General features: G+C 40.9%; 1 protein-coding gene across 3 annotated transcripts; it reads left to right on the top strand.

Moving 5' to 3' along the window:
• The first annotated feature begins 57,441 nt into the window (after positions 1-57,441).
• On the top strand, positions 57,442-119,647 carry PTCHD1 (patched domain containing 1). Of its 3 annotated transcripts, XM_065538500.2 has the most exons (5): positions 57,442-57,928; positions 58,138-58,213; positions 58,630-58,981; positions 104,731-105,391; positions 117,925-119,647. In XM_065538500.2, exons 3-5 carry the CDS (start codon positions 58,631-58,633, stop codon positions 119,577-119,579), a joined length of 2,667 nt encoding a protein of 888 aa, XP_065394572.1. In that variant the 5' UTR covers positions 57,442-57,928; positions 58,138-58,213; position 58,630; the 3' UTR covers positions 119,580-119,647. The 3 variants fall into 3 exon arrangements, with proteins under 3 accessions (XP_065394572.1, XP_045239526.1, XP_065394571.1); XM_045383591.3 differs by having other exon boundaries at positions 57,442-58,213; XM_065538499.2 differs by lacking the exons at positions 57,442-57,928; positions 58,138-58,213 and having other exon boundaries at positions 58,540-58,981.
• The last annotated feature ends 24,532 nt before the right edge of the window (positions 119,648-144,179 follow it).

Here is a 144,179-nt window from a genome sequence, read left to right on the forward strand (position 1 = left end):
ATGCTCAAATGTTTTTCATTTTAATCATCTAATTTATCTATTTTTTCCTCTGGTGTCCTATGTTCTTAGTGTCATACTTAAGAAATCATTGCCTCAAAACGATAAATATAGAATATTACCCAGCAATTCTATTCCTAGGTATATACCCCCAAAGAATTGAAAACAGGGACTGAAAGAGGTACTTGTACACAAATACGCACAGCAGCATTATTTAAGATAACCAAAAGGAGAAAACACCCACAAGTCTATCAACAGATGAATGGATAAACAAAATGTGTTATATCCATATAATAGAATATTATTCAGCCATAAAAAGGAATCAAGTTGTAATTAATGCTACAATATAAATGAACCCTGAAAAGATTATGCTAAATGAAATAAGCCAGACGCAAAAGAACAAATGTTGTATGATTCTACTTGTATGAAATATCTAGAATAGGCAAATTTATAGAACCAGAAAGTAGATTAAAGTTTAACAGGAGGGAGGGGGAATGAGGAATGGGGAGTTAATGCTTATGGACACAAAGTTTCTGTTTGGGGTAATGAAAATATTTTGGAAATAAGGGTGATGGTTGCATAACATTGTGAATGTTACAAATGTCACAGAATTATATGCTTAAAAGTGGTTAAAATGACAAATTTATGTTGTATATATATTTTATCACAATAAAAATCTCAACAGTTAAATAATGCAATTATGAAAAGGACAAAGGACACAGACATTTCACTCAAAAGGATGGCAAATAAGCACACATGCTCTACTTCATTAGCCGTTAGAAAAATGCAAATTTTAACCACAATGAGATATCACTACATCTATATCAGAATGATGAAAATAAAAAAGAGTGGAAGACCAAATTCTGGCAGGGAGGTAGAACAACTAGATGTCTAGTATATTATGGGTAGTCATATAAAATGGTATGGTCACTCTGGAAAACAGTTTGACAGCTTCTCTTAAAATTAGACATGTGATTAACATGACCACACAATCATACTCTTAGGCCTTTATCCCAGGGAAATGAAAACTTATGCTTACATAAAATCCTGCACATGAATTTTCATAGCCGCTGTGTTCATAGTACCAAAAACTGGAAACAGCCCAAAAGTCCTTCATTGGGCTAATGGTTAAATAAAGTCTGGTCCATCCATACAACGGAATATTACTCAGCAGCAAAAAGATATAAACTATCAACTCAGGCAATGCCATAGATGAATCTAAAGAGAATTATGCTTAACAAAAAGTCACTCTCAAAAGGTTACATATCATATGATTTTATTTACATAATATCCTTTTTTAGAGGGGGCATGAGGTCTTGCTATGTTGCCCAGGCTGGTCTTGAATTCCTAGGCTCAACTGATCCTCCCACCTTGACTTCCCAAAAGACATGGAAAGCACATTTGTAGTTGCCATGGTATGCAAAGATAAAGTGGTAGCATGAGGTAGTTACTTTGTGGTGATGGAGCTGTTCTATATCTTGGTTGTCATGGTGGTTACATGAATCTACATGTGGAATAAAATTGCATAAAAATACAAATACACACACAAATTAATACATGTCGAAATGTTGAAAACCAAACAAGATCTATAATCTAGTTAATGGTGTTGTGCCAATGTCGATTTCTTAGTGTGATATTATACTACAGCTGTATAAAATATCACCATTGGGAGAAACTGGAGGAAGAATACACAAGACTTTGCATACTATTTTTGTAACTTTCTGTGAGTCTATAATTATTTCAAGATAACTTTTTTAAAAACACATCTAAATTGGTACATGAATACCACGGACACATTTTATTTTGCTTCTTTAGCAAACGGGAAATTTCTCATTAAAAAATGTAATGTTAAACTAACACAGTATAAGGGTGACCAAAATACTAAATTTGGTATTATAGCATAAGAAAGGCTCCTTTAAAAATTGGTATATGAGAATGAAAATGAAAATACAGAAACCTGATACAAAATGCATCCACTGTAGAAATGGCCAAACACAAATGAAACTAAATAAACCATATTTTTAAAATGTATATAGTGCACCAGTTCTTCCCATTTCCCAAACTGTCCATGCACAAAATCCTTATTTATACTTGTGGTTTTCTTTCTGTGTACAGAAGCAAAGTATGTATGTCACTCTTCCTAGAAGAGGGTGGGTAGTGATGAATATACATTTTTTAAAGAAGAGGAAACTTGAAATTGTAAAGCAAACAAGGAATTAACGTAGGTGGCAGAGCAAGAGTGAAGGGCTTTGCAGTGAAGCTGGGGAGAGATAAGGAAAGCTGAAGGAAGAGAGACCTGCGGTTCAAATCAACTTTTGTGATGGGAAAAATAAAATAATGAAGAGTACTCTGACAGGAAAAGGAAAAGCTTATCACCTTCTGAGGTCTGACCACAACCTCCCCATAAAGGGGTAAAGTGCAGGCTATGCTGGCAAATGTCAGAATGAGGGTCTCTGCAGCTGAAGAGGATGCATCTTCCAGACAGAAAAACTAAGGAAGTGTGGACTATGTCCCTGGGGGCACTGGGGTGAAAACCAGGCAAACAGCTCTGTCATCTCATCTAAGGGATAAATGTGGAGGCAAAAGAGAAGACAAAGCCAAGAGATTCAGTAGCTTAAAAGTAAAGGGAGTAAAAAGCAAAGGCAGGAGTTCTGGTTTTGAAATACCATTTTATTCGTGGTAAGTTGAGGTCACTTTTGGCACTCTGAAAATGATCACCAATTGTTATAGCAAAGATAAAAACCAACAAAACAACAAATACAGCAGTTAGAAAGCTAGAGATCATTTCGTTTGGGTTCCTCCCAGTGTTTTATAACTTGGTTATGTAAGTTGTAGGAATCAGTGCAGGGGTTAGGGTCTGCAGGTTTCATCTTGAAACACTGAACAATTGAAAGATTTTTTTGCATCATCTAATATAAATCCTGGAGAAATATGCTTGACAAATTGCATACGACAAAAAAAAAAAAAAAAAAATTCAAGTTCCATAGTGGAAGCAGTCCCCTACCCTGACTCTACACACAGTCTGCATGTGGTTCTGACCTTGGCCCCTCTGCCATGCTCTGGGAAGGGGAAGAGAGTTGGATGTGGACTGTGGTAGAAAGGAACAAAAAGATTGCTAGGCTCCTCTGTGGAAGCTCTAGGGTAGGGCTCTGAAATCTGCCTTTTAAAGAAGAGCCTCAGGGGAACTGACACAGCTGGTCTTTGTTTTTTTTTTTTTTTTTTTGGTTTGTTTTTATGATACTTTAAGTTCTAGGGTACATGTGCACAACGTGCAGGTTTGTTACATATGTACACATGGTCTTTGATTCACCCTTTCAGAAGCACAGTTCCACACTGCCATTGGCTGACAACAAGTTCTGTTCCTAAACTTTAATCCCCAGTTTCCAAACATTATGTTTATAAGAAGTATTGGTAGTAACCACGAGGCTAGTCTAATTTTCTTTTAATCCTTTATGAGGCCCCAGTTCTTTTTAAATCAACCTTGGCAGAACTCATTGGTCTTCAGCTTCAACATAATTCAGAAAGGAAACAAGAGGTGCACAAGGAGGAATGAGATGCTTAAAAATGTAATTAAAAAACAGCAGGAACATTTACTTAGTACATACTAGATGTCAGATTCTAAGTGCTTTCATGTGTGAACTTAATCATTGTAACAACCCTGGGAGTATATACTGTTATTACCACTGTCCCCATGATACAGATGAGAAGACAAGCACAGAAAGGTTAAGTAACTTCCCTGAAGTTACGCAGTAGCAAGTGGAAAGCTCGTCTCAAAATAATGAAAATGGAAAAGGAACAAATGAAATGGGAAATGGGAACTCTCCCCCAAAGGTATGCTGTCTTCAGTCAATGTCATGTTGTCTCTGTTTTGGTGCTGGTATTTCTTATTTAATCCACATTTCAGATTCATGAGAGCACTTTTTCATAAAATGTTTTCTGCTCAGAAACAACTTCAAAGAAAATGAGTGCCATAAAACAAAGACATAGGTCAGGGGCAAGGTACCCAACATGAAAAGAAATATAAAATTGCATCTTCCCACTTGAAGTAATTTAGCTTCAAATAAGCCAAAGTCTCTTGAAATCAGATATCGTGTAGCAGATTCCATTCCACCTTCCAGGAAAAAACCATAGCAGTTTAACTGCCACACATCAGATTACATCCAATGCAACGGTGTGGTGTTGGTCCACAGCAGTTGTTCCCAAAATGAGGAGTGAGGCAGAGTCAGGATTGCCTGGAGAGCTGATGGACAGAGAGGTCTAGTTTGGGTAAAGTGGAGCAGGGCCTGGGCCTCAGTATCTTACAAGTTCCTCTTTAGTGATTCATATGCTCACCAAAGTGAGAACCACTGGTCTAGAGTGTTCTGGGTCCATGTTCCTCCATTTCTTGAGGAATCCTGAAGACAGGAAACTGGTAACTGATAGGGAAGACTCCAGGACAGCTGGAACACTGTTAGCAGACACAAGCTTCAGGTACCAGAGCTACCTCCCACCTCTTCGGTGTGTCTGTCCACAGCTCTCGATAGCCCCACATAGGTGCAATTTACTTGTCTGCATCCCAAATGTAAGCTCTGTCTTGCCCAGTACTGTGTCTCCAGAATGGAACTCAATGTCTACACATAATAATTATAAAACAAATATTTGTTGGATAAATGAATTGATGGAAATCTACCAGCATTAAAATTATACAATGGGAGTGTTGAGAGTAGTATTGAATTGCCCACAAATCTAACTCCAAAGAGTCTATAGTTCAAGTATTGAAATGGTTTTGTAATACATGCAGCTAGAGATTACTTATTTTTCTTACCAAGGAACTGGCGGGATGACTAGTTAGTGATCCTGAATTCTAAGCCTGCATCCTCTCTTTCAGTGAAGAACTTGGATACATATTTACCCCCTAGGGTCTCCTGAACTTTTCCCTAAAACACAGATTATTCTATTACTCACCTACCACATAAGGAGTATTTGAACTAAGCAATTAATGACCTGGGCACCTTAAAATATGCCAAGTGCTTTTCGAACATCTATTATATGGTCCTGGGCCTAATAATGCTGCCACAGAATTTCTTTCATTGAATTACACGCTCTTTAAATGTAAAAGAATGACCTTTTAATCATAAAACAAATGACTTGCTATCAATTGACCAAGAGTAGTATTTTCACAACTTGAAATAATCTGGTCTAAATCACCAAATACAAAGAATGTATACGAAAATGCTACCACATTCCCTCTGAACATGGTTTCTACTAAACAACAGCACAGTTCCCGGCTTGAGTGCCATATCGGCATTGTTGTCCACCAATGGTGAGGCTGCATAGGGGGTGATTACAGGTGAGAGCTTAAAAACAACAAGATCTAAGCTTACTTCCAGCTTTGGTTTCTTCAACTCTAACATGGGGAAAATAATCATCTTTTTTAATGGGTTATCAGAAAAAAATCACACATAAGAAGTATTGAGCTCAATTCCTTAACAAAATAAGTGCTCAATAAATTTCACACTACTGTTACCATCATCTTTGTCATGTCAGTTGGCATCTAAGGGTTAGATAGAATAACCAGTCTGTCCCTCTGCTTGTTAGCCATTTCCCATCATATCACAATCCCAGCTAAGTCAGTTCCATCCTAATGGCTTAAACAGTTAGGGAAAGCATTCTGGAAATAATAACACTTAAACTAGATCTTAGAAGATGAGCAAAGAGCCCCAGCTTTCACAGTCATTCACCATCCAGTTAGCTGTGGCCAAGGAGGACTGGAATTACCCGGAGCAGAACACGGATACCTAAGTGAGTTTCCTTTGAGTGGGGACAGTATCCTTCAAGGGAAACTCTTAATTTTAACACTCACATATCTAGAAGGCCCTGCTGAGCTACTCTGACATTCTTACCAGTCATCAAGAATAGTTAACTTTCCATACGCTCTTGGTATATATGTGTGCCTGTGTGTGCAAGTGTGTGCAGCAAACTAATAGAAAATTCTGGTAGCCCATCCCTTTATATTTTACATAGACTCAAAGACCTTCTTTGGATCTGTAGCAGCAGGAAACATTTCCATTTTCAATATGGGCCTGCCATCTGTCGGAAGGCTAGCTTCTAGAGCACCACGTTTTCTCCACTGCTATTTTCTACCACATGGTTATATTCTCAGTTTTGCTCACAGCACCACATGCAATAATAATTGCTATTTATTGGGTGCCTATCATGAGCCAGGCACTTTAAATGCAGTCCCTTGAGGTACATAAGATTATCCCATTTTATAGATGAAGAACTCAAAGGCTCTGAGAGGTTAGGTAACTTGCCCAAGTTCATACAGCTGGGAAAGCTGACCTGGAGTTTGAACTGCAATACGGTTGATACTATATAACGAGGTCCTTTTCTCTCCCCAGTGCTTGTGGTAGTATCATTAAAGGACATACTGCTTTGAGGTATGTTTAATGCATTTTTTCAGTCCAGCATGTTGTGTTCACATCACTTCATTTCACCATAGCCATATAAGCAGAAATTGCTCAGGAACCTGCTGTCCCTGGGCTGGGCTTACATCCAGCTCCACGCTGTACTGGGGGGAGCAGTGCTTCTATTAAATTAATGTGCTCCAACACGAGTGCATCATTCCAGTCACCTGAGAATAGGAAAAGCCTTATCAAGAACTTGCTATTCATTTTAAGCTGCTTTAATCCCCTCTGGTTTGATGCAAATTCATTTCATTAATAATTAACAGTGCTTGGCAATGCTTTCCCTCAGTCCCAGTTCTTGGTTGGCATTCCACTTTGCTGAACCTGAGAGAGATCAGGGTCGAACCAAGGGAGAAAAGAAAATGAGAGAGCCAGGATCTGGCATTAACCCACCCACCTCGACCCCTATGGAGAAGGCAAGCTAACTATTGAAGCAACAGATATTGGCATTATCTGTGAGTTAGTGTGGATGATCCTTGTAGTTCATCTTCTTAAATATTACATCTTTAATGAGCTCATCCAAGCTTTGATAGTGTGGCTTTAAACCTTGCTTTTGGGTAGATATTATAGATCAGTGGTTCTCAGCTTTGGCTAGGAATCAGAATCACCTCTAAGACTTAAAAAAATACACATAAAATCTACTAAAAGCTGAACACTTACATACCTTATGACCCAGCAATTCCACTCTTAGGCTTATGCCCAACAGAAATACACACATATGTGCACCAAATGATACGTCAGAATGTTCAAAGAAGCACACAGTAGCCCCAAACTGGAAGCCACCCAAATGCCCATCAACAATAGAATGGAAAATACATTTTCACACCATGGAATGACATATAGCATATGATTGAATAGCATAAAACTACACACAACAATATAGAATACTCTCACATACATTGTACTGAGAATAAAAGCCATACACAAAGGAGTATATGCTATATGATTCTATCTAAATAAAGAATACAGATATGCAAAACTAATCTACAGGGTTAGATGTCAGGATACTAATTAGTGTTAGGGGGATTGGTGATTGGAAGGGGCTTCTGGGCTGTTGGTTATGTTCTGTTTTTCTTGATCTGGGCATTAGTTCTGTGGGTGTGTTCACGTATAAAGATTTAATCTGTACACTTATCATACATATACACCTTTCTACATAGTTGTTATCCTCTAATTAAAAGCTTAAAATATGTACACATAAACCTATTGCCTCCAGTCCAGTAGCCTCTGCACTGTCCCCTCAATACACATGTATATACACACCCACTCACTTCTCCTGGGGAGCCCAATTCAGCAGTCTTGAGGCCCCTACACCCTCTTTTATTTCATGCCGTCAGTGTCATCTCAGTATCCCTAGTTTTCCCTAGCCTTCCAGCATTTGCAATAAACTTCGGTGGTAAAACAATCTAATTCCATTACCATCTGCATGATACTAAAATGTGGGAACTGAAAAAAAATCAAATTAGTGTATTGAACAAAAACATAAACAGAATAATATAAACTGCTCATTTTCAACTTATAAAAAAGAAGCTGGCCGGGCGCGGTGGCTCAAGCCTGTAATCCCAGCACTTTGGGAGGCCGAGACGGGCGGATCACGAGGTCAGGAGATCGAGACCATCCTGGCTAATATGGTGAAACCCCGTCTCTACTAAAAATACAAAAAACTAGCCGGGCGAGGTGGTGGGCGCCTGTAGTCCCAGCTACTCGGGAGGCTGAGGCAGGAGAATGGCGTAAACCCGGGAGGCGGAGCTTGCAGTGAGCTGAGATCTGGCCGCTGCACTCCAGCCTGGGCGACAAAGCGAGACTCCGTCTCAAAAAAAAAAAAAAAAAAAAAAGAAGCTGAGGAAGAACTTGAACATTTTTGCTACACAGGCTTAATGAGTATGACATCACCTGTCCTTTTTAATAATAATAACTACAAAGTAATAATAGCTAACACATATGCAAGGCACTGCTGTAAGTGATTTACATAAATTAACTCATTTAATCCTCATAACAGTTACTTGAAATAGGTATTATCATTATCCCCATTTGGCAAATGAGGAAACTGAGGTACAGAGCAGAGCTAGAAAACCATGATTTGAATTCTAACAGTGTGGCTTCAGAGTTCGTGCTCTTACCACTTCACTATATTCCTGTGTATTTTATGTTGCTTAACATACTTTTCCATTTTAAATCGACTACATTTAATATATTTAAAGTGGTAAGCTAAGTCCACTTGAATATTGGCATCTCAGCTGAAAATTACATGTGAGATGACTGAAATCAATAATACCAGTTTTATGTCAGTTCTTCAAGTGTTGGAAGAAATAGGTCAAACATTAAAAAAAAAAAAAAAAAAAAAGCCATGACCTAAAGGACATTTCTGTAAGTGTCATCCATTCATTGGCAAAACACTGAGTGAGCAGGTGCTATGCTTGTGCAGTGGGCCCAATAGTGACCTCAGTCAAGGGCAAGGTTCAGGCCCCCAAAGACCTCCTCATTCAGCAGGCAGACACTGGTCAAACAGCAGAACAGTAAGTGGAAGTTACACATGTGATCACAGGTCATGAAAGCGTATAAGAAAGGGAAGCTTCCTACTCAAAAAGGTCAGGAAAGGTCTCCCTGCAGAAATGGTGATGGTGTGAAATATGAAGAATGAGTAGGAGGTAAAGGCAAAGGTGAGTGGGGATGTAGAAAGAGCTGCATATGCAAATAACTGTAATGTAAGTCAGAATGAATAAGTACTATAATAAACATACATACAAAAAAGCACAATGGAACTTCAGGATCTTTTTTCCTTTTTCGTTATTCAAATCACCTGAAATTGTTATCCTTTCAGCATGAACCCAGAAACTCTTATATTAGATTCATAGTTGGTCTCACAAGCCTGGAACACAATAAGACAAAAACCTTGTAGAAGAGGAATTTGAAACAGTACTTTTAAGTCAGCATATATTGAAGGATTCAAGACATCAAAGTGAAAAAAGGAAATAATAGTGTTTACCTTTTCTGGAAAAAAACAAGCAACAAAGAGGAAAAAAGGAAAAACCCTAAGACGGTGAAATCACCAGTCACAGAAGATATTCTTACATCACTATATAGGACAGAACTTCTCCACTCCCCATCACCTACCTCTGCTGAGGTTAGGTCTACTAGAAAAATAAGAGCACCCTAATAGACCAAAAGACATCATGCAATAGATGAGGAATGTGGTTAAGCACAACTTCTAAGGCTGCCTGATAGGCTCAAATTAAATCCAGGTGCAAAGAATGAATGGTCTTTGTGAATCTGAGCCAGCTCCTCACCACCTCCTGGTATAACTACGATCCAAACTGTTCTCCACTCTCCAAGATAAACCAATGTGACCTTTTGAAAATGTCCATCTTTCATGGGCTACACCCTCCACCCCCACCCAATAACCCTTCAGTGGAACCCATTGCTTGTAAGGTAAAAATACAGCTCCTTAAAGTAGCCTGAGGGTGTTGCCTGGTCTGCTTTCCGCCAACCTCTCCAATGCTGTCTTGCACCTTGCTCACTTTCCTCCATATGTTTCCCAAAAAACAGCCTTCTGGCCAGGCGCAGTGACTCACGCCTGTAATCCCAGCACTTTGGGAGACCAAGGCAGGCGGATCACCTAAGGTCAGGAGTTTGAGACCAGCCTGGCCAACATGGCGAAACCCCGTCTCTACTAAAAATACAACAATTAGCCGGGTGTGGTGGCAGGCACCTGTAATCCCAGCTACTTGGGAGGCTGAGGCACGAGAATCACTTGAACCCGGGAGGCAGAGGTTGCAGTGAGCCGAGATTGTGCCACTGCACTCCAGCCTGGGTGACAGAGTGAACTCCATCTCAAAAACAAACAAACAAACAAAAACAGCATTCTTTCAGTCCCTCGTGTTCACCGTGCTCCATGTTACCTCAGGGTTTTGCACATGCTGCTGCTTCTTCCTACAACTCTCTGCTCAACCTGCCCTCCACCTAGTTGATTCCTACTCAGCCTTTAGCTCTTGGCCCCAATTTCAGACAAGCTATCCCTGGTTTCCCTGACTATGTTAACTCTCCCTATTACAAGCTCAGGTACCTTCCCGCCATGACACCTGCTATAGGTGAAATTTTACATATATTGTCCTGATTATTTGATCAATGTCTGTCAGCTTCTCAAATGCGAGAGTTGGAATTTTATCTGGTTTTGCTGACTTTGTATCCACAGTCCCAGGCACACTTGTTGACTCATAGTAGGGGCTTCATAAATATCCATTGTACAAATAAAATCATTTCATAGAGCTCCTCGATTCCTATGAATGTTTGGTTAGCATATTAACATATGCTTCCTGGTCACTCTCATAAGCACCATGTATAAAGAAGCATTTTTTTAAAAAGTACATGTATTATATCCCTGAAAGAGGCATGAAAGAGGGCAAACAAAAGTTGAGGATGATTTGCTACTCTAAACAAGTAGCACATTTCTAATTATCTTGGTTACCTAGAAGTAAAGTATAGTCTCAAGTCTCATAGTAGAAATGAGAAGGAAATAAGTATTTAGCTGTTTAAACCTAATGTTAACCAAACCATATTCTATCTATAACTAGATGCGGTAGGTTTTTCATTTATTCCCAACGTGTTTGATGAATGGTTCACACTGACAGGAGAAAACACTAAGTTCCTACTACAAAGGACAATGAAAGGCAAAGAAGGTAACACTGGGATTCCAGAAGGCCCTTTACTGCGAATAATTTACATTTTTAGACTACTGTTTGTTTTTCTCTTTTATAAAATTAAACATAATTATCTGTACTCCATACCTGTCCCATCGGGAGTTTGGAGGAATTAATGAGATGATGTTTGTGCAGTGCTCAGGGCCCCTGGAAACACTATTATTAGAACAGTTAAGTAAAATGTTGCTTACGGTAACCTATGGGGTGACTTCCAGACAAGCAAGGCTGACATCAGAATAAAAAACAGCAAAGTGAAACATGAAGGACAAAATTACTAACTGGTGATTTTACAGTAATGAAAATCATCCACTTTCTGAATTTCTAACTGCACTCTCCAATCCAGTAGCCACTAGCCCCATATGGCTATTTAACTTAAACTGATGAACTAAATTTTAAATTAAATTAAAAATTCTTTTTTCCCCCACAGTCTTTGCATTCTATTTTGTATTCTCTTGTACACAGTAAGGGAAAACCTCTCCATATTGATTACAGTTTACTCCAGTTTGAGCTCTCATGTGTACATCAAACGTGAGTGCTTCCTGAATATTTTTCCAATATAATCATGACAGCTACAGGATTTTTCCCCAGTGTGAATTCTCATGAACACAATGGGAGTGGCACTTACACTGAAAACTTTTCTGTATCAATCACATTTATAGAGGTTCTCCTCAGTATTCTCTTCTCTTCTCTAAGGACAGATCTAATGCTAAAGACTTGAAAATGCTACTTACAGTCATTGTGTTTTATTCTAATGTGAATTATAATATGTATCCAAAGGGATGAGTGATAACTGAAGGCCTTCTGCAGTCCTTACATTCATAAGGTTTCTCTCCGTTTTGTATTCACATGTACCTCAGAAATTAAGAGTTACTACTGAAACATTTTTCATATTAGTTACATGCAGAGCAGAAAATTCACCAGTTTGAATTTTCTTGTGTTGAATAACGTTAGATCTTGCACTGATGATATTCATTGAGTGTTTCTCTAAGATGACTTATTTCCATTTTTTTTTATACTTTAAGTTCTAGGGTACACGTGCACAATGTGCAGGTTTGTTACATATGTATACATATGCCATGTTGGTGTGCTGCACCCATTAACTCGTCATTTACATTAGGTATATCTCCTAATGCTATCCCTCCCCCCTCCCCCCACCCCACAATAGGCCCTGGTGTGTGATGTTTCCCTTCCTGTGTCCAAGTGATCTCATTGTTCAATTCCCACTTATGAGTGAGAACATGCGGTATTTGGTTTTCTGTTCTTGTGATAGTTTGCTGAGAATGATGGTTTCCAGCTACATCCATGTCCCTACAAAGGACACAAACTCATCCTTTTTTATAGCTGCATAGTATTCCATGGTGTATATGCGCCACATTTTCTTAATCCAGTCTGTCACTGATGGACATTTGGGTTGGTTCCAAGTCTTTGCTATTGTGAACAGTGCCGCAATAAACATTCGTGTGCATGTGTCTTTATAGCAGCATGATGTATAATCCTTTGGGTATATATCCAGTAATGGGATGGCTGGGTCAAATGGTATTTCTACTTTTAGATCCTTGAGGAATTGCCACACTGTCTTCCACAATGGTTGAACTAGTTTACAGTCCCACCAACAGTGTAAAAGTGTTCCTACTTCTCCACATCCTCTCCAGCACCTGTTGTTTCCTGACTTTTGAATGATCGCCATTCTAACTGGTGTGAGATGGTATCTCATTGTGGTTTTGATTTGCATTTCTCTGATGGCTAGTGATGATGAGCATTTTCTCATGTGTCTGTTGGCTGCATAAATGTCTTTTGAGAACTGTCTGTTCATATCCTTTGCCCACTTTTTGATGGGATTGTTTGTTTTTTTCTTGTAAATTTGTTTGGGTTCTTTGTAGGTTCTGGATATTAGCCCTTTGTCAGATGAGTAGACTGCAAACATTTTCTCCCATTCTGTAGGCTGCCTGTTCACTCTGATGGTAGTTTCTTTTGCTGTGCAGAAGCGCTTTAGTTTAATTAGATCCCATTTGTCAATTTTGGCTTTTGTTGCCATTGCTTTTTTTGGTTCCATATGAACTTTAAAGTAGTTTTTTCCAATTCTGTGAAGAAAGTCATTGGTAGTTTGATGGGGATGGCATTGAATCTATAAATTACCTTGGGCAGTATGGCCATTTTCATGATATTGATTCTTCCTATCCATGAGCATGGAGTTCTTCCATTTGTTTGTGTCATCTTTTGTTTCATTGAGCAGTGGTTTGTAGTTCTCCTTGAAGAGGTCCTTTACATCCCTTGTAAGTTGGATTCCTAGGTATTTTATTCTGTTTGAAGCTATTGTGAATGGGAGTTCATTCATGATTTGGCTGTTTGTCTGTTACTGGTGTATAAGAATGCTTGTGATTTTTGCACATTGATTTTGTATCCTGAGACTTTGCTGAAGTTGCTTTTCAGCTTAAGGAGATTTTGGGCTGAGACGATGGGGTTTTCTAAATATACAATCATGTCATCTGCAAACAGGGACAATTTGACTTCTTCTTTTCCTAATTGAATACCCTTCATTTCTTTCTCCTGCCTGATTGCCCTGGCCAGAACTTCCAACACTATGTTGAATAGGAGTGGTGAGAGAGGGCATCCCTGTCTTGTGCCAGTTTTTAAGGGGAATGCTTCCAGTTTTTGCCCATTCAATATGATATTGGCTGTGGGTTTGTCATAAATAGTTCTTATTATTTTGAGATACGTTCCATCAATACCGAATTTATTGAGAGTTTTTACCATGAAGGGCTGTTGAATTTTGTCAAAGACCTTTTCTGCATCTATTGAGATAATCATGTGGTTTTTGTCTGTGGTTGTGTTTATATGATGGATTACGTTTATTGATTTGTCTATGTTGAACCAGTCTTGCATCCCGGGGATGAAGCCCACTTGATCATGGTGGATAAGCTTTTTGATGTGCTGCTGGATTCGGTTTGCCAGTATTTTATTGAGGATTTTTGCATCGGTGTTCATCAGGGATATTGGTCTAAAATTCTCTTTTTTTGTTGTATCTCTGCCAGGCTTTGGTATCAGGATGATGTTGGTCTCATAAAATGAGTTAGGGAGGATTCCCTCTTTTTCTGTTGATTGGAATAGTTTCAGAAGGAATGGTACCAGCTCCTCCTTGTACCTCTGGTAGAATTCAGCTGTGAATCCGTCTGGTCCTGCACTTTTTTTGGTTGGTAGGCTATTAATTATTGCCTCAATTTCAGAGCCTGCTATTGGTCTATTCAGGGATTCAACTTCTTCCTGGTTTAGTCTTGGGAGGGTGTATGTGTCCAGGAATTTATCCATTTCTTCTAGGTTTTCTAGTTTATTTGCATAGAGGTGTTTATAGTATTCTCTGATGGTAGTTTGTATTTCTGTGGGGTCAGTGGTGATATCCCCTTTATCATTTTTTATTGCGTCTATTTGATTCTTCTCTCTTTTCTTCTTTATTAGTCTTGCTAAAGGTCTATCAATTTTATTGATCTTTTCAAAAAATCAGCTCCTGGATTCATTGATTTTTTGGAGGGTTTTTTGTGTCTCTATCTCCTTCAGTTCTGCTCTGATCTTAGTTATTTCTTGCCTTCTGCTAGCTTTCGAATGTGTTTGCTCTTGCTTCTCTGGTTCTTTTAATTGTGATGTTAGGGTGTCAATTTTAGATCTTTCCTGCTTTCTCTTGTGGGCATTTAGTGCTATACATTTCCCTCTACACACTGCTTCAAATGTGTCCCAGAGATTCTGGTATGTTGTATCTTTGTTCTCATTGGTTTCAAAGAACATCTTTATTTCTGCCTTCATTTTGTTATGTACCCAGTAGTCATTCAGGAGCAGGTTGTTCAGTTTCCCATGTAGTTGAGCGGTTTTGATTGAGTTTCTCAGTCTTGAGTTCTAGTTTGATTGCACTGTGGTCTGAGAGACAGTTTGTTATAATTTCTGTTCTTTTGCATTTGCTGAGGAGTGCTTTACTTCCAATTATGTGAATTAAATTTCCTAAAATTAAAATGTAAATAGCCTCATGTGGCCAGTGGTTTCTACATTGGATAGTTCAGATATAGACTATTTCCATCATCACAGAAAATTCTACTGGACGGCACTATGAATCTGAGAGGGTCTTTTACTTTTGACTCTTTGTATGTGAATCCCGTTATTTGATACTTTCAAAGTCTCACCCAGAGAAGGGATTTGGAACTTTATCAGCTAGAAGAGAGATTACTCATCGAGCTGAAGAGAAATTATTCTTCAAAGACAAATGGTTTCCTTTCAAACTCATTTTGCCTTTTCTATGCTGCCTCCGCCTGGTTAGCACTAAGAATATGTGCAGTGTGGAATGGGTTAAATGTTTCTCTTTTTTCCCTATCTCATATTCTCAGTGCCCCATCTATATATAAGTGCTGAAGTCTGGGCAGAGAGAGTAAACCATCTGAGTGACCATGAAAACAGATTCATAACTAAAAACCTGCTATATCTGGTTGTCCACAAAATAAGAGATGGGTCATTGGTACATTCTCATTGGGAACAAATCCCCTGTTGTATGAAGTGCTGCTGCATCTCATTTTTCTCTTTATACTATTTTAATCTTGTTGGATTAGGGGGTGGGGTGGGGAACAGAAATGAGCCCAGTGCATTCTAACTTTGTGTGGGTGTCTCCCTGGCTTGGTTACCAAAGAAACCATTATGTTCCATACTCTTCAAATAATGGCTCTACTAGCACTCTACATACTTGCGTCTTTTCTAACCTGACTGTAATGCAGATTTACAGCCACCATCTGTTGGCCAGCAAAAGAGAAGGGTTTCTGGAAATGTCATGGCCCTTCCCACACTGTTTGAAGCCTCAGTCTCAAGACTCCAACTGAAGAAGTCTGCTTCTGAGGCCAGTGTTTCCTTACCAGGCCCAAGACACTGTCTTCATGCACCACTGCACTGTCAAACTGCATAAGTGAAAGGTATTTGCAGACATCTTGTGAGGCTGCCAAGCCTCCTGCCATCCATGCTGTGAGGCTCTTCTCCCACTGCAGTTGTGAGGGCCTTGCTGCTTCACCCCTGAAGCATGGTGGGGGATCTGACTAGGATGAGTGATTGCCTGCCACCCTGGGCCTTGGAGGAGTCACATCACCATCCCATGGATGCCCATTGCTGATTTACAGAGTAACAAATCCAGCAGCTGGGACCACCTGTTTTCATGGCTGCCAGGATGGGTTGTGCCCTTCAGAGCCTCCCACTCCAAAGCAGAAGCCACCAGCCCAGGATGTTAATGCCCCAGGAGAGATGTGCTGGAAAAGGACCTGGCTTTCATGCTCCATTGACATTTGCTCTTCCCCACCCAATCTTTAGCTATACAGAGGTACAATGTACTTGGCAAATTCCCTATGAATTCCGGGAAGCCAGAAACTAAGGAATGAGGTCTTCTTGTAAACCTCCAAGTCTCTGCCACAAAGGATTCTGAGCTACTCTCCCAAGCAGAGTGGTCACTCTTTCTGAGGTTTTACACAGGAAGTTGAAGGGCTTCCAAATGTCTCTTGTCTGGGCATCTAAGTATAAATCTGGTGACATTTTGCAGTCTGTTCAACCACAAGAGTGTTAGTGATTACAACTTAAGAACCACGGGCTGGGCGTGGTGGCTCACACCTGTAATCCCAGCACTTTGGGAGGCCAAGGCGGGTGGATCATTTGAGGTCAGGAGTTCGAGACCAGCCTGGCCAACATGGTGAAACCCCATCTCTACTAAAAATACAAAAAAATCAGCTGGGCTTGGTGGCACGTGCCTGTAATCCCAGTTACTCGGGAGGCTGAGGCAGGAGAATCACTTGAACCCTGGAGGCGGAGGTTGCAGTGAGCCGAGATTGTGCCACTGCATTTTAGCCTGGGCTACAAAGCAAAACTCTGTCTCAAAAGAAAAAAAAAAAAAACAAGGAATTATTCTTAAGCTCAGTAGTTGCTTAAGAAGACCAGTATGCATGCCACATCTTTTCTAACACAGTACTTTAAGCCAGGAGTCTCCAAACTTTTGCGGTCAAGCATCCTATTCACATATAACACCTTTGCACATCCCCAAATACACATATCTCTATTTATAATGTGTGTGTATATATATATATTCTAATATACTACTATATTATCACGTTACAAAACATGTTCCCCAAATTGAAATCTTAAATGCATTAAAATGAAAATGCAATATTTTAAAAATTAGGTTTAATTTTGTTTCATTTATTAAAGGTAAAAAAGTCACTTTTACTCTCACTGGAAAAAGCTGACATTTTTAAGAAGAGAAATATTATGTAAATGACGAGTTGATGGGTGCTGACGGGTTGATGGTTGCAGCACACCAACATGGCACAAGTATACATATGTAACAAACCTGCATGTTATGCACATGTACCCTAGAACTCAAAGTATAATAATAATAATTAAAAAAAAGAAAAAAAAAAAAGAAGAGAAATATTATCAAACTTGCTCTTTTATTTTTTAATTTAGTTTAATTTAAAGGTATTGTGCTAAATTCGGTTTATTTTGATACTTGGTTTTTAAAGCTGCGACAGCCCCCACAAAAAGAAAGAGAGCGAGAGAGATCACAAAGATGCAGAGATCCAAATGGAATAAGTGAGGTTATTTTACAACCTCATAATACCTGTCATAAAAAACTAATATCTGTATAAGTATCTGTGATAACAACATGTGTAAAAAACATATATCTGTATGCTATATGAGATACACATAAATATAAGACATATCTGTAGCCACATATATATCTATGTTTCTATATAAGTGAATATGTCCCCATTGGGACATACACTAAAAAATCGTTTATGTAAAAATTCAAATTTAACTAGCTGTCCTATACTTTATCTGGCAACCCTAAACTCGTGAAGTTTTTTTTCTTATTTTTTAACCATAAGTAAATATAAATAGGAGTTCTAATATTTTCTTTCTGCATGCTTAGCAATGGTGATAATTTCTAAGAAGCTGCCACCAGAGTCCCGGGCCAAAGCAGTATCCTCCTCAATGAGCTAATATAGCCAAATGCTAATAAGAAACCCCTCTTCACTTAAGTTCCTTAAACCGTCCCCTCCTCAAACCCTCATTACACTGTAGTAGCATCCTGCATCAATGCTATGACTGACTGATATAGAACCTTCTTCATTTTTCTGGCCAATACATTTATTCAAAGATAGGGAAAATTACAAGTAAATCAGAAAGAGGCTTGAGCCACATGTGTAGGTACATGTGTCAACTCATCCATCTAGATTGCACCTCTGGTTTACAGAGGTGGCAGCAGGAGTACTTTACCCTTTTCACCTCTACCACTGGCACCTAAGATCTGCTCAACATTGAAAGAGATCACATGCTAGGAATACAGTGATTATGGCCTAAAGAGTTCTAGAGATGACATGGTTGGAAAACGTGTCTTTGTGCATGTACACTATAAAATTCTGAATGGTAAATTTAACATGACCAGAAAAATGATTTATCACTCACATTTTCCTGCATACTCTGGATAAGACCATCCAGCATCAACAAAACATGGTTAAAAAAAAACACAACAAACTATGTGAGAGTCATTGGAAGACAGTATTTGTGGCAGCACGATGGATGATACAGTATCATGAGTAATGAAGTAGCCAGCATTAAAGGGTTCTAGGAAACTGTAGGGCAAGAAGATCTACGTGATTTCAATACAAACAATTCCAACAACCCATAGCATTGTGAGTACTATAGCCTATTGCTACCTCTTTCTCATGAAGGGTAGGGGGCAATGTTATATTATCCAGTGCATTTAACAGTAAAAACAAAACAAAACACTAATAGATGGTACCTAGACCTGAACAAGAAGACATTATGGCTGGACATGACAAAGAATTCTCATGTGCATTGATGTGACAATAAACAAATACGTAAATACTGCATCTCTACCTATTATTCTAAATCTTCATCAATAAAATGTTATACCTCTCATTGGTCCATGAATTTTTGTGATACATTTTTAATTGAATTGCTTACATAAATAGAGGCCCCACGCGAAATATTCGCCAGGGGCCTTGCACACCATAGGGGCAACCCTAGTACTGAGCAGTGCAAAAGTTCTCCTGTGCTGCTCCAATACGCAATTTCACAATGACACCTGGTCTCAGAATATTCTCCTGGACAAGGTCATTTTCATGGTAAGGGCTAAGAATTATTGAGTGCCAGCTCTGTGTTTGGCACTATACTCAGGGCTTTATATACATTATCTTGTTTTGTACTAGTATTAAACCATGAGAAATAATAAATTGCTTTATTTTAAGCCGCTAAGTCTCAGAATAGTTTGTTAAGCAGCAATATATTATTGAAAAACAATCAGCTGAGATTTTTTTCATTGTTTGATTCATTTCCTCTAAACTACTGTGGAGCAGGCAGATCTCAGACTTTTCTATCTCCCTTTCACAACTGCAGAAATTGAGTAGCAGCAAGGAAGGGGAGGAAGATTGACAAGAGCAGGCCAATGGCTTTTCCCTGAGAAGGTGTGAAGGCTGCAGAACCACAATAAAACGCCTGTCCTCCCAGATTAGATCCAGGGCCTGACCTGCCAAGCATTTTGCTTCACTAACAACTGGGGACATTTCTGAAGTCAACGGACAGTCCAGGGATGAGTGACCCTGAAAACACAACATGCCCAGACCAGGAAAAAAAAATGCCTTCCTTTTCCTGGAAGTGGAGATATCACACCCTATCTGGGGTCATTTGCTCAAGATCTCAGCATCGCTTGCTGCCAGCTCCCTTCAGATAGAGAATGCTGGACGGAGCCTTTTCCCCTTCATCATTTGACCTCTACCAAGACAATTTAGGAAAGTCATAATTAGTGCCAGAACCAGGAAAATGGGAGCCATCTCCTGACAAGTTCACATCAGACAAAATGTTCTAGCTTGAAAAGAGACAGGGGAGTATTAGGAAATTTGTTCTCTCTCCTCCTTGTTAATTAGTCCTTGCTTTTGAATTTCAGGGAGCGGTCCAAGAGACAGGTAAAAAAGAACATACATAAAGCATATGGTATGTTAGATCGTGATAAGGAACATGGGAAAATATGAAGCAGGAAGAGGGGAAAAGGAGCACACTTTGGGTGGTGGTGGTAGCAGTGCATGTTTAAATAAGGTGATCAAAGAAGGCCTAGCACACAGCATTTACCAAACTTATCTAACCAAAGAAACTCATAGAGCATGTCACAGAAGTTAGGAAATGCTGTTTCAAAAGTAGTTTCAGCTAGGGAGGAGAGGCAGATAAATTAGCAATTGTATTAATAATGTTTGGCTACTAGTAAGAAAAATGTAAGTGGTGTACACAAGATAGAAGTTTCTTTTTCATTTGCATAAAAGAAGTGTGGACCAGGCAATCCAGGGATGCAGGACACCTCCATGTTGTCATCAGGGACTTGGGTTCGTTTTACCTTTCTGTCCACCCCGCTGAGTTCTTGGCTTCCATCCTCAAGCTTGCTGCAGCCCAAGATTTATCTTTCTCTCCAGCCATTACATGTATGTTCCAAGCAGAACTCTCCCTCTTACAGAGTCCGCTCCTAAGTCCCACCCAACATGTTTTGCCTACATCTCATTGGCCACTCTCCAGCTAGAAGGGAGGCTAGGAAGGCATTTTAGCCAGAATATGACCTGTCAGAATAAGATTAAGCTAATTAGTCTTAGTCTTGCTAAGTAATTGCTAATGGCAGTTAGCAATTTGCCTCAGGAAAGAAGGAAGGTGTGGTGGAAGGGACACCCCTGCCTACCAGAGTGCAGCTTTCTATTTTGACACAGCAGATAGTGCAGCTGTTCACACACCAGTCCTGCAGCTGCATCGTCCATGTTTCCTATGAGAGCCTGGGGTTAAAACTTTATAGAACACAGCCCCCAGCAGCAAAATCACTATACTCCCATCTTCTGGGGCAATGAACCACCCAGCTCCTGTTTTGTCCATTCACCACAGAGCAGCCAGAATGCCATTTTAAAAATGTAAAGCCAGTCATGTCACTTTCCTACTTAAAACTCTCATCACACTGAGAATGAGATCCAAATACAGTGAGATGGATGAGGTGGACGGAGTCCACCTTTGAGTGCTTCTTCACCACTCCTCCCCTTTGCTCAGGACTCCAGCCACACGGGCCTTTTTGTTACATGAACACAGCAAGGTCATTCCCACCTTAGAGCTTTTATCTGGAATGTTCTTTCCCACATGGCTGGATCCTTCTTATCATCCAGCTCTCCACTAAAATATCTCACTTCCTCAGCAAGACTTTCTTGACTTACTCCTGCTAATGAAGTCCCGCCCCTACTAGATAGCCCCTAGCACCTCATTTTATTTTCTTCATGAATTTATAACTAGTTCAATTTAACATGCTCATACATTTTTTTCCTTGTTCATTATCACCATTATTAAGTTCCATGAAGGCAGAAACACTGCTGCTTTTGTTCTCCCCATACCTACAGCCCACAGTGAATAAAACGCAGAAGACTTTCAATGCTGTGGAATGAATGATATGGTTTGAAGTGTCCTCATTCTCTTAGTCACTCCTCCCCAAACACCCTTCAGCTTGGTAGACACCATCATAAACAGACTCCAAGAAAGACTACCCAATTCCTAGAAGTGTATCATTAACAAAGAACGGTATTGTGTTCTTGGGCATTATGTAATGTCCCCTGTCCTGGCTCAGTGGCTAATTTATATGTGTTTTGCATGTGGATTCATTGATCCATTTTGAGAATTTTCAGGAATGGGAGACCTCAGGTCAGAAATCACTGCCCCATAGAATTCCATGTGATGATGTAGGACCATGAATCAAGGCCCCTACATCTCAGCAACCCTCAGTCTCCGCAAAACCAATTTGAAATGCCCAAGTATGTATTGGGGATACCTCAAAGCCAAAATGTTTACTACACAACCATTCTTCTAATTTTAATGGTGAGTTTCTGTTTCAAGAAACAATCTACAAAATTTCAGACTTTTTATTGCATATTATTCCAATTTAAGGGGGGTAATACAGACACTACTACGCATTCACAAAATACCATTTTTTTTCCTCCTGAGCATATAGCTGGATTACAGTTAGGAGTGGTTATGTCATTGAATCTGGCCAATGAAATCTGGGTGGAAGCGATCTATACCACATGATGGACAGGGACTGGATCCCTGAAGGACTGAGTGGAGTAGAATCACCCACATTCCCTATCTGAGTTAGACTCTGACATGAACAATAAATAAACTCTCATCGTATTAAGGCACTGAGATTTTTGGAATTGTTATGACACTATCCTACCTCGACTCATACAGAGGAATAAAATAAAGACCCTGTCATAATAATAATGTTAAATTTTCAAAGAAAAGACAATTCAACTTCCTGCAATCTCAGCCATTTTGGGCTGTTACAAATTATGTAGTTTTAACATCAGTGGAAGACTAGCAAAAAGCTTGCGACTTCTTAGATGACATAAACATACTGTATTTGCTTTTCAAGTGCTGGAAATGTTTCTAACTAAAACATGAAAGCAATATTTTAACAGGCTGACTTGGGGAAAATGCTCAACATGAAAAGACCAAAATGTTTTTCAAAAAGGGAAACAACTCAATATGCTCCCAAAACCCTGCCCAGGCTTTAATCAAGGGACATCCAAAGGGAAGCAAAATGGCTGGACTTAGTCTGAAAGTTATGAGAAATTTTCTGGTAAGGGTAGGATACTATTTACTTATCATTTAATTTAATATTTACTTCTAAAGGTATTTTTTAAATTAAGGAGGCTATCCAAAATCTTTATCCTGAGAAGATCCTTTTATCCTTAAAAAAAAAAAAAAAATGCCTCATTGGGATTCATAGGATCAAATGCAATCACTCTTTAACGTGGCCACACTTTACCTATTTCTTGCTAACACTGCATATTCAGCCCATTATATCTTCCTAAAGAATTGGAAGACATTTCTGTAGAACTTCAGTTTTTCTTACGTTGACTTCATTTCCATATATTTAGTAATAATAATTAATAGTCATAATAGTATCAGTGCACATCAGAATTGACAAAAAAGCTTTCATAGCCATTATCAAGAGTTCTAGTGCTTGATAATACTGTAATCCATTTACTTCTGTATTCCATGTGTGACATTTGTACATTTCTAAGTTCCCAACTTCCTAATGTTTCCTGGACTACCACAGCCCTACACACTAATCATATACAGTAATTAGTATACATTACAATGTATTTTATTCATAAAATATGGATGTATTTTCCCAGAACAAAAGTATTAATTATTGCTAACAAAAATTTAACTAGCAATATCTTTTAAGAATACATTCACCACATTTCTGCAGTTTCAAAAAATCCTTTGTTGCACTTCTCACTTTTATTTTTTTCTCTTGTCCAGCAGTATCAAGTTTCCAGGTTTCAGGTCTCTGGTTTGAAATCCACAGCCTGCAAATGTTTTAAATAAAGCAGCGCCATATGAAAAGATTAAATGGATAGAGACAAGAAAGTTACCTTTGGGCGGTGTCATAGATTTCTGATTAGTGTTCATTTGGCTTTTCCAAATTTTTTGCATTGAGTTTATAATTTGTTTCATGAGTGAAGTAAAAAAATAAATAATTAAACAGAAAGCACTTCTTTTAGTCACCTATCTTTGGGTACACAGTTATATCTTAATTCATTTGGCTTCATTTGGTTTTAGTAATCCCTTATCCTCCACTCCTGCTGAAAACAAGTGATACAGTAAACTGCCCTGTGTCAAGCAGAATTCTTCTTCCTCTTTCAAAGAAGACTGTCTAGAAATGAACATTTTTTTCGAGGCACCTGTTTCCTTTCAACGGGAATGACAGATAAAGTTTGATTGAGAGAAACGCCAATCATGTCATGAGGCAGATGGATTAACTTTCTAATGTTTCTTTCCTGACAGTAAATCGCAAGTTTTACTCCTATGCTTAGCAAAATATTTTTAGAAATATCGTTTGTTCAATAGAGATGATGCATTTTACTACTTCTTAGAGCAAACCATTGATCCCTATCACCATGGCATTAGGTAGGCCTCACAAATCATCCAGGCATCTGCCCTCAGTCTCGAATAAATCACTGACAAAGCAGTAAAGAAAAGGGAAATGCCAATCGGAACTAGGCAGTCAATAGGACAAGATTTTTCAGTGTCTCTATTTATGACATTTCCTTTCACTTAAAGACATTGGTTATTCTAATTCTTTTTTTTTTCTTTTTTGCAATTTCCTCTTGAGAACTTATCCCATAAACTATATTTTAGCACAGTACGAATTTTCCCAGCTGGCATTTTTGAGTTCTTAAAAAATCCTATAGAGATTCATACTAAATATCATCTAGAGTAAATTTTAAAATAATAGGTTATGGGTCAGGCACGGTGGCTCACGCCTGTAATCCCAGCACTTTGGGAGGCTGAAGTGGGTGGATCACAAGGTCAGCAGTTCGAGGCCAGCCTGGCCAACATGGTGAAACCCCACCTCTACTAAAAATACAAAAAATTAGCGGGGCGTGGTGGCGGGCGCCTGTAATCCCAGCTACTCAGGAGGCTGAGGCAGGAGAATTGCTTGAATCCGGGAGGTAGAGGTTGCAGTGAGCCGAGATTGCGCCATTGCACTCTAGCCTGGGTGCAGAGCAAGACTCCGTCTCAAAAGAATAATAATAAAATGATAGGTTAAGCAACTATAAAATGTATAAACTTTACATAAATGTGCAGACACACATATTGGTATTTATTGATTGAATTTTGAAGTTCCCATCTTTAAAAAGTATCAATTCTCCAACTTAAAAATTCTCTACTTTGTTTACATTCATTTTACTATCAGGGAGGCCTGGATGAAATTCTTTCTGGGATATTTCATTATCTTGTTTATATTTTATGGGTTACATATTATGTTATATTACTATATAATTTTATATATTTAACTTAATATTTAATTAATATTAATTTAATGGTAAGATAGTATTTCCTATTTTTAAATTCCAATCTCATATTTGATTCAAAGTCTTCATCCAAGCCAGGCTTATTAGTGGCACCAGAGGCCTGGAGCAGAGGTGAGACCAAAGTGAGGGGACCTTCTGTCTTCTACACTATCTTCTTTTCTTCTCAGACTCCTCTGAATTGAAGGTGGTGGAGAGGGATAAGAGAAAGAATTTTTGTTCATGTCTTCCCTCTGCTTTATTGGTTATAATTGCAATTATCTTAACAGTAGTGGCAATGGTGGTAAGGTCACCATCCCTTTTCTATTGGCGTCACTGTTGTCCTGTCTAACTCTGACTGCCCTGGGTTCCCTCTGTGAGGCAAGAATTAAAATGCTGGCTCTCTGAGGGGAAAGAGCATATTCATTCTTCAGAGGACCCCGTGGGAGGCCTCCCCTGAATAGCACCCTAGAATGGAAGATCCAGCTGAAGTTGGCCTCGTTCTTGTCCCTCCTCAGCACCCTCCCCATGGTGACTTGCTGGTGGGACTCCCTCACCAAGCTAGCACCCTCTTAGGGATATAATCAACAGAATATCATCTCTAGCCACCTTCTGTAGTAACCACTCAGGCACAGGAGACTCCCACACTCTGGCCATGCCAAAGAGTGGGAATGCTCACACATCTAGCACTCTGCCTCTCAGTTCTTAACACCTCACCCTAGATCGTCAGACAGGAGATAACCTTACTCCCTGATTTAGAGCAGAGGGGTTGCGACACTTCTCCAGCCTCAATCTTGTACAAAGGAGATAGATGAGTTCTCTTTGTCAACCGAAACTCTGACATCTTGAAACACTGAACTTGATTTCTGGCTGCCTAATCTGTGGGGTATCTCTAAGGGAATGAGAGCAATCCCTTATTAAAAACAACAACAACAACAACAACATAACTACTGTATTCTGTACAGATAATTCCTGCCATCCCATCCAGAAAAGTATTGCTGACCTTTTGGACATCAGCCCTGCAAAAAGCAGAACCCAGAGCATTTTTTGCTCACAACCTTTTATCTAAGATAAACACAGAAACAGCTATGTGTAATTCATGTAGCACATGCTTAGAAAATATCATCAAATTGAGCCAAATTATCTGCAAAATAAGAAGCTTTTAATTATTCTATATAACTTGATTATGACCCCCACTCCATAGCCCCTTGGGAAGAAACTTGCTAAAATATGTGTTAATACTTTGCTCCAGAAGTAGGTCTGGGAAACCCCAAAAGTGGTCCAAAATTTGAGATTCTTATCACAAGTGCTGTGGAAAATACCCATTTTGAAGAGTAACTTGAAGTGGGCTACGCAAATACGCCCTCCCCAACACACATATATTATCTATAGATATAGACATATACACTCTGTATATATAAATATATATATTGACAACACACACACTATATAGAGTGTGTGTGTATGTGGTATGTTTATTTACAACAGTTAATAATTTTCTGTTTATTAACAACAATTCTCTAATGGGATTCTGTGTTTTTAAATCTTTTTTTACACCATTGTATATTTTTCAAATTTCTACAATGAATATACTGATGATAAGATGAATGATGACATTGATTAAATTATTACATTTGCCAAGCACAATGATAAACTTTTATACATATAGCTAGTTTAAACCTCAAAACAGGACAATGAGATAGAAACTATGACTAACCTCATTTTATAGATGGAAAAACTACTACCTAGAGGTTCTTCATTGCACAGCGAGGAAGACAGAACAATTAACAGGTGGCAAAGCCACCGTGTAAGTTCATGTCAATCTGACTCTACATTTGTGTTCTTTCCACTATACCATGTGACATAACTGAAGTGAAAGATCCTTAGTGGGGCCACAGATCAGAAGTGGCTCAATCATAATCAGCACACCCAGGAGGTTTCTTCTCATGACATGGGATGTAAAATAGCGCTCTCCACTAGAAGTCAGAACAGGAAATAAGCAGAGGAGACGAAGATGAGGTGTCTGAAAAGTCAGCTTTGTTTCTTCTACAAAGCACATAAAGCAATGTACAGTGAAGGGAGGGGAGCAATTTGGGTATAGACTCGAGATTATACTAAAGCATGGCTGTGGAGAAAAGGTCAATTCAGGAAAGCCTCGCCAATCAGAGGTCCAATTTGCAGCTGCCTCAGTCAGCTGTAACCCAGGGAACCCCAAAATTTGTTTAAAGGACTTTCAGCAGCACATATGCCCCAAAAAGCTAGGAACTTAATCATATGAGAAATATGTAGTGACACCACTGGCCTCCTCCAAATGACTATGTTTGCAGAGAACAGCAGTAGATTAGAAATAGCAACACACTGACAACCAACGAAAGTCCACCGGGGCAAAGGAACATGAGATCAACAGAACAGGTGGAAGAATTGTTCAAGCAGAGCAGTTGGGCCGGGGTTAGCCATTCAGTGAAAGGACCACCTGAGTTCTCCATATTTTGGCAGCCCCTGAAGACATCACTGCAAGGCAGCACAATAGAGAAACAACATTAGAACAAGAAAGAATAGAAGTCACTGGAGGTATCCTAGATCCCACCTTGTTTTACAGCTAAATTGATGAAAGGAAAAAACTCTTGCCACTCATAATCACAACCCTGAGTCATTAAGAAGCAGTGATTTTGTCAAAATATTGTGTTTAAAATTGTTACAAAAAAAGTAAAAATAAGCCTAATGGCATTTACACACACCAACTTCTATTTTGTGAAAAAACATTACTTTGTAGGCCGGGCGCGGTGGCTCAAGCCTGTAATCCCAGCACTTTGGGAGGCCGAGACGGGCGGATCACGAGGTCAGGAGTTCGAGACCATCCTGACTAACACGGTGAAACCCCGTCTCTACTAAAAAATACAAAAAACTAGCCGGGCGAGGTGGCAGGCGCCTGTAGTCCCGGCTACTTGGGAGGCTGAGGCAGGAGAATGGCGTAAAAACCCGGGAGGCAGAGCTTGCAGTGAGCTGAGATCCGGCCACTGCACTCCAGCCTGGGCGACACAGCGAGACTCCGTCTCAAAAAAAAAAAAAAAAAAATTACTTTGTAAAATATCTTGTGCTCTGATGAGGTCAAACATATGAGTCTTTACGGTGAAACCTGGTAATAATATTAGTAGAGGACATTTAACTTTTTCAAAGAAAATCTCTTTTCATCGTCACACTTTTCATATGAGATTGCCAGGGCACGGATTTGATATAATTATCTTGACTTTATAGATTTGTCTCAGTGAAGCCACTTAAGATTGGCAGAGCCACTGTTAAAACCCGGGTCTCCTAATGCACAACTCTGGGCATTTTCTTCTGCGTTTCACTGCCCAATAACTTCTTTGAGTGGGTACAGGGGAATGCTAGGAAATTAAATGAGTATATAAGGACAGCTGGATATGCAATACTATGTATGCATTCATTCATTCAACAAGTATTCATTAAGCATCTAAATCAGTTAGCTATTGCCACAAAAATACCACTCTGCCAAAAAAACACCCCCAAACTATGTAGCTTTAAACAAGTCATTATACTCTCACAGATTTGAGTGTTTGATGAGAGTTAACTAATTTAGGATGGACTCAGCTGAGTAACTCTGCTGATCTCAGCTGGGAGTGAGCTGATCTGGCCTGGCTTGGCTGTGGTGGTTCAGCTCTGTTCCACATGTCTCTCCTTCTCCTCCTGGGACTAGAAGGTGAGCCCAGTCCTGCACCTCTTATGGCAACAGCAGAGGCACAAGAAGAAAAGCATCATTTTCAGGTGCTTTCTAAACTTTTGTTCTGCCTTTTAAGCCTCTGGCCTGCTAACATTCCATTGGCCACAGCGAGTCACATAGCCAAAGTCAAAACCAACAGGCAAGAACACAGCATCTGTCTCTTTAATGGGACAAACTGCAGAGTCAGATAACATAGGATGTGGATAGGCGGGAGTGAAGAATTGAGACTATTAATGCTGCCAACATCTACCATAGTCCAGGCACTGTGCAAAGCCCTGAGGAAGCCCCAACCATAACAGAAGCTGGCCTCCTGACGCTTACAGTCAAAAACAATGATTAAACATCCATGCATATGAATTCCACTGCAGCCTGCTACAACTGTAACAACATTTAATAATGAAAGTAAATCTGCTACCCCCATTATATTTTGCATTTCTGGAAGAAATATGTGCTTTGAAGGGTTATCCATTATTTTGAACTCTCTTCGCACTGCTTCCTTTCTATTGTCATATATTATCAGGATGATCTCATATGATGTATTTGTTCAAGTGAATAATGGTATTTATTTAGAGAACCAATGACGTAGCACGTCTCCGCTGTTTTGGCTACACGTTAGTGTGAGATTCAGCAGGTAGGATGGAAAAATTCTCACCTTAAGAAGCTAAAGATCCACATTCCAGGGCTCCACCCCATATAAGCATCCTGACAATAATCTTGTTTGCATCACAGGAGTTGTTACTTAATTCAAAAACATTTACTGAGAGCCATCTATGTCCCAGGCTCAGAGATCAGGGTTTTTCCATCTAATGACTCATCTAATACTCGGGATAACCTTGAAAAACTAGTACAAGATTTATCCCATATTCAACAAATGGTTATTAAAGCACAATTATATGCCAGCCACTGGGTCTGCCAGATGAGAAATACATATTTCTGGCCCTCCAGAAGTACACATCCCATTAAAAGACAGACCTGTAAACAATACAATTAAAATATAATGAGGTAAGTGCCTTTATAGGCGATAATGTACTTTAAAACATTATGCAAATATAAGGCATTATAATTAAGCATAGCTGTAGGTCTCAAAGACCTCATCCTGTTTTCAGAAGTGCGTCATTTATCTACAAGGAAGTCTGTGGTACTGAGACAATTTGAAGTGGATGGAAGAATACCCTGATTCCAAAACCATATGCCATCACCGTTTCCACTTTCTGAGAAAACACGACTAAAAGGAAAAATAAAAGCATGATGCTTGCCAGCCAAGCAGATAAATGACAATCTTGAGGATTCAAGTGGAGACTCAAGAAACGTATGTGCCCAGGACAGGGAATAAGAAAAGAGCAGTGAAAATTTCAAAAAGCTCAGAGATTGAGAGAACCCAGGTCATAAACCTAAAAAGAAAAAGAAAGTGGAACATGGGGTGACCTTTTCTGGGCATCAGTTCTAACTTCCTTGATAGGAAATCAATGTCCATTCCAGACACAAGTAAGAGTTTATCACCTCCAGCACTGTACAAATAATTGTTTAAACAACTAATCAACCTATATATTTATCCCCCCTACAAATTGTTCCCTCCTCTACTTCTTTCCTTCCTTCCCCAAATATTTCCTAAAGGAAGCATGCTAATTGCTGGAAGGTACATGATAACATCAGCCACTGAATCAGCTTATCTTATCAAAAACTTTCACTGACAAATATGAAATGTTTTTAATAAAACACACACCCTCGGACATAAAAGAAGTTATTTATCATAAACTTAAAACCCCTATAAAGCCCAATCGCTGATGATTAGAAATGTTACTTAGTATATCAGTGCCACAATCTCAGTACTGCTTTCATTAAATGATTTTGCCAAAGTTATGAAACCTTCATAATCCATGAAAAATGGGTGTTTCTAACAATACCATGTATAATTAAGCATACATTGCTGTGCAGTTGGAATATTCCATTGTCACCTGCATCAGCCTCAAAGATCAATTTGCATGCATGGATCAAAGAGAATCTTACAGCTTGCTGGTTCATTTAAAAGTGAACCGGGAGGATTTTAAGACCTTATTACATCCTCAAATTAATAAAATAAGAATGTTTTTACTTGTAAACAGCTAAGTATTTCATAAGGGATTATATGGGAAATGTATTTATCTATTGCTTGAGTTTAAGTTTTCTGATAAGTGTACTTTCATTACTTATCTCTCTCAAGCCTCAATATTCTTAAATCTTCTTCAAATTAATGATATATTTTAAAGTCAAATCAAAATTACATCATTCCGGCCGGGCGCGGTGGCTCATGCCTGTAATCCCAGTACTTTGGGAGGCCAAGGCGGATGGATCACCTGAGGTCAGGAGTTCAAGACCAGCCTGGCCAACAGGATGAAACCCCCCTCTCTAGTAAAAATACAAAAATTAGCCGGACGTCATGGCAGGCACCTGTAATCCCAGCTACTTGGGAGGCTGAGGCAGGATAATAGCTTGAACCCAGAAGGCAGAAGTTGCAGTGAACCGAGATCACGCCACTGCACTCCAGCCTGGGCAACAGAAAGAGACTCTATCTCAAAACAAAAACAAATTATATTTTTCCATTCCATTTAACATACAAGGTTTCAGTGGGTCCTCCAGAAGTGCAAGACTGGAGAAAATACTGCCGACATGAAGTAGCAACTAAAGTCCTCTCATCTGCATTTTGTGCAACATCTTTCCCCTAATGGAAGCCAAGGCTTCCAATAGGCCAGACTGAATAGAACAGGCTGAATAGGCCAGGCTGAATAGGAATGGAAAGTAGAAACTAAGGCAATGGACAAAGAAAGACCCACTCCCATTGGTCACCAGGCATCACTGCGATGTTCCATTACCTATTGTCTCTCAGCTCCAAGCCCACCATCCTATACTCTCCCCTGTGATCCTAGAGCTGGGACTCTGCAAGCCATGTTTCTCTGAGTCCCTTGCTTGCTGTCTTCCTGTCTAGTTCCACCATCAGGAGATTGAATGCATGTGGAGGATCTCCCAGAGGAGTGTGGCTGGACGGGGAAAGGGACTTCCTACTTCTTTCCCAGGTTCTGTCAGCATCTCTCTAATAGCAGCCTCACTTTACACCCTCAGAGGTGCCAGCAGCAGCTGGAGGACCAGCCATCTGTGCTCCCTAACTCACTGGGCCATGCCATCTGGGCTATTGGAGCACCCACTAGATCACCCACTCGTTGGCCCACGTACCAGAGGCAGGGCACCTACTCCACAAAGGTGCAGTCACCAGCCCCAGAAGGGCCCTTCTCCAAGCTCCTGGATTCTAAAACAGCACATCTTCCCTCTTGTTCTCCTAGCCCAGGGGCATTGCTTCCTGCAATTATTATCTCTGGTTCCCTCAGCTTCCCTTTTTGCTCTGTAGCCTTCCAGTGCTGGTGTAGCCAATTCCTGTGTTAAATCCCTTCTGTTTGAATTCCCAGTGTACCTTTTTTTTTTTTTTTCCTTAACTAGATCCTGACTGATATATTCATCCAGGCAGTGATGCTCAATGAAGAAAAAGTGGATTTTTCCATTGCTGGTGAGAGATTGGGGAAAGGATGAATATGCTATTTTTAGAAGCTGTAGAGGTGATTCTGATAATGCTTCAGTTCCCTGCCATTGTTCTTTCTTATCCTTCAACTGTAACATGGTTTTCCAGTCATCTTACAAGGTCATACTGGGTACATCTAAAGGTGGCACCAGTGGAAGAAATACAGACAGTTTGACTTATGATGGTTCAACTTACGATTTTTCAACTCTATAATGGTGTGAAGGTGGTATGAATTCAACAGAATCCATAATTTGAGTACCCATATGACCATTCTGTTTTTCACTTTCAGTACATGAAATATTCAATACTTTATTACAAAATAGGCTTTGTGTTAGATGATTTTGCCCAGCTATAGGCTAATGGAAGTGCTCTGAAGACATTTAAGGTAGGCTAGGCTAAGCTATGATGTTTGGTAGGTTAGGTAAATTAAATGTATTTTCCCCTAAACGATATTTTCCACTTAGGACGGGTTTATCAGGATGTAACTTCATCGTAAGTTGAGGAGCACCTGGATATGACAGTCTACAAGGAGTCCCTTTATCCATTAACCCCCCAGGTAAATCCACCCATTGCATGTGTCAATAATGGTGATTTGAAATGATGCTAGACCAGGTACAACCATATCTCACTCACCATGCCTTTCGGAGGCTGCCCCCACCTGCCAGTTAAGGGAGGTGGCACATAAGGTACCAACCTTCGTAGGAATTAAAGGCCACCCATATAATCATGCTTATACTCTGACATGAGGACATAGTCAATACTACAAAGGGAAAAAATAAGCAGAACTTCAGGCCACAGCTTAGGAAAAGGTTCCCAGTCCTTGATCCTTAACAACCTCATCAGTAATTGCACTCCAGAAAATAGCACTACACACTTTCACCGCAGCATAGACCTTAGCCCAGAAATAAATTCAAGCTAAAAGAGTCATTTAGAAAACTGGATATTCTTTCAGGGTATTCACACAAGAATACCATAATTATTTGTTATATCTGTAGAGTATCTTTATTTCTCTAGTGTGTTCGTTGTGTTGTATTTCAATTAAATATTAACCAATGAATCTTTCAAGAAATATAAAAAGATAATTCCCTAGGTAAGTAACTTTAGTTTTTTAAAAAAGATCGCTTCTAAAAATATTAATGCAATGCATCAAAGTGAGCATTTGAAAACTAAACTCAGGCAGATGTCGACTGCAGCATTTAGCCCTCTTTCTGAGCATCACTAGGCCCCTCATGCCCAGAGCTAATATGGCCTCAAGAAAATGAAGCCAGTCTTTGGCTCAGCAATGTAGAGCTGGTAGGGGGAGTTGGGAATAAATGCTAATGGTTTGCAGTCAAACCCAAAGCAAAATACAAGCCAGCCAAAGTAAATATTTCTGTTTCTTACGCTTCCAGTTGACATTTGTACGTCAGGATAAGGCCTTACCCTGATAAATAATTTTTTGAGTTAACAGCCCTTGCTTTAGTTTACCTTTTAGTGGGGAAAAAAAACCACACATATGCATACAAAGGAAATGAAGCATAAGACAAATGTTTACAATAGTTCTATTTTATTTACCAGTTCCTTAGGCTAGTTACTGGTTCATCTTAAATTCCAGTCCTTACCACCCCACCCAGCCTCCACCGCACACAACATGCATCCTCTTCACACATCTAAAGCTTTTCACATCAGTATTTCCTCCGGTATTTACCGCTATTCATCTCAACTCTTCTGTACAATACGCCTTTCAAGTAGGGTCAGTATCATAAACCCTAATTTATAGAGCAATTTGCATTCAGTGTAACAGCTCTTCAGTTATAGCAAACTATAGCAGGCAGAAAAAATATTTTTTGACAAATTTGTCAGTTTAAGTCTGTTTTTATCTTCCCTGTCAACTGTGGGAAAGTTGTATGTAAAGTACGATTGTTTACATACAATTGATTGTATATAAACATCGATTGTCCTGTGATATCTTTGACAGATTGTTAAATCTGTCAAAGATTGTTTGTGATATCTTTGACATTTGTTGAATCTTCCCCCCAAAATCCTGCCAGTTTATCTATAGAACAAGAAAGGGGCTAGTGTTGGCTGATATAACATATCTGTTTGCATACAGGCCACATTATTTCTTAATTCGTCTACTTGTTTGTACTTGTTGAAGATAAGCATGTGTCCCGAACATTTATTACATGTTATATGTCCTGTAGATCTGCCCGAATTGTCACTGGTTGGAACTGTAAGCCTCAAAGTAACAAATTTTGTGGCCATTCCTAGCATGGTGGCAGATACACAGAGGTCCTCAGTATGGCAGATTCTGTTGGTGCCCTATCTACACCCTCCTGCTGCTCTTTGTTCTCTCAAACACTTAATGGCTTTTGAGAAAAATCTTTGTGGCTCTCTGCCTGAAGGTTCTGTCTAGCCGCAGGAACATGCTCCGTGTGCAAGTGGGGCAGGCTGAAAGGGCCAAGAATCAACATCCTTCCTCCAGCGGCTGTCAACCAGTGAAGGATGGAAGTGGATGGATACATACCTCAGCTTCCTCACCTCTTAGGTGGGACAACTCTGAAGCATGTTGTATACATCCCAGAGGTCCGCATAATAGGACTGACGGTCAGTCACCCACAAAGGTAACCCTATCGGTAATGTGCCTGTATTGGCTTCCTTCTCTTACCTATCTCACTTCCCACCTCTTTTCTCAGTGCTTCCTGGAATCACCTCCCAAGTAAAATATTTATATTCATGTTTTACCTCAAAGTCAGCTTATGAGGGACCTCATCCCACAACTACTCAACAAATGTTTTCAATGATGTGCATAGGTTTTTCTGCCCTACAAACTTAAATTTTTTTTGTTTTTGTTTTTGAGACAGGGTCTCACTCTGTCACCCAGGCTGGAGTGCAGTGGCTCCATCTCAGCTCGCTGCAACCTCTGCCTCCCAGGTTCAAGCAATTCTCCCCACCTTAGCCTCCCCAGTAGCTGGGACTACAGGGTACACCACTATGCCCGGCTAATTTTTATATTTTTTGGTAGAGACGGGGTTTCACCATGTTGGCCAGGCTTGTCTCAAACTCTTGACTGCTGATCCACCCGCCTCCGCTTCCCAAAGTGCTCAGATTACAGGCATGAGTCACCGCACCCAGCCTGCTCTATAAACTTGACATATGAAAGGTCTGATATTTGGCAATGTGGCAACAAAAAAATGACCTTGGAGCTTTATCTTCAAAACATACCACCAAATCCCTTATAGAAAGTGTAGGCAGGCACTAAAATTTACCACGTATTATTACTAATAAAAACACACTTTTGACCCACAGGCCAGTGAAGCATTTGATAATGAAAAACCTTAATTAAATTGGGACCTGAGCCAGTGGAATTTAGTCAACTGCCCCACTCCACTCCCCGCCCTCACCACATCCCACCACCCAACACAGACATTGGTAATGCGGCCTAGACAAATGGTCCCAGCTCCTCAAACCACGAATCAATTAATAGCCAGGAATTTACACAGAAGCAGAGGAGGCTCACATAAACAACGAAGATTCCAACCCTTTCTGTGTGGGCATTTTGATGTTATTGAAACCACTGCGTAGTCCTAAGGCCACATAACAGGAAAGCACAATGAGGCCATAAGGTGGCAGAGAGTGACCACTTGACTGGATTCAGCACCAAGAACCCAGCTTGGAAGGGGACAGTCACTCAGAGTCCTCTGGGAAGCTGCCATTGGAATTTGTCCCCGGCTACAGACCGCTCTTGATTGAGTCTAGTACTGAAAAAAGAAGTGTCCTCCCTTGGGCTCATTCAACAAATATTAGCAAGCCAGTTAGGCACTGAGGATTTAATGGTGAACAAAACAGACCTATCTCACCTTTGTGGAGCTTACAGCGTAGTGTGGAAGACAGATATTAAGTAACGAAATACCCACAAAACAGTAAATGCCTACAAAGATGAAGGGTGAAGGGAAATCTAAACAATATTAGGAATAAGAAGTTCTCAGTGCAAACGGAATATATAAGGGGCAGGCCAGAAGAAATAGCATGTGTGAAGGCAGGGAATGTGAGATTTTTTAAGGAACAAGAAAATTAGCTAAAAACCTTAACCAATGTGGCTAAGGTCAGGGGAGAGAGAAAAGGCAGGGGGAGGACTTAGAACATTGTCCGACACATAGCTAGTGTACAATAAATATTGGCTATTGAGGGACGCTTTAGAAAAGCCTTCCCTTCCTCAAATGAAACTCCAACTCGGGGTAAATCTTCACAACTCCACTATTATTCTAGAAATACTACTGCCTACTTGATGGTCATTAACTAAATTAAAATTGTCCACGGATTTAACAGTGGATCTCTAGCTTCTCATTAGAAATACATGGGGAGCTTTTTAAAAATACTGTTTCTTGTAAAGATGAATAGCCTCAACCATCCAGACTGAATGCAGGAGCAGATATGAGAATCCAGCTATCTTCCATTCAGCCAAACATTAAAGAAATTTGCAGAAATATGAAATGATACCACTCTTTTCACGACTTATTTTTTGTTTTGGAAAACACATTTTATAATAAATATTTATGTTAATATGTTAAAAAAATACTGCTTCTTTGACATCCCCGCTCCACCCAACCCACTAAATCAGAAACCTTAGGAGATGCGGCCTGAGTATTTAAAGTTCCCCAGCTGCTCTTACATGTGGCCAGCTTTGCGAACCAGGACAACATTTTAACATGAACTAGTTTATTAGTGAACAGCTAGCCAGCCTGTCACTAGGCCAGGCCCCAAGTGGGATACAAGAAAGGTAAATTAAAATTTAAGTCTGGGCTGGGCATGGTGGCTCACGCCTGTAATCCCAGCCAAGGTGGGAGGATCACTTGAGGTCAGGAGTTCAAGACCAGCCTGACCAACATGGTGGAACCCCATCTGTATTAAAAATACAAAAAATTAGCTGGGTGTAGTGACATACGCCTGTAATTCCAGCTACTCAGGAGGCTGAGGGAGGAGAATCACTTGAACCCGGGAGGCAGAGTTTGCAGTGGGCCGAGATTGCACCACTGCACTCCAGCCTGGGCAACAGAGCAAGACTCTGTCTCAAATAATAATAATAATAATAATAATAATAATAAATAATAATAAAATAAAAAATAAAATTTAAGTCTGGATGAGTTCACTGAGAGCCTGCTCTAGGGTAGGCACTTTTCATTCACTGTGTTATTTGGTCTCCAAAAATTCTATAACGCATTTCATCCCATTTCATAGACAATAAACAATTGCTATCCAGAGAAGCAAGTTTCCTAGATCACACAAGAAATAAATGGGGGAACCAGGATTCAAGAGCTAGTTCTTTCGCATTCCAAATCCTACCCTCTATCTGCTACCTCAAAGAGCTTTCTAAGAAAGTGGTACATGGTTGCAGCCCTTGGGAAGTAAAAAAAAAAAAAAAAAAAGGAAATTAGAGACTGAAAAAGTGGTGGGATTGAGAAGAGTCGAAGGGAGAAGTATCAGAAGACATAAGACAGACTTCACATAACCTGACATTTTCCTCACAGACACTGCTGCTAGGTATGGCAAATCTCTGGGTACCCATCCTCACCCAGAAACTTCTCTCCACGTTGCTGGGGAGTCATCCTTGATACTTTGCTTTCTTTTATGTCCCATATCTAATTCAACGGTAAGTACTCTAAAAGCCTCTAAACCATCTCCAGAATCTGGCCACTTCTCACTATATGCACAGCTACAACCCTCGTCTTACAGATTAAATGTTTGTCCCCGCCCCCAAATTCACATGCTGAAGCCCTTTCCCCCAATGTGATGGTAGTAAGAGGTGGGGCCTCTGGGCGGTGACTAGATTTTGATGAGGTTTTGAAGGCGGGAACCTCAGAATGAGATGAGTGTCCCTATAAGAAGTGGAAGAGACCTCAGAGCCCTCTCTCTCTCCATCAGGTGAGGAGTCAATGAGAAGGTGGCCATCTGCAAACCAGGAACTGAATCTGCCAGCACCTTGACCTTAGACCTCCCAGCCTCTAGAACTGTGAGAAATGAATGTCTATTGTTTAAGCCACCAAAAATATGGTATTTTGTTACAGCAGTCCAAGTTGACTAGGACACCCAGTCCAAGTCACCACAACTCCCCATTGGGATGACTGTCTTCACCTCCCTTGTACTCTTGCTCCCAGACAGTCTCTCCTCACACAGCAACAAGAGTTATCAAGGGAAAAAGAAATCAGAGCATGCCGATCAAGCAAGCTGCTTCTCTTCAAACCCTCTAACAACTTCCCATTTCAACCAGACCAAAATCCCTACTCCTCCATGGCCCTCTGAGCTCTGGGTCTGCCTATTGCTCCAGCTCCATCACCTGCCATGCTCCCTCTCACGCACACTGGCTTTCTCCCATCCCTCACTATTTGCTGCTATGTCAGGGCATTCCTACACTCCGTTCTCTCTAACCGGAGTGCTTTCTCCCAGATCTTTGCATGGCAGCCTGCTTTTCATTTTGCTCTCAACTCCAACTTCGCCTCCCCAGAGAGGTCTTGCCTGACAGTCATAGCTGAAAGAGACCCCCTTCCTCTGCTTGCTAGTCATGTGCCAGACATTCAAGAATTACTTGCTTACTGGTAGGCTTTTTTAAAAGCGTAACTAACTGCATCCATGGCCAGAAGGATTGTGATTCTTTAGTTGGAAATTCTATTCAACACACCCTGACAGGCTCTTCAGCCTTGAACTCATGGCTAGTTCTCATTTCTGTTTGCAAAATGAGAATAATGATTAACATGAGTCTTGAGGTGACCTTCTGACTGAGGGCTCGATGTGGATTAGTAATTAGACTCCCAGTGCCCTACCCAGAAAGAGGGAGAACCCAGAGCCAAATCCTTTTCTTGCACCTTTTCCTTTGCATTTGATGTTGGCTTTTCATTTAGCACATTCAGGGAGGAGGCAAATAAATATTACATTGGCTGACACTGTGTGAATGCTCATCAGATCCAGTCAGGGCAGAAAGGCTGGGAGCAAACCATTATGAGAAACCCTCATAGGCTTGGACCAGACTCTAAGTCCATTAATCTCCTGCAAGATAACCAAGTCCACTGTCAATAAAAAATTAACGACACCATTTCCTGAACTTGACACTATCTAAGAGTCCAAACAGACCCAGGAAATGGAGTGTAGCTTCTACTCCAGATCCTTCATGAAAAAAAAAAGGGATATTGCCCAGGACAAATAACAGAACTGCCTCCACAGTTAGTGTCTAGTCTTCTGCCTGCCCTCCCTAATGGCAACACTGATCTGCTGTTATATAGTCCCCTCTTTTCTCCTCTCTGTAGCCAGAAGCTCTAAACTTGTAGACCCTCATGAGGACTGTGGGTAAAATTCAGGGGTCTCTAACTTGGATGGGAAAATTTTACTTTTTTTCCCTCTAATCTCTAACTGAAATTTGGCATTTCCTTTAAATCAACATAGGTAACAAACTGCAGCACTACTAGCAGTGCCTGTGACTTTGTCGCCAATAAAATTCACTGTTATTTTCATATCACATTTCAGTCGTTGCAGATATCTCAAAATCCTGTTAATACTCACACTACTTCAAAATTACTGCAGTTATTAGACCTGTTGTTAGATCTTGTTATTTAACGTGTCAAGAAAGAAGCACCTGTATTACTGTTTCACAAACCTGTTTTTAAGATATATTTTGATAGCTGTATTTTGATATAATTGATTTCCTTTGTTATCCAGTGTATTTTATTTTATGCTTTTAAAAACATCTTCTGAGAGGGAATTCATAGGCTTCACCAGCCTTCCAAAGCTGTACATGGCACCAGAAAGATTAAGAATACCTGCCCTAGTTCCCACCTTTGGTCACACAGTAAAGTGGCCAAGTCTTCTCACTGATGTAGAAGAGAAGTTTCCATCTGAGGCAACTTGCAATACAGACAAGGTTTGTCATCTAACCTGTCCCCACGCAACGCCCCACTCTGCCCTGCCTCACTGTCCCTAGCAGTGTTTCTTGGCTTTTGTAGGCCATGCTACCCTTTACTAAACATTTATGCCCACCTTTAATGCTCTCTGAAATGTAAAATAAACACTGTGATTAAAAACCACTCGACAGAAAGAATGAATAAGACCTACTATTTGATAACACAACATGGTGACTATAGTCAATAATAACTGTACATTTTAAAATAACTTAAAGAGTGTAATTGGATTGTTTGTAACACTAAGGATAAATGCTTGAGGGGATGGATTCCCCATTCTCCATGATGTGATAATTACACATTGCATGCCTGTATCAAAACATCTCATGTATTCTGTAAATATATACACCTACCATGTACCCACAAAATTTTTAAAATAATTTTTTAAAAAACACTAAGTAGGGCAAAGTATTTCTTTACGTTAAATCCCCACATGTCAACTTCACCAGAAATTTCGATTCCCCCATCTCACTAGCAACTGTGGCGGAGTGGCTGAGAATCACTTCTGAGTGAATCACTTCTTTTTTTTTTTTTTTTTTTTTTTTAGATGGAGTTTCGTTCTTGTCGCCCAGGCTGGAGTGCAATGGTGCGATCTTGGCTCACTGCAACCTCCACCTCCTGGATTCAAGTGATACTCCTGCTTCAGCCTCCCAAGTAGCTGGGATTACAGGCATGCACCACCACGCCCGGCTCATTTTGTATCTTTAGTAGAGACGGGGTTTCTCCATGTTGGTCAGGTTGCTCTCGAACTCCCGACCTCAGGTGATCCACCCGACTTGGCCTCCCAAAGTGCTGGGATTACAGGCATGAGCCACCATGCCTGGCCTGAATGAATCACATCTTTTTTTTTTTTTTTTTTTTTTTTTGAGACGGAGTCTCGCTCTGTCGCCCAGGCTGGAGTGCAGTGGGGCGATCTCAGCTCACTGCAAGCTCCGCCTCCCGGGTTCACACCATTCTCCTGCCTCAGCCTCCTGAGTAGCTGGGACTACAGGCGCCCACCACCACACCCGGCTAATTTTTTGTATTTTCGGTAGAGACGGGGTTTCACCGTGTTAGCCAGGATGGTCTGGATCTCCTGACCTCGTGATCCACCCGCCTCGGCCTCCCAAAGTGCTGGGATTACAGGCGTGAGCCACCACGCCTGGCCTGAATGAATCACTTCTAAATGAATTCTACTGAAAGTACAGTAGAAACCACCCGTGTTCTTGGTTACCTCCTAGGTATTTACCTGAATAACTGTCCCATTCCTACCAGTATCCGAGGCTAGGATGGGTTGACTTCTATTCCTAGCCTGAGATGTAAGGATGAGGGTCTCAGTGGCATGGGGTGGGCAATTTCCCTTTCTCTTTTAGTTATGAGATAACGAGGGTGGGGTTTCTGGAAAACAAGTTTACCAAGACACTAAAGGAAAAGGCAGAAACCATGTAGAAAATGCAGAAGTCTGAAATCAAGCTTGTCTTCAGAGAACAGATTTCTTATCCCAGGGTGACTCCAGTCTGGCTTAACACTGGCCTGGCAGTCATCATTGGGCACTCAAGCCCCTGTTATTTTCTTCCTCTCTAACTGGGATGTGAGACTTGGCAACTCTAAACCCTACCCAGAGGGAGTTCATGGTTGGCACAGCTGCTAGGCCTGGCAGGAATCTCAGGCCCTTCCAATGTCAGCTTCCTGAATTCTCTCCAGGTGTGGGCAGGGTGAGAAGAAAAGAGGCCAATGGCAAAATCCAAGAAGAAACTAACATATGAAAGGTAGGGAGAGGATATGGATCCACGGAAGGGATAGAGAAAGAATGATAGTGGAGAAGAGCTACCCCAAAGAATCATGAAAAGAGCACTGTGTGGGGGCCCAGCTGAGTGGCCTTCTCTTTGGCTCCCCCTTGAGGGCATTTCCTAGTACTGCACCTAGCCCTGGACACCCAGCCTAGGCCACAAGTAACCCTGGCACTCCTACAAGACAAACATACACAAACACACATACACACACACATTCCTGCCTGGTCCTCCAAATACTCATTTCCAACCTCCTTCTCCCTTCTCTGAGAAGCTGAAAAAGCTAATCTTTTCCCAATGTCTCTTGAGTGTAGGAGTGGCCATGTGCTACAAGTATGACCATTAAGATATAAAAGGAAATTTACTAGAGTGGTTCTGGAGAAAGTATTATGTTTCCTTATTAAAGGAACAGACACAACTTTCCCCTTCCCTCATATCTTAAATACAGACCTGATGTGTCTAGAACTGTAACAGTTATATCTTGACCAGAGGCAATGACCATGGTGGGAAGGCCACAGGGATGGCAGGGATGCCAGCCCTGACATTTTTGAGCCATTGAACCAAGACCACCAGACTTTGGGCTATGCAGGAAAAAGCAATCCTTTTTTGTTAAAGCAATTCTTAGTTAGGTTTCATTACTTGCGGACAGAAGCATTCCTAACTCATACACCAGAATAGTCCTTTCATGCCAATATCTCTTCATCAGCTCAAAGTAGCCAACTACCCACTTCCCACACCCATCTTCTGTGAGATACCTCTCCATAGCAACCCCTTAACACACACACATACTGATGACTCAGGAGACACCATTTAGATAGCAATACCAGCTATCAGATTCAATGTCAAGCCCTTCTCTTCTGGCTAATTATATCTTGCTCTGACCATACTAGACCCCAAGCTTGTCTCATCACCAGAACTCCCTACAGAGAGTATCCACAATGCACAGGCACAAAGCAGCAAGGTCTGTGAAATTTCTGACATCAACTTTCACAGTTTATCTGAAGTCCAACTCCTCCATGAAGTCCCTCTTCATCACCGCAACATGAGGTGACCTCCCCATCTTTGAATGCCTCTTATGCCTGCACCCCTCTGTTAGTGCTGAACACTTATGGCACTGGTATACATTGGTCTTAGTTATCTTCCACCTCCACAAAGCCTCCATGTTCCCTCTCAGTCTGAGTTAGATACCCCTAATACCAATTCTTAGAATGCCCTGTGCTTCCCTCTAGTAAAGTCTTTACCAAACATTTGCCACCTTCTGTCAACTTCTCTACATCCTCCAGTAAACTATGACCTTCTTGAGATAAGGATGGATTATGGCTTACTTGTCACATGTATCAGTCCTTAGGTTGGGTCTGGAACATATTAGTTGCTTTAAAAATATATTTGTTAAATGAATAAAGAACATTAACTCGTCACCAAGATATCAAGCTCCTTGAGAACAGGAATCTGGACTTGTGCCTCCTTGCATCCCCCAAGTGATGCACACAGTGGGCTTATAATAAATATTTGGTCAGTGATTTGTGTAAAGAGGAAACCATGTTTTACTTCAATAGCTTTCACTCGACACCTAAGGAACATGATTTTGTTTTTATATACCATATAAAAAATCTAATCATTAAATATGTATTTATAAACATATACAACACATAATCAAGAGTGTCAAATGGAAGCTTGGCCTGACAATTTTCTCCCACCAAATGGCTCGGTGGTTTGACTTGACCCTCCAACTGGTCCTGCATCACGCTGACATAGCGTCTATTATTTTCTTATTAGATATTTGCAACAAAAATCAGCAGTAATTAAAAGGAGTCACTTCTGAAGAAGCTATTAGACGAAGGAGAGCAAGATGGGTGTGGCCGTTATCATAGGTAAGAGCAAGGTGCCTTCCAAGGATAGCTTAATACTGATACATATATCCTGTGACATTACTCACAAAAAGTCTACAGTCTACCAGGATACTGCTGGTGATTTTCTCAAGAGCGAGCGAGCCTTGCAAAGTGCAATCCATCATTTACAGCAAGGGCTGATTATTCAGACATGATGATGCTAACCTAGGTGTTTAGGATACTTAAAAGGATGACTTTGGTCTCCTTTTTTCCAGGTGGGAAACAGTAGCCAAGTGATTCTCCCAAATCCAAATCCAAATACAAAGTCACGTTAGGGTAAGCATGGGATGGAGATGGCCATAGTGCTGATGGGGCAAAAGGATGTGGCAGTTAAGCTGGGAAACTAGGGCACATGTTTTCAAATAAAGGAGAAGAGAAGATTCTGAGAGGGCATCTGTTAGGTTAAGAAAGTGAAAATTCTTGCGAGGTGGGGAAAATACCTCCTATAGGAGAGAGCAGTTTTATACAAAGTAAAAGAAAATACCTGTGGGTCTTCTGACACAAAACTTCAAATTGGACTGGAAAATATATGAACACCCAAAGTATGAATATTATCATATTATAATCTTCAAGCCTAGAAGAGACCTAAGGCACCCTCAAAAAACTGTGACAATTTTGCCAAAGTTTGAGTTTCTCTCGGACCCCAAATATTAAAGCAACTTTTAGTCCCAGTCCTCTGAAATGTGGAAGAGATGCATCAAAGGGCATTAAGTAAAAACATAGAATTTTATGTTCCTGGCATACAGTTGACAGCAGATTTATACAAAACTGGATTAGTCTTTCTACTTTGCCCTTATCTCCACCCCAAAACATCCAATCAAAAGTGACTTTTGCCAGAGATCACAGAGACTGCTGGGCCTCTGTGAAGGTGCTATTGATCTCTTACCAGATGTTACGGGTTGAATTACATTAAACACTTATATTTATAAATTTATGTCCCCCCAAAAATATGTATATTGAACTCCTTACCCCCAGTACCTCAGAATATAACCTGACTTGGAAATATGACCTTATTTGGTTCATTGCAGATGTAATTAGTTAAGATGAGGTCATACTGGAGTAGGGTGGGCCCCTAATCCAATATGACTGGTGTCCTCCAAAAAAAAAAGGGTAAATTTGGACATAGACAGGCACACAGGGAGAACCTCAAGTGAACATCAAGGCAGAGATCAGGGTAATGAATCTACAAGCCAGGGAAAGCCAAAGTTCGCCAACAAACCACAAGAAGCTAGGCAGGTAGCGTGGAACAGATTCTTTCTCTCAGTCCTCAGAAAGAACCAATCCTACCCACACCTTGATCTCGGACTTCCAGCCTCTAGTACTGTGAGATGATCAGTTTCTTTTTTTTTAAGCCACCTAGTTTTTGGTATTTTGTTACGGCAGTCCTAGGAAACTAACACAACAGATTAACAACCAAGATCTCCAATGTTTGCATTGCCATGGGCTCTCTTCCACAGATTATGTTACCACCACTGAAGAATTACCACTGCCCTGATTTCCAGAGTTATCTTAAGTTACCTTCTCATAACATCATGTTGGAAACCTCAAGTATGCATAATCAAATTTATCTTAACAAAAGCTTCTTTTTCTTATAGCCCCTTCTTATGTATGTACTTCTGTTCCATGGGTGGTAAAATCTGTGTTTACTAATTTCTAAAATGAGATTGATACGAAGCCATCTGTTAAATGGGAAATATTCCTGTATATATGAGATAGTCAACAAATATGGTTCCAATTAATGGTCTTTTAATTAGTATTTAAATATTTACTCGGATGTGCCCATATGATGTCAAAATAACTGATTTACATGTGAATATTTCATCCAAACAAATAGCTGTTTGTCTACATAACACTAAATAATGTGGCTGACTGTTGTTCTATTAAAAGACTGACTGGATTGGCCAGTGGTTTTTGGCATCATGAAGCATAGCCTAGATTCCTTTATGAACACCAGGAGACCAAGCCAGAGAAATAAAAAGGTTTTTCTTTTCTTGAAACTCCCAAGTACTATTAATAATGAAATATTACAGTGGAGGGGATGTTTCACTTAGGAAGTATCACTTAATAATATTAGTTAATAGTCCTTCCTGTGGGATTTTGTCACTACCTTATTTCATCTTTATTGTTCCATAGGGAAGTTCATTTCCGTGGCTTAGGTGATACTAGCTGCTTTATAGAGATGAAAAGTGCTCTCTCTCCGGATGAGGCAAACTAGTATGCCTACCAGACTGATAATAAATAGGGAGGCAAAGAAGTAGGGGAGGGGTCATGAACACGGTTGTTCTCATTTTCCTCTTTTTCCCACTCCCTACTTTTTCTCATCACTCACTGCCCACAGTGATGGGGACTGGATGGATAGACGTAGGGTGAAACCGAAAGAAGTAAGCTGGGAAGAGTAGCTTGAACTTGAGAAAGAGGATGACATGAATTGGACAAGTTTCCCAAGGGATCCAAACCAGACCCATGACTGTAACTCAGACATTGGCCTTCTGCCTACATCAAAGCCATAACAGTGGGCATGTTATGTCTTTGTGGTCTTTTCACAACTCTCTCTGAGTCTTCCACTTCCTTTTTGCTTCTACCTCCTTTCTTTCCCCTTCTGACTATAAGATGAGTGGTCCCTATAATCCATCTTTACCCCCTAATTAGAGATCCTATAGATGTGGGATGCCATAGCAAGATGTGGACATCGCAATCTGAAATTCAGGATCCCTAAACAAACAGCTTCTCATATCTATCTAAGTAATACATTGGTCTAATCCAATACATTTTCTAGACAATCTCACTGATTCTTATTAGGATAGTATGGGGATTTTCAAGTAACATTTTAAGATTTTTTAAAATGTTTTTTACAAGAAGGAGAATTTAAAGATATATCAAGAATGAGATTGCAAAGGTTTGTGAAACTAACATCTAGTAATAAGTAGAGAAAAATTTAGCATATATAATGGTATAAAAACAAAAACATAGCTGGTGGGAATATATGATGGTTCAGGTACTTTTGAAAACAGTTTCAAAAGTTTCTTAAGATGTTAAGCATGGAGTTATGAAATGACCCAGCAATTCCACTCCTAGGTATATATCCAAAAGAAATGTGGACTTATGTCCACATAAAATCTTATACACGAATGTTCATACCAGCACCATTTATAATAGGACTAAAAATACGTCATTAAAATGGTCTCATATTTATAGTGCCCCGACACAGGTGTCAATGAAAGAATGAGTGTCTAATACTATAAAACGTTGGTCCTGTTTTCTTCAATGTGTTTGCTGTGTAAATTAAAGCAAGCAAGTGTGTGTGTGTGTGTGTGTGTGTGTGTGTGTGTGTGTGTGTGTGTGTTTCCTAACAGAAGTATAAGCTGCCCTCAGGTAATAATAGGGGCCTTGTGTATAGAGTGCATGGTGTTTGATCACCTTCAGGGATGGATTCTAGCAGGTCATCAGAAGGAAAATCCCCAATCCCCACCTCTGCATTGTAAAGATAAAAAGACTCGAGATGAACCAAAGACAGGAGGTTTTCCAGAGACTCTCACCCACGAAAGCCAATTATTTCCTCCCCCTTCTCCTTCTCCTTCTTCCTCCAGATTTATCTCCTTTCCTTCTTCAAATGAAGTTGTCTCAGGTAAGCAACTGGCCCTAAAATCTAACTCAATTCTTTGAGAAGCAAGGACATTCATTAATCCACATGAATCTCTACACTGTGGATTTGACCTAATGAACTGTGGCCTCTACCCTGTGGACTCCTCCAGGCCACTTTCCAGGCTGCTGGTCCCTATTGTCCAGCTTTCATTCCCAAAATATTATAACCACCCCCTATTTGTCATAGTCTAGAGCTAAACATAGTCCACCTTTTTTCCTTCCTCACTCTGATAAGAAACTCTGTTCTTCAGTTGAATTTGGTAAAAATAAAAAATAAAATAATACTTCTGGGGTTGGATATGGTTTGGCATGGCTATTTGGAATGACGTCGTGTCATCAGAAATCACGATGCAGTATCTTAGCTCCATTCTTCAATCATCCAAGTCCTGCCAATTCTATCTCCCTAAAAACATATCAACTCTTCCCTTTCTCTCCATCCCACTGGCCTCTACCTTGCTTCAGGCCCTAATCCTTTCTTGTCATAGTTATGATCATGACTTCCTAATTGGTCTGTTAGCCTCTAGTCTTGTTTTCCCTTATCCACCTCCTATGTGGCCACCAGACTTGTAAAATATAAACAAACATAAACCTGACCACAAACTCTTTAAAGCCCTGAAATGGCTCCCTGTCATCTCCAGAATAAATACCCAGCTCTTTATTTGAGCTTAAAAGTTCCTTTTTAACCTAGTTCCCGTATACTTTCCCAAACTATTGCCTATCCATCCTGAGCTATTCATAGTTCTCAAAACAAGCTAAGCCCTTTATCCCATCCTTATAATTTTGAATGTTATTCCCGCTGCTTGGAATATTCTTTCTCTCCATAGATGGGTTAGCTAACTTTTACTTAACAGCTTTACTGAAATATAGTTTACATACCAGCACGTTTACTAGGCTTAACTAACTGCTAACCTTTGAGACTCCATTTGGATGTCATCTCCTGTGTTTGGTTGGGTTCTACCAAAGACAGATCCTGAAATAAATATGTGGAAGCAAGTGGTTTATCTCAGAGAAGATTCCCAGAAAGCAGAGTAAGGGAATGGAGAAGGGAGACAGAGAGAAAAGTTTATAAAGGATGTGTTAATAAGCATGAATGTGTTATTGCTGTGGGCAACAAAGGTTCCACTCCATTGGAATTCTTTGAGAGCCTGTGAGAAACACATCTCTGAGTTGTCCCATTGCAAGGCAAAGAAGCCTGGGTATTTATCCATTTTTCCTACCCCTCATTAATTTAAGGTCATTTCTAGAGGTGTTAGCTCTCTGGCATTTGCAGTGTGTCTCATGGCCAGGAAATAGCTCAGACAGAGAGAGGCAGGAAGACTTCAGTGTAAATGGAAACCACCTAGAGTGAACTTCTGGGGGTGGGGGAGGGGATAAGGATGGAGCACCAGATGGCATCTGTGCACATCTTCTTGAAAACTTTTCCAACCTCCCCGCCCAACTCACCTGGCTCTGCTTCTCAGGCTAGGTTAAAGGAACCTTCTCACTGATTGCATAGCACAACAAAGTCCTTGCCACACTACACAACTTTCTTGTTTCACTTGTTGGCCTCACTCCACTGCACTGTGGACACCTTGAAGGCAAGGTCTTTACATCTCTTCATGCTCTGCATTTAGCAAAGTGCCCTGGACCTAGAAGGCCCAATAATGTATGTGTTTGTTTCAAAGCATTCTACATTTCTCATCAACTTTTACATCTGAAACCCTGCTTAGGAGGGAGACAGCATAATCATCATCTTTATTATTCCCATTTTAAGGATAGAAATCTTAACTGAAGTGACGTAACAGAGCTAGATGAAGGACCTTATCTGTTGATGACTAGGCCAGTACCCAAACTACTTTAGTTCCTGTTGCTTAGCACACTGCAGGAGGTAATGGCATTCACCTGAGGCTAAACCTTTCAACCCATGGCAGAACAGAGTTTTCCATGTCCAGAATAATCCCCTTTACGATATTCAGAAGATGCCTGAAGGTGGAAGCAGGGCAGTCCTAGAAATGCCAAGTTCTGTGCTTTGTCTAAAAAAGGAAGCTTTGATTTTTTTTTTGTCTTCCCACACTTAGCCTCTCCTTGGAGCTGCCTCCTGATTTAACTTTTCTACAATTTTAATATTTGTGAATATGTAAATCAGATTTTACTATTAATTAATTCACTAACATAATGCCATTTATGAGAAGGAAGTGATCAGCCATGGGGAACAGAATGCTTGCAGCTCTGTCATTTTTAAAAGTCAAAGCAAGAAGTACACAATTCTAATAACAGAAGGGATGAAGTGCTTTGTTCTTAGGTTAGGCTCTGGAGTACGAGTTTTAAAAGGATTAAATATACAAACATCAAAGAAAGATTGCCCCGAAGCTAAGAGTTGTATCAGGAAGCCCCCTGCTTTCCTATGTCCCCTATGTTCAAACATAAGACAATGGATCTGGTGATTAGAATGGTCTCTGTTCACTTTACACAGTAAAGGAAGAGAATTAAAGAAGCTTTCCCTTAGCAATATCATGACTACTGGTGAACCACTAAAGCAATGGAAAAATTTTAACATGCATAAGGTCAGAGTCTATTCAGTTACTTTTTCTGCTATGTATTTTGGAACCACTTGACAGTTTTCCATTTTCACATTTTGAGGGATTTTTCTTGGTAGAATTCAGACAAGGACTGCAGAAGTTTTGCCATCTGCAAAAAGAGTGGGTTGGATTAGATTAGCAAACACTTTGGGTTCCATACAATATTTTTGTTGGTCCACAGAACTCCTCTAAAGAATACCAACATTAGAAATGAATCCAAACACTGAAACCCCAATTAATGGATAGGCCACAATATTGCCATTTTACAGTACTATTAAATGAATAGCAAATACAGAAATAACATTAAATTGTTTATAATATTCATGGCATATTATGTTTTCTGATTAGAACGTTTTTAAATCTAGTCAAGGCATTTTAGAAATGGAATCAAGTAACTTTTTGCTTAACAGCAGAATGAGTGAATGGAAAAACATGGATTTTGATATCAGATAGTCCTGCACTCTATTTATACTTCCATTATGGTGTAACCCTGCACAAGATATTTAATCTCCTTAATCCTCAATTTCCTCTCTTTAAAATGGGTTTGACAATGCTTAATAGCCCACAGAGTGATTTTGCAAATCATACAGGCTAGATATTTGAAAGTGTCTAGGGCTAATCTTGGCATACGAAATGCATAAAAATATTCTTTTCCCATTTTCTATCATTCCTGTAAAATTTCAGCACAATTACTCCTCAAATGCAAGAGATTATATTTTAGAGTCATTTCTAACATTTCTCTTCAAATGTCTCCCTCCTCATGCAAACATCACAAGGGTATAAAAGTAATGGACACACTTTGAAATATGATCATATTGGATGAGTGGCCCACTGATTTAAATTTATTTTCATCTTAATTGGCCTTGTTTAGAAAAAGATGATCAACCCCTGTATTATATTAGTTTATAAAACTTCTTTAGCTCTAAAAATTTTCTAAAACCAACTTACAAGTGATGGAAGCTGGAAAGGGTAGGGGTAGCTAGGTTGTTTCAGATCTGTCCCTGGTGCTGAAAGTGAACAATGTGCCTAAACTCTCCTCATTTAGACACAGTAGAGGGGAAACTAGTGCGATTTAATGAAAATCCTGAATCGTGCCTTGTTTGCTATGAAGAAAGTGACAATACTCAGGCATCTCCAGAATACAGTGATCATCCTCTTTGATCAAGTTAAAACTTTAAGACCACTCCAAGGGAAGAAAGAGAAAGGAGACACCAGCCCAGCCCAGTGATCAAAAGGCTGATGCATGCTGAAACACAATTACATGCTCATCCACTTGAGTTACAGATTAGTTTTTAAATGCATATGCACTTTGCTGCTTTCAATGTCCCAAGTGCCTCTAAGTGTTCCTTGTAAAACGTGTCTGAACCAGTATCCCATTCAGCCCAGTTTAGCAAAAAGATACTCATTTATAGTTAGCAACATTCCTTCGCATATTAAAATATGCACATTGGATTTAAAGGGTTTCTCTTAAATAAGCACTCCCCATCTATCTTATTTACAGCTCGAATTTCTCATGTGGACTAACAAATATTTTGAATATGTGAAATCAGAATTGTTAACTACTTTTTAAAAAATAACTGATCATTGGTTCTAACAAAATGATTTTAAAAACCATTTATCTGAATGTGGCAGCATCCTTATCTTCCTTGGGTGATTTGTGTATTTTACTCTAATAAGCCAGTAACATGCATTTACTCAAGCCTGCTCTGTGCTCAATCCTAGCACCAAAGGTCTGAAGGTGAAATCAAAAGGTAAGGTTCTTGGCCTGTAGGAAATCAAAATCTTGTTAAGAGAATAGGAAAAATATATAATATATATACATATATATGAAACATCAGACAACAAAGAAGCTCAAAACAGCAAGCAAGATGCTAACTCTAGGGTTAAAGGTATTCTAAGACCAGGGACCAGCCAGATATCATTTATGATTTCTCTGAATCCTACACACTGATGGGACAGGACTTCACTGAAATTCACCTTATACAGGTTCATATTTTAATGCTCTGTATTTTTATTCAACCATGTTAGACTACAAATCCCTTGAGAGCAGGGAATTCTTTGCTCAATTTCTCCTAGTTGCCAAGCACAGTAGGAACTTGCTCACTGAAATAATTCAAATAAAATTGCTCAGAGTTAATAGAGTTAAATTAATCAATGTTGGTTGTGGCAATCAGAGAAGGTTTATTGGATGTGTAAGCTGGGATTCTGAGAGAACCTTGAAGGAAGGGAGCATTTTGAAAGGTAGAGAGAAGGTATGGCCATGCTTTCTGTTAGGAGAAAAAAGCAAAGCAAAGGTTTAGAGCTGGCCACCTCAACTCACCAGTGGCATTGTGAGCATAGACATCCAGAGAGTGTGTGCCAAAGTGTTTTCCCCTGAATCAGAATATGAAATATCTCTCTTTTGGTCCTGAGTCCTGTGTTTATTCAGGAAGATAATTTGGAATAATTTTTTTCCTTACATCACCACAGATCATTCTTCTAAAAGACTCATGATGCTATTGAGAGCGTGCTGAGTTGGCAAAACATCCTGAAAGACCCAGACAGAACAATTAGCCCACTTTTCAGCAGGGATCATCTACACACAGCAGTGTGTCTCTTTATCTTAAGCAAACAATTAAGGTTTGCCACACATGTTTTCTCTTTTCAATTTCGAGTTTAAACTATCTTTAGAAATCTCTTTGGGTACCATTTCAAGGAGTACAGTGTTGTTGCGTGTAAAACAGCTTCTTGGTCAAAACATGGCTGAGACCCAGTAGATACTTCATGGAGACATCCCCATTCAAGGGAGCTCTGATGTTTGCCAGAGGAGCTTCCCCACTTTGAAAGGATAATTCTTGTTATACTTTTACCTTCTCTGCATGCATTTCCATTCTCCAAGAAATCTTACGTAGATCTTTTAGGATAGCAGAAACACCCACCACTTGGCAATATGTCAGAACTACTGAGATTGGGATGGTATAAAATAAGAAACACACTACACTAAGTGCCACCCTCAATTGCAGCCTCCCAAATATCCTTTGTATTATATCACCTGCCATGCATAGTGATTTCATGGGTGACATAGAACTGTTTAGATTTAAGACATATGCATGAAAATATTTTGTTGTTTCTCAGGCAGAAAATGGTGGTGTGATTAAAAGCTAACGCTTGAAACATTTGCTAGACAAGAGCAGGCCTCTTTTTGTAACCTTATCAAACCAAATAATCTTTTCTTTGGAATCCCTACTCCACATTATGATCAATCTCTCTGGCATATCTGAGCAAGACTGAGCCAAGAAACGGATTCCAAATGTAGCACAGGATAGAAATCCCTGTAAAGTAGGACTAAGTCGGTATTTCATCAAAGAATTTAATCCCTGTGAAGGAATGCCCTTGTCCCTTCCAATTTAAAAATTATTACAAAGGCATTTGTTAGGAGCTGTCTACTTAACATGTAGTGGCAGATATTTGATCCTAAGAAAATAAAGATACAGCCAGAGATTAATGTACAGGATGTTCATCTCAGTGTTATTTATAGTAGTAAAATTTCTAAAAACTAAATGACCAACAACATGGCATAAGTTAAATTATGGTTCAGCCGTATGATGGAATTCTATGCAGCCATAAAATCTTTTATAGCACTAATAATTGAAATGAGAAAATGTTCATGGGAAATATTTAATGGGAAAAAATGGTTATCAAACAGAATGTTTACTATGATCCTTAATTTTGGAAAAGAAAGTAAATAAACACTGTATATACATTGTCAGTGCCCTCTTGCCAAAGATCTGAGGACCACACCAAGTAGTGGGCCAAACTGGGTTTCCTTCTTGTTGCAGTGAGGAACACACACCATGAAGACCTAAGAGGTGTCTCAAGAAGGGGGTATTAGAAAGGACTTACAGGATTTGGGTTTGTGTTAAGTAATCTGGGAGAAGGTTGTGGGTTGTGTGTATGGGGGGCTTACACCAGATTGGGTGCCATTAGGAAGCAGGGGTAGTTTTATGTCTGAGTGTCTTAATCTTTTTTCTAAAGGGAGAAAAGACTAGAATGAGGCTAAAGCTGCAATTTTTTTTTTTTTTTTTTTTTTTTTGAGACGGAGTTTTGCTCTTGTTGCCCAGGCTGGAGTGCGGTGGCGCAGTCTCGGCTCACTGCAACCTCCGCCTTCTGGTTTCAAGCAATTCTTCTGCCTCAGCCTCGCGGGTAGCTGGGATTACAGGCACTGGCCACCACACCTGGCTAATTTTTCTATTTTTAGTAGAAACGGGGTTTCACCACGTTGGCCAGGCTGGTCTCTAGCTCCTGACCTCATGATCCACCCACCTTGGCCTCCCCAAAGTGCTGGGATTACAGGCATGAGCCACCATGCCCAGTCGTAACTGGTTTTTAAAAGACCACAGCTGTCCCCCATATTAGCCAGGATGACATACTTCATCATTTTTTGTGGTTTGGACAGGGTTCATGTTTTGTCTGTTTTCAGATATGATTATGGAGTGGTCCTAATTTTATCTTAATCCATCATAGTTACAGAATGTGCTTATCTGACATTAGTGTTTCAGGAAATGGTTTATGTTGGGTGCGAGAACACCAAACTTAGTTGTGAGTGCCAGGCTAGCTTCTGAACACCAGGGACTGATTTTCTTTTCACACTTGTGTATAGAATAGGATTATAACAAATATCATTTATTATATGTCTGTGGTATTTCAGGCACTGTTTTAAGTGCGTTACATCTTCTAATCTATTTAATCCTCACAGCAATTCTATGGGGTTAGTACTATTGTTATTCCCATTTTCCAGAAGAGAAAAATTATGCCATAAAGAAGTAAAGTTATCCATTGCATTTTAGCTAATAAATAGTGGAGCAAGGATTCAACTCAGGGGCTAGAGAACCAAAAGCCTCAACTTCTATATTATATTGCCTATGTGTACAATAAACGATCAACAAAGGTTGAAAGGTAGTGTGAGTACACTGATACAGGTGTTTTTGTTTCCTTCTTTTTCTTGTTCTTATTTTCCAAATTGTCTAAAATTAATATGTATTAATTTTAAATAAAAAAAGTAATAATTTATTAACGTACTGGTGAAAGCTCTGATCACAAAGTCATTGGCCCAAATGCAAACCCAAGTCGTTGGTGGAGGCAATGCTCCCCAGAACTTCTACAAAAAGAGAAGAAAAATTGGGGGGGTGGGAGGCAACACCCTTCCTGTACTCTTATATGTGGGCTCTCTTTCTCTTTCTCCCCTCTCTCTTCCCCCTCTCTCTCTCCTCTCTCTTCCCCCTCTCTCCTCACTCTCACTCTCTCTGCTGCTCCAATTCAATTTAAACAACACTAACGGGATTGCCTGCAGTAAAAGGTGGCCCAAGTCCACATTCAGTTGGTTCTGTCTCCAAATTGAAACATACAGGGTAGAAGCTCCTCCAAATATACATAAGGACAGTTAGGAATAGAGTTGGGAGGACTAGGAGAATGCCTTGGTCCCAAAGGAAAGGCCTTTTCTGTGTGGGGGGACAACACTCTCGCCCTGGCCAGCTGAGCAATGCAGTTTCTCCCGCTCTAAGACTCAGCCCAGGCGCCGAGGGAGGGCACTCTGTTCTTCAGCCCTTGTGAGGGCTGACATTAAAAGGCCGGAAATTCTAGGGATGAGGGCGAACCGAGGTTGGGAGGGAGCTACTGGGAGGGTCAAAGACTTCGGAATGAAAAGAGCTTGGCCAAAATGTTAAAGGCGCCCAAGCAGACGTGACGGCTGGTTTTCCTTCTCTTACTTTTATCCCTGCGCTGGCACCGGGGCACATGAAACAGCTCTGTTCATTCCCTGTGCAGCGACCGATTTTAGGCCTCCTGAGAAGTGCCCACCCACTAGCTGCCGCTGGCTCAGTCGCAAAGAGCTGGGATCGCAGTATTTCCCACCGCCACCCCGCCTCCCCGCCCTTCCATCTTTCCGTCTGCCCGGGCTGAGAGCCACGCAGGGCATCCACCCTGTCATTTAGCACCTCGGCTACGCAATGGTGGGTGGTTTCCCAAAGCGCGTGCCCTCGCAGCCACTCGCGCTCGCCTCGCCGCTTGCAGGGGCACAAGTCAATGAGGCTTTTCCCTCCGTGATCATGGTGAATCAGCAAAGCGCTGCAGAGCAGCGGCATCTCCACGAGCAGAAATTAAGATGCTGGGGGAATGGCACGAGTTGAGTGTGGCATGGGAATTTCTAGCCCCTTCCAATGTGTCCCTCACAGGGATGGCGATACTGGAGGAGGGGAGTAAGCTGGAAGCTGCTGGGGAGCCTCTGGAAACAGAGCAGTGTAGGGAATAACGAGGATGAGCACAGAAAGTGGATGAGAAATGGGTGGAAGGATCTAGGGAGCACAAGCAGAGCAGGGCAGGTGCGCCCCCGGGGTGGGCAGCGCAGCAGGTGCAGGTGTTGCTGAGGAAAGGTACGAAGAAGGGTCCGGTATGGGGGAAGGGAGGAGATAATCAAATAAGGATTTCCCAAACCGCGACTTGCTGTTTCCAACTGCAAGTTCCCAAGTTCAGTTTGAGAAGTGAAGGGCCGCTAGGGGTAGGGGAGTCTGGAATGGGAACGTTAGGGAAATGCCTCCCCGAGGCGCATTCTCCTACCCATTCTCCGCTTTCTTCCCCCACCACTCCCCTTCCTCCTCCTGTCCCTATTCCGTCTTCCTTCAGCTTTGATTAATATGCATGTCTATGCTCCGTAGTGCGGGCCACCGCCTCCCGTTCGACCCCTGGCACAGGGAGGCTGAGCTGTAGCGACCAAAGCCTTAGGATGGGGAGGCTGAGCGCTCAGAGCGCGGAGCCTGAGGACCCCTCGCCGCGCCCTGTACCCCACCCCCCTGGCTGGAGAGAGCGCTTCAGTGACCCAGACTCCGAGATCCCGCCCGGTCTGCGTTGCGGTGGACAGACCCAGGAGCTTGGAGCGCGAAATGAAACGCGCTAAATTGTACCTGTGCGTGGCCGTTCCCGCCGCCGCCGCAGGTCTATCCCGGGGCCGAAGCCGGCGCCCGCCTTCTCGGGGAATTCTCCGGAGGGGGAGTGCGAGGGAACCACGGTGACTGCCTGCTAGCTCACGGCTGGCGCGCACACGCACACGCCCAACTTTGCCAAGCCGTCGGCGCCCCCCGGGCTCCCCCGCGCCCCCTGCGGCTCAACACGCTCGGAAACCTGTATCTCTCCTGGTCTGAGATAAGGTTCCCTCCACTCTCACACCTTCGCGTGTAGGGGAGGAGAGGGCGGAGTGAGGCAGAGAAGGGGGTTAACGCTACTGACTCCCTGGCCAGCCTTTCTCAAACACTCTACGCCCGCAGGGGCGCCCGCGCCAGCCACGCCGCACCAGGTCCCCCAGACCTGCTGGTGACGACAGACCGAGGAGGAGGAGGAGAAGGCAGGGCGAAGAACCGGGAGCCCGGGAGCCCCGGAGCCCAGGCGACCGACAGTTCCATCGACTGACCGTCATTATCAGCACTTTTATTACTAAAGGACTGGGTGGGGAGGTTGGGGGAGTGTGCAACAGAGCTGGCCAGCCCCAATCCACTCTGGAACGACCCTAAATTAGAGCCAGAGAGAAAGATTCTCCACGGATACCTTTTGAGTGGACGTGCTCCAGACACACACCCGGACCCCGTGGTCCCGCCGAAGCTGCAGTGTTGGGGGTATTTTAAACGGTTCTTATTTGGGAGGAGGCGTGATTTCCACGTTCGAGCGTCTTCGCTCCCCACCCCCTCTCGGCACCAGCCAGTGCGCGCCACCACCTGAGCCTGGCGAGAGCCGGGACGCACGCAGTCTTCAGCCTGCTCCTTTCTGCCTCTGGGGAGACTCGGCTCTGAGCGGGTCCGCCCGACGCCCGCCCCCTCCTCCCTCCGGAGAACTCTTTACTTTTTGTTTGGAAAATCGGGGCCATTTCTTTATTTATCTCTGGGTCTTCCCGGAGGAGGGCAAAGAAGGGGAGAGCTAGCTCAGCGGGCCGGGCCGGGGGAGGGGAGCGCGGGGAGGGGAGGGGACTGGGTGTAGCCTGGAATTCTCCGTCCTCGTGTTCCTAGGCTGGCGCGCAGAGTCTCCTGGCTATACCGCCGTCGCCGCTCCCCGTGCCACCCCGTCGTTGGCCTTGGGGGTCGGGTGAGTGGGGTCATGACGAGCCGCGGGGGCTGCCCCGGGCCCAGCCAGCGCTGAGAGGGGACGCGGCCGAGCGGCGCGGAGCCCCCCGGGCGGGGAGGCGGCGGGGGGTGGGGAGGGCGCACGCGGTAGGGCGGAGTGGGGGCGGCGCAGAGGCCGCCAAGCTGGGGGGCTCTCCGGGAGGGCGCGGCCGCGGGCAGGAGGGCGTGTCTCCGGCCCGAGGGGACCCTCCCGAGGCGTGGCGCGGGACTCCCCGATGGTGGTGCCGCGGCTCCGGGAGAGCTCAGGGTCTCGCCTCCGCCGCCGCCGCCGTCGCCGCCGCCGCGGGCGCCACTGCCGCCGCCGCCGCCGCCGCCGCCGCCGCCCGAACCCGCGCCGAGCGTGCGCCTCGCCCTCCTCCCGCGCCCGCTCTGCTCTAGGATGCTGCGGCAGGTTCTGCACAGGGGCTTGAGGACGTGTTTCTCCCGGCTCGGCCACTTCATTGCCAGTCACCCTGTCTTCTTCGCCTCGGCGCCGGTGCTCATCTCCATCCTGCTCGGCGCCAGCTTCAGCCGCTACCAGGTCGAGGAGAGCGTGGAGCACCTGCTGGCGCCCCAACACAGCCTGGCCAAGATCGAGCGCAACCTCGTTAACAGCCTCTTCCCGGTCAACCGCTCCAAGCACCGTCTCTACTCGGACCTGCAGACCCCCGGGCGCTACGGCCGGGTCATCGTCACCTCCTTCCAGAAAGCCAACATGCTGGACCAGCATCACACCGACCTGATCTTAAAGGTGAGAGGGGGGCGGGTGCGGGTAGACTCCACCAGCGCCGCGGCCGCGGTCGGGCTGGCTCTGCGCTGGGGTCCCGGCTGAGAGCGCCACCTCTCCTAGCCCAGGCAGCTGTCGCAGGGGCTCTCCTGCACCGCGCGCCCCAGGGCGGCCGACTGGAGCCTCCCAGCCTCCTGGACAGGGAGCGTCGGGGTCCGGGTCCAGCCCTGCCCGCGTCGCCTCTGCCGCCACCCCGCAGCTGCTGCAACAGTTGGGGCGGCGGCGGCCACAGTGCTGTGGTCGGTGCGCTTGTTTTGGTCGCAGTGGGCTTGGGGGTGGGGAGGCTTTGGGGTAACTGGGCCAGGAAGGAGCAGAATGAGAGAAGACATTCTGGAAAGTCCTACTAGAGAACAAAATACTATGCTTGGAGAGGATCCCGAGATACCCCTCCCTGTCCTGTTTTGTTTCTCCCTTTTTCTGGCCCCCCGGAGTGTTTGGGGAAAGGTTGTTGGTGGGGGAGGTTGGGAAAGGACAAAAGAATGTGAGGCGGAGGGGTGAGGAAAATGCCTCCCACCCACCCAGAAAGAAATGTGGTCTCTGGCGAGAACAGGGGGCTGCCCTGCTGCTCTCTTCTCTGGAGCGAGGTAGCCATCTCTATCTTCTAGGGTATGAAATTATGTTTGTAATTCGCAGTTACTTCGTCTTTCACCGTAGCTCCTCAAGAAATGCCAAAACTTTGGGAAAAGAAGGAACCGATCAATCCACTTTTATTTGGGTGCATCTGAGCGTGGGGGTGAGGGGCAAAGCCAGAAGGGTGAGAACAGAAGCCGGGCTGTGTGGCCCCGAGAAGAGCACAGGAAACCGAGCAGCTGGTTAGAGGGTGACACTCGCAGAAACCGGTTGTGCCATCAGCTTGAGGTGGGAATTTGATGTGGAAAGTGAGGTTAATGGTGGTAACTTTCAGGAAGTTCCTAAGAAAAGCCGAGGAGTGAGGACTAGAGATGGAAAAGTGGAGACCTCAGGAGAGAAAAGTAAAAATAGGTGAGAATGTTCCATCTGAATTCCTGATGGGGATTGTGGGGCTTGTTTACTTAAGGTTCTCCTTTGGGGAGGGCAGACAAGAACCAGTCCCAGCTGGGACTCTGGTGCAGAGGGATGGAAGGTGATGGTTTTGTGTGAGTCTCTAGTCCCGATCTGGTACTACAGGCTGGTTAGATTTCTAGTCTACTTATCCCAAGGGGGAGTCTGTTGGGAAACCTGGGGAACTCTTTCCTCTTGTTTTCCTCTACAGGTAATAGTTTGTCCCTAGAGACAAGCTAATTTTCATCCATTATTTCCCTACGTCTGTTTGTTGACATGTTATCAATCAGCAATTAGTAATGAGGGGAATCTGACTAGAGGCTCGATGGAATTAGGATCTTCCCACACTGAGTAGCTCATGATATTTTTAATGGCACACAAATCACACAGTTACTCATCAGAGAACCTTAATAACATTAATCCCGAGATGTTTGTTTTTCTCATGATTAGACTTCCAGCATCAAAGTGTTTTTTTTTTTTTTTTTTTTCTCAATACTTTAGTGACTATATTTTGGGACACAGATAAATACTGCTCCAAAAGCTTTCCCAAGAAAACACGTAGTAGATTCATCATGGGCACAAGGAAACTATAATTTAACCAGTTCTGACAGTTGGAAATGCCCCATCTTTTGATTGATGATCTACTAAATGATATTTCTCTTTTTGTGTTTTTTTAAGGTGATGTTTCCATTGGCTTTTTCCCCCCCTCACAAACCATCACACCACTGTGACAGGCAGTCACCAGTTACAGTCACTCTCAAGGTTAATGAGACATCAACAAGCGCATCAGATCTCTTTTCAGCTGGATTACTTCTTCCCTATTTGATTTTGATCAGTTCAGGACAGAAAACAGTGGGATAGGAGAAGGATGAGACTGGAGAGAGGGAGGCTTGTCTTTGCCTCCATATCTAAAGGGCAACTTTAAAGGACAATGGTCAAATCAGTGGATTGTTTTAAGAAGTGGGATGGTTTTTCATCTTCTAGGTGTCTGAGTAAAGTCAAAACCAAGCCTAATAGTGGTCCGAACTTATTTCTAGCTGATGACTCTCTGGTCAAGTGAGTTCATACAGCTTATAAAAACCCAGACTTACGAAACCAAGGGAATTAATTGTCTTCAATTTTAAATTATATATTTAATTTTTTCTTTCTGCATCCAGCCCCTACTTTTGGTAGGTATGGAGCCAGGGGACAGGAAGATGGACCTTCATTAGTCATGGTAATGTAAAGTGTGGGAGTAAGCACTTATTTTTTTTAATTTTTTTCCATTTAGAGACATGATGACTTGTCCTTTACAAAAGGTGTCAGGAGTGAAAGAATCACTGTTATTGTCGTTACTAGTGTTATTCTGATACTTCGTTACCGGCATCAAGGATAGCATTGACAGTTAACACTACACAACACCGAATGGTCCCTGCTGGTTTTATGGCGTCACATTTGAAATGAAGTGAAGTGGACAGATCATAAGCAGGTCTGAGGCTTTTTCAGACTCCAGTACAAAACTGAGGAGGTGACTTGTAGGATGGTGTAGGGTGTTGCTTCAAGCATGAAGAGTAGCCCCATTCTCTCCTCTTAGTGTTTTGGGATTGTACCTGTGCAGTGAAGGAGATCCTTCTTGCGATATTGGTCCCACTATTTGCTGACAAAAAAAAAAAACAGACTGGGAGGGAGTGATGACAGAAAACGAAAAGCCAGGTTGACATTTTTAAATGTAATTGAGAGTATTACAGAAAAATATCTGTGTTTGAAAATCCAGCTGATCTGGTTTGGAGGAGCTTTCTCGAATTTGCGCAAGTGATATGATTACCATACTCTGACCACTATAGTTGACCCCGCACTTTGAGGCATGACAGTGAGGCACACTGTGAGGCATGACTCCCCCTAGCATCGGTTTCCCCTGAGGGCTACAGGGCAAAGATGCAATATTAGGCAAAAGTGGGTAGGACCTGGTGGTGCTGATAAGGGCTCATGCAGTAATTTCTGAACCTCTTTAAATAAATGCTGCTCTTCAAACGTCTTCCTTTTCCTAGAAAATTAAATTTAGCTGATTATATCTTTTAACAGAAAATCTATGATGTTCATCTCAAAGCAAATTTCAAAGTAGGGCCTCACAAGCTTTTACAGATACGTTTCTTTGCGATCACCTAAAATGAAGTGTAAGTAGGTCCCTTTGATAACTGATGCAGGCTGTTAACAAAACAATTCTTGATTTATTCCAGAATCATCTCTGTAAAGTGAAGAATCAGTACAGCCCAGTACTTATGATAATGACATCATCTTTATAGGACTTTATAGGTTATAAACATACAGTATGTTTAAATACAGCAAATTAGGAAAAATGCTATATCCCGTTTTACATATGAGAAAACTACTTCTTAGAAGTTAAGTGACTTGTCCATGGGAAAAAAAACAAGGCTAGAACCAGGACTGGACTGGACCCAGGGTTTTGGACTCCAAGCCCAGTGTTCTTTTCATTATAATTTACTTTCATATGATACACTACTTGAATGATTTAAAATATACATTTTTGTTATCCAAATGAAGTACAGTTGACCAAAGTTTTATATCCCATCCCATCCAGTTGTTCTAATAGTGGTAATTGGATCATAAGAATATTTTTCTTGACTGATTCTGTCTAGTGTCAATTAAAATCCACATACAGAAACTCCAAATACCCAAAGTAAAGCATAAGATATTTATAATTAATAATATACAAGAATAAAAAGAAGATTTTATTGGAAAAAAAATCTCTGGATGATTGAATGTAGCTGCTTCCTGATTGAGTGCTGCTCATTGGTAGGGTCCAGGTTGATTGAACTTTAGTTCCTTACGCAGTCCCTGGCACGTAGTAGCTACTCAATAAATACTTGTTGAATAGACCTCCTTAGTTTACTCAGACATTTATGTGATGAGTTAAGGAAGATTCCATAAAAACGAATTTGAAATGTATTTGCATAGTGAGATTTTTATTTTTACAACTTTACATACAGTTTCTAGGATTCTTTGTTTGCAAGATATCATTCTTCCCTCCTTGATAACCTCTGTAGTCATATCAAAGCATATTTCAGTTTGAAAATTGGGTAGGGGCATTCATTGCCTTTGTACAAAGTCCTCTTCTTCAGGGGAAGCTCAGAATGGTTTATTCCAAACCACGGGAAGGACATATCGTCACTTAGCAAACATTCTTCCATTTACTAGGAGATCTCATTTCTTTCAAATATCAAGTTTCTGTTTTATTTAAACCTTTTATGTTTAAATACATTAAATAGAATTAAGTTGCAGACAAGATTAATAAAATCTAACTTCAAGTTATTTACTTCAGACTTTCCAAGAAGGGCAGCATAACTGCTAGCTCAGGGTCACAAAGACTGGGTAGCTAGATCAAGATCATAGTTTTTCCAAATACTGTCTCCACACTTTCAATCATTATGGGAATCACCATCATTTCTTCCTCTACAATCTAAGGATCAGCAAATTTCAGCCTATTTTTGAACGTAGATTGACTTTTTACAGTTTTGAAAGATTATAAACACAACAAAACTAAAACCAAGAAGGCTATATAGCAGAGACTGTGGCTCACAAAGCCTGAGAGATTTGCTCTCTTTATGTTAAAGGTTCCTATGTTGTATTCTAAAATTTCATTACTAGAGCACTTTCAAGAAGTTAATACTGTTAACCTGTATGGCAGTAGTTCTCAACTGGGGCTGACTGTGCACACACCCAGGGGACATCTGGCAATGTCTGGAGACATTTTTGGTTGTCACAACTTGGGGAAGGGGCTTGTGCTACTGGCACCTAGTGGGTAGAGGCCAGGTTTGCAGCTAAACATCCTGGATGCACAGCATAGCCCCCACAACAAAAAATTATCCAACCCCAAATGTTAATAGTGCCAAGGTGGAGAAACTCTCTGCCTTGCATGTTTCTTTTGTTTTTTAAAGATTCTTTTTTGCTACATTGATTATATAAAATGAAAAAATGCCAAAGAAAAGTTCATAGAACTCTGGGGACAAATATTATGACCTCTGAAGTGATGCTCTCTTGGGCAGTTGAGCAGAGACCAGATTTTCCAGATTTTCCCCAAAATGCAGTTCCCTCGCTCTCTTCGATACTCTGTCCCTTCAGGTCTAAATCCCACCTGCTGTAGAAGAGCCCAAGAAACTGAATACAGTATAACTGCTTGAATGACAAAGTGGCTAAGTTGACACTGGCTTTTGAGACTTGTCAGTTACTAGAGTGCCCATTATTTGCATGCCTTAAGCATCAGTCGGTAGCAGTTGCCCACTTAGGTTGGGCTTCTTCTCACTGTGTAAGACCCCACTGTGAGCAGTGACCTGATGAGGCAGGAGGCAGTGCTTTGTTGCCTATTCCAGCCTCTGCTTTTCCAAGTATAAAATGACAATAGAAGAGCTTGCATCTAAGAAACACGGAATCAAAGAACCTTGGGTTTAGAAGGCACCTTAAAGGTCATCTCCACAAAGGCTAATGCTAGAATCTTCTCTTAGCATCTCAGGGTGCTTTGTTTGGTGACAGGTACTATGAAGCCTTGGGCAGTGCAGTCCCTTCTGGTGAGTTATCCAAGTGGCAGATACTCTTAGAAAAGATTGAGCCTGGGCCTGAAAGGGCAGCATTTGTGCATTTGCTGGGTCAATTGACTTTTACTCTTTATTTTTGTACTAGGGGAAAATTAAGGAGAGACTGAGATAGGTTTTCATTCTCCTTTCATTTCATAGGTAGTGTATCCAAATAATCTGAGCACAATCTCATCCTGGGGTTGTCTGACTTTTTTTTTTTTTTTTTGAGATGGAGTCTCTCTCTGTTGCCCAGGCTGGAGCGCAGTGGCGCAATCTCAGCTCATTGCAAGCTCCGCCTCCCGGGTTCACGCCATTCTCCTGCCTCAGCCTCCCGAGTAGCTGGGACTACAGGCACCCACCAATACGCCCGGCTAATTTTTTGTATTTTTAGTAGACACGGGGTTTCACCGTGTTAGCCAGGATGGTCTCGATCTCCTGACCTCGTGATCTGCCTGCCTCGGCCTCCCAAAGTGCTGGGATTACAGGCGTGAGCCACCGCGCTCGGCCATGTCTGACTTTTAAGTACCTTTCATTTGTGTGATTAGTATGTCAAATGCCCTCTTGTCTCATTGAGATTTGGGGAGCAATCTTTCAATTCTCCATTTAGGTACACATTTGAGACAAACTTTGGTTAAACTGAAATTTAGATATAAAGCCCCAGTGGGAGAGGAAGCCCACCTTTGTAATGACTCATGACATCTTGATAGATGCCATATTAGAGTTAGAGAAGGATGATTATATTTTAAATGGCCACAAAAACTGTGCCACTCAGGATTCACCAGACCTATAAACCTCACAGGACAGTCAAACACTGAACTCTGGTGACTCCTTGTAAATATGAGAAGGAGGAATAAGCTAACAGAAGTTATTTGTTTTCTACCTGAGTGGTTCCAGTCCCTTGGCACAAGAGACAGGGAAATGTGAGATGCTGGTGAGCTGATCAACTTTGACTTTGTGAGATGTGCCATCTGGTACCTGATTTCGGGGCTCAGTGTGAGCCCCAAGTGATACTTGAGATAGGCTTAAAGCAGACCTTTGAAGTCACCTGCTTGATAGCACATCACAGCAAGCAGGCCTGTCTGCAGCGCTGCCTGTGTCTCCGCCACATACCCGGAAGGCCACAGAACTACCAAGGAATCCTGCCAGACTGATTTAATGACCAGCAGGGGAGGTGAGTAATCTCTAACCTTTAAAAAGGAAATCAACACCAGTTGTTATTTCTTACGGGAAGCCCTGAATAATATGTTGTGCTTGCAACTTCTGAGTTCATATTTTGAACAAAAGGAGGCAGTGAGGACATAGAAAAAGCTCTTTTTATCTTCTTGCTCTCTAAGAAATCCTCTTGAGAATATTGTTTCTGCTATTTTGAAAGATCCCCATTGTTAGGTCGTCCACTTTAGGTTTAATTCATAGGCTTCAAGTACAGTTAAGATGATTTATTTAAGTGCAGTCAGGTATCTTGGGAGGTGATATCAGAAAAGGCTGATAGGGGAGTGGGGAAGTAAAACAGTGAGTAGCAGGAAGCCAATCAAGAGAGTATTATTAAGCAAGTGTCTACTGTGGGCAACTGGGGCTCAGTCTCACTAGGGAATTCTGGGAGACACTGTAGAATGTGTTGGAGAAATCTCAATTGTGGATAAAGAAGCTGAATATTTTTTCCCCAACTCCAGCCATCATCGGTTAATTCAACTGCATTTAGGAGCATTACGTTTCTGGCATTTTTTTTTTTTTTTTTTTTTTTTTTTGAGACGGAGTCTTGCTCTGTCGCCCAGGCTGGGGTGCAGTGGCCGGATCTCAGCTCACTGCAAGCTCCACCTCCCGGGTTTACGCCATTCTCCTGCCTCAGCCTCCTGAGTAGCTGGGACTACAGGCGCCCGCCACCTCGCCCGGCTAGTTTTTTGTATTTTTTAGTAGAGATGGGGTTTCACCGTGTTAGCCAGGATGGTCTCGATCTCCTGACCTCGTGATCCACCCGTCTCGGCCTCCCAAAGTGCTGGGATTACAGGCTTGAGCCACCGCGCCCGGCCTTTTCTGGCATTTTCATATCCTGTGTTTCTCTATATAATTTTTTTTTTTTTAAGAGAATTGGGTACAGAGCTACAGGTGTTTGTAGCAAGCAACCTTAGCATGGAGAAGTGAGTGTGAGCTGAGACTATATGGGTGGGACCCTGAGAGCATCTGCCCTAAGGGTCTTATATTCATCTAGAGTTATACATCTAGAGATTTAGGGCCCTGTTTCTAGGGAATGGATATTCATCCCTTTACTCAACAAGATGGCTATGACCCTGTCTCTTTAAAGCTTACAGTTAAGAATCATCCAGCATAGCTATTTAGTTATTCTCAAGTTTGACAAGTGCCAGTGGATGCTGGTAAAGATGATTCCAAACAGGGCCTAGACACCAACAGGATGTGTGGTTTTAGATGCCAAACCTCCACATTTGAGAGGCACATATTCATTCTCACCTTTATGAATACAGAAGTCTGCAGACGCCATCTTCACACATTTACTTCTGTTGTTCTCCCTAAAAGTGCCCTCCCTCTTCTCTTTAAGGACCAGTTCACATGCCTCTTACTTCATGAGGCTTTCTCAGATTCATGGCTTCTTCTCACCCTTAAATCTATTGGGCTTTCATTCTTATCCACATTCTTTAATGCGGAGCTGTAGACTCTTATGTAATTTGCTGTATTGTCATGTGATAGTTTCTCTTAAGCAAGATAACGAACTCTTCAGGGGCAGGAACAATGTCTGAAACTGCCACATCTCTCCTAGAGCCTAGCATAATGTGGAGTGTGCAGCAGGTGCTTCATAAATTGTTACTGGTTGATAGCTTATAAGATGGAAAATGTGCTCTCCCTCCCTATTGATTTATTTTGGTCAAATATAATTTTGCCTGGTAGCATGACCATGTGATTTCTTTTGCTCTATATTCATTTTTCATCCTTGACAAATCTTGGTTTCAAACTTGTCAATAAGCAATAAGCATCCATTCTGTTTCCAGATCTGCTGCCATTTATATAAGGAGAAATTCTTTGAAAACCAAATATCTGATGACCTTCTCTGGTCCAAGTACAGTTTGGGAGGGTATAAACTTGACCTCAGTCCCCATTCAGTGGTCCATTTCCATGTGGGAGGGTGGAGCCCTGTGCAGTTCCCAGTGAGCAACCTGGAAATCGGGTCCCCACACTACACATTCCCTTATTTACTTGAAGCAAAGTCTCAAAACATTGGCCACACCCATACTCAAATGTAAATAGGACACACACTTAAAAGAAATCAAGGACAAGTGGTTTTTCTGACCATAGCACCAGTGTTCAAGAGATCACCATTCTGATGTTGCTCATTCCCACTCTCCTTAAAAATTAGCCCAGAGTAACATAAAGAATTGTTCTAAAAGACAAACTCAAAGAAAATGATACTGGTACAAAATCAGCACATTTCTGTGAGTTTAATGGAAACACTAGAACTGCTAATTTTTCAGCGTGGAAGATACAGATTCCTTTACCCATTCTTCCATGAGGCTCTCCTGCTGTGACTAAAACCATGGCTTTGTCAATTCTTTCTAATTGTCTCAAGAAAAAAAATGCATCTCTGCTATAGAGCTGTCATTATAAATGCTCAAGAACATTTTGTGATATTTATACCTTAATTGTGTGAGGGTTGAGTTGTTGGATTTTGTTTTCGTTCTTGTGGTATAGGCAAGTAGTCATACTGAGTAAAGATTGTTTCATTGCTCTCAGACTTTTTAACATGCATACACATCACCTAGGCATCTTGCTAAAATACAGACTAATTCAGAGGGTCTGGGGTGGGACCTGCAAGTCTGCATTTCTAACAAGATCTGAGGTGATGTTGATGCTACAGATCAGCAGAACACACTTTGAGTAGCAAGGCTCAAATTTAACTGTTGTAAACAGAAAACTGGATTTAGAATCAGGAAAGCCAGGCTCAAGTCCCAGTTCTCCTAAGTATGTATCTTTGGGCAAGTCACCTAACCTCCCTGAGAAACAGGTTCCTTATTTGCACTGGGTGTAATAGCATCTCCATCACCCACTTAAGGTAAAGACAGAATGAGATAAAGTATGTGAAGGCACTGTGTAACCATAGCCTTCTGTAAGGTGTGTTATCATTATTACTATTTACTTTGAAAATGACTGCTATTTCCTCACATGTGCCAGCTCTTTCAAAGCCATTATTGCCTGTTGAGTAAATACACATGTAGCCACTTTTTTTTCTTTGATCCAACAGGCAATAATGGGTGCTCAATCTACATTCAATACTCATATTGCCAATTTGTTGGTCTTTAATGACTCCATCTGAGTCATTACAGACAATTGGATTCATCCTACTGCTGAGCATGCAGCTCCTCTTCCTGCAGAAAGTTCTTAGGCAGGCAGAGCTGCAGATGGGGATGGGTGCATTGCATTCCAGCACACCAACGTGGTTTCTCTGGGCTCAGAACCTCCTCTTCATGCCTGATGGGGCTTTGCACACAAAAAAAGCCTTTACTTCCTGCCCAGGGAAGTGCCTTTTGAATTAAAATTTCTGAGAGGCTGCCTGCTCTGGTTTCAGGGCTCTTCTCACCACATCTCACAGCACAGCATGCCAGAGAGGGATTCTCCAGTAATTTAGGTGAGAACGTTGATCATTCTCCTCTCTTACTGAATTTACATGACTACAGTGTTTCCCTGGGAAATCTTGTCCACATAAGTAGACCTGCAAGCACTTCACAGGGAAGAGTGTCATCAGAATTGCCAGAGATCAGGAGCGCCAGGCAAAGTGATAATTGTAAAGCCCTTTGAAACTGGAATGTTGCAAAATTTTGCTGACTGTGAATTTTGATCATTTAGTTCAGTGTGCTTCCCCACCTACCCCTTTAGAAAATTTCTTTTTATAGGATCCTAAAAGAAATTCACAATTATTCAGGCTCCACATCAAATCCACCAAAGAAGATTCCTCTGCCTATCTGGTTCTCTATCCGTAATCTCTTCAAACAAAATTAACCTCTGTGTAAGTGAGGGTTAGCAGTACTTCTCAAACTTTGTGCTTCTAAATTCCCTGGGAATTTCAGCATGCAGATTCTGATTCAGTAGGTCTGAGGCAGTAGCCCTGACATTCTGCACTTCCAGCAAGCACCCAGGGATGTTGATGCTACTGGTCTGCAGACCACACTTTGAGTAGAGCAGTGGATTAGTGGATCTAAGGAACCCTGCTGAACCTTTGTATATCCTGACTACTCAGTTCAATTTAATTGCCTCTATAAGCTAAAGTAGTGGCTCTCCAACCTGAGCAGATAGCCATTGGAGAACTTGTTCAAAACAGATTGTGGTCTCCACCCCACAGAGTTTCTGAGTCAGTAGGTCTGGGGTGGAGTCTGAGAGTTTGCATTTATAACAGGTTCACAAGGTGATGCTGTTCTTGCTGGTCCAGGGACCACACTTTCAGAACCACTGCTATAAAGTATCCTAGAAATTAGCTACCAGGACTGCTTCCAAAAATGCAGTCTCTCTCTGTGGAATCTGGCCAATAAGATACAAGCAGAATGAAAAAGTTGTTTGCTCAGCACTTAATTCTGAATGATGCTGTAATAGGTCTTCTACAAAGGGTATTACATAAATCTGAATATTTGAAGTTTGCACTGTAGGGCAAGCATGTTGAACATAGGGCCATACTCCACTGCCTGTCTCCTGGTGTTGGAGTTCAGGAGAAAGGGGCTGAGTAGAGGAAAGGACACCCTGAGATGGAGGAAGAGAGATACACCTCCCCCTCAGTACACACACACCATGGGTGTTGTTGCTACCATCTCCACATATGGGATTGCCAAAGCTTTCATTCTTCCAAAGACTTCCCATATGGGGTCATCTGCCATTTGTCTTTTCCAGAACTTTCTTTATAGCAAACCAGATGGTATAGCAGGCACAAATAGGAGCTACATGCTGCATTTCTGAGACAGGCTCCTAGTACCGTGGTTCTGTTAAAGAAAAAGTTACTCAGAACCCTTGGTAAAGAATGGTAAGGCAGAGTTTATTCAGCAGGAGCCACTGACATAGTATAGAGACTACTGCAGTGGGGTTTTGCAGTAGGGGAGAGATCCGACCCACTCTGAATATGACAAGGAAGAGTGGGAATTTATAGCCAAGGAGCAGGGTGGGATCAGTGGATAGAACATTATTAAAAGGAAACATCACGGGGAAGGGGCAGATTCTGGCTAAACCAATCTGACAGGATTCTTGCTGAAAGCTGGCCAGGATGATCAGATATCATCTGAGAGATGGTCAGAGATAAAGAATTTGGTCAGATATCTAGAATGATCAGATACAAAGGGTGGGGGATTATGGTTAAATGGATTTAGCAGAAGTCTTGCTAAAATTGTATGATGTAAAGACAGAAAAGGAAATCTGAATGCTGAGGGTTAGTTGAGAAGAAGGTTCAGAGGAGCCAGACTAGAGTTTGGTAAAGGAGAGTCGTTGTCAGTTGTCAGAGGTGAGGTGTCCACAGGGAGGGCCCTGGCAGCTAATATTCAGTGTCAATTACTATTTGATGTCAAGTGCTGTCAGAGAGAGGTGACAGTTGCAACCAAAATTCAGTGGATACCAGTTTGGGCAGAGTGGAAAAAGCGTTGCTTTAGACCCCAAAGTTTTGTGTTTGAGGTTGTGAACTATTAATGTGTCCTTGATCAAGTCACTTAACCTCTCTGGGAGGTCTCAATCTCTTCATCCATACAATGGGATCAGCAATATTATCATTGTGAAATCTACCCAGTGTTCTCCATTAACAAATGCTTACTCTCCAGGAGAATGGACTTGCCAGAGCACGATTCTGAAACTTTATCCTAGGTTCTTTCCCATTTCAGCCCCATTCAGCCTTTCTGCCTTATCTAAGAGTTGGTGGGGGGAGAGTCAACAGGGGTCAGGGATTCAAATAAATCAATTTGAAGCACTACAGCCAGGGAAGGGAATGGAAGACAGGAAAAAACTATACCACTAGAGAAATACTTGTGAAGGTCACAGGTCTACTAAACGACTGAGATTTCATTGGAAGATTATATAGCAATTTCCCCTTACCACACTTTACTACCACATCAGCAGAGCTCCAGTTTAATAATAGTGGATTACAGCTGAAAGAACAAAAAGACACAGACCCTTTCTGAGGAGAAGTATGTGGGGAAATCCAACGTCAACAAAGACAAAAACAAGGACAGTAGAGAAAATTAAAGCTTCTGGTACCAATAGCTACAACAAACATTAAATACATTCTGACCCCTAGATTAACATAAATCTTCCTTGTAAAGTCCTATTATCTTAGTTCCTATTAACTGATATAACATGTCTAGCCTTGAAGAAAAAATTACAAGGCAAGCCAAAATAAAATGCATATAGTCTGAAGAGACAAAGGAAACATCAAAACCAGACTCAGATATGGGAATTTAAATTCAATACCAGACAGAGAATTTAAAGTAACTATGATGGCCAGGCAAGGTGGCTCATGCCTATAATCCTGGCACTTTGGGAGGCCGAGGTGGAAGGATAGCTTGAGGCCAGGAGTTCATAACCAGCCTGGGCAACATAGCAAGACCCCGTCTCTACAAAAAAAAATTTAAAAATATTAACAGGGCATCGTGGTACATGCCTGTAGTCCTAGATTCTTGGGAAGCTGAGACAGGAGGGTCATTTGAGACCAGGAGTTCAAGGCTGCAGTGAGCTTTGATCACGCCACTATACTCCAGCCTGGGTAATAGAGTGAGATCCTGTCTCAAAAAAATAAAGTAACAATGATTAATATGTTAAGGGCTTTAGTGGAAAAAGTAGACAACAAGACCACATGGGTAGTGTAAGCAGAGAAATGGAAACTCTCAGGATGAATCAAAAGGAAATGCTAGAGATAAACACTGTAACAGAAATGAAGAAAGGCTTTGATGAACTCATCAGTAGCCTTAACTGCCAAGGAAAGAATCAGTGAGCTTGAATATAGGGCAATAGAAACGTCACAAACCGAAATACAAAGAGTTAAAAGAGGAAAAAAAACCCAAACGGAACATCTAAAAATTGTGAGACAGTGTTATCAAAATATATGACATACACATAATTGGAATACCAGAAGAAGAATGAAGCAGAAGACTTTTGAAGTAACAATGGCCAAACACTTTCCAAAATTAAAGACACCAAACCACAGATCCAGGTAGCTCAAAGAACACCAAGACAGATAAGTACTCATAAAACCACACTTAGGTGTATCATAATCAAACTACAGAAAACCAAAAACAAAGAGGAAATCTTGAAAGACGCCAGAGTTGGGGGAACACCTTATATAGAGAGGAACAGAAGATAAGAATTACATTAGAGTTATCAGAGAAAAAAATTGCAAGGAGAGAATGAAGATAAATAGTTAAAGGGTTAAAAGAAAAAAAAATCAACCTAAAATCCAATATCCAGCAAAATTATGCTTCAAAGTGAAGGAGATATAAAGACTTGCTCAGACAGAAACAGTGAATTCATCGCCAGCAGTCTTGTCCCACAAAAAGTGTTATAAGAAGTTGTTCAAGAAAAAGGAAAATTATATAGGTCAGAAACTCAGATCTATATAAAAAAGAGTATTAGAGAAGGAATAAATGAAGCTGAAGTAAAATATTTTTATTTTTCTTACTCTTAATTGATCTGAAACAACTTCATTTAAATCAATAATAGTAACAATATATTGGATGATTATAACATGGATAAGTGAAATGAATGGCAGCCATGTCACAAAGCATGTGAGGGAGGAATTGGGAATACCCTGTTATAACTGCACCACATATAAACCAGTATTATTTAAAGGTGAACTTAAATTAGGTATAAATGTGTATTGTAAGTGCTATGGCAACCACTAAATTTTTTTGTGAAGAAGTAAAATTGATATACTAACAGAGGAGATAAAATGCTCAATTAAAACCAGAGAAGGCAGAAAAAGAGGAGGTAAAAAAAAAACAAGAACAAATGCCAAAAAAAAAAAAAAAACACAAAACAGAGAACAGTTACCACCATGGTAGATATAATAGATACTAATTCTATCAATAATCACTTTAAGTGTGAATGGTATAAATATGCCAAGTAAAAGATGATGACTGTCAAAGTGGATAATGAAAAAAAGAGACCTAACTCTATATTGTCTATAAGAAACCCACTTTAAATATAAAGAGTCATACAGTTAAAAGTAAAGGGATGGAGAAAGATATACCATGCTAATACTGCTAACCAAGAGAAAGCTAGAGTAGCTATGTTCATTTCAGATGAAGCTAACATCAGAACAAGAACAATTATCAGGAATAAAGAGGGGTATTACCTAATTATAAAGAGATCAATCCTCCAAGAAGATACAACAATCCTAAATATGTATGTATTTAACAACAGAGCATCAAAATACATGAGGCAGGAACTGATAGAGCTGAAAGGAGAAATAGACAAATCCATTATTATAGTTGGAGACTTCAGCATTCCTCTGTCAGTAATTGATTTAAAAAAAAAACAGGCAGAAAATAAGTAAGGATATAGATGATCAAGACAGAGTAAGGGACAGCATGTCTACTACTCTGGGAAGATTCATGATCCAACTCTAATAAGGGTACCTGTTGCAGAGTGGAGGGGTTAAATTAGAGAATCAAGACACTGGAGATAGGGAGACGCCTTTTGTGCACCCAAGGAGCTGTTGTAAGTCTGCAGGCAGAAGGCTTGGAATAGAAGAGCTGTAGAAAGAGAAGAAAGGACATAGATCAGACCACCATTTCCCAAAATGTGTTCTAGGAAAGCTCCCTTTAGTGCTGTTAATAAAAAAAAAAAAAAAAATGAGCTCTGTGGCCAAATAACTTTGGCAAACAATAGATGTGGTACCCCCATATCAGATCCTCATATTGCATGCACATTATCATAGTAAAGGCTCTAAAAAGTTCCTCTGTAAAGAAACCTATTTAAGTCTGTCCAGTTTGGCATTTCTCAAATCTATTTGATATGAATATTTTTTACTTTTTTGGTGGCCCCTATCAACATCCCAAGAATCTAATGTGCTTCAGAACATACACTAAAAATACCAGCCCAAAGATTGGGAGATAGAATTAATAAGACTTGAAGATCATTGGCTCTGGGAGTCATCAAAGGGAAAAGGGTGACGTTGGCTTAGAAGTTTCCCAGCTGGGTGAGTAGAAAGAGGATGATACTGTGTTAACCATTACAGGAAACAGGTGGAAGAACAAATTTGGAGAAAAGGATTCAGCTGTTGTATATATGCCAGTTGAAATACTCCCATAGCATTTATTTGCAAATCTTCAGGAGGCAGATGGAAATTAAGATCTGGAGTTTGAAGAAAAGGTGAAGTGTTGATGTGAACTGGTGATTGGTCTGTGTAAAGGTGACAAGTCAAACCATGGAGGTGGAATTCATTGCCTGTGAAGAATATATTCTGTTATAACAAGATCAGAAGTGCCAAGGACCATCTTGAGTAACATCAAATTTACAAATAGGCAAAGGTAGAGAAGTCAGATAGAAGAATACTGAGAAAACTAGGTCGAAAGATAGCAGGAGAGGAAAGAGTTGAGTCATGTATTCGTTATGGGAGAAAGAAAGGGTTTCAGTCAAACTACAAATATTTACTGAGTACCTTTGTTTGCCGGGCATATAGTAGAGGATGCAGCAGTGAAGAAAGCATGCTCATGCCTTACCAGAGCCTACTGGATTCCCATGAAATTACGGATTCCATTTTCATGGGACTCCAGTAGGCTCTGTCTACTTTTCCTATCCTGATTCAAATGGGATGTCAGTATGACAACTCCTATGATTTGCCATGAATGGGAAACCAAGTGCCATCTTCAAAATTTCAGGTCTTAAATCTATAGGAGGAAGCCAACATCATTTTGGAGCCATGAATATTGTCCAAACTCCATCTGTTGCTCAGAATGGAATTTCGGGGGAATCATTGGACAGTATGGCTCAGCAGACTCCTGTAGGTAATGCTGCTGTATCCTCAGTTGACTCACTATGTTCACACAAAAGATGTTGGACAACTTATACAATTTTACTTCATCGTTTGCTGTCTCTCAGGCCCAGATGACACCAAGCCTATATGAAATGTTCATTCTGGAAAATGTGTTTCTGAAATGGTATGAAAACTTTCAAAGATGACTAGCACAGAACCCTCTCTTTTGGAAAATATAATTTGAATAAAATAATTTTTAATGGATTCTGAAATTTGCCATGTTTTGAAGATAACTGACTCCATTCAAAAGTATGAAGTCAAAGAATCATGAAACCTAGGTTTAAAAACTTAGTGACTGAAGCTTAATTAAAATCTTTATTAAAAATTAAAAACATTGAAAAATGAAAAAAATGCTTAACCATCTCAAGATATTTTTAAGTACTCCCTTGACTTTTTATTATTGACTTAACTGTGTGCCTCTGCTCAGAGTTTAAGGAAATGAAAATTTAAAAAGTAGCCATTGAATTTATCTTCTTAGAAGTCATTGTTGAGTTTTGGTTGAGTGCTAGGATAGAATCTAGACTGTAGTGGTTTGAGAAGTGAGTGGGAGGTGAGAAAATAAAGTTAGCAAGCACAAATCACTCTTTGAGGTATAGTTGGAGACATCAAATGTAAAGGGTTTATTAAAGAAGGGGAGGTGTGGCAGAAGGTGGAAAGGACATGGGGTTAATGAGGCCTTTTTTAAAATATGGGAGAGACATGAACATATTTTAAAGCCCATGGGAAAGAATTAGTAGAGTTTGAGGACATGGGAGAAGAAGGAATAAACTGTACTAGAAAGAAGGAAAGGAATCGTTTGTAGGGACATGGATGCAGCTGGAAACCATCATTCTCAGCAAACTATCGCAAGAACAGAAAACCAAACACCACATGTTCTCACTCATAGGTGGGAACTGAACAATGAGATCACTTGGACTCGGGAAGGGGAACATCACACACCGGGGCCTATCACGGGGAGGGGGGAGGGGGGAGGGAGGAGGGATTGCATTGGGAGTTACACCTGATGTAAATGACGAGTTGATGGGTGCTGATGAGTTGATGGGTGCAGCACACCAACATGGTACAAGTATACATATGTAACAAACCTGCACGTTATGCACATGTACCCTAGAACTTAAAGTATAATAATAATAATTTTAAAAAGTTTAAAAAAAAAAAAAGAAGGAAAGGAAAAACAAAACCCAGTGAAAGCAATTGAACTTAAAGAGAGAGACAGAGCCATGGCCTTGATTTTCACAGGAGGGCAAGAAGGGAGTAGGTTTAGGTATTTATATGGTGGCAGCAAGTTGGTAATTCCCATCTGGCTTGGGTTTGCTCTGGAAGATAAAAAACAAGGTCAGCAGCTGAAAATGAGTTTTGTTGAGTGCTAAAGAAAGAACATTCTAATATCTGTGAGCTTGGCGACCAATTGACAAGGGAATGAGAAGAGCCTAGGTCCTAATGTGGAAGCAATCTCTTACAGAATTTGAGTATGAAAGCAAAGGGACAGTCTCTCCTTCCCTTTTATCTCAAGATGAGCAAAAGTATAGAGAAGAAATTGAAGTGGAAGTATGTTGAGAGAGTTCACATAGGGTATATTTAAATTTCAGAAGAAGAATATGGATTATAAAGTAAGAAAGAATTATTAACTCCAAGAATTATTTGGCATTTGAATAGCTCATCAGAGGAGACTGGAATGACCTAGAATGGTTTAAACAGAGGTTGGGATGGTGTGGCCTCCGAGGATCACACAGCCTTTCAATTTCATCACATATCTCAGTGGTTCTCAACCCTGGCTACATATTAGAATCACCATAGTAACTCAAATATACTGTACCCAGGCCTTAAACCCATGGATTCTCATTTCATTGGTCTAAAAACAGTGGCCTACTCCAAATACAGTCCCACAGACTGGCAGCATCAGTAGCACTGTCAGTCACCTGGGACCGTGTTAGAACTGCAGACTCTCAGGCTTCACCCAGAACTACTAAATCAGAATCTGCATTTTAACAAGATCCTTAGTTGATTTGTACACATCTTAAAGTCTGAGAAGTGCTAGACTAAAGCATGGTCTGAAGTGGGGCCAAACTTTGGTACTTATTTGAAGCTCCCCTAGGAAATTCTAATGTGCAGTTAGAGTTAGGAACTGCTGCTAGATAGAAAAAGAGATCATTTTAAAACTGTATTAAGCGCATGTGATAAAATCTCATTGTATTCTATATACACACAAAAAAGAATGAATGTAAAAACTGGTCAAAACCAAATAAGGCCTGTCACATTGTACCAAAGTCAGTTATGTGGTTTTGGTAATTTACTATAGTAATGAAAGATATTAGGGGAAGCTGAGTAAGGGATACATGGGAACTCTAAACTATATTTGCAACTTCTCATGAGTCTTAAATAAAAAGTTTTTTTTTTTTTTTTAAATTTAAGCTAGGCCGGGCACAGTGGCTCATGCCTGTAATCCCAGTGCTTTGAGAGGCCGAGGCAGGCGGACCACCTGAGTTTGAGACCAGCCTGACCAACATGGAGAAACCCCGTCTCTACTAAAAAAAAAAAAAATGCAAAATTAGCCGGGCGTGGTGGTGCATGCCTGTAATCCCAGCTACTCAGGAGGCTGAGGCAGGAGAATTGTTTGAACCTGGGAGGCGGAGGTTGCCGTGAGCAGAGATCACGCCATTGCACTCCAGCCTGGGCAACAAGAGCGAAACTCTGTCTCAAAAAGAAAAAAAAAAAAAAAAGATTTAAGCTAAGAGATCCTGCCTAAGATGAAGAGCAACTGTTTTCCATCATCATCTAAGATGTACATGGGCTCCATCATTTATTCGTAGGGGAGCCATTAAAGGATTTAAAGCAGAGGAAAGACAGATTTGGATTTGTGTTTTAGAAAAACAAGTCTGGTGGCATATGAAGGGTTGATTGAAAGCAAAAAAGCTAAGTTAAAAAGCTGTTTCTGCCATCCACATAGATTATAAGGGCTAGAACCAAATCAGGAGCAATGGAAATGGAGTAGGAGAGGATGGATTTGAGAGATTTGGGAAGCAAGGTCAACAAGATTTTATGAATGATGCAGGGTTTCTCAATCTTGGCTGTGTGTTATAGTCTCCTGGGAAGCTTTTTAAAATACAGATACCTAAAACCTCGCCAAGAGATTCTGATTTAATGGTATGAGGGTGGGCCCATGTATCTGAGTTTGTAAAGTTCCTCAGGTGGTCCAAATGGTCAGGGTTTAGAGGGGCTAGATCAGAGACTCGGGCTGAGGAAGCGGGAAGTACAGCCTCATAGGTTTTTAATCAAGTATTCCAGGAACCAGCATGGATGAGGAGGAGGTAGCAAAGGTACAGCCTGGAAAAATTAGAGAGGTAGCCCTTCCTCTTCCATTTGTTTTATGTTGAGAAAAACCACAAAACTTTGAGATAACATGTGTAAAGCTATAATCCTTCCAACCTATCTATCTTCCCATGGCCTGTCTAGACAAACAGATTTAAAAAAAAAAAAAAATTCAGTTGTTTGTGCCATCTAAACATAACCTCAGCTTGTTTTACACACACAGAAACACACAACTTTCTTGTCAATCCCAAAATGTGAAGTACATATATCTATAAAGAAATCGTCCGGAAATCATCAGGAAACTGGGCTAGAATGGTTTGGGAACAAGGTGACATTCTTTTTTTTTTTTTTTTTTGAGATGGAGTCTTGCTCTGTCACCCAGGCTGGAGTGCAGTGGCACGATCTCGGCTCACTGCAACCTCCGCCTCCCAGGTTCAAGCAATTCTCCTGCCTCAGCCTCCCAAGTAGCTGGGACTACAGGCACGGGCCACCACGCCCAGCTGATTTTTGTATTTTTAGTAGAGATGGAGTTTCACCATGTTGGCCAGGATAGTCTCGATCTCTTGACCTCATGATCCGCCCGCCTCAGCCTCCCAAAGTGCTGGGGTTACAGGCATGAGCCACCGAGCCCGGCCAAAATTCTTGTTTTTGTTTTTGTTTTTTTTTAACTGCTGCTAGCCATTCTGCATATTTCGGAAAGCCCCTCCCAAGTTGTCTCCTAAAGTCCACCCAAACATTGTTCCCATCTTTCTCCAGGGAAATCTTTGATTTTGTGTAGGTTTGCTTTTATTCATGTAAGGCTTTTTTTTGGTGTGGTCGGGGGGGAGCCAGCCAATTGATGCAACAGGTATGGAGTGTGGTTGCTCCTGCTCCCTGCCCACTGGGGCAGCAGGGTAGCAGGCACAGCAAAGCTTCCTCAGGACTCACTGCTAATAGACCCCGAGCTTCCATGGAAAGTGTCCTGTGAGTATGCACCCTACCCTCAGATTCACACGTTGAAAGCAGCCAGTGGCTGACAGATTGTCTTTTACAGGGTGATCTGCCAAAGCCACCAGTCTGCCTGATAAAAACAGAGGTTTCCCTACTGAGAGTTGCTTGCCGCCTATTGGGGTCTCTCTTTATAAATTTGTGTGCAAAGCACCATGAAAATGTTTCCACCTCAAAATGGTCTGCTCTTTAGCATTTCACTTTTCCCTTTTAGGACGTTTTTGCTCCTTTTCAACTGAAAAAAGTTACAAAGCCCAGTAATAGCCATTATAATAATGCATAAGCACATCACAGATTTTAACAATTATTTTAAGTGGTTAGTGTGAGAAAACATTAAGGTGGCATTTCAGGGCTACTGCTATGTTCCAGGTTCTTCTGTTATGTTATGTCTCAGCTTCTATGAGCTATGTTATTTACAAGGTAAAAGAGTAACACCTAAGCTCATTCATTTCTTAAGTGAACCCAAACTTAGTTTGAGATCTGTAGGCTGGTTTAAATTGATTCTGGTAAAGCTACTTCAGCCTGGAAAAGGAGAAAAGAAATGATAGACTGAGAATTTTTAAATGTTTTATTCTCATTGCAATGTGCTAGCCGTTCTACAAATGCATATATTAATATCTGCCTGTGTATTCCCTTGAGAGCTGGGCTGCAAAAGCGTTGCTATACATTTTGGTTTGGTTTTGTTTTTAAACTGCCACAGTATCTTTACTTTTACAAACATAAAAGTATATATACTTATTTTAACAATCATCCTTTCCCACATGTTCTGTTTCCTCTTGTTTGCTTGCTTTTTTGTTTGCTTGTTTTGCTTTTTTTTCCCCTGAGTCTTTCAGACTTAGCTAGTACTTTTGCTTAATCACTTCTCAATATTTAACAAGGTTTCAGGACATGCAAGGGGAAGCTGTTTAATGCATGCTGGTGATGCCAAGGAGATTGTACAACAGTATGTTGGCTTGTCCAAAATGTTTCTATCTTGAGTATTGTGTGCCTACTCTCCACATGCACCGTGCTGGGAGCGGGGATGTAACAAATAACAAGATTCAGCTCCTTTCTTCAAAGAGCTGAAAGAAGATGCCATTATAATGTTTCAAGTGATAAAACAGATGTGTATACACCCTGGGGACCAGGGAGGATCTAAACTGCATTTCTAGGGCAGGCTTCCTGGAGGAGGTTATGCCTGAGCTAAGCCCATCACTTCTCACAAATCCAAACTCTTACAAGGGAGGGCAGAGGACTACAACTTGACTGCTCACTCTGCAGCCCTTTCAGAAACAGCCCCAGTTTCTTATTAGTGCCGATTTGCACCAGCTTCTTCCCCAGAATAGAGGACAGGGCTCTAAAAAGTGCCCTGTAAATCCCTTCCTGCCTCACATCAAATCAGTCACTGCAGAATATCACATCCAGTAAACGTTGCCATTGTACCTCCAGCAAAAAGAGAAGTGCTGCTTCTCAAAAAGAATACCACCCTCACATCATGAGAGAGGCAGTTGCTCTATGACAACGCCACTAGACAGCCAGGACAAATACGGGATTTCCAGGCATTAAATTAAAACCATCATGCACTTCACAAATAGCAACTTTTGGGTGAAGGTGCCAGCTACATTTTCTGATTGAGATGGGGAAATGTTTCTCAATGCACAGAAGAGTGCTGAACACCTGTGATGGGCTTTTCTGCCAGGCATTTCATCTATGTTGTCTCATTCTGGAGTCAACAAGACAATAATCCCATTTTGATGATCGGGAAGCTGATGCTCAGAAGGGTGACTTGCTCAAGGTCGTCAGGAAGTGACTAACGTAGTTTGGTATGAATACAAGTCTGTATGACTTAAGTGTCAGACTCTTTCTACCATACCAGGCTGCCGCTGGGACTCTTCTTTCTTGCAGTATTTACAGTTTAGCTCACTGGTCTTGAAGTTAGATACTCTCCCACAGAACAGTAAGGAAAAGACAAAGCAGCCTAATACCCAAGGGGCAAAAGGCTTCATTAGGTACTTTGGAAAAGAAGATAGCCACAGGGGTAATGAGCATGTGGAAAGTTGCCTAGTTTCAGTCATCATGGAAATGTGAATTAAAATCAAAATGAGATACCAGTACACACCCATCGGAGTGATAAAAATTAAAAAAGACTGACATTACCAAGTGTTGCTGAGGATATGGGGTAACTGGAACTCTCATATATTGCTGGTGAGACTGTAAAATGTTATGATTACTTTGGGAAACTTAAACTAAATATATGCCTACTCTGTGATCCCAAAATTCCAGCCCTGAGTCTATATACCCAGTGATGTGCTGGGGCTGGCTCCTACTGACTCCTGAAAGCTGACTGGGTGCATCTTTTCCTAACTCCCACCCCCTTGGTAGCTGAAAATTGGCCATGGTGGGGTATTCACAGACCAGAGCTATTATTATTATTATTATTATACTTTAAGTTCTAGGATACATGTGCACAACATGCAGGCTCATGACATAGGTATACACATGCCATGCTGGCCCGCTGCACCTATCAACCTGTCATTTACATTAGGTATTTCTCCCAAAGCTATCCTTCCCCCCGCCCCCCACCCCACAACAGGCCCCAGTGTGTGATGTTCCCACCCAGTGTCCAAGTGTTCTCGCTGTTCAGTTCCCACCTATGAGTGAGAACGTGCGGTGTTTGGTTTTCTGTCCTTGTGATAGTTTGCTCAGAATGATGGTTTCCAGCTTCATCCATGTCCCTGCAAAGGACATGAACTCATCCTTTTTTATGGCTGCATAGTATTCCATGGTGTATATGTGCCACATTTTCGTAATCCAGTCTATCATTGATGGACATTTGGGTTGGTTCCAAGTCTTTGCTTTTGTGAATAGTACCACAGTAAACATACGTGTGCATGTGTCTTTATAGTAGCATGATTTATAATCCTTTGGGTATACACCCAGTAATGGGATCACTGGGTCAAATGGTATTTCTAGCTCTAGATCCTTGAGGAATCACCACACTGTCTTCCACAATGGTCAAACAAGTTTATACTCCCACCAACAGTGTAAAAGCATCTGCATTTCTCCACATCCTCTTCAGCATCTGTTGTTTCCTGACTTTTTAATGATCGCCATTCTAACTGGTGTGAGATGGTATCTCATTGTGGTTTTGATTTGCATTTCTCTGATGACCAGTGATGATGAGCATTTTTTCATGTGTCTGTTGGCTGCATAAATGTCTTCTTTTGAGAAGTGTATGTTCGTATCCTTTGCCCACTTTTTGATGGGGTTGTTTGTTTTTTTCTTGTAAATTTAAGTTCTTTGTAGATTCTGGATATTAGCCCTTTGTCAGATGGGTAGATTGCAAAAATTTTCTCCCATTCTGTAGGTTGCCTGTTCACTCTGATGGTAGTTTCTTTTGCTGTGCAGAAGTTCTTTAGTTTAATTAGATCCTATTTGTCTATTTTGGCTTTTGTTGCCATTACTTTTGGTGTTTTAGTCATGAAGTCCTTGCCCATGCCTATGTCCTGAATGGTATTACCTAGGTTTTCTTCTAGGATATTTATGGTTTTAGGTCTAACATTTAAGTCTTTAATCCATCTTGAATAAATTTTTGTATAAGGTCCATTAATTTTTGTATAGGGATCCAGTTTCAGCTTTCTACATATGACTAGCCAGTTTTCCCAGGACCATTTATTAAATAGAGAATCCTTTCCCCATTTCTTGTTTTTGTCAGGTTTGTGAAAGATCAGATGGTTGTAGATGCATGGTGTTACTTCTGAGGCCTCTGTTCTGTTCCGTTGGTCTATATCTCTGTTTTGGTACCAGTACCATGCTGTTTTGGCTACTGTAACCTTGTACTATAGTTTGAAGTCAGGTAGCATGATGCCTCCAGCTTTGTTCTTTTTGCTTAGGATTGACTTGGCAATGTGGGCTCTTTTTTGGTTCCATATGAACTTTAAAGTAGTTTTTTCCAATTCTGTGAAAAAAGTCATTGGTAACTTGATGGGGATGGCACTGAATCTATAAATTACCTTGGGCAGTATGGCCATTTTCACAATATTGATTCTTCCTATCCATGAGCATGGTATGTTCTTCCATTTGTTTGTGTCCTCTTTTATTTCACTGAGCAGTGGTTTGTAGTTCTCCTTGAAGAGGTCCTTCACATCCCTTGTAAGTTGTATTCCTAGGTGTTTTATTCTCTTTGTAGCAGTTGTGAATGAGAGTTCATTCATGATTTGGTTCTCTGTTTGTCTGTTATTGGTGTGTAGGAATGCTTGTGATTTTTGCACATTGATTTTGTATCCTGAGACTTTGCTGAAGTTTCTTATCAGCTTAAGGAGATTTTGGGCTGAGACGATGGGATTTTCTAAATATACAATCATGTCATCTGCAAACAGGGACAATTTGACTTCCTCATTTCCCAGTTGAATACCCTTTATTTCTTTCTCTTGCCTGATTGCCCTGGCCAGAAATTCCAACACTATGTTGAATAGGAGTGGTGAGAGAAGGCATCCCTGTCTTGTGCCAGTTTTCAAAGGGAATGCTTCCAGTTTTTGCCCATTCAGTATGATATTGGCTGTGGGTTTATCATAAAAAAGCTCTTATTATTTTGAGATACTTTGCATCGATACCTAGTTTATTGAGAGTTTTTAGCATGAAGGGCTGTTGAATTTTCGTGATGACCTTTTCTGCATCTATTGAGAAAATCATGTGGTTTTTGTCAATGGTTCTGTTTATGTGATGGATTACGTTTATTGATTTGTGAATGTTGAACCAGCCTTGCATCCCAGGGATACAGCCAACTTGATTGTGGTGGATAAGCTTTTTGATGTGCTGCTGGATTCGGTTTGCTAGTATTTTATTGAGGATTTTTGCATCAATGTTCATCAGGGATATTGATCTAAAATTCTCTTTTATTGTTGTCTCTCTGCCAGGCTTTGCTATCAGGATGATGCTGGCCTCATAAAATGAGTTAGGGAGGATTCCCTCTTTTTCATTGACTGGAATAGTTTCAGAAGGAATGGTACCAGCTCCTCTTTGTACCTCTGGTAGAATTTGACTGTGAATCCATCTGGTCCTGGACTTTTTTTGGTTGGTTGGCTATTAATTATTGCCTCAATTTCAGAGCCTGTTATTGATCTATTCAGAGATTCAGTTTCTTCCTGGTTTAGTCTTGGGAGGGTGTATGTGTCCAGGAATTTATCCATTTCTTCTAGATTTTCTAGTTTGTTTGCATTCAGGTGTTTATAGTATTCTCTGATGGTAGTTTGTATTTCTGTGGGATTGGTGGTAATATCCCCTTTATCATTTTTTATTGTGTCTATTTGATTCTTCTCTCTTTTCTTCTTTATTAGTCTTGCTAGTTGTCTATTTTGTTGATGTTTTCAAAAAACCAGCTCCTGGATTCATTGATTTTTTTGAAGGGTTTTTTGTGTCTCTATCTCCTTCAGTTCTGCTCTGATCTTAGTTATTTCTTGCCTTCTGCTAGCTTTTGAATTTGTTTGCTCTTGCTTCTCTGGTTCTTTTAATTGTGATGTTAGGGTGTCGATTTTAGATCTTTCCTGTCTCTTGTGGGCATTTAGTGCTATAAATTTCCCTCTACACACTGCTTTAAATGTGTCCCAGAGATTCTGGTATGTTGTGTCTTTGTTCTCATTGGTTTCAAAGAACATCTTTATTTCTGCCTTCATTTTGTTATTTACCCAGTAGTCATTCAGGAGCAGGTTGTTCAGTTTCCAGGTAGTTGTGTGGTTTTGAGTGAGTTTCTTAATCCTGAGTTCTAATTTGATTGCACTGTGATCTGAGAGAGTTTGTTATAATGTCTGTTCTTTTACATTTGCTGAGGAGTGCTTTACTTCCAACTATGTGGTCAATATTGGAATAAGTGCGATGTGGTGCTGAGAAGAATGTATATTCTGTTGATTTGGGGTGGAGAGTTATGTAGATGTCTATTAGGTCTGCTTGGTGCAGAGCTGAGTTCAAGTCCTGGATATCCTTGTTAACCTCCTTTCTCGTTGATCTGTCTAATATTGACAGTGTGGTGTTAAAGTCTCCCATTATTATTGTGTGGGAGTCTAAGTCTCTTTGTAAGTCTCTAAGGACTTGCTTTATGAATCTGGGTGCTCCTGTATTGGGTGCATATATATTTAGGATAGTTAGCTCTTCTTGTTGAATTGATCCCTTCACCATTATGTAATGCCCTTCTTTGTCTCTTTTGATCTTTGTTGGTTTAAAGTCTGTTTTATCAGAGACTAGGTTTGCAACCCCTGCTTTTTTTGCTTTCCGTTTGCTTGGTAGTTCTTCCTCCATCCCTTTATTTTGAGCCTATGTGTGTCTCTGCATGTGAGATGGGTCTCCTGAATACAGCACACTGATGGGTCTTGACTCTTTATCCAATTTGCCAGTCTGTGTCTTTTAATGGGAGCATTTAGCCCGTTTACATTTAAGGTTAATATTGTTATGTGTGAATTTGATCCTGTCATTATGATGTTTGCTCATTATTTTGCCCATTAGTTGATGCTTTTTCTTCCTAGCATTGATGGTCTTTACAATTTGGCATGTTTTTGCAGTGGCCGGTACTGGTTGTTCCTTTCCATGTTTAGTGCTTCTTTCAGGAGCTCTTGTAAGGCAGGCCTGGTGATGACAAAATATCTCACCATTTGCTTGTCTGTAAAGGATTTTATTTCTCCTTCACTTATGAAGCTTAGTTTGACTGGATATGAAATTCTGGGTTGAAAATTCTTTTCTTTAGGAATGTTAAATATTGGCCCCCACTCTCTTCTGGCTTGTAGAGTTTCTGCTGAGAGATCTGCTGATAGTCTGATGGGCTTCCTTTTGTGGGTAACCTGACCTTTCTCTCTGACTGCCCTTAACATTTTTTCCTTCATTTCAACCTTGGAGAATCTGACAATTATGTGTCTTGGGGTTGCTCTTCTCGAGGAGTATCTTTGTAGTGTTCTCTGATTTCCTGAATTTGAATGTTGGTCTGCCCTGCTAGGTTAGGGAAGTTCTCCGGGATAATATCCTGAAGAGTGTTTTCCAACTTAGTTCCATTCTCCCCATCACTTTCAGGGACACCAATCAAACGTAGATTTGGTCTTTTCACATAGTCCCATATTTCTTGGAGGCTTTGTTCATTTCTTTTTACTGTTTTTTCTCTAAACTTCTCTTCTCGCTTTATTTCATTAATTTGATCTTCAATCACTGACACCCTTTCTTCCACTTGATCGAATTGGCTATTGGAGCTTGTACATGCGTCATGTAGTTCTCATGTCATGGTTTTCAGTTCCATGAGGTCATTTAAGGTCTTCTCTACACTGTTTATTCTAGTTAGCCATTCATCTAATCTTTTTTCACGGTTTTTAACTTCCTTGCAATGGGTTCGAATATCCTCCTTTAGCTTGGAGAAGTTTGTTATTACCAACCTTCTGAAGCCTACTTCTGTCAGCTCGTCAAAGTTGCTCTCCGTCCAGCTTTGTTCCATTGCTGGTGAGGAATTGTGATCCTTTGGAGGAGAAGAGGCATGCGGTTTTTAGAATTTTCAGCGTTTCTGCTCTGGTTTCTCCCCATCTTTGTGGTTTTATCTTCCTTTGGTCTTTGATGTTGGTGACCTACAGATGGGGTTTTGGTGTGGATATCCTTTTTGTTGATGTTGATGTTATTCCTTTCTGTTTGTTAGTTTTCCTTCTAACAGTGAGGACCCTCAGCTGCAGGTCTGTTGGAGTTTGCTGGAGGTCCACTACAGATCCTGTTTGCCAGGGTATCACCAGCGGAGGCTGCAGAACAGCAAATATTGCTGCCTGATCCTTCCTCTGGAAGCTTCATCCCAGAGGGGCACCCACCTGTATGAGGTGTCAGTCGGCCCTTAGTGGATGGTGTCTCCCAGTTAGGCTACATGGGGGTCAGGGACCCACTTGAGGAGGCAGTGTGTCTGTTCTCAGAGCCCAAACACCATGCTGGGAGAACCACTGCTCTCTTCAGAGCTGTCAGACAGGTACATTTAAGTCTGCAGAAGTTTCTGCTCCCTTTTGTTCAGCTATGCCCTGCCCCCAGAGGAATCTACAGAGGCAACAGGCCTTGCTGAGCTGCGGTGGGCTCTGCCCAGTTTCAGCTTCCTGGGCCGCTTTGTTTACCTACTGAAGCCTCAGCAATGGCAGACGCCCCTGCCCCTACCAGGCTGCTGCCTCGCAGGTCGATCTCAGACTGCTGTGCTAGCAGTAAGCAAGGCTCCATGGGCATGGAACCTGCCGAGCGAAGCGTGGGATATAATCTCCTGGTGTGCCATTTGCTAAGACCATTGGAAAAGCACTGTATGTGGGTAGGAGTGTCCCGATTTTCCAGGTACAGTCTTTCACAACTGCCCTTGGGTAGGAAAGGGAAATCCCCCAACCCCTTGCGCTTCCTGGGTGAGGCAATGCCCTGCCCTGCTTCAGCTCACCCTCCATGGGCTGCACCCACTGTCCAACTGGTCCCAGTGAGATGAACCAGGTACCTCAGTTGGAAATGCAGAAATCACCTGTCTTCTGCATCGATCATGCTGTAAGCTGCAGACCGGAGCTGTTCCTACTGGGACATCTTGGAACGGAAGTCAACCTATTTTTTTTAGAGAACTGATTTGTTCAGCATTTACCAACACACCACTATATACACCTGAGAGAAGTGAGTGCATATGTCTACCAAAGGCTATCTAAAAGAAAGTTTATAGCAGTTTTTTTTTTTTTTTTTTTTTTTTGAGACGGAGTCTCGCTCTGTCGCCCAGGCTGGAGTGCAGTGGCCGGGTCTCAGCTCACTGCAAGCTTCGCCTCCCAGGTTCACGCCATTCTCCTGCCTCAGCCTCCGGAGTAGCTGGGACTACAGGCGCCCGCCACCTCGCCCGGCTAGTTTTTTGTATTTTTAGTAGAGACGGGGTTTCACCATGTTAGCCAGGATGGTCTCGATCTCCTGACCTTGTGATCCGCCCGTCTCGGCCTCCCAAAGTGCTGGGATTACAGGCTTGAGCCACCGCGCAGTTTTATGTATTAAAGAAAAACCAAACTGGAAATAACCCAAAGGTCCACCAACAGGAGAATGGAAAAGTAAATTGTGGTCTTTTCACACAGTGGAATACTGCACAGCAAAAATAAATAAAAATAACAGAGTACTGATAAGCACAATAATGTGGATAAATCTCACAAGCCTGTTAAGTAGAAGATGTCAGACACAGAAGAGCGCATTCTACATGATTCTATTTTTAGGAAGCTGAAGAACAAGCAAGACTAACTGAAGTTGATAGAGTCAGAATATCTTTCCTCTGGGGATAGTGGCGGTATTAACTGGGAAAGGACATGAGGGGGCCCTCTGGGTACTGTAAATATGCTATGTCTTGATCTGAGCAATGTTTATGGGTATGTATATATAAAAATTCATTAAATATGCACTTAAGATTTGTACAATGTACTGTATATAAATTATACCTTAATTATGAAGAGTGTAGACACTCACACTCACACACACCAGACACCGCACATACACACACAAACACACACACACACACATATCCTATTCAGTGACCCTGTCAGTAAGGTGGAAGAGTTAGACTACCATCCCAGCAGTGTAGAACATCCAACAATGGTGAGTACCAAGAAGAAGAAAGGCAGCCTAAATCTTGGCAGAAAAATCAGCCCAGTTTTACTGACATCCAACGCACTGCCATCATGGAGACTTTCAGCACCTGTACTGGCAGCAATGCCGATGCATGGAGAATTTGTCTCCATCAGCACATATTCCCCAGGCACATCACTGCCTGGGAAGGAATCCAGTGAACACATCAGCTGTCTCTCCCACACACCTACTGCCATAACAGCAGAAATCCAGAAATGTAAAGATAGGGACTTTCATCCAACTTGGGCAATATTCCAGCATTTGCTGTCAACAGAGAACACTGAAGCCCGAGACCTTACCTGTTGAGATGATCCGGAAGGTTGCAAAGAGGCTTCTAACTATGTCTCTAAGCTTTTATTCCAAATAAAGTAAAAGCCAAACAAATGCCTGCTTCCTTTATCATCAGCAAGAAGAAAAATAAGAGATCATGCCATCTCACAGCTCTCCATTCCTGGCAGGATGCAGGTCTAAGCCCTTCTTGAAGAATTATGGTGCATTCTCATCACCAGTATACCCTAGACCCAACATGTGATTGGCTTTAAGCCTTAACGAAAAGATTGGACTGTGTCCCAAATGAGGGTGAAGTGCAGTTAATAGCATCAGGCCATCTACACTCGTGAACTTGTCTGGGCCACTTGGAGAAATATTTATTGCATACCTACTGTGTTCATCATCATAAAAATGTGCCTACCATCAAAAGACTGAGTATGAAGAGAAGCTCACAAGATCCTAGCTTTATGCCCTAAGGGTTGAGTGTTGTGTATTCAAATATGGCTGTGTGAAAATAATACAAGACTTTGGGGAGTTGGTTTTAGAATGGTTTAGTGTTTTGAGGACACTAGGAAACTCTAATTCCAGAGGCTATGAGCATTATTGGACATTGTCTTAGTTTGGGTTCCCCCAGAAGCCAATCCGGAAACAAGAAATCAAGTAAAGGCAGCTTACTCGGGAGGTATAGGGCAACCAGAAGGGAGCAGAGGGGAGAGACAGAAAGAGGAAGGAGCCTAAAAGGGCCTGTAATTAAGCAGGCCACTTCTGTGGGCAACTAGAGCACAATCACACTGGGGGAAGCTCTGGGAACCAGTTTAAAACACACCCCAAAGTGATCCCACCCATGGGGAGGGAGCTGGGTATTTATAGGCCAAGTCCCATCTGTCATTGGTTGAGGGATGCTCCTAAGGAGTGTTAATTCCCCAGCACTTCTGGCCTGCCAAGCAGATGGTGAAGTGGGCTCTGTGACAAAGAAGTGTGGGTGCTGGCATTTGAAGTCGGGCAGGTGTGCTCTCAAGAGATAAGGGCTAGAGGATATGAGCAGAGTACCAGCTGCATCTGCTGCAGAGGAACTTAAAGCAATTGGCCAGGAACTTCTGTGCTTGTATAGTCTATGACTGCACTTTAGAAGTATGCATACAGAAAAGTGAAAAGCCACACATCAGCTAAATCTACATATCTATAAATCTACAATTGATAGATGGCACATTAAGATCCAAACCTGGGAAATGCAGCCCAAATGTTTAATCAGTACCATGGAGCTGAAAGTTGTCATCCCGTTCTATTACCTGGCTTATTGCCTTGGCTAAGCTGTCCAAATCTATAAAAAAGTAAAGGCATAAACCTTCTGTCTCCTTCAAGCTAGTATGACCCCCACAGTTCAGACCTTCATTTCATCAGTGAACTAGTTGTTGCATTTGTGTCTTATTTTGTCTCCCTGGTTACACTCTTCATCCCTTCCAATCTGTCTACCACACTGCAGGCAGAGTGATCTTCCCAAGACACACTTCTGATCATTTCATCCCCTGACTAAAATCTTTGATTGACTCGCAGTTGCCCACAGGACAAAATCTGTCTTCCAAGTTCAACTAACAAGGCCTTGTGTGATTGGGACCTTGCCTGCCCCTCTGGCTTTCCTCTCCGTTTTCCGACCAGCCTGAATTACTTCCATTTCCCCTGACATCCTTTTTGTGCCTCTGAAACTTTGTCCATGCCTTAGCTTCCACCTGAAATACTCTGTCAACCAGTTCCACACCCTGAGCCAAACCTCTGCCCAGAATTAACTTTTCCTCATTCTTGGGTCCTAATTTAAAAGTCAGTTCATCCTAGAAATCATCCTTGATGTCTGCTAGGCCAGTGTGGGTGCCCTTCCCTTAATACTCTGCACTTCTTTTGTCTTAGAACTCCACAAAGGTTTTGTAATTGCCTCGTTGCTTGTCTTTATCTCCCCCAGTTTGAATTTTCTGTGAGGGCAGAACCATGTTTGTCTTGTTCACATGGCTTGAGGTAAGATTTACTAATAGTTACTAATAAACTTCAATGAATGAATGAATGAGAAGATCCTCCCTCATCTGGCCCCTGTCTCCTTTCCAGCTTTTATTCCGTTGCACACTCACCACTGCTACACACATGCTCCTGGTACACACACACACACCCCTGCATCCCCCTCACATACGCATATATCCTAGACAGCAACATACTAGACTCCCTATACCTCTTTAGCCATTCCTGTCATAGCACTGTAACACTCACTGCACTTTGTGGTTCGCTTGTGCTAACCAATTCTGAGAATCTGCCTGAAGTCCCTCCACTAAACTCTAAGTTACTTGAGGATAAAGTTATGTCTTAATGTTCTTTATCTCTCCAGGGCTTACGTAATGCCCAGTATGGTATAGACCCTTAATATATGTTGAGTAAATGCATCATTGCTATCATTGGTGATGAAGTGCAGAAGACTTTATCAGCATGACTTCTAATTCTCAACAAAGCAAAAAAGCCCTGGCCTCCCACCTGCCCAGTGTCTGAGACCCATCACAGACTTCACATCTGCGAGCCTCGCAAATTTTCATTAGCCAAATTAGCAAGCCATTGTCACCATTAAAGCAAGATAGAATCACCCAGAGTGACATCTTTGGACATGAAAGCAATCTTTGCTCCTGGCTGGGCAAATCACTTCCAGAAGCCACATGCCAGTGAGACAGCTTAGTAGAAGCTATCTGTCAATTTCAGTAGGGCTGGTGTGCTCAGGGAAGGTAGGTGAAATGTTCTGAGGGTCCTATGGATGCACTCCACCTCTAAAGTAGCAAGCAATACCAGGCTGCAGGATAACTGAATCTTGCCAATACATCAGAGTCTTCACATGGAAGGAAGTTGCAATAGTGGGAGCATAGGTGTGGTTGGAAGTGGTTACAGACAGAATTTTTTCCAAATTCTTTTCCTGGAGACCTTTATGATGACAGGATAGGGTTACATGCAATATTCTTAGGTTCCATCAGCAGCAATGGGCTGCAAACCAAAGGACTGTCACCTCAGGTCTGCTGTGAGGCATAAGCAGATGAAGTTACATCAGTGCTTGCATCGTCTGAGACATCCAAAGATAGGAAGGGTATACAACCTAGTTTGCTTGTGATAGTCCCATTTTATGCCTATTGTTCCTGTGAAATTAACACTGCCCTCTTGCACTCCCAAAAGTGTTCCAGTTTGAATGAGAAATTATATGGTCACACTACCCATCAACAGCATGAACAGGAGGACATGGCATTGGATGGAAGGTACACAGAAATTCTTACAATAGGCTCCAGACTTCTGTATTTAAAAAAAACAAAACAAAACAAAACTTTCTCTTCAAAATAAAAAGAAATACAAAAAAAAAAAAAATACACATGAAAAATTCAAACTACCCTATAATTAAGCATAGCACATAATTATTTCAGTCCCCAGTTGCCTACCTAAATTGTTTCTCTGCTCTTATTTTTTTAGATTATAGTTTAACCATATCCATTTGTCTAACGAGACCAGCCATTTGTCTGCAGCATGTAAGCAACAGGACCAAATTCAATGTCATCTGTTTATTTAAGATGTAAATGATATGCATGTAGCACAGTAGCCTTTGGGTACAAATGAAGTATCATTCAATGTCACCAGAGAAATATAAATCAGCAAGAAGGAACAAACACTGAAGGTTTCATCAGCACATCTTTGTTGGGCTCCTTTTATGTGCCAGGCACTACTCTAGGTAATTGGAATAGGATTGAGCGAAACAGACAAAATCCCTGCCCTCGTGAAGCAGGTATATTCTAGTGTTAAACTGTTTTTGGGGAGAGATGATACCCAAGTCCTATAACACCCCTAACTTCAATCTGATATTTTCAGTAAATCCACAAACTGCCAGCCCTTTATACAAGTATGTTCTGTAAAGTTTTGTTTTGTTTTTTCTTTTTCCTCGTGTGTGTCTGAGGTCAAGGGGTTGTATAAGAAACATACATGGCCGGGTACGGTGGCTCACGCCTGTAATCCCAGCACTTTGGGAGACCAAGGTGGGTGAATCATCTGATGTCAGGAGTTCGAGACCAGCCTGGCCAACATGGTGAAACCCCATCTCTACTAAAAATACAAAAAATTAGCCGGACGTGGTGGCGATCACCTGTAATTCCAGCTACTCGGAAGGCTGAGGCGGGAGAATCGCTTGAACCCAGGAGGCGGAGGTTGCAGTGAGCTGAGATCACGCCATCACACTGCAGCCTGGGCAACAAAAGGAAAAACACTCCGTCTCAAAAAAGAAAAAAAAAAAAAAAAAGAAACATACATGATGCAAAAGATGCTATTTTGACTGATGAAAGTCTTCTCTCTTCACATCTGTTTTCTTCATCTCCAGCTGTTTGCGCATGCTTGTCATTGATAATGGGCTTGTGGCTTCTCTCTGAAGTTTCTGTTGTAAATATCTGGCATTCACTGGTTTTCACTGTTTAGTACTGTTTAGAGTCTTGTTACTTTTCCTAGGCTGTTTTATCATGGTTGACCTCCGACTTTGCTACCTCATCACCATCTCATGCTGTGAGTTGACCATGTTTAAGCCTAATGCCAGAAAGCAAATGTATCAATATCCACATGTCCAAAGCACAGAGATTAGGGGATAAAGTCTTTACTTTTCCAGAAGAACTCTCCTTAGGGGACAATTTTCTGAGCCCAGGATTTAAATCTGGGCTGATCCATTACTAAATTTGTGGCCAAGGACAAGTTATTTAAGCTCCTAGAGGTTCAGCTTCCTCACCTGCAGATGGAGGTGTAATATCTACCTCCCTGATTTGCTGTCAGGCTTATATAAGATGATAGATTGTAGCATTCTTTGCACAACGTCCAACACTTAGCAAGCACTTAATACCTTTTAGTTTCCTTCTTTTACCCCCACCATCTTTTCCTGCCTAGACTGCATTCCTTTAGTTGATGTGCACAGTAATCTAACTAGAGAGCTAACCTGCAGATGATGGGACAATTTTCAAGCTTGGAGCTTATACTGGGATTAAGAGTGCCAACTTTAAACACATACTACCTAGCCGTTCTCTTCAAATATTTATACTGATCCATGCTTCTAACCCCATTTACCCCTTAGTCTTTCAGCAAAGATGTGAGCAAAAATCTGTCACCTTTACATTTCATTGAATATACTTTTCAAGAAAAATGGAGGAAGTTTCACTATTTAAAGGGAAAAAAAGTTGAATTAGACAAGACACAACAGAAAGTAGAAATGGGGTTTTCTGTTTGTTCATTTTGTCTTTGCTATCAGACATTTACTGGGTACTACGTGTGTGTCAGAGACTGTACAGAGCAATTTACATTCAATTTCTCATTTATCCTTCAACAATCCTAATGAGATGGGTACTATTATTGTCCCCATTTTACAGATGAATAAGCTGAGGCAAGGGATAGCTATTACATAACAGCTTAGTGTCCAGGATCACGCATCTCCTTAGTGCCAAAGCTGGGATTTGAGCCTAGGCAGTCTTGACTCCATCATGCCAAACCACACCACCAACATCAGCACCTCCCAGAAGGGTCAAGGTCTTAGCAAACTGAATCACAGAAACTATCATAGTTTGACCTTTTGCCCTGTGAGACCTCTTTTCAGATCAGAAAAGGGAGGGCAGTGGCTGAAATGCTCCTGTGATTTTTAAGGGCAGTAGCTTTGTATGAGAACCTTGAGAACAGAGAAAAATTATTATCAGGAAAAAATGCACTGTACTGTAATACATTCTTTTATGAATTACATCGAGTACTCATCCTTGGTAAGGCCTATGGTCCATCATTCAGGAGAGCTGTTACCATATCATTAGGTGGAACTTTCTTATTTTTTCTTTCATCAGCCATAATTTCCATTGTTCTCAAGTTCAGTGCCCATTAGAAACATAGCAAATCCTTTCAAGGAAAAAAAATTGCCAAAGAGCTCATCCGATGAAGACATTTATATATTTTTTGATTTACCAGTATTATTAATTATTCAGTTTCAATATCTTGGGGATGTAGGTTATATGGCATTTTGATTTTTTTCATAAGTTGAAACTACTAAAATTGTGAATTCCAGTCGCATGTGGGGACTCATGCTACCAATGTGTGCAGCCCTGTTTTTGCTTGTGGAAAAGGGAATGAGAAGATTTGTGAGATCCTTCCTAGCCCAAAACTGTTGTCTTTTTTCTAAAATCCTGCCCTGATACCACCAAACTGTCTCTTGGCAACAAAACAAAATTGTCTGATAGCCCCTCAGAAAGCTCAGGTTCTGACAGGACTCTTGGGGAGAAGGAGAGGCAGGAGGGGAAAGAACAAACACTGACGAAAGGTCAGTTAAGTGACTCACATAAAATTGCCACGATTCAACTACTTTTTAACCTATAGAAATGGCAATTTCACACGGTTTAACCTAATACTAAATGCCAGGCCAGACACCTTTTATAGGTTATCATAATGACTTTATGAGGTAAGGATTATTCCCATAATTCAGATAACAAAAGTGAATTAAATACCTAAAGTCATTGTCTTAGTTTGAGCTCCCCCAGAAGCTAACCTGGAGTCAAGCACTTCATGAGAGTAGAATATTTGGAAGACAATCCCAGGAAGCATTGAGAAGAGAACAGCATCATGAGGCAGGGAAGAAAAGCCGTTGGCTATGGAGGCATTGTCAAGTCAGCTACTGTGTGGGCAACTGGAGCTTAATCCTGCTGGGGAACTCTGGGAAACAGTGAGGAACACATGTTGCAGGGTTATCCCATTTAGGAGGACATGTGAGTTGGGCTGTTCATACACTAACTGTCTTTAGTCATAGGTCCAGGCTGCTTGGAATTGAGATAGTATGTTAGTATTTCCACATCAGGCTGGAAATAGGTATGATGTGCACTGAAGTGGTAAGGATGAGGGGATATGTGCAGGGCCCAGCTGTGTTATGAACAGAGGCAGGATTTGAACTTGTGGCATTCTAACCTCATAACCCATGTCCCTCCCACAAAAGCATAAGATATTGTCAAGTCGGGAAGGATTAGGGGCTCCAGGACTCAATTGTAGATTACATTTGGACAGCTGTAAGACCACTCACCAGAGGAGCTACCATCCATGCTTCCTGCTGTATAATAATACAATTTTATTTGTGTAGCTCTCAAGAGTTTACAGAATGCATGCACATTCATCATCTCATTTGGCTTTCGTCATGCCCATGATGAGACAAACTAAAGTCCCTTTACTTATGAGATTATTATATTCATGTGTTTACTTCACAATTGTTATGTGTTCCAGGCACTGTTCTAGTTAATGGAGATGAAGAGGTGGACCAAACAGAAACACATTCCGGCATGACAGAATTCATATTCTAATGGGGGCAGCAGAATAAAAACAGAGATGATGATAATGTCCTGTCGTGATTGGTGCCATGAAAAAATTAAAACAAGAAAAGATGATGGTGATGGGCAAAGATGCTAGTTTTGTTTTTTTTTAAATTGGGGGTGGGTTCCGGAAAGATGATTGCATTTAAGCAGGGAAGTAAAGGAAGTGAGAACACAAGTTTTGTAAGTGTCTGGAGGAAGAACGTCCCAGGCAGAATCAAGAGCAAGACGAGCACTGCAATGTGAGAATAGTGAAATAGTAGTCCAGAGAGGTCAGCAAAGACAATGTTTCGTGTCAGGGGCCACAGTCAGTGCTCTGAGCATGATGAAGAACTCTTGGGGGATTTAAAGCAGGAAAGTGATGTGTTTTCATGGGTTCATTTTTTTGTTTATCTCTAAGTCATGTGGTCAGCAAGACCCAGAACCAGGACTAAAATTGAAGCCTTCTGACTCCTGATACAGTGCTCCTCCCATTCAGGTCCGTGGTTGGTCATTCTCTAGACCTGAATGTCCTTGGCATCCTGTTTTTCCTGTTCCTTGCATGGTTATTTGTGGTCTGCTAATCAAATCTTATAACAGCTGTTGCCTGTTCCCAAGCCCAAGCATTTGGCTCCTTGGGACTTCCCTTTGCCATTTGCCCAGCCAATCAGCTTTAACATTCTCCCGTTTCTGTGAGCATCGGGTCCTCTTAGAGCTATCCAACAAAACTCTTCACCCACAAACTAGCTCAACTACAGTTTAAGCTTGATCATGAAAATCAAGTGAGGATTTAGGGAATTTAAAAATAGCCACTCTATCAGCCACTCTAAACACTCTAATCAGAAAGTTCAACTTTACAGATTGCCAAGTATCTTCATAATATGAAGGATTTTTTTCAAAAATCAAGACCAAGTGAAATTTTCTCCCAGACTATGGGAATAAAGAGATTGTTGAACCGGTGGTTCACTGTACTGACTGTCTTATCCATACCAATGTGGAATCAGGCAGGAGTTGCAATGAGATACTGCAATTGCATTTTCCTTCACCATCACTATTTTTTGTTTCTAAAATCTCAGATTTCTCTGCTTCAAATCCAAAGCTGCCTTGTTTTTTCAGCCAAGCCTGCAAAGACAAACTCAGCTTGTTTGGAGAATTACAATAGGGGCTGTCTTGGCTGCTTTTCAGTGTCAACACCTGCAATAAGAGTGTTTACCACCCTGTAGAGTAAGGAGCAAAACAGAAGTATTCCGCTCTCCCAGACCTGCACTGGCATTGCATTACTGACGGAGGTAACCATTTGTCTTTTGTCACTGGAGCAGGTGAGCATGGCACCAGGCACACATGTGCAGAGGAAGTGTGTGGATAGATAGTCACTTGTTTGGCTATATCCACAGCTTAAATTTGGTGTCCTCTGGAAATGTAATATTTCAAAGGCAGGATGATATTTCTGTTCACTTATTAAGGGATGACTAACTTGCTTTTGGCTGCACTACAAATGAATCACGGTAACAATCCCTAACTTGCGACTTCTGGTGTTCTGATGTAATGCATTTCTATTAAAAGAAGAGGAAAGAGAGTGGGTGAGAGTGAGATCATGCAAAGACAGAACATAACACCAAGGGAGCTAGCGTAATTTATGAACTGCAGCAGACAGATCCATCCACTTCAAGGTGTTTTTTTGCGTCCTGAGTGAGGATACCTTGCCAGTTAGCACCTACCCATTTACAGTTGCAGAATATAGACCCAGATCAAGACATGTAGTTTGGAGGGATTCGGTGAAGGGAACATTTCATTTAGGGGTGAAAAACAGATATTCCTTGAAAGCATTTTTAAGCACTTTTGATTTAGTGTCACTTGGAAGGTAATATTTGGGGACGGATGATGTATGTTAAGAAGTCAAATCATAATCTTCCTTTTTACATTTTTTAATGTATGCAGCTTATTTGGGAGTAGAAGAAGTGGGAAGGGGGTGGAAACGTGAGACAAGGAAGGGAAGGCAGCCTATAAAGGGGGCATCATCAGGCTAACTCCCACTGGAGGTAACTGGAGCTCCATCCTGCTGGGACATGGGGAACCCATACGAAGTCCGAGTCTTCCCTCACAGATGAGATTGCTTGGAGACTGCTTGAGGCTGCTCCCAGAGCGTGTTAATTGCCCTGCATGGGCAGAGTGGCCTTCCTGCCTTCCCTCTTCCCTTTTCAACAAGAAACAAATACAAAAAAAAAAAACCCTGCAAGGTATTGTATAAGATCCTCTAAACCCACCGGTATTTTTCCTGTGTTAATCACCACTCAGGAGCAGATACATCCTTCCTCCCTTCTGTACTGTCCTCTACAAAGTGTCCCTGCTGTCTTCTGAGGAAGATCTGAGTGTGCCAAGGAGAGGGAGAGGAAATTAGACTGGCCTGTCGTGACCAAGCAGCCCACACTGGCTTTGTCCCAGGATCTGGCAGAAGGGGATTATAAGAGCCAGCACCTCCCCAGAATGAGAAATCACTCAGAGAGGGAAATATTTTTTTTTTTTTCTCCCAGTAAACCTATTTTCTTTACCCTGTTTTCCTTCTGGGTTTCATCTATTAGATCTGATTGCCTTAAAAAGAACTTCTGTGTGTCAGAAAAGCATACTTCAAGTAGCTGTAATAATGTTTAAATTGATATTTATTAAGTTAACTTTCTCTCACCTAGTGTCTGATTATGTCGTTTGTGGATATCACTCATCTTAGAATTATGTAGTGTTAAAACTGGAAGGGTCTGTCCTTAAATATTAGCTAGAGCAACACCCTTTTTTACTGATAAATATGAGACCTGAAGTTTCAGACTTAAAGAAGCAGAGTGGCATACCTGAGGTTTCTGACACTCTTAAGGTAGGTAACAGAAGCCACACTGGAAGCCAAAACTTCTTATTACTGGATTCCACTGTGCCCCAGGACCGCTTTTCTTAGGAAGCCTGTCTTTGAAAAGTTTTTTGTAAAATTTTTTATTATACTTTAAGTTCTAGGGTACATGTGCCCAACGTGCAGGTTTGTTACATATGTATACATGTGCCATGTTGGTGTGCTGCACCCATTAACTCGTCATTTACATTAGGTATATCTCCTAATGCTATCCCTCCCCCTACCCCCACCCCATGACAGGCCTTGGTGTGTGATGTTCCCCTTCCTGTGTCCAAGTGTTCTCATATTGCGGCGCTATTCACAATAGCAAAGACTTGGAACCGACCCACATGTCCATCAATGACTGACTAGATTAAGAAAATGTGGCACTTATACACCATGGAATACTATGCAGCCATTAAAAAGGATGAGTTCATGTCCTTTGTAGGGACATGGATGCAGCTAGAAACCATCTTTCTCAGCAAACTATCGCAAGGACAAAAAACCAAACACTGCATGTTCTGACTCATAGGTGGGAATTGAACAATGAAAAGTTTTATTTAGCAACATCAGAGGCTGGATGGAGATTAAGAAAAATTGTTAAACTCTAAACCCATCCCCTTTATTACCTGTTAATACTGCCATGTAACGTTGCTGCTGTCTGAACATGAGTTTCGCTGTTTGGATTATTTCTGATCTCTCTTATTGGACCCCAGATCTCCAACTGTGGCCATCCCATAGCTCAGTCATATCCACTGCCAGTTATTTGAAGCAGGTGGGCTGACATTTCTTTATCCACCGCCAGGTTGTCTTCATGCTCACTGCTGAATTTGTTGGTCTATGCTAAGTGTCCTGCTGTGAAGTGAGACTTGAGAATCAGGTCTGTCCTTATTTACTGGCTCATCTTAGGTAAGCTATTCAAAGTCACTAGGCCTTAGTTGCACCAGCTATAAAATGAGGATTATAGTGTCACCATTGCCATAGAGTTGGTTTTAAATACATTTTTTAACTGTATAGAAAGCACTTAGAAAACTAATTACTATTATCATTATCATTCTTAACCTGAAGGATGATGAGAGCAAAGAAGCTAATAATTTACATGATGCATTCAGAGCTTCAGATTAAAACTAATCTCAATTTAACATTCAGTTTTGGCCTCTTTGGCAGCAAATACAATTAATAATCAAAAATATTGTGATTGAAATTGACACTGGATCGGGCTTTACTAGTACAAAGCACTTGGCGTTGTTTACTGTTAGGATTTTCCCTTTGTTTTGGACATTGTATCTCATGTGATTTTTTTCCATCTGCGAGTGCAAGCACGCTAAATTCAGGGAAATTATGCTATTATTGACAACATAGTAGATTTGATAAGTACTTGTTGAATGTGTGTTGAATGAATAATCTAGAATCTATACATAGTTATGGAAACATGGATTATATGTTATTTCACATGACAGATTTAGACCACATTAAGGGTCAGGATGATTAGTTTGTGTCATTTTTCCCTTCTTTTTATTTTCTGAGAAGAGTGTCTCTTACCTAGTTCAATAACAAGCTTATGTGGATTGCAGTTGTTCATTTTGTGGTTTATCTGAAGCATAGCTTCAAACCCTAGCTTCCTTTTCCTCCTGTGAATATATCTGGTACTACAGTTTAGAACATCCACTAATGTTTCTACTGCCTTGAGTGGGGTTCTTTTAGGAAAGTAAATCAGGACACGCTAAAACTCGGTATAAGCAGATGTTCAGGTAGCATGTGCAGTATATCTGCCCATGGCTATGTGGATTTCCAAGAGTGGATTGTGTCTGTATTTCATGTGTATTCATAAGCACCAAAGATCAGAACTGAGCCACTGCAGAAGTCATGGAAGGGAGTCTCAACTCCTTGTTATAACCCTTATTATCCCACAGTAGAATCCTACGGATTCCCCCTGCTGGGTGGGTGGCGTCAGCCAACACCCTCTCTCTGGCTGCTTTGTCACTCTGCAGAACTCTGCCACTCAGAAGCAAGAGTGACATGTTCTACCCACCACTCTATCGGAACGTCAAGGCAGTTTCATCTTACAGCAGCTCTGGAACTGAGTTAAGAAACCTTCCCTCTCAAACTTCATTAAGATTCTCATTTTCCAAGACTCCCTCCTATGGTCTTGTAGCACGTGGGTTAACATGGTATCTGTTTTCTTCTATGTATGGTCCTAGGGGTCATAGCAGTAGATCTGCAGAGTTGGAAGATCACTAAATAGTTTACAACTCCCCACCCAGCAGGGCATAGTCGTCATAGAGAATGGATGGAAAATATCCCCTTGCTATAATTGGGTTCAGCCCTGTGGCTTAACACCATCTTATTTGGCAATCTTTTTCTCTTGACATATTTAGTAATCACTTTAAGGGAGATTTATTACACTGCCCATGGGAACAAACAATGCACTAAATATTATACTTAGGCATGCTTTCAATACCACTCCTTTTCTAGCCTATTCTGAATCTTTTCCCAAAGTCTTTCTTCAACGCTTATCAAAACTCTCTCTTGTCTTTAAATTCCTCTAAGTTCTTCTTTCTTCCAAAATAACCTTTTTATAATTTGAAATATTTTGTAACTAGGAGTTCTTTTAATCAAAATTCACTGGGCCATGCTTCGAGAAGAATTGATAAAAACGCGCTTTCACAGCTTAAAATCATTGAAGACATTTTTCTCACAATTAATCCCAAAGCATCAAAACAAACATTTAGCATATGATTAGGCTGTGAAAGTAGCCTCCTAGGTGTGTGTGTGTGTGTGTGTGTGTGTGTTTACATATTTATGTAAAGGAATTCAAATTATTTCAGCCAAACATAATTCAATGAAATGTTTTCTGATCCTGTGGGTTGGTACCCATGAAGAGATGTGGGGCAAGGAGCCACTGAGAATTAGGATTCTCAACTCATGCTCTGTGCTAATGAAAGGACTTTGACAGCTGGTGCCCCTCAGACATTTTTTTAAAAGCATAATATCCCACTCATCCAAGCACATGCACAGCAAAGTGTCTTAACAGATAATCTATTTAGAACAGATTTGAGAGAAAATATATCAGGATCATGGAGAAGGTAGTGAGTTGTAGTGGCACAGCTACAGTATAACAACTGTGTGAATGTTAAATTCTAGCTTCTTTACAGATGACATGTCCTTCATTCATCAGATATGTCATAATGGCTATCTATACTCTTGAGAGAGTCCACTCAGTGCTAAGCACAGTCGTAGATGTACTAGTTTACTTAACACTCGACTACATATTTGTCACTGGCCTCAATTTGCACATGGGCCACATTTTATACAGAGAAAGCAAAGCCACCATGAGGATAAGCTGCTGGTGAGTCAAAACTAAGGACCTGTGTAGCTACCACTGAAACAGTACCATGATGCCATTTTTAAAAAGACAGTCATGAGCCCCGCCCTTCCTCCTACCTACATGGTCTCCCTGAGCCCCAGTTTTCTTATCTGTAAAGTGACTTGTTGAGAGAATTTAAGGCGTGAAGCCCTGACACGTGGTAATAGCTCATTTAAGTCCCTTAGTACAACCACACCCTCGACTGCCTTGTTTTCTTATCTTACTAGATTACACATACTTGTACATATCTGAAATTGAGCATTGGTGACTTTTAGGGGTGGGGCAGTAAAAGCACAAATTCAGAAATTAGTTGCTAACAAGAACCTTAGTCATTCAGATGCCTAGAGGTGTATGGTGAGGGGCCAAGAGCACAGGTTCTGGAGCCAGACTGCCTGGTGTAGCCCAGCTCTGCCTATTACTATGTGTGTGACACTGGGCAAGTGACTTGACTTCTCTGTATTTCCTCATCTGTAAAATGAAGCTAGTACTTATGCCTACTTTGTAATTTGCTGCAAGGATTAAATAAGTTTATCTGTATAAAGAGCCTAGAATTGTGCCTGGCATGTAGTAGGGGCAGTTAAATTAGTGCTTGTATTCTCATGCGTATTTTGATGACAAGCATTCAGCACCTGGGCACAGCAAATTCAATATGGAGCAAGGTGTGTAGAATAAATCCCATTGTTCTGCTTTAGCATGATTCCCATATATCCAAGCCAGGCTCTTACAGTTATAGCTCCCTTCCCATACATGTAGGCGAGGAAAGCCAGAGAAAACAAGGACCCTCAAGGTAAACCTCTTGTCTTTTATGGTAGAGAGTGATTTAATTGGATAAAGAGATCACTTAGCTGCCCTGCAAATCAGCATCAGAGGAGGAGTCAGCAGAGGATATCTGCATTTGGAATTGCACCTTAGTTCACTTTTTATGTTACATTTTCAAGAAGGAAACTGAACAGGGGACCTATATAAGATTTCCCAAAAGTATAGACCAATTGGGTCACAAATAAAGAACACGTGGAAAGAACACTGGTGCTTTAATGCAGCATTTCTCAAACGTCAGCTGCATCAGAATTCTTAAGAGGGCTTGTGAAAACCCAAATTCCTGGGCTCCACCCCAGAAATTCTGATTTACCAGGTCCGTGTGGGGCTAAGAATTTTCATTTCTGACAAGCTCCCAGGTCGTGCTGCTGCTGTTGTTCTAGGGGCCACATTGTGAGAACCACTGGTCAAATGTGTGTTTCACATTCCTACTACCTATTTCTGATCTAGGTTTATAACATTTAATTTGAACTGTTTAGCTTACAGATGGAATGTCTACCCTCTCCAAAAAACAAAAATAGAAATATTTGATTAATAAATACTGTCATTTTTTTCCCCACAGTTGCATGCTGCTGTCACCAAGATCCAGGTTCCAAGGCCTGGTTTTAATTACACGTTTGCCCATATATGTATCCTGAATAATGATAAGACTTGCATCGTGGATGACATAGTGCACGTCCTGGAAGAGCTAAAGAACGCTCGGGCCACCAATCGGACCAATTTTGCTATCACATACCCAATCACTCACTTAAAGGACGGGAGGGCTGTGTACAATGGGCACCAGCTTGGGGGCGTCACTGTGCACAGCAAAGACCGGGTGAAATCTGCAGAGGCCATCCAGCTCACCTACTACCTGCAGTCAATCAACAGTCTAAATGACATGGTGGCCGAGAGGTGGGAGTCCAGCTTCTGCGACACTGTCAGACTGTTTCAGAAATCCAACAGCAAAGTCAAAATGTACCCTTACACGTCCTCCTCACTGAGGGAAGATTTCCAGAAGACCAGCCGCGTATCAGAACGTTACCTGGTCACCAGCCTGATCCTGGTGGTTACCATGGCCATCCTTTGCTGCTCTATGCAGGACTGCGTCCGCAGCAAACCCTGGCTAGGCCTGCTCGGATTGGTGACCATAAGCCTGGCCACTCTCACTGCAGCTGGGATCATCAATCTTACTGGTGGGAAATATAATTCCACCTTCCTGGGAGTCCCTTTCGTCATGCTAGGTAATTACTACCCTTCATTTTTCTGTTTCCTCCTGCTGGTGGTGTTGACTGGGTTCCTAAAAGGCCAGGAATAGCCATCTAACAACTTTGTTTCATTTATAGTATCTTCATTTTGCCCAAAAGTCCTGGGACCAACTCTATAAAGTGCTGGTAATCAGCCAAAAACAACCTAATCTGGTAAATGTGCCAGAAGTTCAAAGTCCTGGGTTCTAGCACTGACTCTCCATTGAGCAGCCATGTGGTGTTTAGCAGGTATTAATCTTCTCTGTGTCCCAGTGGCTTAGGTTGGGCTTCCCCATAAGCAGGGCCCTGAGACAAAGATTTGGATACAAGTAGTGTATTGGAAGGTGAGCCCAGGAAGCACCAATATGGGCGTGAGGAAGTGAGACAGGAAGGCAGGCAGTTGAAGGTATGTTAATGAGCCCAAGGTATATTACATTCTGCCCATTGCTGTGGGCACCTGTGGTTCAGCCCCACTGGGGACCTTTGGGAGACCTTGTAAAACACACTTCAGAGAGGTCCTCCCCCGGTGTGAGGAATTTGGGCTATTTTCCCACAGACGGCTTGTGATTAATTGAGGGCTGCTCCCCAGGCCAGTTAACTCCCAGCACTTCCCAGGGAAGACCGGGCACACTCCTGCAGCCAGAGAAATCCTTCAGGTGACTTTGTAGTCAAGCCTTCAGCAAGCTCAAGAATGGGGAATGGGAGGGCATGCTGAGAGTGTCTGCTACTCTCAGTTTCCCCACCTTATAAATAGAGTGGATGTGAGCATCACACAAAAGGACATGATAAATGTATAAGAACTTTGAGAGTGACATGTGAGAAACCATTAGGAAGTAACTTTTTTTCCTATTCTTACTATGAACTCAGGAGAATATTTTAAAGCGATGCTGATGGTGACAGCGTGCTTCCAGTGTGTTCACTCATAGGGGCTGCAGGAACTCCCTGATAGAGATTAATGGTCAAAACAAAGCCATAGTGGCCATAACATCGGTTGCCCTGTCCATCTGTTATCAAAAATGGCATGCCCAGCAAGCCTGATGGCAGGGTTCTTGCGGGCCAAGGATTCAAGAGGTTCACTTTCCCCCTTTTCTATAGCAGCTTCTTATCAATTCCTTTAACAAAATTAAAATGTCATTTGGAATCATTTTTAACATGACAAATGAAGTGGCACTTTTTTGTTAACTAAGAAATAACCACCGTTGAGTTCATTAGTGTGCCTTATGCCCTGTTTTAGAGTAGTAGAAAAGAATTTCCTCAGGAAATCTCAGCTGTGTTATGGGCACATGATAAGCAGGGCTGGTGGGGCTGCAAAGCCACAGAATTACATTCGGCCCTCGATTCTCCGTGGCCTGAGGAATTGAAACCTAGTCAATAAACATATACTGGTAGCTTTTGTGAAAAGCTGGGCACCGTAAGGAGACTGAGCAGCCTGATGATTTGATAATGTACTTGTCACTGCTGAAAACAACAGAGAAGAAGGCTGCTGTACCTCCTCCTGAATTCAGTCTATTAAGAAAGCAGCATAACTTGCCTCTTTACAATAACCCCAAGACCATGTGGGTTGACTGTGGAATACAGGGTGGTTCCTTGAAGAGTGAGTAGGACTGAGTATTAGTAGCTTCCACAGAGGCCTGTATCAAGGTTGAAATTAAGATGTTTTGCTCACGATTAGTCACAATCTTGAATGTTTTGGGGGTTACGGGAAGGGTTTTCATTTCATTTGTTTTTTAGCTTTTCATTTTCTTGCTGCTTTTGTGGGAGGAAGAGAAATAGGAGTAAGAAAAGAGTGGAGAACTGAAGGGAGATCGTGAGGTTCTTAAGGTGAGGCAAAAGGACGCTGGAGCTAGAAAAAGGACAATCAGTGCTGATTTTATGACATTCCAGGTTGTTACCAGTGAGCTCAAAGCATGTTAGAATATTTAAAACTTCTGAAAAATTAATTTACTAAGTAAAATAAAATTATAATATTTAAAGTTTCTTAAAATTAATTTTAAGTAAAGTAAAATAGCAGTATTCAAAACTTAATTTTATTAAAAATGAAATTGTAATATTCAAAACTTCTTAAGATTAGTTTTATAAAGTAAATTGAAATATTTAAAATTTCTTAAAACTTACTTTTTTGTACTTTTTTAAAGAGGTTTTAAATATTGTAAGGGAAAGTCAACACAAAACAGACTATGGCAGATAGTATTGGTGCAAGGATGAAAGAGATGGTAGGATGGAAAGATGCTGTTAGCAGGGAAGTGTCTTTAAAAAACAAATCCAGAAATAGTAATGCCACAGATCCGCAGACTGAGTATCACTGAACTTTACATCAGAGTTCAATTCAGAAAAAATCTGGCATTTGCAGTGAAAGAGACCATGCACCACAGGTGCCCAATAAGCCCTTGTTTGCAATTTGTGAGGAATGTTATGTGCATTGATTTGATGGCAGTTTTCCCTGCTGACAATCAGTGTGCAACCTTTCTGTACATTCTCAGCCCAAAGCGTTCTCAAATTACTTAGTCATAACATGAAAGGAAGCTACATGTTTTAGTAGCTAAGGCCCATTTGCAATAAATACTTTGCACGATGTAATGGGTGCTTAATATGCTCATAAAGCTAACAGTGCCTGGATTTAGGATGGTCGCCCTCCTGTATTTCTCAGATAAACTCTTCATTTTTAAGAGTTTATAAAATGAAATATAAGCAAGAGCCGCTTCATAAATGTTGCATTCAAGGCCATCGCTTAATTCTGGGTTTTTTTGATGACCATTCCTAAAATACCAGTAAATATTTCAAATGACTAAGAAGAAATTCAGTGCTAAGGGTTTTGGCACTACAAAAAACTGTCCGGTATTTAAATTTTCCTGTCTATAGCTTAAAATGGCTATGCTTAACCTAAGTAGATTTAAGCAAAACTTGATTTAGTATGTTATATAAATACAATATCAAATCAAAAAGCCTCATTTAAAAGGTAAAGTATCTTAGAAAAAGTCTCAAACAGACATTTCCTTGGCTGTCAGTAGGTCTACAATGTGATAAACATTATAGATTTAAAATTCAACAAACTGAACATTGTCAGTGTGATTCTGGTCACATAGGCCAAATCCAGCCAAATGCCAAAATGACACTAGATTTAGAATGGAAAAATTTAAGATCACGTGTGAAGCAGTATTAACCTGACAAAATTCCAGAAGAGGAAAGAATTTGGATAAACTCTTAAGAGTTCACCATAATGGGATGTGACTGTGTGTTTCTAGCCAAGATGATATGTGACAGTTCTGGCAATAAGAATATATCCTACACAGATGAATCATTTTGGCAATGATGTAAGCATAGATACATCATGATTTAGAATGTTTTTAATCAGTGTTGTGCATACTAGACAATCCCACTTCTGCCAAAACCTCTGTCCAGATGAGTCATATCAGTTTATTTAGAGCTGAAATCCTAAAAGGTCTACAGTATTATAAATGTTCATCGACATTTTTTAGTTACTCTAATTTGGAGAAGAGTTTATTTGGTCTGTACCCTTATCGTGCATAAAATAATATCCCTTCTTTCCAAATATATTGATAACAAGTAGTGAGTTACTTGAATTGCTATTTGTGAATATATGATGCTAATTATTTTAATCTGTTATAGAATTTCCTTTAAAGGATGAAGATTTACACCATTATTCTCCAGTTGGGTATGATTTTTAAAATTGGCATAGGTTTTCTATGTGCAAGCTCTCCTTACAGACTTAATGTTTCCACAGCTTTGCTGATCAGATACAAATCAGGAAAGGGATAGAATGTTAGAGGATATAGAAGGGAACCAAAGGAAAGTTTTCTCCCTTCTGCATCTGGAAGATTTGTTGCTTCATGTACATCCTGTACAACTAAAAAGGAGAATTGAAGTCATAGTGAAAGAGTTTGGATATTAGTTTCTACATGTAATCTAGTTTATAAAGGTTGCTTTGCATTTATCAAGATACAAGAGCCCCAGAGATTTATGAGATGAAAAATACTCTTTAAGCCCTTTTTCAGATGTTTGGGATTTGAGGTCAGCGGTTAGATCCAGGGTATCCTCTTCCTTTTGAATTATCCAACCAGGCCACTCAGATTCAAGGATGTGAAAGGAAGAAAGAATTAGTGGATTATTTCTAATTTGCGGATTGGTGCTAGGAAAAGAATAATAGCAGGGAAGTTTCGCTTCTTTCAGCTGTGTATTTTAAGATTATTCATATGTAGCAGAAACCAGAAGATTGGGTTCCATTCTTCAAAAATTTGTTCTCATATGATGCCACTTGAAATGTAATGCAGTACATGGAGCTCATAAAAAGGGAAGGGTAAAAATACTCATGCAAAAAATTTAGTTCCAACTGAAAACTTGTAATTATTATTTTTGCTCTAAACTTAAGCAAACCTGAAAGGTTTTGCTTTCCTGATGAGTATTCTGATATATTTCTAAAGTCACGAGAAAATGGGGGAAAAATCAGTCAGATAATAATAAAATTTAAGCCATATGAAATTGCCAATATCCAACCATTTTTGGCCTACAAACTTGGTACCACTATCTGGTCATTTTTGAACTACAAAAATGGTAATTTTGTGTGGTTCAGCCTAATACATTATTGTAGAAATCCATTATTTGTAACAATATGACAACTTACCTGATGGAGTAGAAGTATATTAGAATGCTGTAGAAATTCTTTGCTTAGATATAAATCAGTAATAGGTTCAGCATGTTATAGAGAAAAAAACTGATTGATAAGAGTTTTGTTGTTCACATTTTTGTGTACATCTGTTTTTTAAAAAGATATTTTATTTTACAGTATTTCCAAAGTTTGTCTCCCGAATATCTTTTTTTTGTAATGGCCCATGGTCATTATGGGACTAATTTCCAAGGAGATTATGTAATTTAGGCTTGTAATTTGTTCTTGCCCTTTTATTCTTATGCTCCACCAATCATACTAGGGTGAGAGTAGGTGGAAAGAAATAGATTTAGGGGAATGGAATAAAACAAGTTTTATTGTTCTATTTTTAACCATAAAGTAAGACAAGAACAGGACTTGGGGGCACAAATCCAGGAAGGCAGAACTCAGGCAGAGGAATACAAAAGGGCTTTGTCTTTGACCCAGGATTCCCAGATATCCCCTGGGTGGTCTCTCTACCCGGTCTTGCCCAGGGAATGAGGGAGTGACAGACCCTGTAAAGCTAGGGCAGCAGGAGGCAACATGAGGACACTGAACTAAACATAGTTCAGTGAGGAATAGAAACATAGTTCCTGAGGAGGAATACCTAGCATCTACATTTGGACTGGACACCCAGAAAGTCACAGCTGGGCAGTCTTGACCAGATGGATATACAGAAGCTCACAACCCAAACAGGTTCATAGTTATTGTCAAGGAAACCCTGCATTTCACCAAGGCTATTTTATTACTCAAGAACCAAAATATAGATAGATGGAGCCCAAGAGAGGGATTCTATAGCCCCTTCTCTACACTGATTGGTGTAGCAACACTAACATTATTTTGCCTCATCAGTAACATAAATTTCACATCAGCCTACTATTCATCTTGTGTGTATGTGTGTCTTTATAACCTATATGCATAATATATATTATATATCACATTAGCTGTATTATATATCATATGCAATATGATATGTAGTAAGCTCATGTTATGTATTTATATGTATACAATGTGTTTATAACACATATTATGTAATATATATTGCTTGAATATTTAAATAGAAGTACTATATATTTCTCTGTATATATTATCTGGTATATAGAGTCCAACATTTTATATGTAAATATATAAAATATATTTGAATAAGATATGCCATATATACATGTTTATATATTACATCTGTATTCTATATGAAAAGAAATTACACAATGACCATAGCATATATTATGGGCCACATTTATACACACTGGTCTTACATAATGTACATACACACAATATTGAAATACTTTATCTTTAAACAAGGAAGAGCTATAAGCAAATTCATTTCTAGGGCTCTCTTTTGCAGCTATCTAGTGAAGAAAAATCATTTCTAAGACTAAAACCCAATGCTCTGATTAGAATTTTCAAAATGTGACAAGTATCTGGTACAAAGAGTAAGATGTGTGTGTTCCCCCTGATGTGAGCATCTGTCTTTACTTAAACAGAGTACACCTTTATTCTTACTCTTAACTGTGAGACAAAACAGGCTGCGATAAACCAAACAATTCAGCTTAGAAAGTAAATGTTTATAACTGGCAAAGTGTGAATGTAACCCAATTAATGAACTTCTCCCTGAAAATAGATGTTACTCAACCCAGACATATATACACTTCAAATTTCTTCTAAAAAAACCACAAAAATCATGAATTTATGTGGATGTCATTGAAAAACAGGCATCTTATAAACATGAGCTACTTAGTGAAGTTTTTCTAAGAATAAAATAGGCTTTAAGCAGATTCTGCTTACGGATTATAGTCTATGAATTTTTGAGAAGAATATAGTAATTTTATTTCCATATATGAAATTTAGCACTGCCCAGGCATGCTATAAACAGCTTCATTGACTCATGACATTAAATGTTTTCACGTTGAAACTGAAAGATCATCCATCAATCAGCAAGCCATCCCATTTCCTCCTTCTTAGCCATTCCTTACTTTGAGGAACTCAGGATGAAGAAATCCTGCTAGTGTGGAAAGGATTAAAATGTGAGTAGCACCCAAAGGCATCTATCAGCTGCTGTGTTGTGGCTATGTACATTGGGACAGGTGGGAGAATCTGGGCCTGAAGAAAAATCTGACTTACAAAATCCAGAAGTATTGTACAAAGTAGATCGATTTGCCTATGATTATTCATTGAAAACAAAACAACAACAACACCACCAACAACAAATCACCCAGACTGTCTCCAATAGCAAAACCACTAAATACATTTAAAATATTATTCACTTTATGAGCAACTTTCCAGAAGTATATCTACTGGGTAAAGAAAGGTTAACTCTCAACTATTTGTTAGTGGATTCTGTCTTACTGAATTATAAACAACCCTGAAGGCTTTGATCAGGCCCCAGAAAGTTCTGGGTGACAGTAAGATTTAATCTCGAGGGTGCTTGATAGTCACCCTCAGTGATGGGAGGATTGGCCAGTTGAGTTTTTTTCCACCATTAGTGTTATTTATCATCTGTGCTTCTTTTTCTCTTCATTAGCTGCAAAGTCTGAGAGTTAACAACACATTCAGATAGAAACATTCTTTTGAAAAGAAGAAAAATTATTAGCCTAAATTTTTTTTTTTTTTTTGAGAGGGAGTCTCACTCTGTTGCTCAGGCTGGAGTGCAGTGACGCGATCTCACTGAAAGCTCCACCTCCTGGGTTCACGCCATTCTCCTGCCTCTGCCTCCTGAATAGCTGGGACTACAGGCACCCGCCACCACGCCCGGCTAATTTTTCGTATTTTTAGTAGAAACGGGGTTTCACCATGTTACCCAGGATGGTCTCAAACTCCTGACCTCGTGATCCACCCACCTCGGCCTCTGAAAGTGCTAGGATTACAGGCATGAGCCACCGCACCCGGCCTAGCCTAAATTCTTTAATATTTTATTTTATTAGATGACAACCCCAAAGTTTACTGCAAATAAAATTAATAAAAGCAGTTTTCTTTTTAAAATCACACTCCTGGCCCAAATTTTGCCTCAGCATTAGTGAAGAACCCTACTGGCCTGACTAAAACCTCGAGCTGCCTCAGAGTATTCACTCATGAATAATTAGAACTTGGCGCTCTCTTCTTTCTCTCTCTCTCTCTCTTTATATGTGTGTGTGTGTTTTCACATACTAATATGCATTTGTTCTTATGCATGTAACAATACAGACATGCAGTGTAACAAAAATAGAAACAAACATCTTGAATATGCTTTTAAAGGACAAGAGAATGCTTTAAAAGCATTTTTATCTTCAAAATCTGATAGAATCAAGATGTGTTTAACAGTTCCCGTTGGCAACTCCTCAGTCTTACACTGTGACTGTAAAAGAAGGAATCCCCTGGGATGTTGTATCATCCAGGGTAATCCTTAGAATGTCAGGATGTCAGGATGTTGAGGTTCCTGATATCCTCACTATGATATAGTCTTTTACCTCAAGGTCTCAGGCTGTGACCTGGCCCTCAAATGATGAGTCATGACTCCCATTACCACCACAGGGTCCCTAGTGACCAAAATCAAAATCTGTATTTAGGTAGCTCCGCCCTGCCCCCACCCCATGAGTTCTGTCACCAGGGAGTCCTTGTGAACAGACTTGGGATTTTGGAGATGGGAAATTGTTACTTGCCAAAGTTATGCTTTATGCCAATGACATAGGCCCACTGGTCAGATTTCACAGAGAAGCTTATAGAACTCCTACTTTGTAGAGAAGTTTTTAAACCTAGAGTGCAAAGCAAACAGCAGTACTTTTGCTTTTAAAATACCTTTTTAAAAAGTAGGAAATAATCGTCAGACCTCTGAAAAGTATCTTCAGTCCACATGCAGTATCTGTTTGCCCACGTCTGCAAGATTTGGTGTTAGAGTTCCGCTTGCTGGACTACAGTCCCAGAATTAAGAGAGTGGGCTGGGCGCAGTGGCTCACGCCTGTAATCCCAGCGCTTTGGGAGGCCGAGGCAGGCGGATCACCTGAGGTCAGGAGTTCAAGACCAACCTGGCCAATATGGTGAAACCCCGTCTCTACTAAAAATACAAAAATTACCCAGGCATGGTGGCGCGTGCCTGTAATCCCAGCTACCCGGGAGGCTGAGGCAGGGGAATCACTGGAATTTAGGAGGCAGAGGCTGCAGTGAACCGAGATTACGCCACTGCACTCCACCCTGGGAGATCGAGTGAGACTCCATCTCAAAAAAAAAAAAAAAAAAAAAAATAGAGCAATGAATGATGGTGATGCTAAAGAATGGAGCCATCCACTGAAAGAGGAAAGTGGAGAGGAACAGAACCTACCAAAATCTATCTTCTCTGCCTCTCCTTGACTCCAAGTGGCTCAGTTTCTGGAGTGCTAGTAAAAGATAAGGTCAGACCTGACTGGAGGAAAAACTGAAGAAATTCATCTCTGTGAAATTCTCCTACCTGCCATTTCCTCTTTATTCCATCCCCACTTCCATTCTCTGTCCCATTCCCCAGACCTAAGAGAAGCTGCTTCAGTAGACCACTGTCTCAGAGAAGTTTGCATTTAAAAGGATACCCTTGAAAGTTCCAAGGGGAACTCAGGTATAGTTCCAGCATTCTGGAGGGCAGGATGGGCCTCATGTCCTAGGGCTTTTGGAATGTGTCTCCCCTTGAATCCAGGCCAGAAAACAGGGTCCTCACTGATGGGCTTTCCTATAGGATAACAGGCCAACCTCTTCGGCAAAAATACCCAGCTGTAAGCCAGGACTACTGCCAGCCAGGCACTCCAGGCTGCTAATCCTTAAGAGGTGACCACAGCTGTGTTGGCACTTGTCCCTCCCTTGACTGACAAAGCTTCAGGAAGGAGGCCCAGTTATGGTGTCAGCAATTGTTCCAGAAATCCAAAGGGCTCTTGTAAGATGCTGTGGAACTCCAGTTTGGGGTTTCGGGTGTAGGAATCTGCTAGAGAGGTGTGGCTTGAGAAAGAGAAATCTGACCTATCAGGAATGGTGGTAGGGGCCTTTGGAGGCAAAGCCAGGGATAACTAGCAATAAATGCTGAGTGATCAGTTAGAACAAATTCTTTCTCAGGGCCTCTTCTGATTTCTGTGAGTGGCTGCATGTACACACCTGTAGCAAGAAGAACTAAGGAAAGGCATTGTTTCCAAAACCCCAAGAATAAAATTAGAATTCTCTTTGGAGCTGCCCCCAAACCAAGAACATATGCAAAAAGAGCCAGGACTCAGTATAAAAGATCAAACTATAGAAGGACAAGGCATTTAAAATGCAGCAACAGAACTCAAGAGAGAAGCCAACAGCCTACTTCCACCTTTCCTTGATTTTGATTACTTTCATTCTGGGCCCTGGAGCCTCAGTCTTGTCACCTAATATCTCTGTTAATTCAAATTCCTTTTCTCAATTAGCTTCTAAGATTATTCAACAGCAAGGTAAGAAATTGATTCCTATTGTATTTTCCAAGAATCAGGGTCAGATAATGTCATTATAAAACATCACACTGATTTTTAAAAGAACTGCAAAACAGATTTAAGTTCTATTATATGGCTAATTCTAATTCTGCTACATGCTTTATTTTCTTGCCTTTTTTAATGACTCAGTACTAAAACCCTGTTTTAATTTTTTGTGTGTTTCTGGCAAGTAAGTATCATTAAAAAATTATTTCCCATTTAGAGTGACCCCCTGAAGTGTGCTTTGCCCACCAAAGCTTACTTGCTCTACATGGCCCCAGAAAAAAAAAAAAAAAAAAAGTCAATATTACTTCTTCAGGGACAGTGCCTCAGAGATACTCTCTTTTTACCCTCATTGTCAAGGGAATGGTTACTTAATCAAAGGTCAGTGGGTCCATCTTGAAAATATACTAGAAACAGATTTACTCATGTTCCATCTCCAGACTAGATGTTAACTACCTAAGCATAATTAGCAACAGGATGCCAGTCAATGAGTATACTTTTTACTTCATGTCTGGGGAGTTTAGGTGCCTTCATTTTAATAGGGGCCTTGGTGCTAGTTATCAAATTGACAGTCTTGACCTGACTTCTAAAAGTGGCTGTAAAACGATGCCTAGTAAATTAAGATAAATGCCAAATTCCTCTGAGGAAATAGGCCTAAATCATTACTGTGAAATGGGCATTCAGGTTTGGGGCCAGGACTTCACAATAAGGATATAAATACTAGCCTGGGCATGAGGGAAGATGTGCACTTAGCTATTGTACACACAAGATAACAGTGACTCACTTTTTATTCAGCATTATGCTTGGCTGGAGATTTTAAATTCCTTTTTAAAAACAAGACTGTTGTACCACAGGGTAAAGATTTTATTATCCTCAATAATGGGATTGAATATGCCAAGGCATGGAAACAGGAAATTCAATCTGCTGATACTCAGTGCCAAGACAGGGGTTATCGAAATCCACAATGGGTCACTTTGGTGGGCTTTCCAATGTTGCAGTGGCCTGGAAACACAGGGACCTGAAGTAGGGAAATGTCTGACTCCAACTAGGAGAGGTGGTAGAAGTCATGCTAGATCAGGTTCCAGGCAGTAGTATGGAGTCAGAACATGGGCATTTACTGTACCTCTGCTATTTCAGTATTGCTGAAATACTAAACCGGGAGGCGAAGGCACTAAGCAGTTATGCAGAGGGGTTACTGATCTGGCTCTTTCCCACAGATGCCACTATCAAATAGTGCAGAGAAGCTAGCAGAGTCACTGCTGACGTATTATATCACTGCTTGATAAGTCATGTATGAATAACCAAAATTGGTCAAACAGATCCCTGAAGACAAATTGCAAGTCATAAACCTTCAACCTGAATCCTAATTTTTATCAATAACCAGGAGAGTTCATATTTATCTTATTTTTTCTGTGTTTTCTTCACTGAAACTTCTTCACTCCTACTTATTTTGCTTCCCTCTTTCTCAGATTTATTGCTTCCTGCCCTGATATTTGGGGAGGGAAAAAAGAGGGGGCTGTGATTTAGTTTCCTGTCAAGACTCAAATTAAATACACTGCCTATTTATCACTAAAACCCGCCAGTTGGCCAATTTTAAATGAGGTGACGGGACATTAACTCAGAACCCTCTGCCCACTGTCTTCCTCTGCACTGACCCCTAGCCAGACTTGTGGGAATGGAAAGCAAAATGATGAGTGTCCAGACATCTTCTCTTCTCTGGAATGTTCCACCAACCAGACTTCACCAATAACCCTAAGCTATTAATGGGAAAAATCCCCAGGAGACATATGCACAAGTTTAATCAGCTTTTATTCTTTTTAGAGTCAGGGTCTTGCTCTGCTACCCAGGCTGGAGTGCAGTGGCACAATCATAGCTCACTGCAGCCTCCAATTCCCAGGCTCAAGAGATCTACCTACCTCAGCCTCCCGAGTAGCTAAGACTACAGATATGAGCCACGATTCCTGGCTAAGTTCTTTCATTTTCTTTCTTTCTTTCTTTTTTTTTTTTCTTGAGAGAGGGTCTTGCTACATTGCCCAGGCTGGTATCAAACTCCTGGTCTCAAGTCATCTTCCTTCCTCAGTCTCCCAAGTTGCTAGGATTACAGGCATGAGCCACCATGCCTGGCTCTACTCAGCTTTCTATAGGCAAAAGTTCATCTAAGTGCAGTTTGGTTGGTGGAACACTCCAAAGAAGAGAACTTTCTTAAGCCAGAGGGAATATGAAGATCGTTGCTTTTCTAGCTGCCCTTTCATTATCTATTAACATTTATGATTCATCAAAACATGGGTCTATCTCCCCATAGGAGAAATCATTGGCATTCACATACCCATCACCACTAGGGTTGGTTACGTTTGCCTTGACCCAGTAGTCCCTCATAATCAAGTTGATTTCCCTCTTAAGAGATTAGTCCTTTAAACTTATGCTCTGGTCTTTTTCTGCCCCCTTAGGTCATGGATTATATGGGACTTTTGAAATGTTATCCTCCTGGAGGAAAACTAGAGAAGACCAACATGTTAAAGAGAGAACTGCAGCAGTCTATGCAGACTCCATGCTCTCCTTTTCTCTCACCACTGCCATGTACCTGGTCACCTTTGGCATAGGGGCCAGCCCTTTCACAAACATTGAGGCAGCCAGGATTTTCTGCTGCAATTCCTGTATTGCAATCTTCTTCAACTACCTCTATGTACTCTCGTTTTATGGTTCCAGCCTAGTGTTCACTGGCTACATAGAAAACAATTACCAGCATAGTATCTTCTGTAGAAAAGTCCCAAAGCCTGAGGCATTGCAGGAGAAGCCGGCATGGTACAGGTTTCTCCTGACAGCCAGATTCAGTGAGGACACAACCGAAGGCGAGGAAGCGAACACTTACGAGAGTCACCTATTGGTATGTTTCCTCAAACGCTATTACTGTGACTGGATAACCAACACCTATGTCAAGCCTTTTGTAGTTCTCTTTTACCTTATTTATATTTCCTTTGCCTTAATGGGCTATCTGCAGGTCAGTGAAGGGTCAGACCTTAGTAACATCGTAGCAACCGCGACACAGACCATTGAGTACACTACTGCCCAGCAAAAGTACTTTAGCAACTACAGTCCTGTGATTGGGTTTTACATATATGAGTCTATAGAATACTGGAACACTAGTGTCCAAGAAGATGTTCTAGAATACACCAAGGGGTTTGTGCGGATATCCTGGTTTGAGAGCTATTTAAATTACCTTCGGAAACTCAATGTATCCACTGGCTTGCCTAAGAAAAATTTCACAGACATGTTGAGGAATTCCTTTCTGAAAGCCCCTCAATTTTCACATTTTCAAGAGGACATCATCTTCTCTAAAAAATACAATGATGAGGTCGATGTAGTGGCCTCCAGAATGTTTCTGGTGGCCAAGACCATGGAAACAAACAGAGAAGAACTCTATGATCTCTTGGAAACCCTGAGGAGACTTTCTGTCACCTCCAAGGTGAAGTTCATCGTCTTCAATCCGTCCTTTGTGTACATGGATCGATATGCCTCCTCTCTGGGAGCCCCCCTGCACAACTCCTGCATCAGTGCTTTGTTCCTGCTCTTCTTCTCGGCATTCCTGGTGGCAGATTCACTGATTAACGTCTGGATCACTCTAACAGTTGTGTCCGTGGAGTTTGGAGTGATAGGTTTCATGACATTATGGAAAGTAGAACTGGACTGCATTTCTGTGCTATGCTTAATTTATGGAATTAATTACACAATTGACAATTGTGCTCCACTGTTATCCACATTTGTTCTGGGCAAGGATTTCACAAGAACTAAATGGGTAAAAAATGCCCTGGAAGTGCATGGGGTAGCTATTTTACAGAGTTACCTCTGCTATATTGTTGGTCTGATTCCTCTTGCAGCTGTGCCTTCAAATCTGACCTGTACACTGTTCAGGTGCTTGTTTTTAATAGCATTTGTCACCTTCTTTCACTGCTTTGCCATTTTACCTGTGATACTGACTTTCCTGCCACCCTCTAAGAAAAAAAGGAAAGAGAAGAAAAATCCTGAGAACCGGGAGGAAATTGAGTGTGTAGAAATGGTGGATATCGATAGTACCCGTGTGGTTGACCAAATTACAACAGTGTGATAATGTCTGCTTGGTATATTTTCACCTTAGGTCTTATCAAGACCAAAGAGATTATGTTAATGAAACAATTAAATTCAAAGTTGTTCCCTTTTTTAAAGATAGGAAACAGGCATTGCCAAAAAAAAAAAAAAGTAAGAGACAGTGGGGAGAAATGGGCATGGCATATTTTCAGTCTTTAAAACAAAAGAGTTGTTATGAGAATTCACACACACACACACCCTAGGAGACCTATAGTCTCTTAAACTAAGATCAAATAGAAGAAAGCTTATTAACAAGCAGGATCCTGTCTTATCCAAACTGCAGATGTTGCTGGCATTGTGACAAAACCCACTGATAGAAAGGTCAACTGCCAAGGCAGAAACAGCTTTTAAGCATTGTTCAAACAATAAGGCTTCCAGAACTTCTGTAGAGCAGTAGCTCCAGCCATGGTCTGTGGTTTGAGGTTTTAGCTGTCTCACCTAGCTCCCTAACACCAAAGGAGATGCTCTGAAAGTTCTGACCAGCAAAAGCAAGCCAGAGCCTTGGAAACATACGTGGTAGAGTGGCCATCACTCATGGACTAAAATTGTTTCACCCCTAAATTCACCCAGGTGAAGCAGTTTTGTTGTCTAGAATGAAATTATCATATTCCCCCATTGGTATGCTTTTAACATTTGTATAGTTTGGTTTGGTTAAAACACCTTAAAACCAATGACAGCTCCAGCACTGCAGAACTGGTGTGATTCTATTTTGGAAGAGCTTGTCACTTGTCACCAAATGGGTCTGCTTTATTAGTTACAGCTCTTGGCAGGAGGATCCAGGGACCCAAAACCACAGAGCCAAACCCAAATACCTGGCATGATGGAGCAAAAGCAGGTGTCTACTTGGACCCAGATATAGTGTCTCCATTTTAACAACGACAACAAAATAGCCAGCTGGTACAGCTGTTTGTGGTTGGCCCTACATGCATTTTTTGCATGGATACCCAGAAACATCTGCCCACGCATGACTGAGGGTAAAAAACGATCACTGAAATAGTAATTTGCTGTTGCTTCCAACTTGTAGTGCCAGTCTGCCTTTGCTATGAAACACACCTGCTCAGAGACAGAGAGGGGAAGATCTTTGGTAAGTCTAAGTCCTGACACTGAGAAGCTTTGTAGAAGTGCAGGGAGATAAAGGGCCAAAAGGGAGACAGATGGAAAAGACTGGACAAAGTATTCACTAATACAAATCTATCAATGATGGCAGTCCAATTCTTTTACTAAACTGGCTGCAGCTCACCTTGCTGGTTCCCCACACACCTTTTTTGATGTCCTTCTACTTCATCATAGCAAGGCCCTTCTGTGTATTAACAAGCCTAGATATTTACACTCTTGACTTCCAGTATCTACAGAAGAATGGTTCATAGATCTAAACAGAAATGGGTTAGATCTAAAAAGGCTGTATACGTTGTCCAGGCCCCTGCATCTCTTTAAATTTATAAAAATGAAGCTAAAACCTGGTTACATTTATAGCAAATATCTACAGTATTTTTCCCTTTTGGAGATGTAGCTTATTTAGACATCTATAGTGGTAAGCATTTCCCAAAAGCATCTTACCTTTCTGAACCTTAGCAGACATGCTGTGCAAGTTACCCATCTTCTGCAGAGGAGGAAACTGAGACCTAGGAGAATAAAGTGACTCACTCAGGTCACACCACTAAAGGATTTTCATCATTTCAGCATACCTAAGACAGGGCAGGCCAATTTTCAGTTTTCTCACAAGATGGCTATTACTCCTCTCAAAATGCATTTCCAAAGAAGGAACACAGGACTTTATTGGCCACAGGGCAGACATGTTTTTAGTGTCTGGGATTAAAATGTTTGAGGTTTAGGTTTGCCGTTGTCTTTCCAAAACAGCAAAAAAGCCCAAATAATTCAGATGTAACCATACCAAGTGCAAACCTATGCTTTCTATTTCATGTACTGTTGTCCATACAGTTCTAAATACATGTGCAGGGGATTGTAGCTAATGCATTACGCACTTGCTCAGTCTCCCCTGCAGACACACTAAGTGATAATACAAGTGTTATGCACTCAACTAGAAGATAATAAGCTTTAATCTGAGGACAAGTACAGTCCTCACAAAAGGGCAAGTTTGCATAATAGATCTTCGATCAATTCTGTCTCCAAGGGGCCTGCAACTAGGCTATTATTTATAAACACAACTGAAGAGGGGATTGGTTTTATTCTTAAATCATATGTTGCTAAATCATTTTCTGAACAGTGTGTTCTAAATCAGTCATTGATTTAGTGTCAGCCACGTGGAGCACCTCGGCTTAAAGCGACTCCACAAAACTGACACAACACACACACCAATTAAATGGATTTTGTTGAGAATTTAATCATTCAATTTGGTCAACCAGAATGACTTACTGTGGAACTTTGTTTTATGACAGATAGTAGTTTTCCAAGTTGATTGAGTCTCTGTATACCCTGGGATATTGTATTTTTTAATGAAGGGCATTTTCAAACTTGTCAACTTCTCTTTTCAGCACTTGAAATGAAGGCTTATGGAATTCTGACTGTGAAATGAATTTTTCTATTGGGAGATTATGCATGCCAAGCTTTATTATTTATTGTTAGATAATTATTATTTATTTGTTAATACTGATTATTGATTATTGCTCTGCCGCATTGGTTTAGCCCCACTGTGGAGAAGACACTTTAGAAGTAACTCAGAATCACATCCCCATAAAATCTAAGTCTTTACTTCATCAAGTTTTACTTTTTGAATTACTATAAAGAGGGAAAAATTGATCCCTGCAAACACTTGAAGAAGCAGTGTTTTTTCCTTTCAATTAATTCCAACCAAGACATTAACGTCCACTTTACCAAAGAAACTTATTTGATTGGTTTTGAGTTGGTGTTTGTTGTTTGTTTACCAAAGAAAATATTCCATTCATCAAAAATATTTCTCCTGGTCAACTAAAAAACTGTCATACTGGGATTTTTTTAGCCATTCATAAAGAAAATTTTTAAAAGTCAGGGTAAGGGTGATATTAGTGAGTGAAACTCAGAAGAAGATGTAAATTCACAAGGAATGTGGTGTTTGCAAGAAAAAAAGTGATACTTGAAATAGGGCATTATTGTTTAGCCTACAGCAACATTCCAACAAGTAGCATCAGGGCTCCTCAGGTTAAAAGAAGTATAGTTTGTTCCAGAGAAAAACGAAGACAAACCCTCATGAAATGTTTCTCCATTGTTCCAGCTCATAAGTTTTACTTTGTGTTGGGTTTTGGAGTCTTTAGTTTCTTTGATGTTTGTTTTGCTTTAATTTGGTTTGTGGTTTGTGTTTGCTTGTGTTTGCTTCTGCCTTTCCTACCACTTTCACTCCCTCAGTTTTCAGTCAGAAGTGTGATAATCAGATGCCATCCTCCATGGCCACGCTTTTTGTACAATATACTGCTCCAAATGAGGCCCTTGGTAACCCTTATGACCCTTTAATTCTAACTAACCATCAACCAATCGTAAGTGGCATTCTGAAACCATGACACCACTTTTCTCCAGTGCCAATGACGGGGTTCAGCTGTGTCCATCACAAGAAAAGGTGGAATGGGCAGCTGTCTTGGGGGTGTGGCATGAGGCAGAACCTCTTGGACACAAATGTTACCTTCCTCATAATGGCTTTATTCTTTTGGATCCTATTAAAGTACCCCTGTAGCTTATAGTAGTGTTTGACCTCTGACTGTTTTCTCATCTGTAAAATGGGGATAATATCAGTAAATATCTTTACATTCAGCAAATACTTATTGAGTGCCAAATATTGCCCAGATACTGTTCTAGAGACTGGGGACACAACAGTCAACAAATCAGATTTTTAAAAATCTGCGCTCGTAGAGCCTACCTTTGCGTGACATTGCAGTTATATTGTGGGGATTGAGTGAGATGAGAGATGACATTTGGAAAGCACACTTGGAAAGGCCTGGCAAAGAAAAGAGACTCAAGACATTATTTGTAATTCTTCATTCTCGCACAGTAGCACTAGGGCTCGGGATGTAAAGCTACTGAGAAGTACATTTGAGCCTGAGATTAGGGCTACAAATACAGTGAGTTGCCACAGAAGGTAGTTAATTACCAATCATTTTAGGACATTCAGAATGAAGCTGGTCACCACTTAGTGGGGCCACTGGAAAGGGGCTGCAAGTCCTGGATGTCGACATCATACTATGATCTTTGAAAAAAACGGATACAGGCACTTGCTTTTGGGGATGGGGAAGAGACACCACTGATTACTGAATAACTGTGCCTGGCTTGTCTGAGGGAATGTAAACACTCCCTTTAGGTAATTTGCTTTTAATTTTGTGTTAAAAGCACCAGGTATTTAGAGACATAAAGTTCCTATTTTTTAAAAGCATAGTAAAGCTGTGATACAAAGAAAAATATTAAGTTAGTGGATTCGCTGGCAAAGAACTAAGAATGGCTGCAGCCAGCACATTGCAGAGTTCCTCCCTGTGGTGGTTACAACTGTTTATTTCTGTTTCATGCCAGTCCAGGAGAAAGCAAAGAGGAAAGTGGATGAGCTATAATCCATTCACCTGAATAGGCAGTGCCAGGATGTTCCCGCCAGCTTGCTTCTAACCCGCCCCGCTTCTGTCCAGGTGATTTGTTTGAAGTCCTCTTTGATAACTATGAGAGCACTGTGGAAGGAAGAGGAAGTGAGGCGACCGGAGAGCTATGGCCTCTGTGCAGATTTTTGAGTTACATTAAAATTAGTGCCACCTGATTAGGAGCCTACTTGGTGAGGAAAGAAGCCTTTTCGAAGTACAAAGAAAGCAATGTGTACCAAGGAGGAAACCAGCAGAGAAACCTTGGTGGAAGAAGTGATGTTCCTGTGGAATATGCCAGCAGCTTCTCCTTCCAGAATGCTGACACCAGATGAATCTTTGGTTAGAATTAAGCCTACCCCTTTGTTTTTCACATGAGAAAACTGAACCCTGGAGTAATGAAATTATATTCACAGAGCTAATTAGAAACAGATATGAGAATATAATTGAAATCTAGTTCTTAGCCTCAATTCTTTCTCCATTCTGCCACTTTACTGCCAGATTCTATTCATCTAAATTATTGGGGTCTTAACCTGGGGGCCAAATGAGTTCATGGGAGGGGTCTCTGAGCTCCCTAAAGTCAAATTATATGCAAAAATGTGTGTATATATTCAACATGTGCATTTTCCTAAAGAGGGCTCACAGTTGTCATCAGATTCCAAAAGAGGTCTATAACCCAAAAAGGGTGAAGAACAACTGTCCTAAATTAATAAAGACCTCATTGGGAATGTGACCCTGGTGTCCTCATTTTGGCTAATGAGCAATCAAGAACTTTTGAACTATCTTTTCTCTAAGGATCCAAAAATGCTTCAAAATAGTGGTTTCTTCATCCCAAGCCAAGTGCCTACTTCTGTTCATTTATTCTTCATTCATTCTTTCATTCATTCATTTATTCTGCAAATGTATTTTCAGTGCCAATTCATGTTCTAGCAGCAGCTAAATATGCCCTCCACAGCAGGACCAGGAAAGGAGCCCTCTGTACTGTGCTCTTGTTGGCAAGAGGAACACCAGGTTGCTACCACATTCTCACTGTTGCAACAAAATATATATAGCCTCAAAATTTCAGTAACCATCCCACACACATACACACATAAAGGCAGCAGCCAACAAAGCCAACATATAGAAATGTGCCCTGTCAAAGAACCAGGGAAGAGCAGCCTATTTCCAGGTTATATATAGTTATATGCTGCTTTGCAACTGCATACCACATCCTTGGAAGGGCTGCTCCCAAATGAGCCCTACTCTGAGATGTCTACACTAGGCATGCTTTCACACATGTGCAGTACCCTACTCTCAAACAAGCATGGAGAGAATAAATCTCATTCATTTTGATAATATTCATAGTGGGCAAAGAAGCAACCATGGCCATGGACAGATGGGTGCATTTAAGGACAGGTGTGGCCAGGCACGGTGGCTCATGCCGGTAATCCCAGCACTTTGGGAGCCGAGGCAGGCAGATCATGAGGTCAAGAGATTGAGACCATCCTGGCCAGCATGGTGAAGCCCCGTCTGTACTAAAAAATACAAAAAAATTAGCTGGGCGTGGTGGCACGTGCCTGTAGTCCCAGCTACTCAGGAGGCTGAGGCAGGAGAATCACTTGAACCCACGAGGTAGAGGTTGCAGTGAGCCGAGATTTCGCCACTGCACTGCAGCCTGGTGACAGAGTGAGAATCCATCTCAAAAAGGAAAAAAAAAAAAAAAAAAGGACAGGTGTGTTTTATACACAAATATGCAGAAGCCCAGTTCTCTTGACTCCAAGTCAGAAGCTAGATAAAATATAGGTTTCTGGAGGAAGTTGGAAAATAAATGACTATACTGCACTTGTTGGCTCTGTGGCTACTGCTATAACTTCAGGCACAATGGAATTCACCTGGGTTGACCTATGGGAAAGGCTGGGTGAATCACTACTTGGCCTTGCATGAAGCACAAAGGAGACACCAATGGCTGATCAGTGCCCCTTCCATCATCTTCTGCCCAGCCATGATAAGGAAAGCCTTCTGTTGAGATGGAGGAATATTAGTTCAACTTTGTAACATCTGATGTGAAGTTTGAGGGCTTTGTTCACTGGGATCCACAAAGTGCATTGTCTAATTCCTGCCAAATGGCAAAGACCCAGCCCATTTCCATTACTCATTCCAGGCTCATGCTTGGGAAAACTAATAACGTTCTCTGACAAAACAATTTCCTTAATTTTCTAGGATGAATCTTGAACATGTTTAGCTCAGCCTTTCAGATATTTATTCTTTAAATTACCACCCTGTCAAAATTGCCTTTGCCCACTGATCCAGAATCACCAAGGCAATTGCCATGATGCCTCCCAGGACTGTGGATGACTGGGCAAACTGGTAATGACCCACTGGCTCTGCTTCACACACACACATACATATTGACACACATATGTACACATGCATATATGTGTGTACAACTATAACATAGAAACATATACCTAGACACATGCACATGTTTACATACACACATCACAGATGTGCATGCACACATACACATGCACACCACCTTTTACAATATGCCTGACACATTTGAGGCACATTAAAAAGCCTTGGCAAGCCCAGCCCTATAGTTCTGTAAGGTTTGGCAGGCCGAAGGCTTCAGACGTCTGCAGGATACCATTGAAAAAATGTTATCTTCCCCTTCTATATGTTTCTTGTGCATGAGCACAGCTAAGAGCAGCCAAACAGTATGCTTTAAAGAAAAGAAACCTGGAAAAGTGAATGTGCCTTGCAATTTAAAAATTGCTAACTGTTTCATAGTGGGAAAACTGCATTTGTTGGAATTTTCTAAGTTATAAGCAAGAAGAATAGCATAGACCCAAAACCACAGAGATCTCTCCCAAGGTATGGAATTGTGGAAATTTATTTAGAATATTTGCTTGGTGATCCAGCGAAGGGGGAAAGAAGTGGTGAGGAAGGACATATGGGGTGGTCCCTTCATCTTGCCAACTCCTTGTCTTAGGAAGAAGTGGGCAGTTTCCATTTATCCCTAGCATCAGTTTGATGGGAAAACCAGTGCATTTCATCCACCTCAAGGAAAGGAAGTGCCATGCACAGAGGCCTGGTGATAGGCAACATCCATTTAGGAGAAAAGTCACACAAGCAACAGAAGAACTATCCAAGACTAGAAGCTTAGAAGCTTATACCAAACTCTCTGTCTCTCTCTCTCTCTCTCTCACACACACACACACACACACACACACACACACACACACACACATACAGTAGTTGGGAGTGGACATTAAGAGGAACCCTAGTGCAGTTCCCCAACAAAATCTTGGCATACGGTATAACGGGGAAAACGTAATTATTGGGAAGCTGAAAACAATCACATCTGTGAGGAATGACTGAATATATGAGCTGAGGATAATGTAAATTGTTCTGGATTGTCTATAAGGTAAAGACACAGAGCCTGAATCTATGCTTTTCTAAATAAAGGGACCCCATATTTTCTTTTGAATTATTGACCTGTAATTCCTCTTCAGCAACTTAGAATACACTCAAGTTCTCTTCCTATTGTTTATGATCCCATAATACAACCACCCACTATTTGTTGTGCTTTACACTCCAGCTTAGAACCCATGAGCAAAATTACTGAATTATTGAATGCTAGGCCCAAACAAAAGAAATTTCAGCTTGCTTTTAGTAATTTCTTGATCAAACTTCTCTCACTCCTCTAAATGTGCAAATGTTTCAAAATTGTAAAAAGTATGTCTACATAGCCAATGCTCTTAGTATTTTTAACAACAAAAATAACCTCTGCCAATAATTATTAATGACAAAATAGTCATAACTGTTCAGTGTTCCTTTAACAGTCCAATTGTAGTAGGTGAGAAAACAAAAAAGAGAAGCTATGTTGAATATTTAGTAATGTTGGAAAAGATCCTCACCCTAGACATAAAATAGTTTAAACATTTAAACATGGCCCCTCTCCTATTGTCATTGCTAGTGAAAGAAGTTCCTGAAATTGCATCTTATTTTGCAAAGTTTTGGGCTAAATCACAATAAATTTTTAAGTTGCTTCCATGGCAATAGATCTAAGACCACAGCTTGTCAATCAAAGTAAGCACTAATTCAGTATTCGGAAATCTTATCACCTATTCCTCCAAAAAGACCCCATAGTTACGTTGTGTTTCCCGGTATTTTAGTTGGGTTTCTTCACACTAGGCAAGTGGGTGATTCTGGTCATAATAAACTATTTTCAAACTAGGAAAAAGTATCCAAATGCTAGAGCAAATAATGAGTTCAGCTTGGTCAGTTTTGAGACAGATAAGCATAAAACCCTACTAGAAAAAAATAATAGTCAAACCTAGAGCTTTACAAAGTGTGAGTCACATCACTTTTCTCCATGACAGGCAGCATGTGCTCAGGTGGAATTTAATCAAAAATGTACCCAGAGCAATTTCCCGCAAAGAGCTGTAATACTTTGCAACAAGGGGCATTAATAAACTATAATTTTTACCTAAAGTCAGGAGACACACAAATCCTTTTTAGTGCCCCTCTACATCATCATAGCAAGGCCCTTCTGAACATTAACAAACCTAGATGTTTATACTGCTTATTTGCAGTATCTACAGGGCAATGGTTCATGGATATAAACAGAAATGTTTTATCTGAAGAGGCTGTGTATGCCACCCCAGACCCCTGCATTTCTTAATATCTAGAAAAATAAGACTAAACTTGTTACATTTGAGGCAAATGTGTACAGTATTTTTCCCTTTTAAAGATAGTTTAAAAAATCAATCTAATAAAAAATGGCCAACTCTTTCAGGAAAAAAAAATCCAGTATTTTGTACTACTTGAGTTCCTCTAATGCCTAAAATATGTATTTACATCATCCCACACCTACACAGAAACAAAATCAGCAGGGAAAACCATCCCACTGATGATTGGCAATTCCACGGTTCCTCTCCATCTGACCAGCTTTCACCATAGGGCGATCTTTCATGCTTGCACATGGAGTTTATACAATGTAGACGCCCCCAAGTCACTTAGCACACTAAACCTGGGAAATGGCTCATGCCAAATACATTGAGTCCTTAGTTGACTATCTTTTCATATTAAAATCCCATCTTCCATTGAAGCATCCTGTTTTCAATCTTGATATCAAATTTCAAATGTAAAGGAGATTTCAAATGTATTGCTTTCACCTTTTCTTTTTTATTCATTTATTTTTAATTGACATAAAAATTGTATATATTTATGGGATACAATGTGATGTTTTGATATATGTATGCATTGTGGAATGATTAAATCAAGTTAATTAACATATCTATCACCTCACATCTTTCTTTTTTTGCTTTCACTTTTTCGGGTATATTTCTAATCCTCTACTAGACACACAACAAAGAGTGAAATGTCAGTGGGCCAGGGGAATATCTCTAGTTTTTTGTTTTTTTTTTTTTTTTTTTTTTTTTTTTTTTTGAGATGGAGTCTCACTCTATCACCCAGGCTGGAGTGCAATGGCATGATCTCGGCTCACCGCAACCTCTGTCTCCCGGGTTCAAGCGATTCTCATGCCTCAGCCTCCCAGGTAGCTGGATTTACAGATGTGCACGACGCCCAGCTAATTTTGTGTTTTTAGTAGAGACAGGGTTTCACCATGTTGGCCAGGCTGCTCTCAAACTCCTGACCTCAAGTGATCCACCCGCCTCGGCCTCCCAAAGTGCTGGGATTACAGGTGTGAGCCACCGCGCCTGGTCGTTTCTTTCTTTTTTTATGTCCAGGTATTTCATTTCTCTTAAGAGTAATTAGTATGTGTTCTTTTTTGTTGTTTATGTTTTGTTTTGTTTGTACCAGATGAGCAATCAAAAAAAAGTGTATATGACTCAATATCCTACAGGCAGAAGTTTGGGGTTTTTTTGTTTGTTTACTTGCTTGTTTGTTTGTTTAGCAGCAGGTGTCTTTTTATAAAACCTTGTATATGGTGCCTTCTTTGGCTTAACAGTCACAATGTTACACCTCTGTCTCTGAAGAAAGAAAAGAAAAACCAGTTCCTGGCCTTAGTTTAATATATAATCACAAATGCGGAAATAAAATTGTAGTGGGAAGCACCCTATATGCCTGCCTGCCTGGGCTTACGGGAAGTCAGCAGAAGCCTAAGAAAAAATATAAGCTTGGCCTCTTCTTTCTGTAGAATTCTGGTTTTCCCTGGGTATTTAGGGTTGGGGGAGAGGAAATGTTGGGTGTATTAGTTATAGGTCATCACCTGTATGGAAAGAAAGGAGAAAAACCTAGGAGGAAGGTAACAAAGCAGTATATATACACGGGGTGTCAAAACAATTGTCGGGAGTTGCTGGGTGAGTATTCTTTTTTAGTTCATTTCACAGGACTAAATAAATGGATGAATGATTATCACTGTCACAAAAGAAAGTTTGAATCTAAAATTATATGTTACAGGTACCAAATTACAATATCATAATGTAAAGAACTGGGATGATTTCAGATTTTGTTTCAATAGTACTGAGCTGGAACCCAGCAGCTGGGAACAGCTAAAGGAGAAGTAGCACTCACTGCTGTCTGCTAAAGTCCTTATTTAGCCCATTTCCATGGAAACTGAAATCAGATCTCTCTCTCTCTCTCTCTCTCTCTCTCACACACACACACACACACACACACACACACACACACACACGGTGGTGGGGAATGTCTAGAGTTTGTGTGTGTGTGTAAATATACACAGGATAATTTCTGCATGAACATTCTCTCATCAGAGAGAACTCTCCAACAAATGGAAGAAGGGTCAGCAATCCAGGCTGACTTCCTTTTTTAGAAGCCAAACCTGTAATGCAGATGAAAAACTCAGGTTAGAAAAGTAAATATATCACACCAGACCTTTGCTACCAATTCCTTGGGGCATTCCATTTCATAACTGCATGTTCAATTAATTTAGCTAACTTGGAAATATTTTATGGTGAGAAGACAGCCACTGAAACTAAATTTAATCCCTTGGATTTTTGCCCACTTTGCTTTACTCTGAAGCATTGACATTTCCCTATATAGCCCGGAAAATAAAGGCTAAGGGAAAAGAGAAAGTGAATGAGTTTATTTTAATTTTTCAACATATACTTTGTTAAGTTTCTATCCTAATGGAAAAATGATAGGTGCATATTCCAGATTTATGGGGACATTTTATAATAAATGATTCCATCTTAGTCCACATCTCCCTTGAAGACAGGCCAACACTCAAGTTGCTGCCTATAAAAGGGTACTGAAAAAACCTCCCCGTAAGGGTGGAAGAAGAATGAATACTGTTCCTTTCAATGAGGTCACCAGGCAACCTGGATGCCTTCTATACATGGAAAATTTTCGATAGGGGAAAATATTTTACTTCCCATTTCTGTCCTATTTTTTTTTCTATGAGAAAAGATAAAAATAGGATTTCTTTTTAAAGAATTTTCACTTTAAAATGGACTGTAGATGATGATTTTGGATCTTAAATTAGGTTATTTTACCATACCCCTTTGCAAAATTGGTTAGTATTGCAGTTCGTAAAATATTTAGCTTTTGCTGGAATCTAAAATAGGATGAAAAGCTGTATGTTTCAGCTGACATAGATCAACAGGACAATAGGGCTTGATCGTAAACATAAGTGGTTTATTTTATTTATTTTTTTAACTTTTTAAAATTATACTTTAAGTTCTAGGGTACATGTGCACAACGTGCAGGTTTGTTACATATGTATACATGTGCCATGTTGGTGTGCTGCACCCATTAACTTGTCATTTACATTAGGTATCTCTCCTAATGCTATCCCTCCCCCCTCCCCCTACCCCATGACAGGCCCTGGTGTGTGATGTTCCCCTTCCTGTGTCCAAGTGTTCTCATTCTTCAATTCCCACCTATGAGTCAGAACATGCAGTGTTTGGTTTTTTGTCCTTGTGATAGTTTGCTGAGAATGATGGTTTCTAGCTTCATCCATGTCCCTACAAAGGACATGAACTCATCCTTTTTTATGGCTGCATAGTATTCCATGGTATATATGTGCCACATTTTCTTAATCCAGTCTATCATTCATGGATATTTGGGTTTGTTCCAAGTCTTTGCTGTTGTGAATAGTGCCTCAATAAACATATGTGTGCATGTGTCTTTATAGCAGCATGATTTAGAATCCTTTAGGTATATACCCAGCAATGGGATGGCTGGGTCAAATGGTATTTCTGCTTCTAGATCCAGTAGAATGGTATTTCTACTTCTAGATCCAATAGATTGCTACACTGTCTTCCACAATGGTTAAACTAGTTTACAGTCCCACCAACATGTAAAAGTGTTTCTATTTCTCCACATCCTCTCCAGCACCTGTTGTTTCCTGACTTTTGAATGATCACCATTCTAACTGGTGTGAGATGGTATCTCATTGTGGTTTTGATTTGCATTTCTCTGATGACCAGTGATGAAGAGCATTTTTTTCATGTGTCTGTGGGCTACATAAATATCTCCTTTTGAGAAGTGTATGTTCATATCCTCTGCCCACTTTTTGATGGGGTTGTTTGGTTTTTTCTTGTAAATTTGTTTGAGTTCTTTGTAGGTTCTGGATATTAGCCCTTTGTCAGATGAGTAGATTGCAAAAATGTTCTCCCATTCTGTAGGTTGCCTATTCACTCTGATGGTAGTTTCTTTTGCTGTGCAGAAGCTCTTTAGTTTAATTAGATCCCATTTGTCAAACTTTGGCTTTTGTTGCCGTTGACTTAGGTGTTTTAGACATGAAGTCCTTGCCCATGCCTATGTACTGAATGGTATTGCCTAGGTTTTCTTCTAGGATTTTTATGGTTTTAGGTCTAACGTTTAAGTCTTTAATCCATCTTGAATTAATTTTTGTATAAGGTATAAGGAAGGGATCCAGTTTCAGCTTTCTACATATGGCTAGCCAATTTTCCCAGCACCATTTATTAAGTAGGGAATCCTTTCCCCATTTCTTGTTTTTGTCAGTTTTGTCAAAGATCAGATGGTTGTAGATGTGTGGTATTATTTCTGAGGGCTCTGTTCTGTTCCATTGGTCTATATCTCTGTTTTGGTACCAGTACCATGCTGTTTTGGCTACTGTAGCCTTGTAGTGTAGTTTGAAGCCAGGTAGCATGATGCCTCCAGCTTTGTTCTTTTTGCTTAGGATTAACTTGGCAAGGGGGGCTCTTTTTTGGTTCCATATGAACTTTAAAGTAGTTTTTTTCCAATTCTGTGAAGAAAGTAATTGATAGCTTGATGGCAGTGAATCTATAAATTACCTTGGGCAGCATGGCCATTTTCACAATATTGATTCTTCCTATCCATGGGCATGGAATGTTCTTCCATTTGTTTGTGTCCTCTTTTATTTCGTTGAGCAGTGGTTTGTAGTTCTCCTTGAAGAGGTCCTTCACATCCCTTGTAAGTTGGATTCCTAGGTATTTTATTCTCTTTGAAGCAATTGTGAATGGGAGTTCACTCATGATTTGGCTCTCTGTTTGTCTGTTATTGGTGTATAAGAATGCTTGTGATTTTTACACATTGATTTTATGTCCTGAGACTTTGCTGAAGTTGCTTATCAGCTTAAGGACATTTTGGGCTGAGACGATGGGATTTTCTAAATATACAATCATGTCATCTGCAAACAGGGATAATTTGACTTCCTCTTTTCCTAATTGAATACCCTTTATTTCTTTCTCCTGCCTGATTGCCCTGGCTACAGCTTCCAACACTATGTTGAATAGAGTGGTGAGAGAGGGCATCCCTGTCTTGTGCCAGTTTTCCAAGGGAATGCTTCCAGTTTTTGCCCATTCAGTAAGATATTGGCTGTGGGTTTGTCATAAATAGCTCTTATTATTTTGAGATACATCCCATCAATACCGAATTTATTGAGAGGTTTTAGCATGAAGGGCTGTTGAATTTTGTCAAAGGCCTTTTCTGCATCTATTGAGATAATCATGTGGTTTTTGTCTTTGGCTCTGTTTATATGCTGGATTATGTTTATTGATTTACATATGTTGAACCAGCCCTGCATCCCAGGGATGAAGCCCACTTGATCATGGTGGATAAGCTTTTTGATGTGCTGCCGGATTTGGTTTGCCAGTATTTTACTGAGGATTTTTGCATTGATGTTCATCAGGGATATTGGTCTAAAATTCTCTTTTTTTTTGTTGTGTCTCTGCCAGACTTTGGTATCAGGATGATGTTGGCCTCATAACATGAGTTAGGGAGGATTCCCTCTTTTTCATTGACTGGAATAGTTTCAGAAGGAATGGTACCAGCTCCTCCTTGTACCTCTGGTAGAATTCAGCTGTGAATCCATTTGGTCCTGGACTTTTTTTGGTTGGTAGGCTATTAATTATTGCCTCAATTTCAGAGCCTGCTATTGGTCTATTCAGGGATTCAACTTCTTCCTGGTTTAGTCTTGGGAGAGTGTAAGTGTCCAGGAAATTATCCATTTCTTCTAGGTTTTCTAGTTTATTTGCATAGAGGTGTTTATAGTATTCTCTGATGGTAGTTTGTATTTCTGTGGGGTTGGTGGTGATATCCCCTTTATCATATTTTATTGTGTCTATTTGATTCTTCTCTCTTTTCTTCTTTATTAGTCTTGCTAAAGGTCTATCAATTTTGTTGATCTTTTCAAAAAACCAGCTCCTGGATTCACTGATTTTTTGAAGGGTTTTTTGTGTCTCTATCTCCTTCAGTTCTGCTCTGATCTTAGTTATTTCTTGCCTTCTGCTAGTGTTTGCTCTTGCTTCTCTAGTTCTTTTAATTGTGATGTTAGGGTGTCAATTTTAGATCTTTCCTGCTTTCTCCTGTGGGCATTTAATGCTATAAAATTTCCCTCTACTGCTTTAAATATGTACCAGAGATTCTGGTATGTTGTGTCTTTGTTCTCATTGGTTTCAAAGAACATCTTTATTTCTGCCTTCATTTCGTTATGTACCCAGTAGTCATTCAGGAGCAGGTTGTTCAGTTTCCATGTAGTTGAGTGGCTTTGAGTGAGTTTCTTAATCCTGAGTTCTAGTTTGATTGCACTGTTGTCTGAGGGACAGTTTGTTATAATTTCTGTTCTTTTACATTTGCTGAGGCGTGCTTTACTTCCAACTATGTGGTCAGTTTTGGAATAAGTGTGATGTGGTGCTGAGAATAATGTATATTCTGTTGATTTGGAGTGGAGAGTTCTGTAGATGTCTATTAGGTCTGCTTGGTACAGAGTTGAGTTCAATTCCTGCATATCCTTGTTAACTTTCTGTTTCATTGATCTGTCTAATGTTGACAGTGGGGTGTTAAAGTCTCCCATTATTATTGTGTGGGAGTCTAAGTCTCTTTGCAGGTCTCTAAGGACTTGCTTTATGAATCTGGGTGCTCCTGTATTGGGTGCATATATATTTAGGATAGTTAGCACTTCTTGTTGAATTGATCCCTTTACCATTAAGTAATGGCCTTCTTTGTCTCTTTTGATCTTTGTTGGTTTAAAGTCTGTTTAATCAGAGACTAGGATGAAACTGCTGTCTTTTTTTGTTTTCCATTTGCTTGGTAGATCTTCCTCCATCCCTTCATTTTGAGCCTATGTGTCTCTCTGCACGTGAGATGGATCTCCTGAATACAGCACACTAATGGGCCTTGACTCTTTATCCAGTTTGCCAGTCTGTGTCTTTTAATTGGAGCATTTAGCCCATTTACATTTAAGGTTAATATTGTTATGTGTGAATTTGATCCTGTCATTATGATGTTAGCTGGTTATTTTGCCCGTTAGTTGATGTAGTTTCCTCCTAGCAACGATGGTCTTTACCATTTGGCATGTTTTTGCAGTGGCTGGTACCAGTTGTTCCTTTCCATGTTTAGTGCTTCCTTCAGGAGCTCTTGTAGGGCAGGCCTGGTGGTGACAAAATCTCTCAGCATTTTCTTGTCTGTAAAGGGTTTTATTTCTCCTTCACTTATGAAACTTAGTTTGGCTGGATATGAAATTCTGGGTTGAAAATTCTTTTCTTTAAGAATGTTGAATATTGGCCCCCACTCTCTTCTGGGAAGTAGAGTTTCTGCCAAGAGAGCCGCTGTTAATCTGATGGGCTTCCCTTTGTGGGTAACCTGACCTTTCTCTCTGGCTGCCCTTAACATTTTTTCCTTCATTTCAACTTTGGTGAATCTGACAATTATGTGTCTTGGAGTTGCTCTTCTCGAGGAGTATCTTTGTGGCATTCTCTGTATTTCCTGGATTTGAATGTTGGGGGTGTCTTGCTAGGTTAGGGAAGTTCTCCTGGATAATATCCTGCAGAGTGTTTTCCAACTTGGTTCCCTTCCCCCGTCACTTTCAGGTACACCAATCAAACGTAGATTTGGTCTTTTCACATAGTCCCATATTTCTTGGAGGCTTTGTTCATTTCTTTTTACTCTTTTTTCTCTAAACTTCTCTTCTCGCTTCATTTCATTCATTTGATCTTCAATCATTGATACCCTTTCTCCCAGTTGATCGTCACGTACTTCTCATGCCATGGTTTTCAGCTCCATCAGGTCATTTAAGGACTTCTCTACACTGGTTATTCTAGTTAGCCATTTGTCTAATCTTTATTCAAGGTTTTTAGCTTCTTTGCGATGGGTTGGAACTTCCTCTTTTAGCTCAGAGAAGTTTGACCATCTGAAGCCTTCTTCTCTCAACTTGTCAAAGTCATTCTCCGTCCAGCTTTGTTCTGTTGCTGGCGAGGAACTGTGTTCCTTTGGAGGGGGAGAGGCGCTCTGATTTTTCAAATTTTCAGCTATTCTGCTGTTTTTTTTCCCATCTTTGTGGTTTTATCTACCTTTGGTCTTTGATGGTGGTGATGTACACATGGGGTTTTGGTGTGGATGTCCTTTCTGTCTGTTAGTTTTCCTTCTAACAGTCAGGACCCTCAGCTGCAGGTCTGTTGGAGTTTGCTGGAGGTCCTCTCCAGACCCTGTTTGCCTGGGTATCAGCAGCAGAGGCTGCAGAACAGCGAATATTGCTGAACAGCAAATGTTGCTGCCTGATCGTTCCTCTGGAAGCTTCGTCTTAGAGACATACCCGGCCATGTGAGGTGTCAGTCTGCCCCTACTGAGGGGTGCCTTCCAGTTAGGCTACTCAGGGGTCAGGGACCCACTTGAGGAGGCAGTCTGTCTGTTCCCAGATCTCAAACTCCATGCTGGGAGAATCACTAGTTTCTTCAAAGCTGTCAGACAGGGACATTTAAGTCTGCAGAGGTTTCTGCTGCCTTTTGTTTGGCTATGCCCTGCCCCCAGAGGTGGAGTCTACAGAGACAGGCAGGCCTCCTTGAGTTGCGGTGGGCTCCACCCAGTTCAAGCTTCTGGGCCGCTTTGTTTAGCTACTCAAGCCTCAGCAATGGTGGGCGCCCCTCCCCAGCCTTGCTGCCGCCTTGCAGTTCAATCTCAGACTGCTGTGCTAGCAATGAGTGAGGCTCCATGGGCGTAGGACCCTCTGAGCCAGGTGCGGGATATAATCTCCTGGTGTGCCATTTGCTAAGACCATTGGAAAAGCGCAGTATTAGGGTGGGAATGACCCTATTTTGCAGGTGCCGTCTGTCACAGCTTCCCTTGGCTAGGAAAGGGAATTCCCTGACTCCTTGCACTTCCTGGGAGAGGTGATGCCTCACCCTGCTTTGGCTCATGCTCAGTGGGCTGCACCCACTGTCCTGCACCCACTGTCCTGCACCCACTGTCCGACAAGCCTCAGTGAGATGAACCCGGTACCTCAGTTGGAAATGCAGAAATCACCTGTCTTCTCCATCACTCATGTTGGGAGCTATAGACTGGAGCTGTTCCTATTTGGCCATCTTGGAACCGCCCCCCCATTTTATTTTATTTGAGAGACAGAATTTCACTCAGTTGACCAGGCTGGGGTGCAGTGGTGCAGTCATGTAGCCTCGAACTCTTAGGCTTAAGCAATCATCTTGCCTCAGTCTCCTGAGTAACTAGGACTATACGCACACATCCCCATGCCTGGCTAATTTCTTTTCTAATTTCTTGTAGAGATGGGAGTGTCCCTATGTTTCCTAGGCTAGCCTCAAGCTCCTGGCCTCAAGATGATCCACCTGCCTCAGCCTCCCAAAGTTCTGGAATTACAGATGTGAGCCACCACACACAGCCCATAAGAGATTTAAAAACAAACAAACAAACAAAAAAAACCAAAAAAAACACTTCACTATAGCATATTCTCATTTATGCTTCATACTTGAATAGGCAGTCTTGTGAAGGGATGAGGGTGCTGATAGTCTATATTCAAAACTAGGCTGGGGGAGGCAATTGTTGTATTTTATAAAATTTAAATATTTTTAGAATTAGAAAATTGATGAAGGGCTAAAGGCTATTCAAAACCACCATGGTGGGCAATGGTTTTACTTTATAAAATGGAAGAGTCATTTCTTAGAATAAAAAATAATCAAGAGTAAAGAGTGAGGGGTGAGAAAACTAAAATTCCTTATACTAAGGCATGGCTCCAGATGCCAGCCCCTGGCTGCCCTATTGGAGGCAAGTGCTATCTCCCCACAGGTGTTACACCGAGATGACATTTCATCTTCTACATGAAAATCTTCGTTTCTGCAGAGAGCATCACTAACTCACAGAATATAAAAACAAAAACAGAAACAAAAAACCTTGAGTCACAGGACCTAAACCAAGTTCGAAAACATCCATTGGGAGAGACCCCTAAAAGAATGTATAAGTCCCCTTCACTATAGCTTGAACAGCAATACAGATGTTGAATCCGTAAGAATAGAGCCCTAGAAGCCATCAAATAAAGGATTCCAGGCTGTCATATTTGTCTGCATTTATATGAATTAAGAAATGTATGGTTGTTAGAAAAAGGGGCCCACGTAATTTTTCGCTTGACCTTGTGTTATAGAAAAGTAACAGAATGACCAAAAAAAAAAAAAAAAAAAAACCCAAAACCTGGAAGTATTACTGAATATGGTTAACAGACCTTGGCAATCACTGTTCCATGGCTAAAATGTAAATTTTACAATCATCTAGTACTACTGAATAATTTCTGTATATAAACACACTGAGTCCAAAGCTTAAACTTGAAATAACTGTAGTTGTGGGATTTGTATCCCAGCATTTCTTTTGTGGGTGTGAAAAGAAAATCTGGAAATTCAGCAATGTTATTAAATACAAATTCACAATATAACTTTACTTTCAATCCTTCTAGGGTCTGAGCATTTCCTTTCAATTACTAAAGAAATGGGAAATCTTAGCAAGTGAAAATATTTTTATCATTGTATTAATTTGAATGTTTTTTTCTCTCTCTAGAAGTGTTCTTCCTCCTCCCTTGTTCTTTTACTGTTTCAGAATACTCAATAAACAATCCATAGACTTCAGCTAGTATGGCCGAATGTTTCCCAAACTTTTGCGATTGTAAGCACTCCTGGGTTCCACTAAAGGGTGGCTGATGCAGCTTCCAGATTAACTGTATCCTAAAAGTTATAGAATTATGTACCAACAGCTAAAGGACACAATTACAAGCTGAAATATTGTGACATACTGTGTAATATCATGCAATCAAATGCAGTGTTTAAAAAACAGACACCTCTGTCATTTCATATTTATACAGATTTTAAAATAAAGCACACAACTGAAAACAAGTATATATGTATCCCTTTTGCATTACTTTGATCATGGCAAAGGGAAAACACAACAAACACTACTACAAAATGTTTGGCCATCACACAGCTTTAAAAATAAAGCAGATGCCGAGTTGAACATTTACTAGTGTGTGATGTGTCAGCCAAGAATCTTCTTAAGGTGTTATAACTCAAGCATTTTTCAGAATTTGGTTCATAAATGTCTTACAATCTGTTATTGACATAATGATAAGGGAGATGAGTATCTCAGGCTGGGTCTCCCCCAGAATCAGACTAGGAGACAATGTGTGCATGCAAGTAGTTTATTTAGGAGATAATCCCAGGAGTACCAGCAGGGGAGAGGCAAAGTGATACAGGGACTGGGAAGAAGACAACAGGGGATGTGTTAATGAACAGGTTACTTCTATGGGCAACTGGAGCCCAATCCCATTGGAGGCTTCTGGGAGATGGTTATGGAACATACTTCAGAGTTCTATCTGGGTAAGCTGGGGTATTTAACTTCCACTTGCCATCAGATACTGGATAAAGGTTCCTTATTAACTCACCATTATTAACTCCTCATTAACTTGCCAGCACCTCCAGCCTGCCTGCCCCATCTGTAACCTGAAGAAGAGGCCTCAAGGAAAGAGCTGCAGGTGTCTGCAGTAGATGCTCTTGGCATATAGTAAAATGGTAAGTGTCAAAGGATATGGACAGAGCATCAGCAGTCTGGTACAATGAGGGATATTTTATATATATCATTGTCTTCCTCGGAGCCTTCGAAATTCCTTGAGTCTGGAATTATGATTTTGGAAGAAGTGCCTCTGGGTCAGATTCTGGAAGTCCTTTACCACCTGCACATTGGCATCTGTAATGTGTTTTCTCCATTCCATATCTATTCCAATGGCTTATGCACTAACATTTGTTCCATGTATTTATAGGTAAAATCAAATTATACTCATATCCAAAAGCAAAAGAACCTGGAACTGTCATACTTCAGTTAATGAACACATCACACCACAGTCATATACTCAGCTCTCCTCCAGATATCACAGTTACTGCAGATTATGTCAGCCCAAGCCATGAACAAAATGTTGCACATGAAATCAACAGAAAGGCATGTTCAGTTCATACATTGGGCTTCGTCTCCACCCAGAGTTCAGGGAACCCTGTATCTCCCCCATTAAATCTTAACAAACAGAGGTAATTGTCAACCATACTACAAGAAGCCACTCCTTCTCTGCAAGCAAGCTACTCACCATTAATCAGCATTTACCATGACCTTCATATTTTTAAATATTAAGTGCTACATTTCTATAACCTCCCCAATAGCCACACAAGTTCTACTCTGGATTCATGCTGAATTGTGTTCCATTCTCTTGATTGTTTCTTCTATGTTCAGAAAGAATGGTAGATCCATTTTCAAAGTAAAATATCCCCCTTTCCCTGTCTTCCTCTGGTCATACATAAAGAAGTTATTAAGACATCGCTCATGTATTCTTTGAATTTCTTTTCACTTCAGTGAAACTTCCCCACAACTTGCTGGCCCTCTTCACTGCTAAGGTGGCAAATTTGAGTTGGGATCTTCTGTGTCTATGTTTTATGAAAAGAAGTTCTTAATTATGTCAATTATAGAATTAGAGTAAAAATGAGTATAAGGTTCCAATTATTTGGACATGCTACTCTGGAAGTTCTTGTATTCAGAAGGCATCTCAAGGAAAGTCTGGAGAAGAAGAAACTATTTGTGGCTTAAAACTTGTTCTCTTTATAGGGCTTCTCTTTGTGGTAGGTACTCCTTGGCTCTGATCAAGGCTATGATTTTAAACTCCTTTGTTCAATTTTACACTGTCATCTGAAGACTAGTAGCAGAAAGTAGCAATTTGAATAACAATAGTCTTTCAATGTAGTTCCAGTATTTCTTCAAGAGGTATTTAAATAGAAGCATTTCTTTAATATTTTCTGACAGGTTTTCCTTTGAAGAAACTGTAATCCATACAATATTTTATTTTCTACTATAGCACATCCCATCCTTCTGTCCACAGCAGCCAGATGGTACTTCTTATTAGCTGAAGAAATAATCAGACAAGAAAAACTGGCCATTGAACAATTAGGAATACTACCTGATATATTATTCCCAGGTATACATTCTTGGTTCTCAGTAGCAAGAATGTGCCAGCTTTCAACAACAAATGCTGGCAAGGATGTGGAGAAAAGGGAACAGGGAATCCTCGTATGGAATGTAAATTAGTACAGCCACTATGGAGAACAGTTTAGAGATTCCTCAAAAAACTAAAAATTGAGCTACCATATGATCCAGCAATCCCACTCCTGGGTATATACCCAAAAGGAAGGAAATCAGTATATTGAAGAGATATATGTACTCCTATGTTTGTTTCAGCACTGTTTACACTAATTAAGATGTACACTAATTAAGAGAAAGAAAAGAAAAGAAAGGAAAGAAAGGAAGAAGGGAAAGAAAGGAAAGAAAAGAAAGGAAAGAGAAAGGAAAGAAAGGAAAAAGAAAGGAAAGAAAGAAAAGAAAGAAAGAAATTACCATGAGATTAGAGTAACTGAACAGGTAAGAGGTAGATGAGATAGGAGATGGGGGTGAGAAGGGGAAGAATGGAGTGCCTAATCTGTATTTAAGTAAACTTCATTTATTTAACACAGGTTTCTTTTCATAAGGTGCTTGGCTGTTTGGAACTGTCATTTCTAGCTATCTTAGAACTTGTCAATGGTAGGAGTATACCTCTTTCTTTAAAAATCATATTATAAAAAGATACCTAAATGTACTTTTTTTCTGTTGCAACCCTAATTTATATTATCATTCCAGAAAGTTTTTCTTAATTTCAAACTAATTTTTGTTAAATTAGTTTTAGGTTTAAATTGTTCTGCTCACCAATCTTTGACTAATGATTGTCAAACAAAGTCCTGCTATTTCAAAGAATCCCTTGGTCAAGTGGTATCACAACATATATCACTGTGAAAGAGAGGATTAAGGAACAAGGTTATTTCCTCAAGTGGCAAAAAAAAAAAAAAATTGTTGATTTGATTATAAATTTTATATGCTGAATTGATCGGTGTGAAAAATGGTATTTCTGGCACTGTGATCCTCTATAAGGAACAAACTTGATTATTAACTATGGCACACAAATCATGATGTTCTATTATTATTGATTGTCAATTATTCATTTCCTTGCAACCATTTTCCCTTCAAATATTCCAACAGCTTACATAAAAGTCACCTAAATTTTCCTCAAGTCACCTGCCAAAGGAAACAGAGGATATTCAGAACATACAAGACAGGTGAGGAAAGTGGTTGGAAATCGGGTGGGATTTAAATATTTCCCCTGCCCATGCTGACCTCTAATTCACTACTAAGATAAGTTGCTTCAGGTGATGAAAAGTGGGAAATAATTTTATGAAGTCAAAGACATTTCAATATCTCATAGAAAAGGATATTTGTAAATGGTTGCCACTACTTGGAAATGACTCAAGTTTTAGCTCATTTAATTGCAGTAATGTTATCTTTTATGTATGTCATCATTTTTGGTACATTTGTATGTAACTATTGGGTATAACATGAGAAATCAAAATAAGCAAATTAGAGGCTAGGCATGGTGGCTCATGCCTGTAATTCTAGCACTTTGGGAGACCGAGGCAGGCGGATTACATGAGCTCAGGAGTTCGAGACCAGCTTGGGCAACATGGTGAAACCCTGGCTCTACTAAAAATACAAAAATTAGCCAGACATAGTGGTGCATGCCTGTAATCCTTGCTACTTGGGAGGCTGAGACATGAGAATTGCTTGAACCCAGGAGGTGGTGGTTGCAGTGAGCTGAGATCGTGCCATTGCACTCTAGCCTGGGCAAACAGAGTGAGACTCTTGTCTCCAAATAAGTACATAAATTAGAACAAACAAATCATTAAGAATTTTATTTGAATATTGTATTAATGCTTTCTCTGTTTTGTTTCATAAATGGTTTCTCTTACAGACAAGAAAATTTATTAAAACTTCAAATCACACAGGATTGCGATGGATGCCATATATATTAAAAGTCTTTAAATTGTTGATTACCTCTAACCTGATGATTCCGTGAAATAGATCACATTCATTGCAGCCTTAACTAGATGGCCTATTATAGAGTCTGTTTTAGAAACAGATACTAAGTAGATTGTTTTTAAAGGCAAGTATACTCAGATCAACTGTTGACCCTACATTGGATGGGCATGAATTGTAATGGGACCCATGATGGAGCCAAGAAAGTATGAAGAGTAACATGGGACTCCCTTCCTCAAGAGAAATACCTCTCAATCATCCTACTGGCAAGTATGTACCATCAGCTTCCTTTGTGAATGAACAATGTGTTATTTGTTCTTGATTACATAAAGTGAAAGTTCCTTGACATGTACTCATTCTAGAATAATAAGTATATGGTACAAGTAACACTGAAAGATACAGAGGTCAATGCAGCTTAGAAAGAAACTGAAGAGGGC

Source organism: Macaca fascicularis, chromosome X, assembly GCF_037993035.2.
Source record: "Macaca fascicularis isolate 582-1 chromosome X, T2T-MFA8v1.1".
NCBI lineage: Eukaryota > Metazoa > Chordata > Mammalia > Primates > Cercopithecidae > Macaca > Macaca fascicularis.

What these genes read in the sequence shown, in the direction of transcription:
- PTCHD1 (XM_045383591.3), top strand. Translation starts at nt 58,631, where the DNA reads ATGCTGCGGCAGGTTCTGCACAGGGGCTTGAGGACGTGTTTCTCCCGG. An exon ending in ACACCGACCTGATCTTAAAG is followed by an intron (nt 58,982 to 104,730) that starts GTGAGAGGGGGG and finishes TTTTCCCCACAG; the next exon opens with TTGCATGCTGCTGTCACCAA. An exon ending in AGTCCCTTTCGTCATGCTAG is followed by an intron (nt 105,392 to 117,924) that starts GTAATTACTACC and finishes CTGCCCCCTTAG; the next exon opens with GTCATGGATTATATGGGACT.